General features: G+C 46.7%; 1 protein-coding gene across 10 annotated transcripts; it reads right to left on the reverse strand.

Moving 5' to 3' along the window:
* Window positions 1-46,713: 46,713 nt before the first annotated feature.
* LOC121279591 lies at window positions 46,714-121,592 on the reverse strand. Of its 10 annotated transcripts, XM_041190724.1 has the most exons (16): window positions 121,110-121,592; window positions 116,784-116,823; window positions 114,339-114,407; window positions 108,699-108,957; window positions 107,101-107,430; window positions 95,321-95,387; window positions 94,772-95,056; window positions 91,989-92,051; window positions 90,383-90,418; window positions 85,925-86,326; window positions 79,956-80,252; window positions 78,705-79,223; window positions 74,177-74,695; window positions 66,419-66,508; window positions 60,138-60,425; window positions 46,714-47,882 (listed from the first exon to the last, which is right to left on the reverse strand). In XM_041190724.1, exons 6-16 carry the CDS (start codon window positions 95,364-95,366, stop codon window positions 47,515-47,517), a joined length of 2,913 nt encoding a protein of 970 aa, XP_041046658.1. In that variant the 5' UTR covers window positions 95,367-95,387; window positions 107,101-107,430; window positions 108,699-108,957; window positions 114,339-114,407; window positions 116,784-116,823; window positions 121,110-121,592; the 3' UTR covers window positions 46,714-47,514. The 10 variants fall into 10 exon arrangements, with proteins under 10 accessions (XP_041046658.1, XP_041046657.1, XP_041046661.1 ...); XM_041190723.1 differs by lacking the exon at window positions 116,784-116,823; XM_041190727.1 differs by lacking the exon at window positions 114,339-114,407 and having other exon boundaries at window positions 108,699-108,750.
* Window positions 121,593-121,896: the final 304 nt, after the last annotated feature.

The raw sequence follows: 121,896 nt of genomic DNA on the forward strand, positions 1-121,896 counted from the left end.
GGGAATGGTCCCTATGGAATGCCGACAGGTGGGGTGAAGGGAAGATGTGTTTGGTGGTGGCATCATTCTGGAGTTGTCGGAAATGGCAGAGGATGACCCTTTGAATGTGGAAAAATTAGAGTATGAGAGAAAACTAGCTAGTGATATAAAGACAGTAAGAGTTTATATAGATATTTAAATAAGAAAATAGTTGATAAAATGAGCATTGATCCTATAGAGAGTGTGGGTAGGGAATTGATAATGGAAAGTAGGGCGATGGCAGATGAATTGAATAGGTATTTTGTTTCGGTCTTCACTATAGAGGACACAAGTAACATCATGGAAATAGCTGTAAATCAGGAACTGGAAGGGAGGGAGGAACTCGGGAAAATTACAATCACCAGGGAAGTGTTATTGAGCAAATTGTTGGGGCTGCAACTGACAAATCCCCAGGTCCGGATGGACTTCACCCTAAGGTCTTGAAAGGAGTGACTAGTGAGATAGTTGATGCACTGGTTTTAATTTTCCAAAATTCCCTAGATTCAGAGAAGGTTCCATTAGATTGGAAAATAGCAAATATAACTCCTTTATTCAAAAATGGAGGGAGACAGAAAGCAAGAAACTATTGGCTAGTGTCACAGAAAAAATGTTAGAAGTTATTATTAAAGATGTTATAACAGGGCACTTAGAAAAATTCAAGGCAACCAGGCAGAGCCAACATGGTTTTGTAAAAGGGAGATCATGTTTAACCAATTTATTGGAGTTCTTTGAAGGAGTCACATGTGCTGTGGATAACGGGTAACCGGTGGATGTACTGTACTTAGATTTCCTGAAGGCATTTGATAAGGTGCCACATCAAAGGTTATTGCAGAAAATAAAAGCTCATAGTGTAGGAGGTAACATATTGGCATGGATAGAAGGTTGGCGAGCTAACAGGAAGAAGGGAGTAGCCATAAATGGGTCTTTTTCTGGTTGGCAGGATGTGATGAATGGTGTGCCACAGAGATCAGTGATGGGGCCTCAACTTTTTACAATTTATATGAATGATTTGGATGAAGGGACCGAAGGAATGGTGGCTAAATTTGCTGACGACACAAAGACAGGTAGGAAAGTAAATTGTGAAGCGGATGTGAGGAGGCTACAAAGTGACATAGATAGGTTAGGCGAGTGGGCAAAGATCTGGCAAATTGGATATAATGTGGGCAAATGTGAAATCATCCATTTTGGCAGGAAGAATAAAAAAGCTTATTATCTAAATGGTGAGAGATTGAGGAGCTCTGAGATTCAGAGGAATCTGGGTGTCCTAGTGTATGAATCACAAAATGTTAGTATGCAGGTACAGCAGGTATTTAGGAAAGTTATAGAATGTTATCATTTATTGTGAGGGGAATTGATTATAAAAGTATGGAGGTTATGCTTCAGTTGTACAGGGCACTGGTGAGATCACATCTGGAGTATTTTTGCACAGTACTTGTCTCCTTATTTAAAGAAAGATGTAAATGCGTTAGAAACAGTTCAGAGACGGTTTACTAGACTAATACCAGGAATGGGTGGGTTGTCTTAAGAGGAAAGGCTGGACAGGTTAATCTTGTATCCACTGGAATTTAGAAGAGTGAGAGGTGACTTAATTGAAACCTATAAGATCCTGAGGAGTCTTGACAGAGTGAATGTGGAGAGGGTGTTTCCTCCTGTGGGAGAATCATGAACTAGGAGTCACTGTTTAAAAATAAGAGGTCACTCATTTAAGACAGAGATGAGGAGAAAGTGTTGTGAGTATTTTGAACTCTCTTCCTCAAAAGGCAGTGGAAGTAGGGTCTTTGAATATTTTTAAGGCAGAGCTAGATAGATTCTTGATTAACAAGGGGGTGAAAGGTTATCAGGGGTAGGCAGGAATGTGGGGTTGAGGTTACATTCAGATCAGCCATGATCGTATTCAATGGCGTAGCAGGCTTGAGGGGCTGAGTGTACTACTCCTGCTCCTGGCTCGTATGTTCATATGGTTTGGCCTACATGTGACTCCAGACCCTTAGGGATGGGCAATAAATGCTGGCCTAGCCAAAGACACCCACATCCCATGAACGAATATAAAAAAAAGTATAAGGTGTATTAAGGGGGGTCTCATTGTACAGCGGGTAGTGTCCCTGCCTCTGAGCTAGAAGCTCCAGGTTCAAGTCCCACCCCAGGACTTGATGGACAAACAGGTTGATTGTCAACCTCCATATCTTTCCAACACACGCCAATGGTAACAGCAGAAGAGGCTCCTGGTCAACCATGTGATCGGAATTACCTTGGAGCCTCTACCATCACTATCCATTGCTCCAAACAACAATATGGGGGTAAAAGTGCATGTTGCCACAGCAACTCGAACTCCCTGAGTGAACTGGTGTTTTGGCATCTTCAGCCAGTTGTAGAAGAGTTGGAGAAGCATGTCTCCTAAGGAGCAACAGATGATAGAAAATGAAAAGGAGGCTCTTGGTTTATCTCTCTCAGATGGACCTCCAGCCTCAATGTCACACACAATGGCAACGATAAACCTCCAATGTAGCAAATGACTATAAGTTTCCAAAGTAGCAGTGTTGTAAGGTTTAGCAGTCATTCAAAGGTGTAGAACGTACATAGGTCAAAAAAAAGTATTTTGTAATATATATTTCGATCTGTATAGAACTAGGATCTGTTTCACAAACAGAAGTTTGCCTTTGATAGTCTGAGCTTATTTTCGTAATTGTTCTGTCTCTTTCAAACATTCTCGGAACCAAGGATTTTTCACGTTGTTTGGAAGTCATTGATTTACACTGTCTGTTATCTGTACAATTTTTAATTTGCTATGATTGAGGCAATTTCAATTGCTTCTGGCAATCGTGCTTGTCCATGACTATCTGCACCCAATCTCCCTGAACCTCTTCTGTCCTTGGGCTGTATCACAGATCAAAGCCAATTTTTTCTTTTGATTTTGCATCATTTTACCAAAATATCCTTGACTGTTCGCCTCTGAATCAATCTGATAATTGCAATGTGCTGCTCTTTTTCCAACTTGCTTAGCCTGTTATTTGTCTCTCTAGTGGTCACTGACATCAACTGTTTTATGTGCTGAGTGTTTAGTTTGTCCACGTTTCCCCTGTGTTTGAATCTGCATTACCAATTGCATTCTAAAGGTTTTACTATGTGCTCTCTCTCTAGTTGTAAACACTCTCTGCCCTGACTTTACTCCTTTGAAATGTTGTCTCAGAGCAGGTGCAAGTTTAAGAACATCACAAGGAATATAATTTAAGGAGATATTAGAAATTACATACAATCACATAGAAATACAGTGTACAGTTTTGGTCTCCTTGTTTGAAAAAATAGCCATAATTACATCAGAAGTGGTTCAGAGAAGGTTCACTCGATTCATTCTTGGGATGAGGGGCTTATCTTATGAAGAAAGGTTGAACAGGCTGGGCCTGTATCCATTGGAGTTTAGAAGAATGAGAGGTGATCTTATTGAAACATATAAGATCCTGAGAGGATTTGATAGGGTAGATACCAGGAGTGCAGCTCCCACAACACTCAAGAGGTTCAGCATCATCCAGAACAAAGCAGCCCGCTTGATGGGCACTTCATCCACTAACATTCACTCTCTCCACCACCGACGCACTGTAGCAGCAGTGTGTACCATCTACAAGATGCACTGCAGGAACTCACCAAGGCTCCTCTGACAGCACCTTCCAAACCCATGACCACTACCATCTAGAAGGACAAGAGCAGCAGATAGATGGGAAAACCACCACCTAGAAGTTCCCCTCCAAGTCACTCACCATCCTGACTTGGAAATATATCACCGTTCCTTCACTGTCGCTGGGTCAAAGTCATGGAACTCCCTCCCTAACAGCACTGTGGGTGTACCTACACCACATGGGCTGTAGCGGTTCAAGAAGGCAGCTCAGCGCCACCTTCTCAAGGGCAATTAGGGATGGGCAATAAATGCTGGTCCAGCCAGCGAAGCCCACATCTCATGAATGAATAAAAGAAATGGATGGTTGTGGGAGAGACCAGGGACACAGTTTAAGATTAAAAAGTCTACCGTTTAAGACAGAGCTGAGGAGAATTTTTTTCTCTCAAAGCGTCATTAGTATGTAGAATTCTCTTCCCCAGAAAGCAGTGGAGGCTGGGTCATTGAATTTATTCAACGCAGAGTTAAATAGATTTTTGGTAGACAATGGAGTCAAGGGTTATGGGGGACAGACCATAAGATCAATCATGATCTTATTGAATGGCAGAGCAGGCTTGAAGGGCTGAATGGCCTACTTCTTCTCCTAAGGCCTATGTTACTATGTTCCTATGTACTATACAGCACAGTGATAGGTTCTTTGGCCCAACTAGCCTCTGATGGTGTTTTATGTTCCACATGCGTCTCATCCCATTCTATCTTCGTCATCTCCTCCTTTCAGCGTATCTTTCTATTCTCTTCTTCCTCACACACTCGTTTCCTTTTGAAAGCTTCAAAGTTAGTTACCTGTAGTAGCAAGTTCCACATTTTCACCACTCTCTGAATTAGCCTCATCTCCTTATTGGATTTATTAGTAACTGTCTTGTTAGCGTTTGGAATTCTCTCCCCCAGCGAGCAGTGGAGGCTGGCTCATTCGTTATATTCAAGGCTGAGTGGGACAGATGTTTGATCGACAAGGGAGTCAAGGGTTATGGGGGATGGGCTGGAAAAAGGAGTGAAGGCCACAGACAGCTCAGCCATGACCTTATTGAATAGTGGTGCATGCTCGAGGGGCTGAATGGCCTACTCCTGCTTCTATTCCTTACGTTTTTACGTTCTTAGTACTGGGACCCTAGTTTTAGATTCTCCATGTGGGGGTGCTGGGCTCGATTTTCCCTCCAGGGGAGGGGGAAACTGGGGGTGGGTGGGCGTGGAAACAGAAGGTGGGGCTGTTTCTGGGTTCTGAACTTGCAGCTAGGGGGGGGGAATACAGTCACTCATTGGCATTTGCATGGGACACTCCGTTAATTGGCATGGAGACAGGTTCAATCCGTGTTACTACAAGCTTGAGAGGCTGCAACGGAAGGTAAGTAACAGAGAGGGCGCTTCAAAATGGAGGTAAGATGTAATGCCCTTCCCCCAGGTGATTTGGGAGGCAGGGGAACATTTAATTGGGTGGGAGTGTTGCGGGTGGAGACTACGCTGCCTTCCTGCTTCTGCCTTGATTAAGTCTGGGGTGGATAAGTTTTGTGAATAGCCTTTCTGCCCCAACACCAACTGATGCCCTAATTAACCCAGCAGAGGGTGGGCAGTCACCAGACAGGAAGCCCAAAAAGCAAACCAGCCACTGGCCAGCGGGGCTAATATTTGGTCTAATCTGCCTTCGTTCCCGTCAATGGCAAGAGCTGAAGATCCAGCCCATTGTCTCCACACGTACCCTCTCCAATCCATTCATTCCTTAAAAGATTCCCATCAGATCTCTCCTAAGTTTTCTCTCTTCTAAGGAGAAGAATCCCAATCTGTTCAATCTTTCCTGATAGCTGTAATCTCTCAGTCCCTCTGGGTACATTCCTTGAAAACCTTTTATGCACTTTCTCCAGTACTTCTACACTCTTTCTCATCACGTGGAGACTAGAACAGGGCACTATACTCCAGGGGTCCTATACAAGTTTAACATGACTTGAATAATTTTGAAGTTTACATCCCTAAAAATAAACCCCTGTTCCCTCAGCCATTTTTTTATGCAGAGAAATGCGATTCCCAACAGCAAGCTGGTGTTGAATTATAGATTCTTCTACAAGGAAATCAAATAGTTTCCACGCTAGGTCCTGAGTTTTAATCTCCAGAGAAATGTGTCTTTAGGTGAGGGTAGGAGGTTAAAACTGGCACATCAGGAAACTGGCTCTAACCCACCAACTTCCGCAATTCAATGCAGTGTAATAGACTACCAGTGGGCAAAGCCCTCAGGAGGTGCAGGTTGGCATTTATTAACATGATAGTGACAAGGGGTGTGGGTCCGCAAGTTTCCCAGGCTCCCTGGGACTCGCCAGTGAAAGCAAGGTGAGTGGCAACTGGGATGGTGAGGGAGGGGGTGTGCGTGTGCTGAAGCCGTGCCAAGGAAATGTGCAATAGGTTTTCAGTCCTCACAGCTGCCTTCTTACCTGCTTGTGGGAAAGGGTTTGTTCACAGTCCTTATGCTGAGAGGTTTCTTCAATGCTTTGAAGGTTTGGAGGTCTGGTCTATCAGTTGAGCCTCAGAGCAGCTTTCACTGTGTGACATTGGACTTCAGAAGAGAACAGAGCTGAGCTGCAGCAGCACCAGCAACAAGACTTCTAGTTCCAAAGGAGCAGCAGAAAGGCAATGTAGCCCACAGGAGGCTATAGGGGACATACAGAGCCTACAATGAGGGTAGGCAATGCTGTGGTGGTATTGTTGCTGGACTACTAATGCTTTGGGGACCCTGGGTTGAATCCACCATGACAGATACTGGAATTTGAATTCAATAAAAATCTAGAACTAAAAGTCTAATGATGACCATGAAATATTGTAGATTGTTGTAAAAACCCATCTGGCTCACTAATGCCCTTTAGGGAAGGAAATCTGCCACCCTTACCTGGTCTGGCCTACATGTGACTTCAGACCCACAGTAACGTGGTTGATTCTTAAATGCCCTCGGAACTCAGGATGGGTAATAAACTCTGGCCTGGCCAGTGATACCCACATCCCATGAACGAATAAAAAAGAAACAAGCAGAGGATATGTTTCCCCCACATGTCTGAACAACAGTGTCCCAGGAGACTCAGGGCATTGAGTCAGGTGGTAGCAGGCATTTTCTGGCTACTGGAACAAGACAAGCTGCAAACCTTGCTTTACCAGTGACTACCAAAATCACCACCACCATCAGTTTGATTACTGTACCCCTGGGTCCTTCCAGGACCCCAGTGGAGACATTTGCAGAACCTCCCAGTTGGCAACACACAAATGCACGATGACTTCTTTGCCAGGCCTGCCAATTATGTCAACCCTGTCCACGATGATGCGAGTCAGAATGAGTGGGCGCTTGAGTTCCCAGCTCTGACTGGCTCCCTACAACTGAAGGGCATCGTTGACTGCACACTTGCAGCAATTAAGGCATCCATCGAGCACCCACGGGTGCTGAGCCAAGGACCTGCAGCGAGTGTGCAAGAAAGATCTTTAGGGAGGATTTATGAAAGGTTCCCAGGCAGCTGCCACAATGTTTCCTTCCTGCGACGGTTTAGCTTCCAAGATGCCTTTCAACCTTGAGTCACCGCGGGCTTCCCAAAGACAAGGGATATCCCTTAAAATGTGGATGATGACACTTTACAGAAACCTGAGGAAAGAGGCTCAGGTGAACTATAATGAGTATTATACCACCATCAGGTGTCTTGTTTCATGGCCACTATTACTGAGACTAGCTTTTAATTCCAGATTTTATTATAACTGCATTTAAATTCCACCAGTTTCATGGTGCGATTTGAACCTGTATCCCCAGACTATTAGTCTGGGCCTCTGGATTGCTGGTCCAGTGATATTATCCTTACTCCACTGTCTGTATTGGTGTGTGGAAGATGCCTGTACATCTCTGGAGACTCCCGACTGCACGCACTGGACAGGGTGTCCAGACTGGTCGTGGTGTGTTGCACTCGGCACAGCATTAAGCCGCAGGTCGTTTGGAACTGTCGGAGGAACAAGTCGCAGAACACAGAGAATGTTCAAAGGAATCCGAGGAGGGGGAAAACGATAAGGGGGAGCTGGACAAGGAGGCAGAAGGTGGTGTGAGCGTGGCACCATTGGTTGCTGCCCCAGAAGTCCTGATTATTGCAAGGTTGACGAGTGCATCCAACTGACAGCCACGTGCCAAAGCCACTGTTGCCACTCCCCACCACCACCCACTCACCCCAGCCCTCACCAGTGCCACTAACATGAAAGAAGAGTCCTGCAAAAAGACCAAACATTCCTTTCGTAGTCCAACATTGGTCACTGTCAATTTGAGGCTTCCCATTCTCCCTGACTGGCCCTCCAGTTTCCAGAGCCCACACTACAACCCTAAATCAGACAGGGAACCCGCCTCCAACACAATTAAAGGGGCCCCCTGGTCAAAAACATTTAGTTGTGCCGATTGAAGTCCAGACAAATATGCCTTGGTAGGTCCCCCTGTCTCCTTATGGAATTTACCCCTTTATTTTATTCACCTTTTCAATGTAGTGGGGAAGCTGCACTGTCTCCCTGACTTCGGGCTTCTGCAGGGCATTTTCCGGGGGGGGGCACTCTCTGCACGGGCCTCAGCGTGGGGTGGGTGTTTGGCCTCGGGGGGGATATGTCGGACCTCAGGGTGAGGGGTTGTTGCTCCTTGGTTCAAAGGGGGCGGGGCCGAGCCTCAGAGGGAGGGTCGGGCCTCGCGTGGGGAGGTGGGACTCGGGCCTTGGGCCTTGGGTCCTGTCCGATCAGGCCTGAGGTTAAGGGGTGGGGATGAGAGTCGGGCTTGCTGGGTTGGGGGGGGAGGAATCCTATGTGGGTGGGGATTGTAGTGGGTAACCAGGGCGGGGGGGGTGGGGGGGGGTGGGGGGGGGGGGGGGGGGGGGGGTGGGGTGGTGTCGGGGACTCCCGTTGGGGGCTGTAGTCAGGGATTGGGGTGAGTCCCTTGGGGGGCATTGGGGATGTGGTCTCCCATGGGTGGGGTAGTCAGGGGGTGGGGGAGACTCCTGGGGGGTCAGGGTGTGGGGGTGGGGATGCCCCCTGGGGGGGGGAGCAGGAGGTGGGGGTGCCTCCTGGGAGATAGGGGGTGTGGGAGGGAGTCCCAAGGTGGGGGGTTGGTGTGGGTCTGTACAATAGTTACCCAGAAGTTAGAAGTAGTTTCAATTCTTCTAACTTTTTCCGGGTAACCCAGTCAGAACGATCCAAAGTTTGCGATTTAAATCACATTTCCAGGTGGTTCCCAGTGCAGGGCAGTTGCCTAAGGGAAGTTTACATTTCTGGGCAACTGCCAGGCAAACCCTACCGGTGAGCCTCCGAGGAGGTTTCCCCAGCTCATCTTTGGGGTAAACCCCAGTCCGACGCCTGGGAGCTCGGAAGTTAAGGCCCTTTATGTTTAGTACCAGTGCAATAGCCAATGAATTGGAAGCTTCATGCGTTCATTCTGCTTTTTTCTGTGTTAAATCCAGGGCATTTCACATTTCCATTCATTATAGGAGCTGCTCCCATGCTGGTATCTTCCCTGACACAAAGACCAACTGATGGATTCAGGTTAATAAAATTAGTGTACACTATTTTCCAAAAAAGACCCTTGACCCTGAACCCTTGATTTATTCCTCTCCTTTTATAGTCTTCTTGCCATCTCTATCGTTAGCACAATCAGATATGGCTTGGTGGGTAGCATTCCTGCCTGTGTGTCCAAGACAAGGGTTCAAACCTCCCTCCAGAGACTCGAGCACCAAGCCGACACTGTTAATCCAGAGTTTTGAGGGAGTGCTGCATGTCGAAGGTGCTGTCTTTCGGATGAGATGTTAATGCAGGGCCAGTGCAACCCCTTGGCAAACTGAGCAGTGTGATCCTAGCTGATGTTACTACTGGACAAGTCCAATCCATGGGTGAAACCTGGCTTGACAGATCCTAACTTTTACTTTTGTTTAGAAACATGGAGAATGGCAACTGAACAGAGTCACAGAATCTGCTTATATACATTAACAAAAGAATAAAACATTTATTAAAGAAGAAAAATATTAACTATATTACACTACTCCTTCGCGCACAACCATACCTTTACAGATATACACAGGTTTGGAAGAATAACACAAGCTACAAAAAATCTGTCTTATATGCTAATGTTCACAGTAAGTAGACAGTCTGTGTAAACCAATAGGTGATCTGTGGTCAGACGCACCACACTCTGAAACCAAGTGACATGTGCCACCCAAAAGGAGATGCTATGGATTTCTCATCAGCTCTCCCCAGATGCTCATCACACTGTGAGACAATTGGTCTCATGGATACTCAATCTTTCACACAGGGGCTTCCAATCTCCACTGACAAAGAACTTGCCTTGGAATCTTCTCCTGAGCGATGCTTTCTCTCAGATGTCTCCAACAAGAATCCAACGCCAGGTTTCAATCTCTCCCTCCGATGCTCCTCTCCCTAGAGTCGCCAAGTCCATTAAAGCTTTGCCTTTCACGCACCCTCTCAGACACTCAGCCGTGCCAGCAGTGCCACCACAGCTTCACAGGCCCATAGAAAGGAGTCACTAACCCTTGGCCGTCTCCTCAGATCTTCTAGCTTCTCGCAAGCCCTGTCCGCCTTAATTCTGCTCCGGGCAGCTTTCTCTCTTTAATTTGGAGCCTTTTCCTCTGCTCCTTACTTTAACTTCACTGAACAGGATCTGTTTCTGATTCCTGTTCTTGTTCCTTGACTTAACTGCCTTCCTCGGGCCTTCTTCTACCCCACTCCCTGGTTTCTGGGACTTTCCACTTTTCTCCTGGGAAATCCGCTCTCTCCAGCTCCCACTCATGTGTCCAGTTTCTTCTGTGCCTCTCTGTCTAACGGCATTTTTCTTCTGAGTCCTCTGATCTTTTTTCCTTGTTTCACTTCTGTTTGTGTTTCTTTTTCTGCACATCTTGAGTTATGTGGGAAATCCTCAACGCTCCTGGCGGTCCGGATGACCGTGTGTACAGGAGGTGCCTCCCAGTGGAGCAACTGGAGCTCCGGATCTTTGGGTTTGAGCAGCAGCTGGGGGCACTACAGTGCAGTCACGAGGCTGAAAGGTTGGTGGAGAGCACGTTCCAGCAGCCTAAGGAAGTGCTGGCAGAGAGGGGATGGACGACCGCCAGACAGAAGAAGGGGACCAGGCAGGTGGTGAGAGAACCCCCCGAGTGCATCTCGCTCATAAACTGGTTCTTGGCCTTGGAAGATGGTGAGAGTGACGGTTCCTCTGTGGAGACCAACAGGAGCCAAGGCCATGGGACTGTGGGTGGTCCAGCTGCTCAGGGCAGGAGGGAGAAGTGTGGAAGAGCAATGGTGGTAGGGGATTCATTAGTGGGGGGAGTAGATAGGCGCTTCTGCGGCCATAGACGTGACTCCAGGATGGTATGTTGCCTCCCAGGTGCCAGGGTCAAGGATGTTACAGAACATCTGCAGGACATTCTGAAGGGGGAGGGTGAACAGCCAGAGGTCGTGGTCCATGTTGAGACCAATGACATAGGATGAAAGAGAAATGAGGTCCTGCAAGCTGACTTTAGGGAGTTAGGTAGGAAATTGTAAAGCAGGACTTCAAAGGTAGTAATCTCCATGTAACTCCCAGTAGTGTGTATAGGAACAGAAGGGTAGAGCAGATGAATGCGTGGCTGGAGAGATGGTGCAGGAGAGAGGGCTTTAGATTCCTGGGGCATTGGGACGGTTTCTGGGGAGGTGGGACCTGCTCAAGTTGCAGCTTTACATGTTACCTCTGAACAGGAATGGGAACAACATTATCACGGGGAGGTTTGCTAATGCTGTTGGGGCTGATTTAAACTAAATTGCAAGGAGGATGGGATCCTGAAAAGTAGTTCAGAGGGGAGAGAAGCTGAGATGGAATTAGAAGTTAAAATGCTAGTTAGTGAGTCTGGAAGGTAGAGGAAACATGGGCCAGATAAGAAAGAAGTGAGTTTAGCAAGGCTAAATGGAATATATTTTAATGCGAGGAGCTTGAGGAATAAGACAGACGAGCTGAGGGCACAGATAGGCACATGAGAGTATGATATGATAGCTATGACCGAGACTTGGCTAAAAGAAGGGCAGGATTGGCAGCTCAACATTCCTCATTATAAGGTATTCAGACAAAATAAAGAGGGGGGTAGAAGAGGAGGGGCGGATTACAATATTGATCAAGGAATCAATTATAGCAGTGTGGAGGGATGATATCTTGGAATGATCATCAAATGAAGCCATATGGGTAGAAGTAAAACACACAAAAGGGAAAACATGCTGTTGAGTGTGTACTATAGGCCCCCAAACAGTCAGGAAGAGCTAGAGGATCAAATATGCAATCAAATTTCAGAGCAGTGTAAGAATAATAGTGCAGTAATAGTAGGGGACTTTAACTACCCAAGTATTAGCTGGAATAGTTTCAGTGTGCAAGATAGGGAGGGAGCAAGATTCTTAAGTTGCATCCAGGAGAACATTTTTAGCCAGTGCATAGAAAGCCCAACAAGGGAGGGGGCTGTTCTGGGCCTAATATTCGGAAATTACTCTGGGCAGGTGGAAGGCATATCAGTCGATGAGCATTTTGGAGATAGTGACCAAAACTCAGTTAGATTTAGGATAGTTATGGGAAAGGATAAGGTTGGGCCGGGAATAAAAGTTCTAAACTGGGGAAAGGCTAATTTTACTAAGATGAGATACGATTTGGCCCAAGTGGACTGGGAGCTGTTACGTGCAGATAAAACTGTGTCAGAGCAGTGGAAGGCATTCAAGGAGGAAATAGTGAGAGCATGGGGCAAATATGGTCCCGTAAAGACAAAGGTGGGGGACCAAGTCTGGAGAACCCTGGACATCAATGGACATAAAGGTTAGGATTAAACAAAAAAGAGAAGCTTATGGCAGATACTGAGGGCTTAATACAGCAGAGACCTTAGAGGAGTATAAAAAGTGCAGGGGGGAACTTAAAAAGGAAATTAGTAAAGCTAAGAGAATGCATGAGAAAGCATTGGTGGGTAGAATAAAGGAAAACCCAAAGGATTCTTTTAAATATATAACGAGCAAGGGAATAACTAGGGGAAGAGTAGGGCCAATTAGGGACCATAGAGGTAATCTATGTGTGGACCCAGAAGATGTGGGTACAGTCCTCAATGAATACCACAATAGAAAAGGGTGATGCAGGTATAGACATCAGGGTGGAGGACTGTGAAATATTAGAGGAAATTAACATAGAGAGAGAGAGGAGTTAGTGGCCTTAAAAGTGGCTAAATGATGAGATGTATTCCAGGCTGTTGAGGAAGGCAAGGGAAGAGATATCAGGGGACCTGGCAGTAATTTTCAAATCCTCCCTGGCCACTGGCAAAGTGCCGGAGAACTGGAGGACTGCTAACGTTGTCCCATTATTAAGGAAGGGAGGAAGGGATAAACCAGGAAATTAGAGGCCAGTCGGTCTAACCTCAGTGGTGGGGAAGTTACTAGAAAGAATTCTGAGGGACAGAATATTTCTGCACTTGGAGAGACACAGATTAGTCAGGGATAGTCAGCATGGATTTGTTGAGGGAAGGTTGTGTTTGACAAATTTGATCGAGTTTTTTGCGGAGGTAACCAGGAGTGTTGATGAGGGTAATGCATTTGATGTGGTCTACATGGACTTTAGCAAGGCTTTTGATAAGGTCCCTCATGACAGACTGGTCAAGGAAGTAAGAGCCCATGGGAACCAAGGCAAAGTGGCAGGTTGAATCCAAAATTGGCTGAGAGGGTGATGTTAGAGGGATGTTTCTGTGACTGGAAGTTTGTTTCCAGTGGGGTTCCGTAGGGCTTGGGGCTGTTTGTGGTGTACATGAACGACTTGGACTTAAATGTAGGGGGTATGATCAAGAAGTTCATGGATGACATGAAAATTGGTAGGGTGGTAAATAGTGAGGAGGATAGCCGTACACTGCAGGAGGATATCAATGGACTGGTCAGGTGGGCAGAGCAACGGCAAATGGAATTCAACCTGGAAAAGTGTGAGGTAATGCACTTGGGGAGGGCTAACAAGGCAAGGGATTACACTATGAATGGTAGGATCCTAGAAAGTACTGAAGGTCAGAAGGACCTTTGTGTGCATATCCATTGATCCCTGAAGGTAGCAGGGCAGGTAGGTAAGGTGGTTAAGAAAGCATATGGGATTCTTGTCTGTATTAGTCAAGGTTTAGAATACAAGAGCAGGGAGGTTATGCTGGAACTATTTAAAACACTGGTTAATCCACAACTGGAGTGCAGTTCTGGTCATCACATTATAGGAAGTATGTGATTGCACTGGAGAGGGGGCATTACCTGGATGTTACCTGGGCTGGAGGGCCTGAGCTATGAGGAAAGATTGGATAGGCTGAGGTTGTTTTCCTTGGAGCAGCGAAGGTTGAGAGGAGACCTGATAGAGGTGTATAAGATTATAAGAGACATAGATAGGGTGAATAGGAAGGTAATTTTTCCATTAGTAGAGAGGTCAATAACCAAGGGGCATAGATTTAAGGTCAGAGGTAAAAGGCTAAGAGGGGAGTTGAAGAGAAACTTTTTCACCCAGAGGGTGGTGGGAGTCTGGAACTCACTGCCTGAAAGGATGATTGAGCCAGAAACTCTCATAACATTTAAGAAGTATTTAAATATTCACTTGCGTTGCCATAGCCTCAAGGGCTATTGGCCAAGCACTGGAAAATGGGATTAGTGTTGTCAGATCTTTGTTGACCTGTATGGACATGATGGGCCGAGTGGCCTGTGCTGTAGATATCTATGAGTCTAGATCTACTGATATACATCCACATATACTGACATATGTATACATTTCCATGTATTTACATTGCAGTCCTTCCCAAAATTTCATATTATACTCCTCACTCTGTTTATGTGACTGCTTTACAAATCTGTACATTTCCATGATTATTCCAAAACAGTGAACCAGTAAATAATATCAAAGAATGTAGTTTAATCCAGTCCACTCTATAATGATTATTGATAGAGTAAATTGCGTATAAAATCATCTAGTAATGGTTGCAGGAACACACAGCATTACATCATGTGAGCCATATCACACATTATAACATCCATTTTTTCTAGTATGTGTCCTGTGAAAAGCGTAGAGCAATGAGAATGTACAATCAGTATCATAATATTCTCCTTTATCATGTAAAATAAATCTGTAATTATAAATGCAGAGTTATACCAATGCACACTATTCATTTTCGAAAGTTAATTGTGGATGTCGGGGTTGGTGCAAGGCTGAAGATTCGCCTTGGGTGCCTATCACTCCTGCACTGACCCCGGTTAATGGGGTATGGATAATGTAAACGATCACATGGCACTAGTCAAAGAAGGGCAGGGCAGTTCTCTGGTGCCTTAGTCAATGTTCATCTCTCAATCCAACATCACTAAAAACAGTTTAATTAGTCACTTATCTCATTACTCTGTGTGCAAATTGACTGCCGCTTCACCCTACACTGCAATAGTGGCTGCATTTCAAAAACTACTTCATTGGCTGTGAAACAGTCTGGGACGACCTGTGCTTGTGAAAGTTTCTATATAGAGTCAGGGAGTTATTACCGCACAGAAGAAGGCCACTCAGCCCATCAAGCTGGCTCTCTTCAGAGCGATGCAGCCAGTCCCATCCCCTGCTCTATCACCGTCATCGTTATCTAAGTGCCATGCTGAGTATAGCAGGCGACCATGGTCTTCCAGGCTTTCTGATCATTGCAACAGTGGATGACCTGGTTGTTGGAGTTCTGGTTAACCCAGTCTTTAATGTTGCCTAGCTGCTTCCTTCACTGTTGGTCTCTACCTCTTCTTCCGTTAACTCTTCCAGTGGTAATTAGGCACTCCAACCCTTCTGCACGGATAACATGCCCGAAGAGCTCCATTTGCCTTCTTGTTATATTATTTAAGAGTTCGCTTGCTCTTCTGGCTTTATTCAATATTTCTTCATTAGTTCTGTTCTCCACCCAGCTTACCCTTAGGATCCTTCTTAAGCATCACATTTCAAAGCTGTTAATTTTCTTTCCTTCCTCTTTCCCAATGGGCTTCACATCCATAATTCATTACTGACCAGATATAACATTTCAGCACATGGATTCCAGCCCTGGAGCCAGTCAAGTTTACTTCCCTCAATTTACTTTTGAAATCATTGATTTCCAGGTTTCCACCGCCATCCTCTGCAGCAAGTTCACAGTCATTACCACGAGCTGCATAAAAGAGTTGCTCCTCACATTTCCCCTGCGTTTCACGCCCAAATGTTTCCCCCCAAGTAACTTGTACCATCAATTCATGGGAACAGTTTTCTATCGTATACCTTGTCTAAATCTGCCATTATCTTGTATATAAATGCAAGTTCTTTCTATCGTAAGAACTATCTCATTCACACCATTATTACATCTCTTTTTGTGATCTTCTGCTCTTCACTAAGCCTGTGAAGAAACATACTGTCTGAAGATATCGTTGTTACTTTTGCTTTCATTACCATTTTGATTTCTCCATTCTGCCCATTTCGGGCAAGAGTGATTCTCCCTACAGGAGTGTCAATTCTGACTGAAAGTAGGGTGATTCCGTTGGTCAAGCTCAGAGCTACACTGAATCACCCTTTATTCTTTTCATGTGCTATATCCATTTTGCACTGCCTTGTTTATCACTGCATCCACCATGGCATCTTATATTTAAACTAAAGTGTTGGCTTTTCAGTGTCTTCATTCAGCCTGCCTGCTTGTGACTTTGATGGTGCACAAAAGTCTACTTTCTATATGAGCCTCAAGTCCCTTTGGTAAAGAAAACCTGAGCTCAAATTGTGTTCTTATGTATCCAGCATGCAGTACAATCCCACTTGGACTCCAAACTCACTTTCTCTTTTCAAGGCGATGACATATTAATTTAAAAGTCTCACCCCAGCCTTGGTATCTTGCAATGAAGTGCAACCCTTCACAGATTCACCTCATTACTGGTGTTAGCAATTTCCTTCATTCTAATTGGATCTGCTTCATATTCTGAAATTTGCTCACTTACCTCCAAATGTCATTTCTCAGATTACGTGGAGAATTACGAAGGTTTGGATTATGACTTCTCTGCTGTTCTTATGCTGTGTGGAGCTCAGACCCATGTTTGGAATCACTCCAGTCCTCTGACAGGGTTACCTTCTGGACATGATAGAGTTGGTAGTTTCAGCTGATTCATTCCTGTGGCATTTGCACCAATTCCTTCTAACACCTTGTAATCTTCACAGGGAGTGGAGGGATTCCATCTGTTTTCAGTTTCAATCCAATTTCATTGCATTGGTTACAGTACTCGATAATTTTTAAACAGTTACATTCATTACTCTTGATAAGGCTACATGACCTTACAGTTTTTTGTTATTATGTCATGCCAGGCATGGTGGTGCAGTGGTTTCAATGCTGGACTAGAAACCCAGTGGTCATAAATTCATGGCAAATTGTTTAATTGAAGTCAATATATCTGGTTACTTGTGAGCTCATAGTGAGAGCAAATAGACCAACACAGCTGTTGGATTGTACAAAGTCCACAACTGGTTTACCAATGTTGCTCAGGGAAGGGAATGTACCCCTCGGACTCAATCTAACTCCAGTCGCACACCACGTGGTTGATGCCTAATGCCCTCTGAAGTGGCCTGGAAAGCCATTTAGTTGCCCTGCCAGTATCACCCATATCCTGAGAACATATTCTGAAAGGAACCTTAACTATGAGCCAAATTTGCCATTTGAATAAACTATATAGTAAAATCCGTTGGAACAACGTCTTTTTCAACGTCTTGAATCTCAATATAAACAGGCAGGATGTAAACCTTTTCTATCCCATTGATGTCAGACTGGCAATGGTAAATTGGTTTGGCCATTCTTAATTGGATTTCTAATGAGCATTAGTGACCAAGAAAAGAACTGTACTTAATTTGATAAAAGCAAAAAACTGCAGATGCTGGAAATCCAAAACAAAAGCAAAAATAAAAATACCTGGAAAAACTCAGCAGGTCTGACAGCATCTGCAGAGAGGAACACAGTTAACGTTTCAAGTCCCTATGACTCTTCAACAGAACTAAGGAAAAATAGAAGAGAGGTGAAATATAAGCTGGTTTAATGTGGGGGGTGAGGGGTGGGACAGGTAGAGCTGGTTAGAGGGCCAGTGATAGGTGGAGATTGCAAAAAGATGTCATAGACAAAAGGACAAAGAGGTGTTGACAGTGGTGATATTATCTAAGAAATGTGCTAATAGGTGATATTAAGCGTGGAAAGCAGGACGAGCAAGGTACAGATAGCCCTAGTGGAGGTGGGGTGGGGTGAAGGGAAGGGAAGGGATCAAAATAGGCTAAAAGGTAGAGATAAAACAATGGTTGGAAATAACATTTAAAAATAATGGAAATAGGTGGGAAAAGAAAAATCTATATAAATTATTGGAAAAGGGGGGATCGGAAATGGGGTGGGGATGGAGGAGAGAGTTCATGATCTAAAATTGTTGAACTCAATATTCAGTCCTGAAAGCTGTAAAGTACCTAGTCAGAAGATGAGGTGCTGTTCCTCCAGTTTGCGTTGAGCTTCACTGGAACATTGCAGCAAGCCAAGGACAGACATGTGGGCATGACTTCATTTTAAGAAAAGCCACCAGCAGAGCTGGTCTCGGAAGTGGACAGTTCAAACTGAGGCAGTGAGAACAGAATTGAAGCACATTGACCAGGTAATACGCAGGTAATACTGAACTACATTTAGACTGTGCTATACCTGACATGGGAGTGATAAGCATTTGCATCATACCAAAAGCATTCCATTCTCTTAACACTGGCATTCACATAAGCAGAAAATTCATTTTAGACTGCAGAGAAATAAGGACATTGGGGGGAAAATATTTCCAGTTAAGGAGTTTAAAAGTGCACAGATCCTGAATATACTGCCTGAATGATTGGTCAAAGCAGATTCAATGGTGATATTCAAAATAGAATTGTATAAATACTTGAAAGAAAATAATTTACAGGACTTTGGGAAAAGGGGAGGAGAATGCAGTTAAGGTCTCATTAGAAGCTGTAAAGCCATATAAAAGTAAAAAGTATTTATATTGTACACCCATCAATCTTCCACATAAATACAGTCAGTAAGTATTGTAAGAAAACGAAAGATAGTATTGAGGAGAAAACTGTTGAAGAGGGAAGAAGCTGGTCATTATGATTTGCAAATTATTCTAAATGCTTACAGCATTATCTTTTTGCTTAACTTATGTTTCTTCCACAAAGAAAAAACAATGATAGTTCATGCAAATATTTAAACAGGTTTTGGATAGACTGTGGTGATGTTCCAAACAAAAGGTCTGATTTAAATACACATATAAGCAGAGAATACTTTGGTAACAACAAGTGCTGTTACAGGAAAAGAAGGGAAGATGAAAACTTGTTTGCTTCTTAAGTTTTATATATTTCAAAACATCTACTATAAAATCCTAACCCTGAAGCAATGGACATAAAACAAATCAATGGCTGCTTTTCCATTTAACATGATATGAGATAATCGTAAACTTACACAGGGCAGAACTAGGTCATTTGGCCAATTCCTCCTATGCCAATTCTTTGGTAGAGGGAGGGACCATTTAACCTGCAGTATTTTTTATTGAAATAAGAGCTGACACAGCCTTGCACGGTCTCTGAATTCCCAAACATTGTAAATGTAGATTTGCTAATTTGCATGTTCAGTTGCAATTGGATCAAACTTCATAGTTGTTATTAATTTGGGACGATAAGTGTCAAGTAACTTACAAACTATATGGGTCCGAGGAAGTGACCATCTCCAACAAGACAGTGTCTAACCGCCTCCCCGTGACATTCCATGGCATTATTATTGCCAAATCCTCCACCATCAACACCCTGGAGGTCACCATTGATTAGAAACTTAACTAAACCAGCCATGTAAGTAATAAAAACAGAAATAGTTAGCAGGTCAGGCAGCAAATGTGGAGAGAGAAACAGAGTTAACATCTCAAAACAGCCATTTAAGTGCCATGGATAATAGTACTGGTCAGAAGTTGGATATTCTGATGTACGGGGATTATCACCTGACTCCCTAAAGCCTCTCCAAGGCACAAGGTACTCTCCAATTCCTTGGTTGGGTGCAGCATCATCTGAGAAAAAGCAGTACATGGACTCCATGGGTTGAATGGTCTCCTTCTCTGCTGTAGCAACTCTATGACTTGGTTGGAATCCGCTCCACTGGCTTAAATGTCTACTCCCTCTGCCATCTTTGTACAGTGGCTGGAGTGTGTACCATCTACCGGGGGCGCTGCAATAATTCCCAAGGCATGTTCAACAATATCTCCCAAACCCATGACTTCCGCCACCCAGTAGGGAAAGGGCAGCAGGCGCATAGGAACACCATCAGCTCAGAGTTCCTCTCCAGGTGACACACATCCTGCTGAATCGCACATATACTGTTCCATCATCATCACTGGGTCAAACTCCTAGAAATCCTTTTCTAATAGCACTTTGGGGGCACCGGCAAGAACAAGGCCCACTACCACCTTCTCAAGTTCAACTCAGGATGGGCAATAAACGTTGACCTTATTAATGATGCCCATGTCACTAAAATGAATAAAACTTCTGAGAGGCAACAGTGACAAATCAGATGCAAATGTGATAGAAATTTTCATATAAACAGAGGTTACAACTAAAAACTTAATATCCTTAAAGATGAGGGTTATCAGTAATGAAGTGAACAAAAAGGGAGAGAGACAAAAAACAGGTTACTATTGGCCAGTTAGCTTAACATCCATCATTGGGAAAATGTTAGAGTCTATAATGAAGGATGTAATAGCAGGGCATTTAGAAATGCATAATATAATCAAGCAGAGTCAGCATGGCTTCATGAAGGGGAAATCATGCCTGACAAATTTATTAGAATTCTTTGAGGAGTTAACAAGCAGGATAGATAAAGGGGAACCAGTGGATGTAATATATTTGGATTTCCAAAAGGCATTCAATAAGGTACCATACATTAGGCTACTTAATAAGATAAGAGCCCATGGTGTTGGGGGTAGTATAGCGGATTGGCTAACTAATAGAAGATAGAGAGTTGAGATAAGGGGGGCATTTTCAGGGTGGCAACTTGTAACTAGTGGAGTGCCACAGGGATCAGTGCTGGGGCCACAATTGTTTACAATATATATTAATGACTTGAATGAGAGAAATGAATGTACTATCGACAAGTTTGCGAATGACAGAAAAATAGGTGGGAAGGCTGGTGGTGATGATGACACAATGGGCGGGATTTCCCACACCCGCTGCCAGGATCTTCCGGTCCCGCCGCAAGTCAATGGACTTCTGGTTGGGGCCACCACCTCGCCCGCGGCGGGTCCCACCCACGATGGGGCAAGAAAATCCAGGCCAAAGAGTCTGCAGAGGGATATAGACAGGTTAAGTGAGTGGGCAAAAACTTGGCAAATGGAATATAATGTGGGAATATGCGAGGTTATGCACTTTGGCAGGAAGAATAGAGGAGCTGAATATTATTTAAATGGAGAAAGACTGCAGAAAGCTGCAGCACAGAGGGATTTGGGGGACCTCGTGCATGAATCCCAAAAAGGCAAATGGAATGTTGGCCTTTATTTCAAAAGGAGTGGAGCATAAAAATAGGGAAGTCTTGCTAGAACCAAACAAAGCACTAGTCAAAGCACTGGTTAGGCCACACCTAGAATACTGTGAACAATTTTGGTCCCCTTATCTATGGAAAGATATACTGGCCTCGGAGGCAGTCCAGAGAAGGTTCACTAGGTTGGTCCCAGGGATGGAGGGATTTTTTAATGAGGAGAGGTTGAGTAAGTTGGGCCTGTAATCATTGGAGTTCAGAAGAATGAGAAGCGACCTTATTGAAACATATAAGATTCTTAGGTGGCTTGACAGAGTAGATTTTGATAGGTTGTTTCCCCTAGTGGGAGAGTCTAAGATCACAGGGCATAATCTCAGAGTAAGGGGGCGCCCATTTAAAACAGAGATGAGGAGGAGTTTCTTCTGTCAGAGGGTAGTGAATCTGTGGAATTCTTTACCGCAGGGAGCTGTAGAGGCTGGGTCGTTAAGTATATTCAAGGCTGAGATAGACAGATTTTTAATCAGTGAGGGAATCAAGGGTTATGGGGAATAGTCAGGAAAGTGGAGCTGAGGGTTATCAGGTCAGCCATGATCTCACTGAATGGTGGAGGAGACTCAATGGGCCGAATGGCCTAATTCTGCTCCTACATCTTATGGGTCTTATGATTCCACTTTTGACATCCATTGTCAGCATCAAGGGATTAATTGAGTAAATTAAAGTTCTTTTTCTTGCTGCAGCAACAGAGGGACCGATTCTGATACCCACATTCTCTTTGATGTCACAATGTATACCACACACTCAATGAATGCTATATTAATACATCAAGCTAACATAATTCTTCCAATGTTAACTGAAAATACAACATTATGAAACACACAATAGGGAATTATAATACCAAAAAATGTTGACACAATTTGTTTGGAATCAAATAGCGAACACATATTTGTGTATAAGGCTTCCCTAAAAATTTCCAAGCAACAGCATAAATTCCGATTTTATCACGATCAGCCTGCCCCTATTCCCGGTCGGAGGTTCACGCCCTGCTGTCTTTTTGAGATGGATTAAAGCCGAAGGCCATTTTGAGTTTTAAGCATACCAGAATCCACTTTGAGCCTTGGTTAACGCTTCGAGTCCATATGACTCTTCTTCAGAGCTCTGAAGAAGGGTCAGGTCGATTCGAAATGTTGGGCAGAATTTCGCCCATGTCGGGTGGGCTGAGTGGATGGGCAGGGGTAGTCGGGAAGCCGACCGCCAACTGCTGCCCGCGATCGGGGCCAGACCGCCTGTGGGGGCGGGACGGAGTGCGAGCGGGGCGAGGGTGAACTTCGCACAGAGCTGCCTCAGGGAGATGAAGAGTTATAAAAAAAAAATAAAGAAAATAAAAATGTCACGAAGCATGTCCCCTCATGTGACTCTGTCACACGAGCAGGGACATGTTACTACTTAGGCTTTAAAATCTTTACTTTAGTTTTATTTGCTTTCGGAAACCTCATCCCGCCTGTGGATGAGTTTTGCTAAAAAGTGCAAAGGCCTCTTGGCCTTTACACCTCCCTGCCCACTGTAAGGTTGGACAGGTACTGAAAAATTAAATTGATTGAATTTAATTGATAATTTAATGGCCTTTTAATTGTCGGCGGGTGTGCTGCCAACTCCGGCATGCGCCCGCCGAATGAAACACGTGACTGCGCGTTGACGTCGGGACACTTGCCCAATGTCAACACGTGTCATTTTACGCTTGAATGGGTCAGGAGCACACCTGCCTGCTGAGTTAAAATTTTGCCCATTAACTCTGTTTCTCTTTCCACACCTGTTGAGTTTTTCCAGCATTTTCTGTTTTTATTTCAAAATTCCAGCATCTGTAGTATTTTGCTTTTACCGCTTTGAGTCTTGTTTTATCATGACAAAATTCCAAATTTTTTTTAAAATCGGGCTGGGCTGCAAGGGCATCTTCTTACGTGCAGCCCCCCAAGTCAAAGAATACCCCTTCTAACCTGTGACGAATACCACCAAATCTGATTTCAGAGAATAGCACCAAATCTGATTTCAGAGAATAACACCAGATCTGATTTCAGAGAATGCCACCGAATCTGATTTCAGAGAATATCACCAAATCTGATTTCAGAGATTACCACCAAATCTGATTTCAGAGAATACCACCAAATCTGACTTCAGAGAATACCACCGAATCTGATTTCAGAGAATATCACCAAATCTGATTTCAGAGAATACCACCAAATCTGATTTCAGAGAATACCACCGAATCTGATTTCAAAGAATGCCACCGAATCTGATTTCAGAGAATACCACCGAATCTGATTTCAGAGAATACCACCGAATCTGATTTCAGAGAATACCACTGAATCTGATTTCAGAGAATACCACCGAATCTGATTTCAGCGAATATCACTGAATCTGATTTCAGAGAATACCACCAAATCTGATTTCTGAGAATATCACTGAATCTGATTTCAGAGAATGCCAGTGAATCTTATTTCAGAGAATATCACCAAATCTTATTTCTGAGAATACAAGTTCAGAAAATGATCAAATGAGCTAAAAAATTAATCTTTTTTATTTCTGGCAGAGAAAAATACGTGGAATACAATACCCACTCAATCATACTAGAGGAATTATCATCAATGATTTATCAGTATGTAGATTAAGAGATTAAAAATAGAGATTTGCAGAAATGCACTAAAAGTAGCCAGAGGACCAAGTATTATTAATAACTCACAGATATGAAGAAAAAAAACCAACCACTGATACATTTGTCTCAAACTTAAATGTAGGCAGTTAAGGATGTCTTTCTGCATTAATGAGTTTCAATATATATTTTTAACATTCCCTATCACTGTCCTCTGTGTGATATTTTGAAATAGCTTTTTTGTGCCTTCACCACCTTGATGTGGTGGAGAGGCTTGTGTGCTCTGACCATCCTTGGAGCAATGTCATTGGGAGCTTCGTCGTGAGCTCCTTGCTCCTGGTAGGGCCACCCATGGGAGGTGCCAGACAAAGTACAGTCCACAAAAGTCCTCAACGGCAAAACAGGCAAGGGAATACTGTGCGTCTCACCGGCTGCAAAAGTGGTAGAAGGCTGCAGAGGCAAGGCGGTCCCGGCCATTGTGGTCCGACATGTCACCAAAATCTGACCATCAACCCGTCAAGATCGAGTGGACAATGACAGTGGCCCAATATCCCCACGTTAAACAAAGTCACGCGCAGTCTTCCACGAGGGTCCATTTACCAAGTCCTGTGGAATGGGTGACAGAGACAAGGCTGTAAAGCTTGGAGTCCCTAGTCAAGAATCTGCACACAGGCAACAGATGCAAGAAGGTGGTTGGACACCTGAGCTGGGACAGAGGTGTCCTTGTGCAGCAGCACTTGCGAATGAGCAGGCTTCCTCAGGATACCCTCTGTTGATCCCAAATGAGGAGAGGCTAGAGAAGGTGCCCTAAAAATAGGCTGTCCTACTTTCTCCTGACTAGGGAACCATGCCCTGTGGGATCACCATCCTTCTGACCAGAGAAAGGAAACTTCAAATTTTGGCAACCTGGAATGTTGGAACACACATGGATAACCTCAAGAGCGACCGTCCGGGAAGAAGAGCTGCAATCGTATCACGTGAGCTATTGAGACCCAAATTGACATCACCACCCTCAGTGAGACCCACCTTCCTGGGGAAGGGGCAGCTGAAGGAACAAGCAGGAGGATACATCTTCTACTGGAAAGGAAAGACTGACAGTGACCCTGGTGTCCACAGAGTCGGTTTTGGCATCTGAAATAGGATCTTGGACACACTGCCAAAACTCCCCAGTTGTGTAAGTGAAAGACTCGTGGCACCTCGCCAACAGCTCAGCTGTAAGCAATATGCCACCATCATCAGCGCTTATGCCCCGAGCCTTGGCTCCGCTAAAGATGGAAAGAAAAGCTCTATTCTGACCTTGATAAAGTCCTCAGTGCCATCCCAAAAAAGGCAAAATTATCCTTTCAGGGGACGTTAATGACAGGGTTGGCTGTGACACCAATGTCTGGAGCAGAACCATTGGGAAAACTGGATGGGACAAGGCAATGCAAACGGCATCCTCCAGCTGCCAAAATAAACTGAGCTGAGCATGGCCTCATTATAACGGAGGCGTCCTAGGCACTGGCATCTCCTGGATCGGTCAGTATCTAAGTGATGTCTGCATCACTCAATCCATGCAGTGGACTGATGCCTGCTGGACAGGTCATTAACTTGTCTGATTGGTGACATCACAAGGCCCAAAAGTCCAAGGGGAAGAAGATTGATGTGTTGACCCTGAAGCAACCTGACCAAACGAAAATACGAATTAGGAGCTGGAGTAGGCCACTCAGCCCCTTGAACCTGTCTGTCATTCAATGAGATCATAGCTGATCTGATTGTAACCTCCCTCAACTCCACATTCCCACCTATCCCTGATAACCTTTCAGCCCCTTATCAAGAATCTAACCCGCTCTGCCTTAAAAAGATTCAGAGACTGCTAGATTAATACTTGGAATGGTCGGGTTGTCTTATGAGGAAAGATTGGACAGGCGAGGCTGCAGCTTAGAAGAGTAAAAGGAGACTTGATTGAAATATATAAGATCCTGAGGGGTCTTGACAGAGTGGAACCATTTCCCCTGCCAGGTCCTGTTTTCTCAACTCTCAAATGGCCAATGTTCCTGGGGAAGGCAAAGAAAACCCTTCAAAGACACTCTGACGCTCTCCTTGAAGCGTGGTAGCATTGGCATTTAAAATCGGGTGGAGCTTGCTACCAATCGTTCAGAATGGCGAGACTTTGTCCGTCAGGCTGCATCACATTTCGAGTCACAAGGCCTTAATGATGAGGTAGAGCAGCAGCAGAGAAGGAAAGAAAAGGAAGCAAATCCTGCACTCTGGATCCCACAATAGAGAAGGGTGACCTAAGTTTAGGAAACCAGGGTGTGGAAACGGTTTGGGTAGAGGTGAGAAATGGTAAAGGCAAGAAGTCACTTGTGGGAGTTAAGTACAGGCCCCCTAACAGTAACCACAGGGTAGGGCTGAGCCTAAAGAAAGAATAATTGGATCTTGTCAGAAAGGCATGGCAATAACCATGGGAGATTTTAATTTACATATAGACTGGAAAAATCAGATGACAATGATAGCCTAGATGAGGAGTACTTTGAATGTTTTCAGGATACATTCTTGGAACAGCATGTTCTGGAGCTAACCAGAGAGCAGGCTACACTAGACCTGGTAATGTGCAATGAGATGAGAGTAATTAATGATCTCATAGTGAAGGTGCTCTAGGTAGCAGCAAGCATAATCAGTTTGAGGGAGAGAGGAGTGGATCTGAGACTAAGTTTTTAAACTTAAATAAGAGCGAATATGGGGGCATGAAAAATGAGCTGGTGAAAGTGAATTGGAAAATTAGGTTAAGGGGTAGGTCAATAGAGATCCAATGGCGAATATTTAAGGATATATTTCAGAATGCACAGCATAGATACATTCCAATGAGTAAGAATAAGTCCAGGGGACTGACATACCATCCATGATTAACTAGAAAGGTTAAAGATAGTATCAAAGTTAAAGAAAAAGCATATAATTGTGAAAATATAGGTAGAAGGCCAAAAGATTGGGCAGAATATAAGAAACAGAAAAGACTAATAAGGAGGGAAAAATTAGAGTATGAGAGAAAGCTAGCCAGAAATATAAAAACAGATAGTAAGGGGAGAATTTTCTCCCCATTGGGGGAGAAGCTTGCACAGGCAGGCGTGCAGCCAATCACCGCCCGTGATCAGCCGCGTGCCACCATTTTAGGTGGGCGGGCCAATTAAGGCCCTCCCAGCGTGACGCACACCCGAAAGCGCTTGAGCACTCCCTGTTGTAGGCGGTGGGGGGGGGGGAAGTAGGCTGAGTTGGGGCCAGCATTCCTTCGCGTTTATGCTTGGAAGAGCGCAGAAATCTCCCTGAGGCAGCTCAGTGCCTCAGGGAGACCAGATTGATTTTTTTTAAATTTGAATAAAGAAAGGAAAAAAATTTTAAGGTATGTCCCCTCAAGGAACAGTGTCACAGGAGCTGGGACACTTCTATGAATCTTATTTAAAATTTTTATTGAAGTGTAAAAACCCTCATGAAACCTCATCCCGCCCATGGATGAGGTTCCATGATAAAAGTGAAGGCCGCCTGGGGTCTTTGCCTGCCCCCCCCACCAACCTGCCAACCTTAAGGTTGGAAGGGCAGCTATATTAATTATTTACATTGATATTTAAATGGGCTTAATAGGCCTTTGACAGTTCGGCGGGCGCACAGCCGACTTTGGTACGCGTCCACCAAACTAGAGATTTGAATGATGCGCGGTGACCTCAGGATGCACTCCCAACATCACCGCGCGTCATTTTACGCTTTGACAAGCAGGGCCCCTCCCCGCTCACCGACCCGAAGATTCTGGCCGAAGAGCTTTCATAAATATTTACAAACGAAAAGAGTTAACAAAGTGAGCGTTGGTCCTATTGAAAGTGAGCCTGGAGAATTGATAATGGAAAACAAGGAGGTGGCAGATGAATTGAGCAGGTATTTTGCCTCAGTTTTCACCATAGGGGGTACAAGTAACATCCCAGAAGCAGCTATAAACCAGGAAATGGAAGCGGGGAAGGGAAGTCAGGAAAATTACAGTCACCAGAGAAGTGGCACTGAGTAAATTGTTCAGGCTGCGGGCTGACAAGTGCTCAGGTCCTGATGGACTTCATCCTTTATCGTTAAAAGAAGTGGCTAGAGTGATAGTTGATGCATTGGTTTTAATTTTCCAAAATTTCCTAGGTTCGGGGAAGGTTCTATTAGATTGGAAAATTGCAAATATAACTCCTTTATCCAAAAAGGAAGGGAGACAGAGAGCAGGAACCTATAGGCCAGTTAGCTTATCATGGGGAACATGTTAGAAGCTACTATTAAAGTTATAGCAGGGCACTTGGATAAGCTCAAGGTCATCAGGCAGAGTCAACATGGTTTTGTGAAAGGGAAATGGTGTTTAACCAACTTACTGGAGTTCTTTGAGAAAGTAACATGTGCTGTGGATGAAGGGGAACAGGTGGATGTACTGTACTTAGATTTCCAGAAGACATTTGATGAAGTGCCACATCAAAAGTTATTGCGGAAAACAAAAACTCATGATATAGGGGGTAACACAGTGGCACGGATTAAAGATTGGCTGGCTAACAGAAAGCTGGGAGTTGGCATAAATGGGTTTTTTTTCAGGTTGGCAAGATGTAACGAGTGGTGTGCCACAGGGATCAGTGCTGGGACCCCAACTGTTTACAATTTATATCAATGACTTGGATAAAGGGATTGGAGGGACAGTCGCCAAATTGTTGATGACACAAAGAAAGGCAGGAAAGTAAGTCATGAAGAGGACTCAAGGAGGCTACAAACAGATATGGATAGGTTAAGTGAGTGGACAAAGATCTGGCAGATGGAGTTTATTTGTGGGAAAATGTGAAATTGTCCATCTTGGCAAGAAGAATGAAAGAGAAACACATTGGGCGGAATTTTCCATGCCCGCTGGTGGCGGGCATGATAGGTGGCATGAGCGGACAATATGGCATGATCGGTTTCACAACGGCAGGAAGGCAGGTCGCGATTGTCCGCTCAGCCCGCTGATGGCGCGTTGCCTTTCCTGCCATCGGTCATTGGGAGCCTCATTGTAATACATCAGCATATCGTTATCAGGCCAGCCCACCAGGTTCTTGCACCCCCGTTGGATCGTCCATCCACTTTGGTGGGAAAGCAACGCCGATGTGTTTCACAACAGCACAGAGGCAGCGTGCGCTTGGTGGCCTGCACTTTGGGTGAACTGGAGGTGGGTGCACAGCAACGATCTGCAGAGCTCGCCAGGGCCACCTGTTGCTTTGCAGGCTTCAGGGGCACGCCGGGGGGTCGGGTTTAAGTGCCACCCTGCCCGACTGGTGATGGGGGGTGATCAAGGGGCAAGTGCAGCCCTGCCTCTGAGATGAATTTTGAGGGTGAGGGAGAGCAGGGTGGCAAATGCATCCTTGCCATGGAGGCAACTGGTGGCAGGGGGGGTGGTGTTGGGCAAAGGCAGCCCTACCAATGAATAGAGCGCACAAGCATTCGGGATGGGAGGGTAGGGTGGACGAGGGAAGTGTCCATGCATTCGGAAAACCTGTAGATAGTGACCATTCCTCTGCAACTGAGACAGTTCAGATGCAGCCACATTGATATGATTGGGGTCAGGTTCCTAGCATATCTGACCACTCAAGAAATGCAGAGATATCAAATTGCCACCAAGTTCTCCAGAGGCCCCCCCCCCACCCCGGCATAGACTGCAAAGTCATGAGCACTTTAGTGGACTGCAGAGCAGTTGGTCTACACACGTTGCACAATCTCCCAGCTAAAGCTGGACATGGAGCAGTCAATGCTGGAAGTGTTCACAGCATCCAGGTTTGGACCAGTCTCCCCCATGGTTCATTAGTGTGCAGCCATGTAGTGCACTAACCTCTGGCTACCCAAGTGGTGGCCAGCACTCTCCGGGAAGTGTTAAGGAGCCACCACACTTAACCAGGACAGGTTCTTAGTACACCCATGCTAACCACGTGTCTCTCTTTCATCCTACAGGAGGAGTACTTCAGGATCATGGAGCCTGATGAAGTAGCTGTATGCCTGATGGCTTACAAAGTGCAAAGAAGATGGAGGAGAGAGCGCACGAGGCTCCTGGCTGCGCGGAGGCAAGAGCAGCAACCTCTGGATGAAGGGGCGGCTGGGAATCGCACACACGCTGCCCAAGAGTCACAGTGAGCCATCGATGTTTGGCACCTAGAGACACCCAGGGTCTAAAGACGCCGCCTTTCATTCCTGCAGATGACCGAGAACTATTGTCGCCGAAGACTGCGCATGTCTAGGGAACTGGTCGCTAACATCTGCCAGCTGCTGCAGGATTTGGTGCCATGAGGACATGGAGGGCATCCACTGCCAGTGGCTGTGAAAGTGACCACGATACTCAATTTCTGTGCCAGTGGCTCCTTTCAGAGATCCACAGGTGACCTCTGTGGGATCTCTCAAGTCTCCACCCACAAATGCATCCATGAGGTCACGGATGCAATCTTCACGAGGGCACACAACTTTCCATATTTTGCCCGGGGCCAGGACAGACAGGATGCAAGGGCGATTGGATTCACCCAAATCTCGGGATTCCCATAGGTGCAGGGGTGCGATTGACTGCACTCATGTGGCGCTCAGGTTTCCGTCGCTACATATGGTGGACTATATCAACCACAAGGGATTCCACTCACTGAATGTGCAGCTGCTGTGCAACCACCACAAATGCATCCTGCAGGTGTGCACATGGTTTCCAGGGAGTGTGCACGGCTCCTACATCCTCAGTCGGTCACAGATCCCTGGAGTCTTCCAGGATCCACAGAGGCTGCAGGGATGGCTCCTCGGGGACAAGGGCTACCCACAGATGTCATGGCTGATGACACCCGTGCAGCAGCCTCAGACTGCAGCAGAGCGAGGCTATAATGAGGCTCATGCTGCAACGCGCAACTTGGTTGAGCAGACCATCGGGATGCTGAAGATGAGGTTCCGGTGCCTGGACCGGTCTAGTGGAGCCCTGCAATACAGTCCGCAGAGGGTGTCACACATCGTCGTCGCCTGCTGTGCCCTTTACAACCTGGCGCTCCAATGGGGAGAGGAGCTGGCTGAGGAGGAGATAGAGGAGCTGGAGGTCTCCTTGGATGAGGAGGATACTGATGGAGATGAGGGTGAGGAGGTCATCGAAGGCGACAATGATGGGGATGAGGCCCTCGCACTGGCTAGACGAGGCAGGCACATTCGGGAGGCCCTCATAGCTACCGGATTTGTGGAGGATGATGATGACATGCAGTGAGGTGACCCCATAGACTCTCAAATTGCAGTTGTGAATGTTTAATTCCAGTCTGGATTAGGCAATGCGAATACCCTCTGTGTGAATGCTCCTGTCATGGAGATGCAGGGGAGGCCCTAATAACATGCATTGAGGACACGCCATAAATCTTCACACAGCCTCTGAGAACGTCTGACTCCTGTCTGGCTGAGTGCAGCTCGCTTGGTCTCCGTGATCAGGGTCATATCATAGGGACTCAGCCATGAAACTTTAGATGCTTTATCCGCTTTTAGCACCTCAGCCCTTCAGGAGCACAGTGTCACTGGTCACAGATGCTGAAGAGATGGGGGCCAGCCCCACCTTAAAGGTGCTGAGAGCACACAGAGAGAATGAGAGAACTCTGTGGTGCCTGCCCACTACATTCTGGCAGCAATGACCAGCACCATCGAGGTGCAGGCATCAGTAATGTGTCCAGGAAGTGTAAGGCTGGACCATCACTGTGGTCTGAAGGCTGCACAAACACAGGGAAGAGGCCCTGGACTGAGACACCTGTCTTTATCTTGTGCAGAAAGGTTTCACATCTGAGTGACACAAACACTGCTCATCAGAACAAGGAGCCATAGGCAGGGAGACATTCTTCGGAGTTTATTGATAATAGTGAACTTTATGTACAAGTGATTAACACCCATGCCCGGCTGTGCAACTAATTCTTCTTAACCTTCCTAACCCTGCCGCTACGTCTTGTTGCTCCCCGGACATCCACAGTGGAGGTGGAGGCAGCCTGCTGACTGCGACGCCCTGTCTGTAATGATCTTGGCGAGCGTCCTCTGGAGGGATGAGACCTGCAGGGCCCCGGCCTGCTTTCAGGCTCCTGCTGTGTGGCAGTGGCACCCTCCCCGACCTGTGGAGCTGGAGCTGCTGAGGTCACAGGAAGAGGGGATTCAGATTGGCCAGATGCTCTCGGAGTCACCTGGATGGATGGGCCCGGTGTGTGCACCTGCTGATCCTCCTCCCTTTGGGTGCCTAGGGGCCCCAGACTGACCTCTTGAGGAGCAAGGAGTGGGATAGAACTGCCTGTCACTCATCTCCCATACAACTGTTGGAAGCCAACTATGGTGGTCAGTGATGGAGTTCAGCCCATGCAGCAGTGCAGGAGCAACACCCTGGACCAAGGTCTCCATGGCAGCTGCCATCCTACCAGTGTTGACCTCAGTGCATTGGCATGCTGACGCTTTCACCTCAGTCTGAAGGCAGAATTACTCCTCCATCATCCCTTGCAACCTGAGGAGTGCCGTGGACATCCCTTCCTGATGTTCCCGAGCTTGCCTTTGCAGCATCACCAACTGTGACTTGACTGAGTCAAAAGGCTCATCATCTGACTTGGACTTAGTAACATTCTGGCCTCCAGCAGTCCTCTGAGTGTCGGACACCTAGGAAGCCCCTGCCGCCGCCTGCTGTGGATCAGACGGTGCGATGTGCTCACCAGCTTGTGATCCCGGGGCTATTCTAAAGCTAGGTCCCACCGAGGTGTGTGTCTCTGCGCCGGTGGAGGGTGTGGGTGAGAGCTGTGACGAGACTTCAGAGAGGGTGCCTCCAGATTCCTCTTCAGAGGTTTCTTCGGAGCTTGAATGGAGACCCTGGGTCATGGACTCTGGCAGCTGTTTGGCAGATGTGCCTGCGGAAGCAAGGGGAGATAATTAGTGCCTGGCAGTGGCCTGTGAAAGAGGACACATCACTCACAGCATGGCTGTCTGATGGATGTTGCGCTGCTGGATCCTCACTTGATAGAGCAGCGCCGAACTCACCATCAGCACAGGACCGGTCCTGGTCATCGCCGGCCAGCTGGATGGCTCTGTTTTCAAAGTCCGTGAGGACATTGATTTTGGGCATCCCTCCACCGGTCTGTGACCTCTCTCACTCTTGTGCACCAGCTTTCTGCATGGATATAGATGCAGAAAGTGTAAGCAGGATGCATGCCAGGCCAGATGATAAGTATCCTTACCTGCGTGGTCCCATGGACGGGATGAGAACAATGAAGGTGAGTGTGAGAGAGTGAATGGTGATGCCCCTTGAGCCGGCAGTGAGTGTGGGCCCTGTGGATCACACATGGGTTTGTGAGTGCGTGAGTTGAGTGATGAGATGAGTGACTTACCCTGGCGGAACGGAGGAGATCATTCATCCTTTTGCAGCACTGGGTGGCTGTCCTCTTTTTCAGGGCGTTGGCGCCGACCACCGCTGCCAATGTCTCCCAAGCCGAGTTAGTGCTGTTGCTGCCCATCCTGCAGCCAGAGCTAGGTTAGAGGGCAGGCTGGTGGGCCTCCACGGCATCCAAATGTTGCTCGAGAGACACGTCGCTGAACCCGGGGGCTGCAATCTTCTTCAGTTTCAGGGCCATGTTGTCCGTGCAGCAGTGGTGAGCTAGAAGCACTGAGATGCGTTCTTGCGGCTGGACTTTAAACGCGGTGCCCGGGGTCTTACAGCAGCGGAGTGATGGCAGGCGGGTGAATGAGAGCCCACCTGCCATGGAAATGGTACCTTTCCCACAAGTGCATAAATAATGAGGCGGGTTCAGGACCTGTAAACCCAGCATCACGGCCCGCGAGTAAAACATTGTTTTACCCGCCCACTATCCCACTTTGTGCAAACGTGGGAAAATTCCACCCATTCTCTAAATGGTGAGAGATTGCAGAGCTCTGAGATGCAGAGGGATCTGGGTGTTCTAGTGCATGAATCACAAAAGGCTAGTGTGCAAGTGCAGCAAGGAATTAAGAAAGCTAATAGAATGTCATCATTTATCACAAGGGGAACTGAATACAAAAGTAGGAAGGTTAAGCTTCAGCTGTACAGGGCATTGGTGAGACCATATTTGGAGTACTGGGTACAGTATTTGTCACCTTATTTAAGGAAGGATGTAAATGCATTGGAAGCATTTCAGAGAAGGTTTACCAGTCTAATGGGTGGGTTGTCTTATGAGGAAAGGTTGGACAGGATAGGCTTGTGTCTGCTGGAGTTTAGAAGAGTAGGAGGAGACTTGATTGAAACATATAAGATCCTGAGGTGACTTGACAAGGTGGATGTGGAGAGTGTTTCCTCTTGGGGGAGAATCTAGAACTAGGGGTCACTGTTTGAAAATAAGGGGTCGTGCATTTAAAACAGAGAAGAGGCAATATTTTTTTCACTCAGAGGGGTGTGAGTCTTTGGAACTCTCTTCCTCAAAAGGTGGTGGAAGCAGAGTCTTTAAATATTTTTAAGGCAGAAGTGGATAGATTCTTGGAAAACAAGGGGGTGATAGGTTATTGGGGGTAGGTGGGATGCAGATTTCAGGTTGCTATCAGATCAGCCATGATCTTATTAGATGGCAGAGCAGGCTTCAGGGGCAGAATGGACTGCTCCTGCTCCTTGTGTGTATGTTCGTACATACCTTTTGGGACATCCTGCCCCATGTGTCCAAAGATGTGAGTCGGATGTCAGCCTGTTCAGGCAAATGGCAGGAACTCGTGACCTTGAGTGGACATCATCCTCGAATCGAAGGACAGCTGATGACTACAACAATTTTCAAGCAGACAAACGAATAAATCCAAAAATTTTCCAACATAACTATAACCTCCCTTGCTTGATATCATTCCAGTGAATCTTCATTACCTTTTCCATGGCTTCTTACAGTTACAAAATTAACCAACCTCAAACATGATTGGAGATTAGAAGAGTTTTCCCTGAGCACCTAGTGGATATGTGAAATAGATTTCAACAAAAGTGCACTAATTAGTACATTCTTTCAAAAACTATGAGCTGGATAAATGTCTGAGGAAGGTTGAAGGTTATTTGGATAAGAACAAGTAATGATAAACAAATACTCAATGTAGCACTGTGGTTCTCATATTGCTGAGACAATGAAGGTGTCATTTTTTGAAGGGAGCAACCAGTTGAGTTATAAATATTGTTGGTTATGAAGTGTAAGGAATGGATAAATATATCCAATAATATGGTAGCAGACAATACTGGCAACCAATATCAAAAAGTTAGTATACCTGTGCAAAATCTAAATGCAAGACTCATTATTGGGCCCTGGAAAAATCATACATTAATATGTAGGAATACTTGAGCAATTATCCAGCTACAGCTTCAATAACTTCTATTAATGTTGTGCTTTTAACACAGTAAAACATCCTAGGGTGTTGTGGCCTTTATTGCAAAGGGATTGGAGTGTAAGAATAAAGAAGCCTTGAGACAGTCATACAGGGTTTTGGTGAGACCCCATCTGGAGTACAGTGTGCAGTTTTGGCCTACACATTTAAGAAAGGATATATTTGCATTGGAAGCGGTACAGCAAGGGTTCACTAGATTGGTCTCTGGGATGAGTGCATTGTCCTCTGCTGAGAGGCTGAGTGAACTGGGCCTATATTCTATGGAGTTCAGAAGAATGAGAGACAATCTCATTGAAACCTACATCATTCTGAAGGGGCTTGATAGGGTGGAGAGATTGTTTCCACTGGTTGGGGAATCTAGAGCATTGGGGCACTGTCTCAGGCTAAGGGGGCCAGTCATTTAGGACTGAGATGTGGAGGAATGACTTCGCTCTAAGGGTTGTGAATCTTTGGAATTCTCTACCCTAGAGGGTTGTGGATACTCCATCATTGAATACATTCCAGGCTGGGAAAGACAGATTTTTGGTCGCTCAGGGGATTAAGGGAAATGGGGAGCAGGCGGGAAAGTGGAGTTGAAGCCCAAGGTCAGCCATGATCGTATTGAAAGGCGGAGCAGGCTCGATGCGGGGTACAGTCCACTCCTGCTCCTATTTCTTGTGTTCTTGTGATGTACCTTTAAGGTGTTATCCTGAACTGTTGTCCAACACTACCCACCTCAAGACAGTATGTGATGTATTAGTCACCTGACACAGAACAGAGCAGTAATCATAGAGGTCAGACATGTCTACATGGTCTTTCAGTTCACTTTATCTGTAGATAGCCCTATCTTTAAATAAAGTACCTGCATTATTATTTTACCAATTCTTCTCCTATGAGTGGTATGTTTGTGACAAATAGAAGAATGCACCTGTTGATAGTGGTGGTAATCATTGATCTTTGAAGATAGGAATTGAGAAATATACAAGACTCAACCCTTTCGCATGTGGCCGAGGAACTGGGTAGAAGTAAAACAACTGTCAAATACCACGGTGTGTAAGTGATTCAGCAGACACCCTACACACTACACTCTCATTCTGGGACGTGGCACTTCACTCCAGCCAGCAGGCATCGGGTCCTGGTAGGATTGTTCAAATTCGGGAGAACTTGAGTAGTATAAGTCTACCTGCTGCAAAGTTTGTGCAGGAACAGGCATTAAATGGCCGACTCTTCAGGAGGTCAGGGGGTCGAGTAAACACTGGAGACTGGACCATGAAAGAAGAATCCATCCGGTAAGAGCTTCCAACAGCTCCTAACATCTAGAGGAAGTCTACAAAAAATATGCTTTTTCACTGTTTATCTTTTCAAGCCTGCAGTTCCTTTTTATACTAAAATCATTGCATTGTCGGTGAATCTTCTGTAAAGCCCAGGACAGCAACAACAGCTCAACAGTGCCACCCGCTGTAAATCAATTAGCAAGTTGTGGCCATTAGTGGTACTGCAAGTCAGGGAGCCACGAGAAACAAAGTCCTGAAGGGCTGTGAAAACTCTTGAATATTTGTTCCTTAGGTTAAAATAATAGTGATTAAAATTGCTATAGGCAGTGATAGCCTCCACAAACTGAACACTTCAGGTCTAATGGATAATGACCTTAAAAATCCAAATAAAATATGCTCAACACTTGAAGATCAATTACGAATGAAGCTCAACTTCTGAATACACTTCTGGAATTTAGAGATAAAAGCAAAGAACTGCGGATGCTGGAAATCTAAAACAAAAACAGAAACAGAAATACCTGGAAAAAACTCAGCAGGTCTGGTAGCATTGGCGGAGAAGAGCACAGTTGACGTTTCGAGTCAATTCTGTTGAAGGGTCATGAGGACTCGAAACGTCAACTGTGCTCTCTTCTGCCGATGCTGCCAGACCTGCTGAGTTTTTTCCAGGTACTTCTGTTTCTGTTTTTGTTCTGGAATTCATGTCTTTTAGGCAACAACCAATGGAGAGCATTGATCAATTCATAAGTGGATGCAGAAGCAAGAGGCATGATTGTAGCGTCAGAGCTAGCCAACAAAATAATTGAGTTTGTGAGAGCATCTACACAATGCAAGTGTTCCAAGAAGAGCTCTTGGGCCAATCCAAAGGTAATAGCGTGGAAGCACTATTCCAAAGCAGATGCAAGAACTAAGCCATACTACTGGGTAGACAGAGTCTATACTGCAATGCAGGTGGTACAGCCTCACACATGGCACCCAGAAGTTGCCCAGCTTCCCACGATATATGCAAGACATGAGGCACCAGAGGATGCTGGAAGCCCCAGTGCAGGAAGCAAAGGCTGGTACAAGTGTTTCAACATCATGAGAAGCCACAACTACAGGCCAGACAGGCAAAGCATTCTAATCATCCATGAACAGGTAACAAACACCATCCAAATAAGATCCACGAGATATCTAGCCAAGGACAATGGTAGGAACAGAAACCTTTGCCACCAATCAGATTATCTGCCCACAAATGCAGGGCCAGCATAAATTATATGCAAAACTGGATGCCAGTGCCGGTGCAAACATCCTTCCACTGTGTACACTGAAACGTTTGTACCCATAAAAATGGCAAACAATGGTTCAGCCAACCACTCCCAAACTCACCACATAAAATGGCTCAGAGATCCCATCCTTGGGATCCAGTACACTCAAGTGTCGCTGGTCACCCCAGATATTTTATACAGTGGATACTGTGGGTCCAGTGATACCAGCTGCAGGGACCCATCCTTGGTCACTATCATCAAGGCAATGATGAAGACCACACAGAGTGCCGATGGAAACTTTGTGCTTATACAAGGAAAAGACAACCTAACTCTGCAATGCAGATCAGCAGCCAACAGGTTACATGAGATGCTCTAAAATATGTATGCCCATTACAAGCTATATCTTGCTGTAGAACCATTGTGGAATTATTATTCAGCAGACAAGTGTGGAGAGCCCTTCCGAGTCATCACTTCTCAATAGCCCCACGAGTATAAGAAGTATTAGTCGAAAATCAAAGGAAGATGAAAGATGCCCATGATCGTATGCAGCTAACGAAGTATCCCAACCTAAATGGTGGACAAAAAAGTTCGAGTGTGACACCAAGCCCATGGCACATTTGATCCAGCAGAAATCGTCAGCATATGCCCAGAACCAAGATCATATCAAGTACGAACACCAAGAGGAATGACAGTGCGACAAAACAGATGCCAAACCAGAACAATACCACAACCAGAAACATTGAGTAAACATTTAACATTTCCACCCCTCCATCATTTTCACATGGTCCATCACTGACACTTCCCTTCCCTTCCTTGACCTCTCTGTCTCAATTTCTGGTGATAGACTGTCCACCAATATTCATTACAAGCCTACCGACTCCCACAGCTACCTCGACTACAGCCCCTCACACCCCGCTCCCTGTAAGGATTCCATCCCATTCTCTCAGTCCCTTCGCCTCCGTTGCATCTGTTCTGATGATGCCACTTTCAAAGACAGTTCCTCTGACATGTCCTCCTTCTTCCTTAACCGAGGTTTTCCACCCACGGTCATTGACAGGGCCCTCAACCGTGTCCGGCCCATCTCCCGCGCATCCGCCCTCACGCCTTCTAATCCCTCCCAGAAACATGATAGGGTCCCCCTTGTCCTCACTTATCACCTCACCAGCCTCCGCATTCAAAGGATCATCCTCCACCATTTCTGCCCAAATCCAGCATGATGCCACCACCAAACACAACATCACTTCACCCCCCCGGCGGCATTCCGCAGGGACTGATCCCTCCCGGACACCCTAGTCCATTCCTCCTTCACCCCCTACACCTCAACCCCCTCCCACGGCACCTTCCCATGCAACCGCAGAAGGTGCAACATCTGCCCCTTTACTTCCCTCCTCCTCACTGTCCAAGGGCCCAAACACTCCTTTCAGGTGAAGCAGCATTTCACTTGCACTTCCCTCATTTTAGTCTACTGCATTCGTTGCTCCCAATGCGGTTTCCTCTACATTGGAGAGACCAAACACAGAGTGGGTGACCACTTTGCAGAACACCTTCGGTCTGTCCGCAAGCATGACCCAGACCTCCCTGTCGCTTGCCATTTCAACACTACACCCTGCTCTCATGCCCGCATGTCCGTCCTTGGCCTGCTGCATTGTTCCAGTGAAGCTCAACACACACTGGAGGAACAGCACCTCATCTTCCGACTAGGCACTGTACAACCATCTGGACTGAATATTGAGTTCAACAACTTTAGATCGTGAACTCTCTCCTCCATCCCCACCCACTTTCCGATCCCCCTTTTTTCTAATAATTTATATAGATTTTTCTTTTCTATATCTACCTTTTAGCCTATTACGATCCCTTCCCCCCATCCCCCCCCCCAACTAGGGCTATCTGTACCTTGCTCATCCTGCTTTCTACCCTCAATGTCACCTATTAGCACATGTCTTAGCTAATATCACCACCGTCAACACCTCTTTGTCCTTTTGTCTATAACATCTTTTGGTTATCTCCACCTATCACTGGCCCTCTATCCAGCTCTATCTGTCCCACTGCACCCCCCCCCCCCACCTTTAAACCAGCTTATATTTCATCTTCTCTTCTATTTTTCCTTAGTTCTGTTGAAGAGTCATACAGACTCGAAACGTTAACTGTGTTCCTCTCCGCAGATGCTGTCAGACCTGCTGAGGTTTTCCAGGTATTTTTATTTCTGTTTTGGATTTCCAGTATCCCCGCAGTTTTTTGCTTTTATATGACATTGAGTAATCTTATTGCTAGTAGAACACGGTATAAGATGCAAGTCAAACACATTATCCCTACCGACAACCAACATTCTGAAAGCATCTGGCAGACTCCAACCAAGATCACCATAATTAAGTCTGGACATATTGGTGGCTTACTTACATGTTTCAGAGACATGTAAAGTTATTGCTTTGTATAAATGGTATATTCAAAAACAATGTAATTTTCTTTCACTGTCATGTAAAAGTTTTTGATTTGTTAGTTTAGAAAAAAGGGAGATGTTGTGCTGTGATGTACATGTACCTTTAAGGGACCATACCTTAAACTGCTATCAATCACTACCCACCTCGAGATTAATGTTGCACACAGAGCAAAGCAACAGCTGTAGGAGTCAGACATGTCTGCATGTTAATGTTGTATGTAGCTAGTCTTATCTACAAATAAAGAACCTACATTATTGTTTTACAAATCCATGTAGTATAATGGTACGTTTGCCAGAAATAGAACATAACACAGAGAACTTCACAGGAGTTTTACAAAGCAAAATTGACACTGAGCCTCATAAGGAGCTTTTAGAGATAACTAAGAATTAGGTTTTAAGGATCATCTTAAAGGAGGAGAGAGAGGTAGAGAGGTGGAGAGGTTTAAGAAAGAACCAGAGCTTAGAATCTTGGAAGCTAAAAGCACAGCCACTGATGTTAAGCAATTATGATGTTCATAAGACCAACATTAGAAGGAGCACAGATATCTCTGAGGACTGTGTGGCTGGTGATGATTACTGACATAGGAAGCTTCAAAGCCATGGGAGGATTTGAAAAGAAGGCTGAGAATTTTGAACTGAGGTTTTGCTTACCCGGGAGTTAGTGTCGATCAGAAGCATAGGGGGTGATGATTAGCAGGACCTGATGTGAGTAAGGACAGAGGCAGCAGAGGTTTGGCTGACCTCAAGATGGCTGGGGTAGAATGTGGGAGACTCACCAGGGCCACTTTGGAACAGTCAAGTCTAGGGGCAAGAGAGGCAGGGCTAAGGGTTTCACCAGCAAACGGGCCTGGCAATGCTATGGAAATGGAAATAGACAGTCAGAGTTGTTAAGATCTCTGTAGAGGCCATTAACGTTTAAAGAGAAATTCAAACATGCAGTGATTAGCTGAAAGAAATTATGGCACCAGAATTCATGTTTTTAAACAAAACAACCTTTACTGTGTGTTAAAATATAAACACGACATGCACTATTAACTTAACACTATAGTTTGTCAAGGCATAGGCACCAAACTTCCATTTCCCAGGGGAGGGGCAGAGGGGTGGGGGTGATGCCCCAGAAGAGACGGTGGGGGGAGGCGGGGGGTACCTCCTGGAAGTCTCCATGTAAGGACCGCACGGGAATTGCCCAGTTCAAACTTCTGATGGGCAATTACCCTGCCCTGGGACTTAAATTAGAGACCGGGTGGTTCGGAGTGTCTGAGCAGAATAGTTACCCAGAAAAAATTAGGACTAAAACCACTTCTAACTCCTGTTACTATAGTACTGACCGGTCTCCACCCCCCCCCCCACAAACACCCAACTACCCCCTCCATACCCTCATCTATCCCCCCACAACTACTCCCCACCTACCAACTACCCACCCAATTGCATCGACTGCCCCCTCCCCTCAACTACAAACCCACCCACAGCTAATTCCCCCATCCCCAATTACCATCCTAACAGCAGCCCCCCCATGACTACCCCCCTCAACATACCCATCCCCCCAGCTAACCCACCCCTCTACTAAACCCCACACCCTGACTACCCTCCCAACCCCACCCATTATCCTTTGACTACATCCCCACCCCTGACAACCTTCCCTACCCCTAACTACCCCTGCATCCCCCCAATTACCCACCCACAACCCAACTGCCCACCCACCTCCCAACTGTCCCTCCATCCCCAACTACCTTCCTGGCACCCCTGAATACCCCCAGCCCCTACTAACCCCCACCCCCTAACTACCCTACTCCCCCAAACCCAACTGCCCCAACCCCCTGACCCATCCTACCCCTCCCATCCTACCCAAACCCCACCTTAAACCCTGACCATCCTACCCACTTAGCTTACACACTTATCTACTCCCCGGCTTCTTAAAGCGGCCGGAACCTTTAAATCTACCTGCTTCAAGGCAGCTGGTGCCATAAAAATGGGGGAACAGCTTCACTTCTCCCAGCGATTTTTAAAAAAAAAACATAAAACCTTTTTAAGCTCATTTTTAACGTGCCCCTGCTCGTGTGGACAGATTTACACGAGGGGACGTGTTTTCCTTTTTTTTCCCATTCTTTACTTGTAGCATTAAAAATCTCCAGCTCCCTGAGGCAGCTCTGGGCCTTCAGGGAGCTTTCACTGAGCGTTCGCCCTCCTGCCGCTTACCCCCCACCAGCCAGGCAGCGCTGAAGTCAGCGCAGCCATAAACGGGTGTAAAACCCACTCCGTGTGTTCACTGTGAACATGATCTTACGCTGGGTGGCCAATTAAGGCCAGCTCAGCATGAAACACGACTGCCGGGTGTGTTTACCATATGCGGACTAGGAACACCTTGGGTGCTAGGTCCAATAGGGTCCAGCAGGGTGTTCAAGAACAGAAGAGGCAGCTCCTTGAAGGCTGCCAGGAATTGTGGGAATGGCTGAGGGGGCTGTTTGGAAACAATCCAACAAATGCCCTGCTGTGCAGTAATGGCCTCAGCGCCTGGTGGTCAGGGAAGGCGGGAGGGCAAGTCGGGTGGGCACTCTGCCCCCGGCCCCCCATTTCTCAGATGAGTGCCTGGGAGTGCTGGTGGAGGATGTCAGTGCCAGGCGGCATATCCTAATGCCTAAGCATGGCAAGGGAAGGCCACCCCACCTGACCAAGGAGATCTGGACAGAGGTCACCGCCCAGGTCTGTGGGCACGATGTGGTGCGCCGCACATGGCTTCAGTGCCACAATAAATTCAATGACCTTCTGTGGTCAGTAAGGGTAAAGATGGCATGGACCTGTGTGGAGAACTTTAGATGGGTGACCATTGCTCTCAATGTTCAGGGGTCTAAGGGTGTGTACGCCAACTGGCACTGAAGCCTGCCCTGCCAAGGCTGGGATGTCAGCATGACTGGCCTCAGTGCTTTGCAGGGTGAGATGTGCCACAGTGAGATGGCCCACCTAATGCCCAGGTGGGCGGGCAGGGGGGTAAACCCAGGAAAGGACCTTCAGGGAGACAGAGCAATAATGAGGCTATTTTCCCCTGTCAGGAGAAGAGCAGTCATAACGCTGCAGAGTGCCGCAGTAGAGGAGTAGATGACAGATGCGTGTGCGGTGGGTACTGGAAACATAACGGGCTCCTCGCATCAGGAACTGGATTGTCGTAGCCAGAGAGCCCATTGAAGCTCCAGTGCAGTTGGCACCATGCAGCAGGTCTACACTGTCTCCTCAGCCCGCCCACCATGCACAGTGACTATGGGGATTGAATGTACTGATCTTTTGCCTTCCTCCCACAGATACACCATCCACAGAAGCTGCCAGAGACCCCGAAAACCCCCCATTGAGCTCCGAGGAAGACATTGCACCTGCACCAGTGTCACACTGTCTCTCTGGACCAGGCACCAGTGCAGATACTCACACGTCGGTGGGCATTAGTTATTTGGCCCCACGGGTAATGCACAGCGGTGAGGGCACATCACACTCACATGAGGAGCAGGCAGAGGCAGAGAGGTCCCAGGGAGCTGACAGTGGGAGCACAGCTGGAGACCAGGACCATGCTGTGCCTGAGGCAGGTGACGAGCCTCTGGAGATGTCCTCAGGCAGCAGATGCTGGACGTCCAGTGGGATGCTTGGGGAGAACTGGTGGAGATCCATGAGGGTCTGCGTGTCATGGTCACCATCATGGAGGAGTCCATGCAGAGTATGGGTTCTACGTTGACCCTTAACACCAAGCACACAGCCTCCTCCATGGAGAGAGTGGCGATTCCCATGGAGAAGCAGCTTCAGGAGCAGACTCAGGGGTTCCTGGGGTTTGTGCTTGGTGCTGCAAGTCCTCACACAGGCAACCTCAGGAGGTCACTGACAGTGTGAGAGACAGATTGAGGCACCCAGTCTCTCTGCTAGGTCCCTGTCCATCAATGGTGAGCAGGGAGGTGCAAACACACCTCATGCTGGCAGACCAGCTGCCTGTCACCTCTATGGGCTTCTCTCAGGGCACTCTGAGTGAGGGCACCAGCTCCTCCACCCCTCTGCCAGTGGCCGCTGTACCTGATAATGCCACAATGACTGAGGAGTGCCCAGCCAAGGGACTGGATGCACCCTCCCAGGCAGAGCCTGCGTGGGCTCCAGCGGCCAGAGGACAATTGCCAAGGTCATCAGGGTCACCAGGAGAGCAGGGTTAGCAGGACAGCAGGGTCACCAGGACAGCAGGGTCAGCAGGTCAGCAGGGTCACCAGGACAGCAGGGTCAGCAGCTGCCTCCAACACCACTGCTAGCAAGGGTGGGGGGTGGGCACCATGATGCAGCACCTACAGGTGTAAGTTGAAGGCACCTTGAGCACAACAGGGGTGTGTCACGGGTGACATTATTTGCGTTAATTATTTTGACGCTTGTGTTAGGGATGGACTTTTTGTTTGTTCCTTGTTTGTTCGTGTGAAGTAACAAACATTTATTTGATTTAAATGGGCTGAGTTGTCTGGATGGTATCAATAGGTGCAGACACAGCACAAGCTTGTAAAAGTCTGGCGTTGTGTGATGCTGGCATACTGGGTTGGGTTCTCATTTATTGATTGTTAGTGAAGAAGACGGTGCCATTGGCTTGGTGGGGCGTTGATGCCTTCGATGCCTAGCTGAAGGTTCACTGGATCAAAGCATCTCTGGTGTCCCTCTCTCCATGAAGGTTCCTGTCCTCTGACTCGAGATCCTCACTCTGCACCTCTTCAGGCTCTTCCCCTGACCCATCACTTGAGTCATCCTCCATGGCCTGTGGAGCTGCCCCAATTTCCTTAGCCTCCAGTGGGTCCTCCCCTTTGCCAGAGCCAGGTTGTGCAGGGCGCGGCAGACAACGACTATGAGGGAGACACTTTCTGGAGGATACAGCAATGTTCCCCATGACCGGTCCAGGCATCTGAAGCTCATCTTCAGCAGCCCGATGGTCCTCTCCACCATCGCCCTTGTGGAGCTTTGACTCCTGTTGTATCTCTCCTCGGCCTCAGTTCTTGGGTGATGGAATGAGGTCATCAGTCACCTCTTCAAGGGATATCCCTTGTCACCCAGGAGCCATCCATCCACTCACGCGGGAGCCAGGAACAGCCTTGGTACCTGTGAGTGCCACAAGATGTCAGCATCGTGTGAGGTCCCAGGGTAACAGGAGCAAACTTGGAGAATCTGTGTCCTGTGGTCACAGACAATCTGTTTCATTGAGGGGAACCCCTTTCAGTTTACGAATGCTTCAGGCTCACCTGCTGGTGCCTCGATGGCCATGTGAGTGTAATCTATTACACCCTGGATACAGGGGAACCCAGGCATCACAGTGAAGCCTCGTGCTCTCTCTGTCTGGCTCAACTCATCTGTCCAGAAGTGGATGAACGTGCGGGTGTGTCTAAAGATAGCATCAGTCACGAGCTTTTGGCCCGACTGTGTGCAGCTGATTGAGAAACGCTGCACAGATCCCCCACTGAGCCCTGACAGGAACTGGAGGTATAGAAGTTGGGGGCCCCTGTGACCTTCAAAGCCACCGGCATAGGGTGTCCACCCACGCAGTTGGAGGCGATTTCCTGACCTATCATGTGGCATATCACTGTCACTGTGTCCCTGGAGAGGGGGAGTCGCCTGCTGCACTGGACCTCGGACATCTGGAGGTATTTGGAGCACTGCCTGAACACTCTAGACGCTGGGCAGTGGCATCTTCAGCGTGACCTCCTGCCTTGACCTCCCTGCTGGCCCTGCACCAACTGAGCCCCTGCCTCTCCTCTTAACGGCCTGTCCCTGGGACACTACCTGTGCCCACCTGGCCTCCTCTCCCTCCTGCCCCTCTCTTCCTCTTCAGAGGAGGTACCCCAGTGAAACACACTGTCTCTATTAGATGGGAAGCAGAGGAGCAGTGCCTTGAAAATGAAGGATCGCTGTGCTGCCATAATCAGGGGAACCTTCCAGGGAAGATGAGGATCTGAGATTCTGAAAGACAGGATTGACAATCGGACCAGATGCCAAGGAGCTCTGGGACAACTCTGGACTCACACAGCAACGAACAGGCGATGACAGAGAAAGCGCCGCTGCTCCGGGATCCTTTTATTCCACCCGTGGATGAGGAAATGATTAAAACCGTCTTGCCCTTGCGATGGGCTAAATTTCACATGGACAATGTAAAATCGCAATCAACAGTCTTTTCACAGAATCACAGAATCACACAGTGCAGAAGAGGCCCTTCAGCCCACCGAGTCTGCACCGACGCGTGAGAAACACCGGACCTACCTACCTAATCCCATTTACCAGCACTTGGCCTTGAATGTTATGACGTGCCAAGTGCTCATCCAGGTACTTTTTAAAGGATGTGAGGCAACCCGCCTCCACCACCCTCCCAGGCAGTGCATTCCAGACCGTCACCACCCTCTGGGTTAAAAAGTTTTTCCTCACATCCCCCCTAAACCTCCTGCCCCTCACCTTGAACTTATGCCCCCTTGTGACTGACCCTTCAACTAAGGGGAACAGCTGCTCCCTATCCACCCTGTCCATGCCCCTCATAATCTTGTACGCCTCGATCAGGTCGCCCCTCGGTCTTTTCTGCTCCAACAAAACAACCCAAGTCTATCCAACCTCTTTTCTTTTAATTCATTCACAGGATGTGGGCCCAGCATTTATTGCCCATCCCTAGTTGCCCTTGAGAAGGCGGTGGTGAGCTGCCTCCTTGAACCTCTGCATTTACTTCCTGATGTTCATCTCACTACCACCCATTTGATGCTAAAAGCAAAAATTCCTGGACGTGAAATTCCTCGGGCAGGATTTTCGGTTCGGAGAGAGGGGGGGCGGGGCCTGCTCGCCGACGCATAAAATGACGCGTGGTGTCACCAAGTGAGTGTCCCAACATCACCGCGCGTCATTTAGGTTTTCAGTTCGACGGGCGCGCAGCCGAGTCTGCTACGCGCCCACCGAAGTGTCAAAGGCCTATTAAGGCCATTTAAAAACTAACTAAACCAATAAAGTGAGCTGTCCGAGTGAACCATCCGTCCAACCTTAAGGTTGCGGGGGGGGCAGGAGAAGAGCCCAGGCGGCCTTCATATTTTTCACGGAACCTCATCCACAGGTGGGATGAGGCTTCATGAAGAATCTATTAATTGAATAAAATTTTTTTTTAAAAGATTCATTGACATGTCCCAGCTCATGGGACACTGCCCAACCCCCGCACAACCCCTGCTCTACCCCCGACGGGGGGAAAATTCTCCCCCTAGCTTTGTTTCTGTCACTACCCTGAAGCCACTGAAGACTATTCAGGAGGGAATTCAAAGGAATATTTTTTGCTAACATGGGGCAGGGGAGGGGGAATTAAGGATTGGGGGAAGCTTTTCTTTAGCTTTATCCTATTGGGCCGGCTTAGTCAATTTTCTCCGTTTTGGGTTTTGGGCCTCCTGCATCTTGGATGATATTCATGCCTTGCAGCGTTGTAAGCTGTTTGCTAGTTAAACATGCCATCACAGAATTTGGGACAATGAACTTATGTAGGTTAAATAACCCATATTTCTTCTGCACACATTTCTCAAGCAAGTGGAAGTACACATTGGAAGCCTGAAAAGCAAGATGCCTCTGTTGACAAGGGCCGTAGTATGTTCGGACATCCTGGGTCTTCAATATCAGGTCGGAATTTTCTTCTTCAAGGAGCTGCTTGCTACATCCGTAGCATTTCTTGGGCTTCTTTTTCAACTTGCCGCGGATGACAACTTCAAACGTTTTTGTCTGCTTTTCTGAAATTCAAAATAGGATAGGATTTCGATAATGTGCTCCTATAGCAGAAGGGTTCACAGAAATACAGAGGGGTTACGATCGGCCAAGCAGCCTAATGTGCCCGTGACACCATTTAACCTCCGCACCACGTTTCCTCAGATTGTTCCCAGGTTGCTTCAACAGCTATTCCTTTAATTCACAGAATCAGTCAGAATTGTTGTGGTGTAGAAGGGAGACATTCGGCTCATCGTGTCGGCACTGGCTCTCTAAATGAGCCTTATGACTCAGTGCCACTCTCCTGCCTTTTTCCCTGTACCCCCTGCACATTGTTTCTATTCAGATAATCATCTAATGCCTTCTTGAATGCCTCGATTGAACCTGCCCCCACCACACTTCCAGGCAGTGCATTCCAGACCCGAACCACTCACCGTGTGAAAAAGTATTTTCTCACGTCCTATTTGCTTCTTTTGCAAATCACTTTAAATCTGTTAAGTCGTCCACCTGTTCAAGCTAACCTTGAACGTTGACAGAGTTAAGCCTCAACTGTGATGAATTACACAGCTTCACAAGTCTGTTTAAAGAAGTTTTCTTGCCCTCTGCTTTTTATCTCTTATTTTTAATCTTGTTTGTACCCCTCAACTATTGGAAACAGTCTGTTTCTTTCTACCCTGTCCCCTCCTTTCCATTTTGTCGGGGCAGGAACTCCCAGCTCAGAGATCTACCAGCCCAGCAGCAGCAGGTGGGAACAGGGCGGAGTGAGGGGGGGAAGACTTCACCAGGGTCAAGCTAACAGGCCCGAGCAAGGGAGGCTGGGGTGCTTGGTTTAAGAGGCCAAGGGGTGGGTGGTAGATTTGGTGAAGTATCATCTTGGTTGGGGGAGGCAAGATGGGTTCAGGGAACCCCACAAAGGAGATCCTCCTCCCTTGCCCGACACCAGCCCACGCAGCTAAAGCTACTGAGCTAGCTGTTGGCATATTGGGCCTACCATTGCTGTGGGTGAAATAACAGTGGGGGCAGGGGATTGGCCCATGAAATGAATAAATCCAGAGATAAAAAGAAAAAAACTGCGGATGCTGGAAATCCAAAACAAAAACAGAATTACCTGGAAAAACTCAGCAGGTCTCCAGCATCGGCGGAGAAGAAAAGAGTTGACGTTTCGAGTCCTCATGACCCTTCGACAGAACTTGCGTTCGAGTCCAAGAAGGAATTGAAATATAAGCTGGTTTAAGGTGTGTGTGTGGGGGGCGGAGAGAAAGAGAGACAAAGAGGTGGAGGCGGGGGGGGTGTGGTTGTAGGGACAAACAAGCAGTGATAGAAGCAGATCATCAAAAGATGTCAACGACAATAGTACAATAGAACACATAGGTGTTAAAATTAAAGTTGGTGATATTATCTAAACGAATGTGCTAATTAAGAATGGGTGGTAGGGCACTCAAGGTATAGATCTAGTGGGGTTTTTTTTTATATAATGGAAATAGGTGGGAAAAGGAAAATCTTTATAATTTATTGGAAAAAAAAAGGGAAGGGGGAAACAGAAAGGGGGTGGGGATGGGGGAGGGAGCTTACGACCTAAAGTTGTTGAATTCAATATTCAGTCCGGAAGGCTGTAAAGTCCCTAGTCGGAAGATGAGGTGTTGTTCCTCCAGTTTGCATTGGGCTTCACTGGAACAATGCAGCAAGCCAAGGACAGACATGTGGGCAAGAGAGCAGGGTGGAGTGTTGAAATGGCAAGCGACAGGGAGGTTTGGGTCATTCTTGCGGACAGACCGCAGGTGTTCTGCAAAGCGGTCGCCCAGTTTACGTTTGGTCTCTCCAATGTAGAGGAGACCACATTGGGAGCAACGAATGCAGTAGACTAAGTTGGGGGAAATGCAAGTGAAATGCTGCTTCACTTGAAAGGAGTGTTTGGGTCCTTGGACGGTGAGGAGAGAGGAAGTGAAGGGGCAGGTGTTGCATTTTTTGCATGGGCATGGGGTGGTGCCATAGGAGGGGGTTGAGGAGTAGGGGGTGATGGAGGAGTGGACCAGGGTGTCCCGGACAGGGCCCTCAACCGTGTCTGGCCCATTTCCCGCGCATCCGCCCTCACGCCTTCTCCTCCCTCCCAGAAACATGATAGGGTCCCCCTTGTCCTCACTTATCACCCCACCAGCCTCCGCATTCAAAGGATCATCCTCCGCCATTTCCGCCAACTCCATCATGATGCCACAACCAAACACATCTTTCCTTCACCCCCCTTATCGGCATTCCGTAGGGATCGCTCCCTCCGGGACACCCTGGTCCACTCCTCCATCACCCCCTACTCCTCAACCCCCTCCTATGGCACCACCCCATGCCCACGCAAAAGATGCAACACCTGCCCCTTCACTTCCTCTCTCCTCACCGTCCAAGGACCCAAACACTCCTTTCAAGTGAAGCAGCATTTCACTTGCATTTCCCCCAACTTAGTCTACTGCATTCGTTGCTCCCAATGTGGTCTCCTCTACATTGGAGAGACCAAACGTAAACTGGGCGACCGCTTTGCAGAACACCTGCGGTCTGTCCGCAAGAATGACCCAAACCTCCCTGTCGCTTGCCATTTCAACGCTCCACCCTGCTCTCTTGCCCACATGTCTGTCCTTGGCTTGTGCATTGTTCCAGTGAAGCCCAACGCAAACTGGAGGAACAACACCTCATCTTCCGACTAGGGACTTTACAGCCTTCTGGACTGAATATTGAATTCAACAACTTTAGGTTGTAAGCTCCCTACCCCATCCCCACCCCCTTTCTGTTTCCCCCTTCCCTTTTTTTTTCCAATAAATTATAAAGATTTTCCTTTTCCCACCTATTTCCATTATATAAAAAAAAAACCCCACTAGAGCTATACCTTGAGTGCCCTACCATCCATTCTTAATTAGCACATTCGTTTAGATAATATCACCAACTTTAATTTTAACACCTATGTGTTCTATTGTACTATTGTCGTTGACATCTTTTGATGATCTGCTTCTAGCACTGCTTGTTTGTCCCTACAACCACACCCCCCCCCACCCCTCCACCTCTTTGTCTCTCTGTCTCTCCGCCCCCCACACACACACCTTAAACCAGCTTATATTTCAACTCTTTCTTGGACTCGAACGCAAGTTCTGTCGAAGGGTCATGAGGACTCGAAACGTCAACTCTTTTCTTCTCCGATGCTGCCAGACCTGCTGAGTTTTTCCAGGTAATTCTGTTTTTGAAATGAATAAATCGTTGTTTAAAAACCTATCTAGTTAACTCTGGGGAGGAAATCTGCCATCCTTTCCTGGTCTGACCTACATGTGACTCCAGGTCCTCCAGGTTGCTCTTAAGGACCCTCTGAAATGGCTTACCATTTCAGGCTGCCCAATGCCCTCATCGCCTCCCGTAAATCGACATACAGGTTGGGCAGGGTGGGGTGGGGGGAGGGGGGAGTTTGGGAAGGGGGTGTGGTGGGGGGAGCGGGGGGTGTGGTTAGGCATCTGGGTTTACCAGCCCCCACCATTTTCAAACCCATCAGCAAGGGAGCATAAAATCCAGCCCATAGACTTGTACTCTTTCTGCTCTTTGCTCATCATTTCGAAATTAAGCCCGAATAATGACTCATTTAACTATATGAAATTTGGATTGCCTTGCTTTCAGATCCGCAAATGATGTTCAGTTACGTGAGGCAGGTATGTCAGATCTGGTGTTTGTTCCAATACAGGGGGCGAGGGGATTTTGGTAAAGGGCAGCCATCATTTCAATATTGCCTGACAGAAAATAGGACTTTGCTCCAATAATGATTCATGCTCAGATTTTGAATAAAGTCATCCTATTTCTTAGCAGCAACAGAATGCCTGGTGATAGCGATGGGAGTTTCTTTCATTCATTCATTCATGATAACATCATAAGAAATGGGAGCAGCAGTAGGAGAATGTGCGAGTCGCAGGCAAGACCAGCATTTATTGCCCATCCTTAATTACCCTTGAGAAGGCGGTAGGTACACCTTCAATGCCTCCATCGTGCTTGGTTACAACTGAGTGCCTTGGTCGGCCATTCCAGAGGGCCCTTAAGAGCAACCTGAAGGATCTGGAATCACATGTGGGTCAGACCTGGAAAGGGTGGCAGATTTCGTCCCCAGAGTTAACCAGGTAGGTTTTTACAACAATTCGGCCATTTCATTATCATTTTTAATGAGGCTAGCATTTTATTCCAGATTTATTAATGAAATTCAAATCCCCTCAGCTGCCATGGGTCCGATTTGAACTCCTGTTACGGAGCATTGGTGTAGGCTTCTCACTTAATAGTCCAGTTTGATACGGTCCACCGGTCTTTGGGACATACCGCTACATACTTGGCATCACACCGGCACTGAAATTCATAAACCAAATTATTCACTTGTGTGGTAGCCAGCACCCTGTTAGCGGTGAATACCACTCATGTTGCTATTTCATTGGTAGCAGCATGAAAAAAAAACCAGCAACTTCACCCTGTTGCTCAAATTTTTGAGGCCCTTTACCCTTCCAGGGAAATTTGAGGTAGTACTGGGGTACTTTTCAGGAAGAAAGTGGTGGCCTTAGGCCCATTCATGAGTTTGCATGATGAACAGTGAGCAATTTACTAGATTGATACCTGGAATGAGTGGGTTGTCTTATGAGGAAAGGTTGGACAGACTGGGCTTGTTTCCACTGGAGTTTAGAAGAGTGAGGGGTGATTTGATTGAAGTACATAAGATCCTGAATAGCCTTGACAAGGTGGACATCGAAAGGATGTTTCCTCTTGTGGGTGAGTCCAGAACTAGGGGGCACTGATTTAAAATTAGGGGCCGCCCTTTTAGGACAGAGATGAGGAGAATTTTTTTTCTCTCAGAGGGTTGTGCGACTTTGGAACTCTCTGCCTCAGAAGGTGGTGGAGGCGGGGGGGGTCATTGAATATTTTTAAGGCAGAGGTAGATAGATTCTTGTTAGACAAGGGAATCAAAGGTTATCGGGGTTAGATGGAAATGTGGAAATCGAAACACAAGAAGATCAGCCATGATCTTATTGAATGACGGACCAGACTCGAGGGGCTGAGTGGTCTACTCCTGTTCCTATTCCTTATGTTCTTATGTTCTTACAACAGTGACTACACTTTCAGTAATTGCAGATTGGATTTGGGGTAGGGCAGGGTCGTCACCTCCGTGGTGTGAAAGTTAGGGGGGCAACCCCCAGTCCCCTTTGTCGACTCTCCCCACAGCCACCTAATGACTTGAAGTGGGCCTTCTGCCATCATCTGGGGAGGAAGTCCCACCTCTGAAAGCTGCTGGCCAATCAAACGCCTGGCAGCACCCTAGTCCAAGCGGCCCCACTGGGAGTGGTGGCCACTGCTGGGACTACAGCCAGTCTACAACAGTGATCATCAATGGAGTACCAGCGTAGTTAAGTTGGGGATGGGGGAGGAGTCTCACCAGGGCAAGGCTGGCAGGGCCCAATGGAGAGGGTGAAGGGGTGGCGACTGGGCTGGACAGGACAGAGGAGAAGAAACACTAGGGTGGAAACAATGGGGGTGTTCTCCAATGAGTACAAGGGGCCCGTAAAGGAGGTGGAGGTCAGGGGTTTGGAATGTTCTGTCAAAGGAGCAAGTTATGACATCTTCTATTCTGCTTCCTTTGTCCCCAAGCTCTAAAAAGCATAGAATTGCTCACCTCCCTTGGACTTTCTTACCCCCCGGTAGACTTCAAGCTTGTTGTCATCTAAACACTACTCCTTAATTTACTTTGCCTTCTGCCCTACTTTCTTCAGTCTAGGTGGTGTCCTGTACATTAGGCATAAAACTCCCACCGAGTTTTCTCAGGTGCAGGATCTGCTCACTTTGGTGATACATATTTGATCAAATCATCTCCTTACAGAATTAAGAATGATTACAGCAAAAATCTAGATTTAGATGAAGAAAGCTCTTCAGTCCGTTTGATCACATCCTTTCAGATTAGCCAAGGCTAATATCTTCCCATTGCAGCATCCAGCTATTTTGTTAATATAAGCCCAAAGTTCTCCCTTCACCTATGATTGTTGGTGCTGCCTTCAGCCACTCAGGCCCTTTCTCTGGAATTTCTTCCCTAACCACTGCCCCCTCTCTACCCATCCTAAAACCCACCCAGTATCTCACCTAATATTTGCAGCTGGTGGAACTTAAATGCAATTAATTAAATAAGCCTGGGTTAAAAAGCTATTCTCATAACGGTGATCTTGAAACTACCAGGTTGTTATAAGAAAACTCGTGCAGCTCCCCAATGTCCTTTAGGGAAGGAAATCTGCTGTCCTTACCTGGTCTGGTCTACATGTGACTCCAGACCCACAGCAATGTGGTTAACTCTTAACTGCCTTCTGACATGGTCTGGCAAGCCTCTCAGTCGCATTAGGGATTGGTAACAAATGCTGGCCGTGCAGGTGATGTTCACATGACTGAATAAGGAAAAGTCCCCATCTTTGTCTCTGCGAAATGTCTTGGGACATTTGCCACCTCGCCCATCCACTACAATCCAGGCCAATTTATACCAGGAATGTACCTCAGCCCCTTGTGGTGACAATCAATCAACCAACACTCTCATCAATACAACAGAGGAATGTCATAGGAAAGAATGGAGTCAGAATAGAGCCTTGTTACCGAGCCAATTAACCCCAACAATACACAGCTCACGTCATAATATGGTTAGCATGGGCAGACGGGAAGGAGTGGGCAGATCATTTTTTGCAAGATGTTTTTAAAAGAGTGGGAGGAAAGTGGGAGTACTATCTTCAGAGTGTGCTCTTTGAGCATCAGGAGCAGTCCCTCCCCCGCTCCAAGATAGTACCCCCATCTTCCCTCCTACCCAATTTGTCTCCAAAACCCACACTCCCTGCCCCCCCCCTCTAATCTGGCCAAAACCGCCCCGCCCAATACGCCGAATTTACCTCACTCCGGAATCCCTTGGGACTGCTTGCTGTCCCGGCCGCACCCGCTAATGAGCTCTTGCCGCTGCCAGGAACAGTGGAGCTGCTGGGCAATCCAATTGGCTGGCAGCTTCCGAGGACGGGACTTCCTCCCCAGTGAGGGGCAGAAGTCGCACGGTGAGCCAATTTAGTGCCCGTGGCGTATCTATGGCTGCGGGGCTGGCTTGCACGGAGCGAGTCAGCTTCCAGCCAAATTTCTTTCCTGAGTTGGGGGGGGGGGGGTTTGGAATGAGCCATCCGCACCCCCCCACCCACCCCCCCCCCCTGTAAAACGCATGCAACAGAATGGTTACAGCGCTGAATGTGGCCCTTCAGCCCATCCTGCCTCTGCCAGCTCTCTGCAAGGCCAGTTCACCTAGTGCCACTCTCCTGCTTATTCCCTATTATCCTCTTCAGATAATGATCCAATTCCATTTTGAATGCCATGGTTGAATCTGCTTCCACCGCACTCTCAGTGCATTCCAGTTGCAAACCATTCACTGCCTAAAAAGGTTTTCCTCCTGTCACCATTTCTTCTTTTGCTAATTATCTTAAATCTGTGCTCTCTGATTCTCAATCCTTACAACAATGGGAACTGTTTCTCTGTGTTTTGTTCATATGAACTCATCATAACATTTATTTGGGGGAGGGGGGAAAGCTTTTTGGTAATGTCAGTGGATTAGTAATCCAGAGGCCCCCCCCAAGGCCATGGGCCCAAATACCACCACAGCAGCAGCAAGAATTTGAACTAAATTTATAAATCTGGAATTGAAAGCTGGTCTCAGTGACGTTGACCATGAAATTACCAACAATAGTTATAAAAACCCATCTGGTTCCCTAGTGTCCTTTAGGGAAGGAAATCTGCCACCCTAACCTGGTCTGGCCTACATGTGGCTCCAGACCCACAGCACTGCAGTTGACTCTTAATTGCCCTCTGAAATTGCCTAGCAAGGCAGACACTCAGTTCAAGGGCAATTAGGGATGAGCAACAAATGCTGGCCTTGCCAGAGACACCCACATCCCATGAAAGAATAAAAATATTATCCATTAAGATCTCTAATAATAATGGAAAAACTCAGCAGGTCCGGCAGCATCGGCGGAGAAGAAAAGAGTTGACGTTCCGAGTCCTCATGACCCTTCGACAGAACTTGAGTTCGAGTCCAAGAAAGAGTTGAAATATAAGCTGGTTTAAGGTGTGTGTGTGGGGGGCGGAGAGAGAGAGAGAGAGGTGGAGTGGGGGTGTGGTTGTAGGGACAAACAAGCAGTGATGGAAGCAGATCATCAAAAGATGTCAACAACGATAATACAAAAGAACACATAGGTGTTAAAGTTAAAGTTGGTGATATTATCTAAACGAATGTGCTAATTAAGAATGGATGGTATGGCACTCAAGGTATAGCTCTAGTGAGGGTGGGGAGAGCATAAAAGATGTAAAAAAAATAAATAAATAAATAAATAAATAATTTTTTTTTTCCTTTTTCTCTTTTTAGAATGGAAATAGGTGGGAAAAGGGAAAATCTATATAATTTATTGGAAAAAAAAGAGAAAAGGAAGGGGGAAACAGAAGGGGGGTGAGGATGGGGGAGGGAGCTCACGACCTAAAGTTGTTGAATTCAATATTCAGTCCGGATGGCTGTAAAGTGCCTAGTCGGAAGATGAGGTGTTGTTCCTCCAGTTTGCATTGGGCTTCACTGGAACAATGCACAAGCCAAGGACAGACATGTGGGCAAGAGAGCAGGGTGGAGTGTTAAAATGGCAAGCGACAGGGTGGTTTGGGTCATTCTTGCGGACAGACCGCAGGTGTTCTGCAAAGCAGTCGCCCAGTTTACGTTTGGTCTCTCCAATGTAGAGGAGACCACATTGGGAGCAACGAATGCAGTAGACTAAGTTGGGGGAAATGCAAGTGAAATGATGCTTCACTTGAAAGGAGTGTTTGGGTCCTTGGACGGCGAGGAGAGAGGAAGTGAAGGGGCAGGTACTGCATCTTTTGCGTGGGCATGGGGTGGTGCCATAGGAGGGGGTTAAGGAGTAGGGGGTGATGGAGGAGTGGACCAGGGTGTCCCGGAGGGAGCGATCCCTACGGAATGCCGATAGGGGGGGTGAAGGGAAGATGTGTTTGGTGGTGGCATCATTCTGGAGTTGGTGGAAATGGCGGAGGATGATCCTTTGAATGCGGAGGCTGGTGGGGTGATAAGTGAGGACAAGGGGGACCCTACCATGTTTCTGGGAGGGAGGAGAAGGCGTGAGGGCGGATGCGCGGGAGATGGGCCGGACACAGTTGAGGACCCTGTCAATGACCGTGGGTGGAAAACCTCGGTTAAGGAAGAAGGAGGACATGTCAGAGGAACTGTTTTTGAAGGTAGCATCATCGGAACAGATGCGATGGAGGTGAAGGAACTGAGAGAATGGGATGGAGTCCTTACAGGAAGCGGGGTGTGAGGAGCTGTAGTCGAGATAGCTGTGGGAGTCGGTGGGTTTGTAATGGATATTGGTGGACAGTCTATCACCAGAGATTGAGACAGAGAGGTCAAGGAAGGGAAGGGAAGTGTCAGAGATGGACCACGTGAAAATGATGGAGGGGTAGAGATTGGAAGCAAAATTAATAAATTTTTCCAAGTCCCGTTGAGAGCATGAAGCGGCACCGAAGTAATCATTGATGTACAGGAGAAAGAGTTGTGGAAGGGGGCCGGAGTAGGACTGGAACAAGGAATGTTCCACATACCCCATAAAGAGACAGGCATAGCTGGGGCCCATGCGGGTACCCATAGCCACACCTTTTATTTGGAGGAAGTGAGAGGAGTTGAAGGAGAAATTGTTCAGCATGAGAACAAGTTCAGCCAGACGGAGGAGAGTAGTGGTGGATGAGGATTGTTCGGGCCTCTGTTCGAGGAAGAAGCTAAGGGCCCTCAGACCATCCTGGTGGGGGATGGAGGTGTAGAGGGATTGGATGTCCATGGTGAAGAGGAAGCGGTTGGGGCCAGGGAACTGGAAATTGTTGACGTGATGTAAGGTGTCAGAGGAATCATGGATGTAGGTGGGAAGGGACTGGACAAGGGGAGAGAGAAGGGAGTCAAGATAACGAGAAATGAGTTCTGTGGGGCAGGAGCAAGCTGAGACGATCGGTCTACCGGGTCAGTTCTGTTTGTGGATTTTGGGTAGGAGATAGAAGCGGGCCGTCCGAGGTTGGGCGACTATCAGGTTGGAAGCTGTGGGAGGGAGATCCCCAGAGGAGATGAGGTCAGTGACAGTCCTGGAAACAATGGCTTGATGTTCAGTGGTGGGGTCATGGTCCAGGGAGAGGTAGGAGGAAGTGTCTGCGAGTTGACGCTCAGCCTCCGCGAGGTAGAGGTCAGTGCGCCAGACAACAACAGCACCACCCTTGTCAGCGGGTTTGATGACAATGTCAGGGTTGGACCTGAGAGAATGGAGTGCAGTACGTTCAGAGAGAGACAGGTTAGAATGGGTGAGAGGAGCAGAGAAATTGAGACGACTAATGTCGCGCCGACAGTTCTCAATGAAAAGATCAAGAGAAGGTAAGAATCCAGAGGGAGGGGTCCAGGTGGAGGGAGAATATTGGAGATGGGTAAAAGGATCCGTTGAACTGGGAGAGGACTCCTGCCCAAAGAAGTGAGCCCGGAGATGAAGACGGCGGAAGAAGAGTTCAGCATCATGCCGAGCCCGAAATTCATTGAGATGAGGGTGTAAGGGTATGAAACTAAGTCCGTTGCTGAGCACTGAACGTTCAGCGTCGGAGAGGGGAAGGTCAGGGGGTATAGTGAATACACAGCTGGGGCTGGGATTGGAAGATGGGGTGGGGACGGAGGGACAGGCAGGGGTGGAGGGTCCTAGATGGGTGTTGGTGTCGATGAGTTGTTGGAGCTTGCGTTCCTTAGCATTTGAGAGAAAGAGAAAAAGTTTCTTGTTGAGGCGTCAGATGAGCCGAAGAATAAAATGAAACTGGGGGCACTCGCAGCTTTGAAAAAGGGTACGGCGGTGCTGCTGGAGGCAGAGGTCGAGTGTGTTCATATGGCGGCGCATGGCACTGAGTGTGGATTTCAGAATGTGACGGGAACAGCAGTCCGAGAAACATTTTATGTCCCGGAGATACCTGTAATCCTGGGTGGGTTCGAAACATGAGGGGTGGAATTTCAGTTGAAATCCACATGGGGTAAGTCGGAGATGGAGACAGTCACTGAGAAAGGAGATATGGCTGTGAAAGCGGGTTTTAGTAAACACCTTGTCAAACACCAGGAGGGAAATGGAAAGCAATGAAGCAGCATTTCACTTGCATTTCCCCCAACTTAGTCTACTGCATTCGTTGCTCCCAATGTGGTCTCCTCTACATTGGAGAGACCAAACGTAAACTGGGCGACCGCTTTGCAGAACACCTGCGGTCTGTCCGCAAGAATGACCCAAACCTCCCTGTTGCTTGCCATTTTAACACTCCACCCTGCTCTCTTGCCCACATGTCTATCCTTGGCTTGCTGCATTGTTCCAGTGAAGCCCAACACAAACTGGAGGAACAACACCTCATCTTCCGACTAGGCACTTTACAGCCTTCCGGACTGAATATTGAATTCAACAACTTTAGGTCATGAGCTCCATCCCCCATCCCCACCCCCTTTCTGTTTCCCCCTTCCTTTTCTCTTTTTTTTCCAATAAATTATGTAGATTTTCCCTTTTCCCACCTATTTCCATTATAAAAAGAGAAAAAGAAAAAAAAAAATTTTTTTAATTATTTATTTATTTATTTTTTTATATCTATTATGCTCTCCCCACCCTCACTAGAGCTATACCTTGAGTGCCCTACCATCCATTCTTAATTAGCACATTCGTTTAGATAATATCACCAACTTTAACTTTAACACTATGTGTTCTTTTGTATTATTGTTGTTGACATCTTTTGATGATCTGCTTCTATCACTGCTTGTTTGTCCCTACACCCCCACTCCATCTCTCTCTCTCTCTCTCTCTCTCCGCCCCCCCCCACACACACACCTTAAACCAGCTTATATTTCAATTCTTTCTTGGACTCGAACTCAAGTTCTGTCGAAGGGTCACGAGGACTCGAAACGTCAACTCTTTTCTTCTCCGCCGATGCTGCCGGACCTGCTGAGTTTTTCCAGGTAATTCTGTTTTTGTTTTTGTTTTGGATTTCCAGCATCCGCAGTTTTTTTGTTTTTATCTCTAATAATAATCCCTGGTTTATGGTAAACAAAGAAACCCTTCCTCAACTATTGGAAAAAGATACCAATTTACCAAGATAATGAAGCAATTTGATAGAAGGCCATGTTAATAGAATCAAAACTAAAACATGTTGGGTTATTTATTATGCTTGTATATGAGACCTACCTTTAAGCGTATCAATTTTGTGTATCAGAAATCTCCATGAATCAGAGGAAATATTTCCCTTATTTAGGGCATCAATGAGATTCCTTATTGTTGGATTACATTTTCCTTGTTTTCTCCAAGCCATTAACATTCCCAATGCTCTATCTTTGGGACCAGTCTTATCTCGTTCCATTCGCTGCAAAACAGTTTTACTAATTCCCAAGCCTTCTGTTGCTAGATTCTTCCATTCGTTGCCCAGGTTTCCTGCTAACCTTTTGAGCTGTTGGATTGTCACTATGCTATCCAAATCTGAAACAGAACAAACATCATATAATCAAATGCCTGAGTGAGTAACACAAACAAGATAATATCACCTAAAATAGTATTGCTGAAAAAAGAGATGTGTCAAAGCTTTTTGTCTTGCACTCATCAGGACACTTCGCAAGATTACGAATATAAGGGGGAAACAACAATTTATATTGTATGTGAAGAGAATGCTAAATGGTTGGCAAGAGGCATTGCCATGATGAATGCACCAGTGATGATGACTGACGCAGTTAACTGCCAAGCATTGTTTGAAATTTAAACCAGGCATCTTGAACCTGATTTGTCAAGGCATCACTCTAAAGAATGAGTCAGTGACAGCCACTCGCTGACTCCTGTTGCATTCTTCATGGCAACGCCACTTGCCAAACCAATTAGCACTCTCTTCACATACTGTATAAATTGTTGTTTTCCCCTTATATTGGTATTCTTGCAAAGTGTCCTGATAAGTGCAAGTTAAAAAAACTTTGACCTGTCTCTTTTCTCAGCAACACTCAAGTTCTGTACGACCACATGACTAAAATAGACTTTGGAAGTACTTCCAGATATCAACGCAAGGATCATTAGAAACTCAGTGGTTAAAAATTTGTTGAGGAAGATCTTGCTCACAATATCTGAGGTGTAGGTAACTTGTTGTCAAACAGCACATTATTACATCAAGTCGGTTTATATATATAATTGTCCATAAGGAGTGACTCTTTGATAGACTGAGTTCTACTTCAACCACAAAGCATTGAATTCCTAATATTGATATTGATGCAATGACTACAGTGGATACAGACAGGAAACAATCAATACAATATTATAGTCAAGTGGAGCAGCTGATTAATTGCCAGAAAACAGCAGAGATCACCTCATTCAAGAGATGGATGCCTTACAACATTAATCAAGGCCCCGACTGGTCTCCTAGGCTAGTTTTGATCATCTACGGGGAGTTGGAGAGGAATTTTCCAGAATTTTTATTTTCCTACGATCAGGGTTTGTGTCTGACTTCACTGTGGAAGACTTAGAAAACTTCCCAAGTGAACAGGAGGGAGGAACTTCAACGATAACCATCACCAGGGAGAACTTGCTGGGAAAATGATTAGACCTAAAAAGGCTGACTAGTCCCAGGACCAGATTGCCTGCATCCTGGGTTCTCAGAAGAAGAGGCAGCAGAGATAGAAGATGCATTGGTTATAATCTTTCAAAATTTCTTAGGGCAGGGTTTTTCAGTCAGAGTGTGGGGGTGGGTCCAACACACCGAGGTGTAAAATGACGCACGACATCATTACGCGGTCCCGTGATATTTCGTTCAGCGGGCGCGCACCAGAGTCAGCTGCGTGCCCGCCGATATGTAAACGGCCGATTAGGGCCATTTAGAATGTAATTGATGTAAGTGTTAACACTGCCGTCCAACCTTAAGGCTGGCGGGGCAGGTGAAAAGGCCAAGCGGCCCTCGCGTTTTTTAGGAAACTTCATCCACAAGCGGGATGAGGTCTCCTAAAGCTTTTAGAACCATAGAACCATAGAAAAGTTACGGCACAGAAGGAGGCCATTCGGCCCATCTTGTCCATGCCAGCCCGAGGACACCCAGGTGCCCTTTCTAATCCCACCTTCCTGCACCAGGCCCATAGCCCTGCAGCTTACAAGCACTTAAGGTGCAGATCCAGGTACTTTTTAAAAGAGTTTAGAGTTTCTGCCTCTACCACCAACTTAGACAGTGAATTCCAGACACCTACTACCCTCTGCATAAAACGGTTCTTCCTCATATCCCCTCTACACCTTCTGCCACTTATCTTGAATCTTTATTCAATAAATAAAACTTTTTTCCTAAATATCAAAACATGTCTCACCTTATATGACACGGTCACATGAGGGGACATGTTTACTTGAATTTTTCATCCATTTATTGGACAATTACAATAGCCCTTCAATCTCCCTGAGGCAGCTCCGTGCTGGCCCCGAGTCTCCCTCCTCCACCCCCGCACGCAGAGGTAGCGCTGAGCGCCACGGCTCACGTATTACGCTGGGCGGGCCTTAATTGTCCCGCCTGCGTAAATGGTGGCGCAGAGCCAATCGCGGGTAGTGACTGCCCCCACTGAGCCCACCCGCCACCTGAAAAATTCAGGCCTTAGATTCTGGAAGGTTTCCAATAGATTGCAAAATAGCTAATGCAACACCTTTACTAAAGAAAGGCGGGGTGGGGGGCAGAATGGAGGTTACTCCAGACCGGTTAGCCTGACATCTAAATATCATAGGGAAATTGCTAGAATTCATTATTAAGGAGGGTACTTAGAAAATCATAATGCCATCAGGCAGAGTCAACATGGTTTTGTGAAAGGGAAATCATGTTTAATTAATTAATTAAAATGTTTTGAGGAAGTAGCAAGTAAAGTGGAGAAAGAGGAACTTGTAGTGTGGCCTTCTTTGATTTCCAGAAGGCATTTGATAAGGTGCCACATCAAAGATTACTACACAAGATAGGATTCCGTGGTGTAGGGGGTAACATGTCAGCATGGATAAAGGATAGGTTAGCTAACAGGAAGCAGATAGTAGTGATAAATGTGTCATTTCCAGGTTGGCAAGCTGTAACGACTGGAATGCCACAGGGATCCGTGTTGCGGCCTCAACTGTTTACAATCTATGACTTTGATGAAAGGGCTAAATGTATGGTAGCTAAATTTGCTGATGACACCAAGGTAGATAGGAAAGTAAATTGTCAAGAGGAGGTAAAGGGTCTGCAAAGGGGTATCAACAGGTCAAGTGATTGGGCAAAAAATTTTGGCAGATGGATTATATGTAAACTTCTCCACTTTGGCAGGAAGAATAGAAAAGCAGTGTACTATTTAAATGGAGAGAAATTGCAAAACTCGGTGGTCCAGAAGATACACAAGAGCACAAGAAGTAGGAGCAGGATAGACCATATGGCCTGCAGCAGGTGCTCCACCAGTCAATACGATCATGGCTGATCTTGGGCTTCAACTCCACTTTCCTGCCAGTTTCCCATATCCTGAGAGACCAAAAATCTGTCTAACCCAGCCTTAAATGTGTTCAATAATGGAGCATCCGCAGCCCTCTGGGATCGAGGATTCCAAAGATTCATAACCTTTTGGGTGAAATAATTCCTCCTCATCTCAGTTCCAAATGATCAGCCCTTTATCCTGAGATTGTGCTGCTATGTTTTAGATTCCCCGACCTGCGGAAACAATCTCTCTGCGTTTAGCCTTTCAAGCCCTTTCAGAATCTTGTACGTTTCAGTGGGATCACCTCTCATTCTTCTAAACTCCGGGAAAATAGACCAAATTTGCTCAGCATCTCATCATAGGACAACTCCCTCATCCCAGGGACCAACCTAGTGAAGCTTTGCTGTACCACCTCTTATTTTTTTTTCTTAAATGTCGAGACCAAAACTGCACACTGTATTCCAGGGGTAGCATCACCAAAACCCTGCACAACTCTCGCAAAGCTTCTTTATACCTCGACTCCAATCCTCTTGCAATAAAGACCAACATACCATCTGTCTTCCTCGTTGCTTGCTGTACCTGTATGCTGACTTTCTGCATTCCTTTACCCGCACACCCAAGTCTCTTTGAACATCAACACTTCCAGGTTTCTCAACTATTAAAAGAAATTCTGCGTTTTTATTCTTTCAACCGAAGTGAATAACTTCGCACTTCCCTACATGATAATCCATCTGCCATCTTGTTGCCCATTCACCTAATCTGTCTGTCTCTTTGCAGCCACTCTGTGTCCTCCCCACAGCTTACCTTTCCACCTAGCTTTGTATCATCAGCAAACTTAGGTACATTACTTTCTGTCTCTTCATCTAATATAGAGGTATTGAACAAATATTTTGTGTCTGCCTTCACAGTAGAATACACAAGTTACATTCCAGAAATAGATAATAAACCAGACGGTAAAAAGAGTGTGGAAATTAGGGAAATTAATACCAACAGAGAAAAAGTATTGGAGAAACTAGATTGTAGCCGGCTGAGGCTCCAGCACTGACCCTTGTGGTATTTCATTCACTACCTGGCAACTTGATAAAGTCCCATTTATGCCCACTCTCTGCTCCCTGTCTGTTAACCAATCCTCTATACATGCTAATATATTACTTCGAATTCCATGCGCACTTATCTTGCATTTTAAGTTTTTGTGTGTCACCTTATCGAATGCCATTTGGAAATCAAGTTATACTACATCTATTGGTTCCCCTTCATCTACCCTATGAGTTACATCCTCAGAAAATTGCAATAAACTTGTCAAACAGGATTTCCCTTTGATAAAACCATGTTGACTTGTTCTAATTATGCTATGCTTTTCTAAGTGCATCCTTAACGATAGATCCCACTATTTTCCCAACAACTGCCTTGTAGTTCCATGTTTTCTCTCTCCCTCCTTTCTTGAAAAGCAGAGCAACATTTGCCAACTTCCAATCTAATGGGACTGTTCCCAAATCCAATGAATTCTGAAAAATCACAGCCAGTGTCCGCTATCTCTGTAGCTATCTCCTTTAGAACCACAGGGTGTAGGCCATCATATCCCAGAGGCTTGTTGCATTTTAGTCCTTTATGTTTCTCCAATACTTTTTCTCTGTTGGTATTAATTTCCCTAATTTCCACACTCTTTTTACCGTCTGATTTATTATCTATTTCTGGAATGTAACTTGTGTATTCTACTGTGAAGACAGACACAAAATAGTTGTTCAATACCTCTACCACTTCCTCATTCCCCAGGACAATTTCCCTTGTCTCTGATTGTAACAGACCAAAGTTTACTTTAGGTACTCTCTTCCTTTTCATATACTTATAAAAGCTCTTCCAATCTGTCTTTACATTACTGGCTAGTTTACTCTCATATTCTATTTTTTCCCCTTTTTATCAACTATTTGGTGGCCCTTTACTGGTTTCTAAGATTCTCCCAATCCTCAGGCTTGCTCCTTTTCTTTGCAACACTGTTAGCCTCTTCTTTAATCTAATACTATCCTTAACTTCCTGAGTGAGTTACAGATGGGTCTTTTTTGCCGAGTTTTTGTTTTCAAAGGAATGTATTTTTGTTGGACATTTTGAATAGTTTCTTTAAATGTTCAGCCATACCTTTTAGTCTATTTACCCAATTTTCCTTAGCCAGTTCTCCCCTCACACCTGTGGTATATGAATCACCAATAGTTTGTACACAGGGAGAGCAAATGATTAGGAAGGCAATTGGAGTGTTGGCATTTATTGCAAGGGGAATGGAATATAAAAGTAGGGAAGTTTCACGGCAGTAGTACAGGGCCTTGGTGAGACCACATCCGGAGTACTGTGCACAGTTTTGGTCTCTTTATTTGAGAAAAGATATAATTGCTTTAGAAGTAGTTCAAAAAGGTTCACTCGACTCATTTCTGGGATGAAGGGCTTATCTTATGAAAAAAGGTTGAACAGGTTGAGCTTGTATCCTTTGGAGTTTAGAAGAATGAGAGACGATCTTATTGAAACATATAAGATCCTGAGGGGATTTGATAGGGTGGATACCGGGAGCATGTTTCCACTTGTGGGGGAGACTAGAACTTGGGGACCTAGTTTAAGAATAAGAGGAATCCTTTTTAAGATGGAAATGAGGAGAAGTTCTTTCTCTCAGAGGGTCATTATTCTGTGGAATTCTCTTCCTTTTAAGATGAGGAGAATTTTTTTCTCTGAGAGGGTCATTGGCGTGTGGAATTCTCGTCCCCTGAAAGCAGCAGAGACTGGGTCATTGAGTCTATTCAAGGCCGAGCTAGACAGAGTTTTGATAGACAAGGGAGTCAAGGGTTATTGGGGGTAGGCAGGAAAGTGGATTTGAGACCACAACCAGATCAGCCATGATCTTATTGAATGGCGAGCAGGCTCAAAGGGCCGAATGGCCTACTCCTGCACCAACATCCTATGTTCCTATTAAGGTTGATGTCTGTTCTTTTTCTTCTTTTCAGGATACTCCATCGCTTCTAGAGAATGTTGTGATGCACAAGCTGGATTTACCAGTAGGTTGTTTCCTGTCTGTTTTCTTTTTTACGTATATATGTTCTTTCATTTTTGATGTTGAGGCTTCTTGACCAAAATCTATTTGCCCTGTAAAAAGAAAAAAAACATTTATATATTGGACGGTCTCTTGTAACATTGATAATAGGCATTATCTGCTGCCCTTGTCTGTCTAGGTGATAAAGGTCGTGGGTTTGGAAGGCGTTGTCGAAGGAGCCTTGGTGAGTTCCTGCGGTGCATCTTGTAAATGGTACACGCTGCTGCCACTGTACATCAGTGGAGGGAGTGAGTGTTTAAGGTGGTGGATGGGGTGCTGATCAAGCGGCGTGCTTTGGCTTGGATGGTGTTGAACTTCTTGAGTGTTGTTGGAGCTGCACTCATTCAGGAAGGTGAATATTCCATCGCATTTCTGACTTGTGCCTTATAGATGGTGGACAAGTTTTGGGGAGTCAGGAGGTGAGTTACTCACTAAAGAATTCCCACCTCTGACCTGATCTTGTAGCCACAGTATTTATATGAGTGGTTCAGTTCAGTTTCTGGTCAACACCCCCCGGGTAAGGAGATGGAGGATATAGAGTAGAGGAGTATTTAGTGATGGTAAAGGCCATTGAATATGGTTTACTTTGTGTCCAATTCTAGCTCAAGGCTGTGATGTGGTCCGACAAACAATTGGAATATTGGGGGTCAAGGTGAAGAGACAAATTCCTATGATGTTGCATTCCTGATTTTTTTTTTCTGATTTTGAGCAAGATACTTACGCTGCTGAGATTTTTCTTGATTATCAGCTGCCAACCCAAAATTTCATGGCCAAAATTTTCCTTTTGGCGGCTGGGCAGGCAGAGCAGGAGTGGACACGGGCGGGCGTGAACCCAATCGGCGCCCGCAATCGGGGCCGCGCCGCCATTTTGCGCGGGCAGGCCAATTAAGGCGTGCCCAGAGCATTCCCGACTCCCGTGGATAGCGGGAGTGTGCGGGCTGCGGTGGGCATGCACAGGCCGCTGGGTCCAATGGCGACACGGCGGCCTGTTTAAAAGAAGGCCTGGCAACCTCCTGTAGGCTGCTCACAATGGCCACCTGGAGATCCAACCGGAGGGGGTCTGCTCGGCCAGACACTCTGGGGGGAAGCACAGAGGAGCGGGGCAGGCTGCAGGGTAGGCCAGCAATGTGCCCCTCGCTTTTCTGATGATTGCCTTGCTGCCCTCCTTGAGGAGGTGGCAGCACGATGGGAGGTGTTGGTTCCCCAGGATGGGAGGAGGAAGCTCCCCCCACATGACCAAATGTGCCTGGGAGGAGGTGGTGAGCTCCTGCAACATGGTGTGGTGCACTTGGATCCAATGCCATAAGCGCTTCAACGATTTGTTGCGCTCTGGAAGGCTGAGTCCCATGTTGGCATTGGGCATTTAACGCAGCAGGTAGGCTTAGCCTTTGAGGCTCCCCCCCACCAAGTCTTACTGTCGTGACTGCATTGAATCATGTTGGGCATTTCTCATACACTGGGTGGGCAAGCAGATAGTGCCCATGCTTACATCAGCCTGACAGGTTCATGAGGGGATGGGTTCTCCCCACACCATGTGTTGGTCTTGGTCGCACATCACTAGTCTGGGGGCAACCTGCAGGAGATGCATCTAGGTGCATACTCAGAACTCCAATGTATGTCCTATTCAAGGTGATGAGATGGTGGAAGGGGAGTCTCAGGGTCTCGTGGCCAAAAGCCATCTGCTGGCCTTGGGGCGGCATTCTAGTTGCACCTCCTTACCATGGGAGCTAAGACCATGTGTTTCCTAAAGTGATAGGACCATAAGACCATAAGACATAAGAGCAGAAATTAGGCCATTCGGCCTATCGAGTCTGCTCCGCCATTCAATCATGGCTGATAAGTTTCTCAGCCCCATTCTCCTGCCTTCCCCCGTAACCTTTGATCCCCTTACCAATCAAGAACCTATCTATCTCGGTCTTAAATACACTCAATGACCTGGCCTCCACAGCCTTCTGTGGCAATGAATTCCATAGATTCACCACTCTCTGGCTAAAGAAGTTTCTCCTCACCGCTGTTCTAAAAGATCTTCCCTTTACTCTGAGGCTGTGCCCTCGGGTCCTAGTGTCTCCTACTAATGGAAACATCTTCCACACATCCACTCTATCCAGGCCTTTCAGTATTCTGTAAGTTTCAATCAGATCCCCCCCTCATCCTTCTAAACTCTATCGAGTATAGACTCAGAGTCCTCAAACGTTTCTCATATGTTAAGCCTTTCATTCCTGGGATCGTTCTCGTGAACATCCTCTGGAACCTCTCCAGGACCAGAACATCCTTCCTGAGATACGGGGCCCAAAATTGCTCACAGTATTCTAAATGTGGTCTGACCAGAGCCTTATAAAAGCAGCACATCCCTGCTTTTATATTCTAGTCTTCTCGAAATAAATGCCAACATTGCATTTGCCTTCCTAACTACCCACTCAACCTGCAAGTTAACCTTAAGAGAATCCTGGACTAGGACTCCCAAGTCCCTTTGCACTCCAGATTTCTGAATTCTCTCCCCATTTAGAAAACAGTCTATGCCTCTATTCTTCCTACCAAAGTGCATGACCTCACACTTCCATCTGCTACTTATTTGCCCATTCTCCTAACCTGTCCAAATCCTCCCCGCCTCCTCAATACTACCTGTCCCTCCACCTATCTTTGTATCATCTGCAAACTTAGCCAGGATGCCCTCAGTTCCTTCATCTAGATCATTAATGTATAAAGTGAAAAGTTGTGGTCCCAACACTGATCCCTGTGGAACTCCCCTAGTCACCGGCCGCCATCCTGAGAAGGACCCCCTTATCCCCACTCTCTGCCTCCTGCCAGACAGCCAATCTTCTATCCATGCTAGTACCTTGCCTCTAACACCATGGGCTCTTATCTTACTGAGCAGCCTCCTGTGCGGCACCTTGTCAAAGGCCTTCTGGCATTCCAAGTAGATAACATCCATTGGCTCTCCTTTGTCTAACCTGCTCGTTACCTCCTCAAAGAACTCTAACAGGCATGACCTCCCCTTGATGAAACCATGCTGACTGCCCTATTTTACCATGCACTTCCAAGTATTCTGAAATCTCATCCTTAATAATGGACTCTAAAATCTTACCAACTAATCGGCCTGTAACTTCCCGTCTTTTGCCTCACTCCCTTCTTAAACAGGGGGGTTACATTTGTGATTTTCCAGTCCTCTGGGACCCTCCCTGACACCAGTGATTCCTGAAAGATCACCACTAATGCCTCCACTATCTCTTCAGCTATCTCCTTCAGAACTCTGGGGTGTAATTCAGGTGATTTATCCACCTTCAGACCTTTCAGTTTTCCTAGCACCTTCTCCTTGGTAATGGCCACCATACTCACCTCTGCCCCCCGACTCTCTTGAACTTTGGGGATGTTACTCTTGTCTTCCAACGTGAAGACTGACGCAAAGTACCTATTCAGTTCCTCCGCCATTTCTTTGTTCCCCACTACTACTTCTCCAGCGTCATTTTCCAGCGGCCCAATGTCCACTTTTGCCTCTCTCTTACCCTTTATATATCTGAAAAAACTCTTGCAATCTTCTTTTATATTGCTGGCTAGTTTACCCTCATATTTAATCTTCTCCCTCCTTATTTCTTTTTTAGTTGTCCTCTGTTGGTCTTTGTAGGCTTCCCAATCCCCTGGTTTCCCACTGCTCTTCGCCACATTGTATGCTTTCTCTTTAGCTTTTATGCTGTCCCTGACTTCCCTTGTCAGCCATGGTTGCCTCGTCCTCCCTTTAGTATGCTTCTTCTTCCTAGGGATGAATTTTTGCTGTCTCTCCCAACTTACTCCCAGAAACTCCTGCCGTTGCTGTTCCATTGTCTTTCCTGCTAGGCTCATCTCCCAGTCAATTCTGGCCAGCTCCTCTCTCATGCCTCTGTAGTTGCCTTTATTCAACTGTAATACCGTTACATCTGATTCCAGCTTTTTCCTCTCAAATTGCAGGGTAAATTCTATCATATTATGGTTACTTCCTACTAAGGGTTCCTTCACCTTAAGCTCCCTTATCAAATCTGCCTCATTACACATCACTAAATCTAGAATTACCTGTTCCCTAGTGGGCTCCACCACAAGCTGTTCCAAAAAGCCATCTCGTAGACATTCCACAAATTCCTTTTCTTGGGATCCACTACCAACCTGATTTTCCCAGTCTATCTGCATATTGAAATCCCCCATGATCACTGTAATCTTGCCTTTCTTACACCCCTTTTCTATCTCCTGGTGTATCTTGTGCCCCACATCCTGACTACTGTTCGGAGGCCTGTACATAACTCCCATTATGGTTTTTTTACATTTGCGATTCTTCAACTCTACCCACACAGATTCTATATCATCTGACCCTACATCGTTTCTTGCTATCGATTTAATTTCATTTCTCACTAACAAAGCAACCCCACCCCCTCTGCCAACCTGCCTATCTTTTCGATAGGATGTATATCCTTGGATATTTAGCTCCCAGCCCTGATCCCCTTGCAGCCATGTCTCCGTGATGCCCACCACATCATACCTGCCAATTTCAATCTGCCCCACAAGCTCATTTACCTTATTTCGTATACTGCGTGCATTCAGATACAACACCTTCAGTCCTGTATTTCCCATCCCCCTTCTCATTGTCGTCCCTTTATCTGATGTGCTTGAAGTTAGATTCCTAGCCCTTTCCAAACACTCTGTCCTATTTTGTGTTCTGGGGACTTTAATAGCCTCTCCTGGGCTCTCTTTTCTTTTCAGTTTTTTCATAATTTTCCATGAAGTTGAATTCACCCCCCCCCCCCTCCACATGCTAACCTGCTGCTTTGTTTCCCATTAGTCATACTTCTTGGAGTTTTACCCTTCCCTCCCAACCCACTTTCTAGTTTAAAGTCCTGTTGACCACCCTATTTACCCTTTTCACTAGAACATTGGTCCCAGATCGGGGTTCAGGTGGAGACCATCCCAACGGTACAGATCCCTCCTGTTCCAATACTGATGCCAGTGCCCCACGAAATGGAACCCCTCTTTCCCACACCACTCCTTTAGCCACATGTTTACTTCCCTTATTCTCGCGTCCCTATGCCAATTTGCACGTGGCTCGGGTAGTAATCCGGAGATTATAACCCTTGAGGACCTGTTCTTTAATTTAGAACCTAGTTGCTGATAATCCCTAAACAGGTCCTCTTTCCTAGTCTTATCTATGTTATTTGTCCCGACGTGGACCACAACAACTGGACCCTCCCCGTCCCTCTCCAATATCGTTTCAAGCCGATCAGGGATGTCCCTCACCCTGGCACCGGGCAGTCAACATACCATGCGGGACTCTCGATCCTGCTTACAAAGGATGCTATCAATTCCCCTAATTGTAGAATCTCCTACAACTACCGCTTGTCTTTTTGCTCCCCCCTCTTGAATGGCCTCCTGTGCCATGGTGCTGTGGTCAGCTGGCTCATCCTCCCTACAGCCCTGTTCCTCATCCACACAGGGAGCAAGTACCTCATACCTGTTGGACAAGGTCAAGATCTGAGGCTCCTCTGTTTCTGAACACAGGATCCCTCTACCTGCCTCACTTGCAGCCACACCCTGCTGACCCTGACCACTGACCGGATTTGAGGTACTTAATCTACCAGGTGTGACCTCCTCCTGATACAAAGCGTCCAGGTAACTCTCCCCCTGTTGGATGTGCCGCAGCATCAGCAGCTCAGACTTCAGCTCATTAATTCTGAGCCGGAGTTCCTCCAGCAAACAACACTTACTGCAGATGTGGTCACTGCGGCTCGCAATGGGATCTGCCAGCTCCCACATCATACAACTACAGCACATCACCTGCCCAGCCATCTCGACTTAGATAATTAATTTATTAATTAACTTTAATTAAAAGTGATGGACGCAGAACGTGTCCAAGGTGGCCGTTGGGAGGGGGTTGGGTGCAGGCATACTATCTTTGTGTGACTGATCAGCAGTAGCGTGGACAGGAGGCACTGGAGGCCTGAGATGGGCCACTGTGGTTGGGATGCAGTGTGCACGTGCAGAGTCCATGTGCAATTAGTCGCAATGAATGGTCTCTGTTTTTCAGGGGAAAAATGCTCACAACGTCTGTGAACATTTGCAGACTGGAGGCGGCCAGGTATTTGAGGTCCACAGAGACATCCACTCTGTCTTCCCACCATCCATAGATGATTGTTTGAATCGTTATTGTTGCAACATTGCTCATTCACAGACTGATAGAGTTAGAGAGTGGGTCATTGACAAAGGTCCCTCGGCTCTTCAAAGATGCCCATGTCAACCACCTTCCAAAGTTGCCTTATCCCATTTCCAACCACTATCCCCATGGCCTTGTATGCCATGGCATCTCAACTACACATCCAAATGCTTATTACATGTTAGGAAGGTTTTTGCATCCACCACCCTTTCAGCCAGTGCGTCCCACATTACTGTCTGCAAGAGTTCCTCATCACCTCACCTGTCAGCCTCATGCCCCTTCCCTTAAATCAATGCCACCAAGTTAGTCAACCCTCCACCAAGAGGAAACGTTCCTTTCTGTCGACCCTATCTATGCCTCTCATAATGTTATACAGCTCAATAATGTCCCCCCTCAACCTCCTCTGCTCCAGGGGAAATAACCCCAGTCTATGCTACGTCTCCTCATAAGTCCAACTCTCCAGGCCAGCCAGCATCCTGGTCAATGACCTCTGCACTCTCTCCACTCCAATCACATCCCTCCTATGAAGCGCAATTCACAACTGCACACTGATGCAATGAGCCTCATGTAAGAGCCTCATGCTTCCTCCATTGAGAGTGTGGCGACTCTCCTGGAAAGGGGCTTCCAGGAGAACAAGCAGCTTCTCCTGGGGTTACGCTCAGACCTGCAAGCCCTCACAGTGCCAGTGGCCACAGCTGGTCATTGCCAATGGGGGAGATGGTGTGGGCTTCAAGTTTCCCAGCTCGTTGCCCATCCGTCGCGGGTGAGCAGGGAGGTCCGGGGTGACCTCACGTCAGCGGAGCAGCTGCCTGTCATATCTGCGGGCACCTCTCAGGGCATTCCGGATGAGGGAAATAGCTGCTCTGCCCCTCTCCCAGTGACCGCTTCATCGGGTGAGGCTGCGACGACTAGGGAGATGCCAGCTGTGGAACTGGCAGCTCCCTCCCAGGCAGGGCCAGCACAGGCTCCACGGGCCAGAGGACGACCACCAAGGTCATCAAGGCCAACAGGACAGCAGAGTCAGCAGGCTGTCTCAGAAGCCACTCCAAGCGATGGGGCAGCACCAAGAGGTAGCACCCAAAAACGTAAGCATAAGGCACCTTAGGCACACCACGGGTTTCTCACTGGTGCCTTTCTGTTGGCCCTAGATTAGGGAGTTATTATTTGTTTATGGTTGATAAAAGTTTTGCTTTCATTGTTTGTGACCTTATGATAGCGAAAATTAAAACCAGATGTGTTACCATGGCTGAGGGTGGCGCCTTTATTCTGCATTTGTATGTTTTACATACATGTCATGAGTGCTTGAGTGGACATTAAAGTTTATGTCCAAAGCCCTTAGTTGAAGCAGATGAAGTGGCAGATTTAGCACTTCAGTGCCGACTATGGAAGCGCCAGGCAAGTCTGGTCCTCCAGATCCATGTGTGTGGAGCTAGCTGAAGGCTCACTGGATTAAAGTAATTTTACATGCCGATATGTGGGTCCCACCCCCAGCAAGTCAAACAGAAAATTCTGCCCCATGAAAATAGTCTTTCAAATGCAAAATAAGACTTACCTTTTTGGTTCCTGTCTTTTGTTTGCTTGCTTTCTTTCTTGGGTTTTAGCTGTCTTGCCTCTTTCTTCCTCATCGTTGGTGAAGATATTTTCTGGGATGCCTTCTCCATGAATTGTTTAGTATCTTCGCTGATGTTCTTTGGTTTCAAAGGAGGCTCATAATTAAAACTTGTCTCCAACTTCTGTGCATGAGGATCTGACGTGTGCATCTTCTCAACAGAAGGCTCTAGCTTGTGTGTTACAATCCCTGGAAACCCTAATTCCTGAACCTTCTTCATTTCCATTGTGACCGGCTTGAAATCCAGGATTTTCATCATTTTCTTCCCTGGGGTCTCAAGTTCCTGGATTCTCTCCACCTTTATCCCAGGGCTCTCTAGTCCTTCCATTACTTTTACTCTCTTTCCTGAAGCCGTTAAGTCTTTGGATACTTTCTCTCTCTTCTGAGTCTTTGATTTCTCACTTTTCCCACGCTGCTTCTCCTGACACTTTTCTTTTTCAATTACTTTCTTGACTTTGTTTCCTGGTTTGTTGAAAGCAAAGGGAAACATTTTGTTAACATTAATTGATATGAAACTGTTAAGTTTGTTGAGGTATGGTAATTTCAAATCCAGCACCATGAGCAGAATTTCCTGGGCTATGTCCCTACTGGAAGGGCAGGACAATTCACAGGTCAGGGACTCATTTTACTGATTAACGAGTTAGCCGAGGCTCTGTCCCTGAGCCACAGTATTATCACCACATTTCCCACCCAACCACTGATGCACCCGTTCTGCAAGCGCTCACCACCATTTGGATTGTTGAGGCTGCAACAAGCATAGGAATGGAGATGAGACCGGGGAAGGCTGCTCCCCAGGGTCTCACCCCTACCTGGAGGTCCAGCTTCAGGGTCTGACGGGCTGCGGTGAGTCCTCCAAAGGATGGGAGAAATATGGATAGAAATGGCCAAAGAGATCAGCAGCTGATGTGTCGCCCCTCCAGTCTGGAGATGGGTGCACCAAGAGGATCATAAAAGGTGACTGGCATGACCCATTCATGTGCCAAGCCCCAGACTTTGACGCCCGGCATTCTCCTGTCCTGCACTCCTCAGATCAACCCAACCTTGCAGCTTCACTCATTCCTCTCTCTCCAGGCACCTCACATCCCCATCTGAGCAACCAACTCTCACCCTCAGCCTGTTCTCCTCTCACACCCATGCCCTACAGTCCCAAATCTTGCCATTCTCTCCCCTCCACACAAGCCATTCCAAACATTCACAACTCTCTGCTGGGCCCTGTCCTCATGTCCAGACATCGCACCTTTTTCTTTTAAACAAAAGCATGGGGGACAACACTTCTCTGGTGGATTCTCCATGACAACGTCTTGACCAGAGTCAATTTGCCTTTTCTGAATTTAAACAAAAGCTCGGGGATATCTGTCCCTGTTGCATTCTTCATGGCAACACATTGACCAATCCGACTCCACTTGCCAACCAAGCAGCACCTTTTACTCCTGCAGTTTAAATTGTTGTTCCCTTTGAAATTTGCCATTCTTGCATCTGTCCCGTTGAACGCAAGATGAAAAGAATCGACAGCATGTCCTTTTTTTAAACAAGTCTCAAGTTCTGTACTACCAAGTGGCTAGATTTGATAAAAATCAAAATCATTAGATAAACTAAATAGAGAGAAACTGTTCCAATGACTGAAGGTTCAATGGCACAGAGTTAAGGTGAGTGGCAAAAGGACCAGGGGTGACATGAGGAAAACTCTTTTCAACAAGTGGTTTGGATTTGGAATGTGCTGTTTGTTAAGGTGATGAAAACAGATTCAATATTAACCTTCAAAAGAGAATTGAATTATTACTTGAAGGAGAGAAATTGCAGAGGTGTGGGGAAAGACCCAGAAGGAAAAAACATTTCAGACCAGTGCTCTTATTTCCCAGTTTTTACTGTTTTTTCCTTCTGCGGTGGAAGGAGTGGACTAATTGGATCACTCTTCCAGTGAGCCAGCAGAAAATCAAAGGGTCGAATGGCCTCCTTTTGTGCTATACTATTCTATGACTCAATGCCAGAATTAATGTGATGGAACAGAGGTGGGAATGTGAGTGGTGAGGAGGATGTAAATAGGCTTCAAGGTGATGTAGACAGGTTGAGTGAGTGGACAAATACATGGCAGATGCAGTATAACGTGGATAAGTGTGAAACTATCCACTTCAATAGGAAAAGCAGAATGGCAGAGCATTATAGAAATGGTGATAGATTGGGAAATGTTGATGTACAAAGGGACCTGGGTGTCCTTGTACAACAGCCACTGAAAACAAGTATGCAGGTGCAGCAAGCAGTTAGGAAGGCAAATGGTATGTTGGCCTTCATTGTGAGAGGACTTGAGTACAGGGGCAAGGAAGTCTTACTGCAGCTGCACAGGGCCTTAGTGAGACCACACCTGGAGTATTGTGTGCAGTTTTGGTCTCCTTACCTAGGAGAGGATGTACTGAGAAGGTAAGATTGTCATAGGTGGAAAGATTGAGTCGACTAGGCCTGTATTCACTGGAGTTTAGAAGAATGAGAGGGGATCTCATTGAAGCATTTAAAATTCTGACAGGGATGAACAGACTGGATGCAGGGATGATATTTCCTCTGGCTGGGGGGGTCTAGAACAAGGGGTCACTGTCTTAGGATACAGGTTAGGCCATTTAGGACTTAGATGAGGAGAAATTTCTTCGCTCAGAGGGTGGTAAACCTGTGGAATTCTCTACCACAGAGGCTGTGGAGGCCAAGTCACTGAATATATTTAAGAAGGAAATAGATAGATTTGTAGACACTAAAGGTACCAAGGGATATCAGGAGAATGTGGGAGGATGGCGGTGATGCAGAGGATCAGCCATGATCATGGTGGAGCTGGCTCGAGGGGCCGAATGGCCTACTCCTGTTCCTATTTTCTATGTTCCTGTGTAATGTTAACCGCGGCTGAGTTGGTAGTACTTTCTCCTCCTAATCATGAGGCACTGGCTTCAAGTCCCACTTAAGGACTTAAGCGTAACAATCAAGGCTGACCCTCCAGTGCAGTACTGCAGGAGTGCTACACAGTTGGATGTTCCATCTTTTGGATCCAGTTCCACATTTACCCTCGCTATATAAATACAAATCTTTATTTTATCCTTGTTAGCAGAGCTGACACAAGTATCACCACCATCTTAGCCATCACTTTGCTTTGAGATATTTGCAGAAAGTTCCTATCCCCAGGAGGATTGCAGCACCTGCAACAGCACTGTGACCTGGACATTATTTAAATGGGTCATAGACACCAATCCTTTCCTTGATAATAGGTTTATTTATACAATGAGCACCACATTCTATCCACCACACCAGTGTCCCAGCAGTCTCTCTTTATACACTTTTAGTAAAACAAAAATCAATAAATGAGAGGGGATGACGGCCCTTAGTTGCAGTAGATGAAGTGGCAGATGTAGCACTTAAGTGCCGACTATGGAAGCGCCAGGCAAGGCTGTTCCTCCAGATCCATTTGTGTGGAGCTAGCTGAAGGCTCATTGGATTAAAGTCTCCTGGGTGTCCCTGCCTCCTTGGTGTAGCGGGTCAACATTTAGCCCCTCATCATTTCCCTGTGCCCCCTCAACTTCATCGTGAGCAGCCGCATCCACTGCATCAACATCTTCATCGTCCACTGCATCCCCCTTTTCCAGTTCAAGGTTGTGCAGAGCACAGCATGCTACCACTATCACCGAGACACGGTCTATGGGGTACTGGAGTGCGCCCCCTGACTGGTCCAGGCATCAGAATGGCATCTTGAGAAGACCGATGGCTCTCTCCACCACAGCCCTTGTGGAGGCGTGGCTCCTATTGTACCACTGCTCAGCTTCTGTTCTTAGATGGTGGAGAGGTGTCATGAGCCATCTTCACAGGGGATAGCCCTTGTCACCCAACAGCCATCCATCCAGCCAGGCTGGAGCACTGAAGAGCCCCGGCACCTGCGAGTGTCTGAGGATGTAGGCGTCTCCCTTCCTCCTCAGAGGAGATGCCTCCAGTGGACATGTCAGAACCCATACCCAGGCTAAAGGGAGGCCTCCGGAAAGCTGCAGGCCCGATAAAGATTCCTGACTGCAGAGTGTTGACCTGAAGGTTCAAAGTACACAGAAAGCTGCTGGAATTCATTCTGAACTGCTACAGATCACGCAGGCAGGTTTAAAAAACTTTCTGCAATAAATACTCACAGGCCAGATTGACAACCCCACTCAGCCCTCTTATCCCGCCCGCGGATGAGCTTTATCAAAAAGTCTCTTACCCGCCTGCCCATTGCGCCTGTGCGCCAAGCCGAAGATCGCACGGGCGCCTGAAAATTGGCATCGATTCCTGATTTAAGGACCTTAACGAGCCCGTTAATTAATGGCGGGCACACGTCGAACTTTATCGCATGCCCGCCCAGCGAAATATCGCCGTGCATCATTTTACACACCGATATGCGGTTCCCGCCCCCAGCAAGTCAAACAGAAAATTCTGCCCCATGAAAATAGTCTTTCAAATGCAAAATAAGACTTACCTTTTCGGTTCCTGTCTTTTGTTTGCTTGCTTTCTTTCTTGGGTTTTAGCTGTCTTGCCTCTTTCTTCCTCATCGTTGGTGAAGATATTTTCTGGGATGCCTTCTCCATGAATTGTTTAGTATCTTCGCTGATGTTCTTTGGTTTCAAAGAAGGCTCATAATTTAAACTTGTCTCCAACTTCTGTGCATGAGGATCTGATGTGTGCATCTTCTCAACAGAAGGCTCTAGCTTGTGTGTTTCAATCCCTGGAAACCCTAATTCCTGAACCTTCTTCATTTCCATTGTGGCCAGCTTGAAATCCAGGACTTGCATCATTTTCTTCCCTGGGGTCTCAAGTTCCTGGATTCTCTCCACCTTTATCCCAGGGCTCTCTAATCCTTCCATTACTTTTACTCTCTTTCCTGAAGCCGTTAAGTCTTTGGATACTTTCTCTCTTTTCCGAGTCTTTGATTTCTCATTTTTCCCACGCTGCTTCTCCTGACACTTTTCTTTTTCAATTACTTTCTTGACTTTGTTTCCTGGTTTGTTGAAAGCAAAGGGAAACATTTTGTTAACATTAATTGATATGAAACTGTTAAGTTTGTTGAGGTATGGTAATTTCAAATCCAGCACCATGAGCAGAATTTCCTGGGCTATGTCCTACTGGAAGGGCAGGACAATTCACAGGTCAGGGACTCATTTTGCTGATTAGCGAGTCAGCCGAGGGTCGGTCCCTGAGCCACGGTATTATCACCACATTTCCCAACCAACCACTGATGCACCCGTTCTGCAAGCGCTCACCACCATTTGGATTGTTGAGGCTGCAACAAGCATAGGAATGGAGATGAGACCGGGGAAGGCTGCTCCCCAGGGTCTCACCCCTACCTGGAGGTCCAGCTTCAGGGTCTGAAGGGCTGCAGTGAGTCCTCCAAAGGACGGGAGAACTATGGATAGAAATGGCCAAAGAAATCAGCAGCCGATGTGTCGCCCCTCCAGTCTGCATGATGTGGGAGCTGGTGGACCCCATTGTCCAGGGGCAGGCTTACGCGGAGGTCCCCCTCCCTCTCCAACCCCTCCCCACCAGATGAGTCTCTCATTATAAGTGCTCAAGGTACTTAATTAAACAATACCCTTCTTCTGTTCATCCCAACAATATAATTACCATACCATTAACACACTAAATCATCTTATCAGAGCAACTCACAAGATAAACACAGTCTAGCTCACGTTTGGCTGCTTTATCTCAATTATCATTTTTGTGTTTCCCTTACCTGGTAGAGCTTTAACTTCATCCTTCCTGAGTTCCTGTCCATGCCCTTTGTCAGATTTATTCAAAATGTTATGAATTAACTTACTAATAAGCTTGTAATCACTTTTGCTTAGTGTCTTTTCTTTTAACACTTTCCTTTCGAGTTCATGTAATTTTCTGTGACGGTGCTTCACAAATTCTCCCCTCAGATCACTTAGCGTTGTCTGTGGTGCAGTTCTCATATCAATGCACAGATAATCAATATTCTGGAATTGTAACCGCTTTTTTATGATTGGGAGCATATCATCAATAGCAAATCCTGATAAATAAAAAAATGAGACAGAGAAAATCCAGAACAGACTTTCAGTACAGACTCTTCTAAATATATTGATATAAATGTTCTGGCTTATCAATCCCAGTGTAGAGCTAAAGCTGGTGGGTGGGCTACTATAAACAAGAACCACAGGAGTTTGCAATAAGAATATAAGAACTAGGAGCAGAGGTGTCACGTTCAGTCCCTCAAGCCTGCTTCACCACTCAATAATATCATGGTTTTTCTTCCAACACAGCTAATACCTTCCAACATGATCCCTTCATTCCCTTTGTATCCAAAACTCTGTTGATGCCTGTCTTGAATATACTCAATGACTGAACATCCCCGGCCCACTTGGGTAGACAATTCTAAAGATTCACAACCCTTTGACTGAAACAATTGCTCTTCACCTGAGCCCCAAATGGCCAACCCCCTATTCAGGGACGGCCACCCCCTTGTTCTTGATTCCTGAGACAAAGGAAATATCATAAATAGTACATGTAGCTAGGGAACATAAGAACATAAGAACTGAGAGCAGGAGTAGGCAAGTCAGCCCCTCGAGCCTATCTCTATTTGCACTGTTAACTCATTAGTTTTATTCTGAATGCTACGCGCATTCAGATACAAAGCCTTTAAGTTTGTCATATTGTCAATTTTCCTTACTCTTATATGATTCTTTGGTCCAATATGACACTCACACATGCTGTCCCTTCCTTTCACTTTTTGGTAACAATCAGCCTCATCACTAACCTGCACTCTTACCCTCTCCTTAAACTTTGATTTTTTAATATTTCCATGCAACTGAACCCTCTCCCCCACTATTAGTTTAAAGCCATATCTACAACCCTTGTCATGCAATTCGCCAGGACACTGATCTCAGCATGATTCAAGTGGGGCTTGTCCAAACGGAATAGCTCTACCTTTCCCCAGTACTGGTGCCAATGTCCCATGAATTCAAACCCATTTCTCCCACACCAATCTTTGAACCACGTATTTACTTCTTTAATCTTATTGACCCTGTGTCAATTAACTCATGGCTCAGGTAGTAATCCAGAGATTATTACCTTTTTGGTTCTGCTTTTTAATTTCGCCCCTAGCTGCTCGTATTCCCTCAGCAGAACCTCTTTCCTCGTTCTACCTATATTGTTGGTACCTACGTGGACCACGATAACTGGATCTTTCCCCTCCCACTCCAAGTTCCTCTGCAGCCCAGATGAGATATCCTTAACCCTGGCACCAGGTAGGCAACACAGCCTTCGGGACTCTCGATCCTGGCTACAGAGAACATTATCTATTCCCCGAACTATACTATCCCCGATTGCAACCACATTTCTCTTTACTCCACCCACTTGAATGGCTCCCTGTGCCACAGTGCTAAGGTCAGTTTGCTCTTCCTCCCTACAGTCCCTGCTCTGGTCCACACAGGGAGCGAGAATCTCCAACCTGTTGGATAAGGGCAAGGGTTGAGGCTCCTGCAGTGCTACTTCCTGCACTCATTGTCACACCCTCCTGTCCCTGACCACTGGTCAAATTTAAGGTAGTTAATCTAAGGGGTGTGACTGTCTCCTGAAACACAGCGTCCAGGTAACTCTCCCTCTCCCTGATGTGTCACAGTATCCGAAGTTCAGACTCCAGCTCATCAACTCTGAGCCGGAGTTCCTCGAGCAACCAACATTTGCTACAGATGTGGTCACTAAGGACCACAATGGAGTCCACCAGCTCCCACATCATGCAGCTACATTGCCTGACCCTGCAACTCTATTTTATTTAATTAGTTTTTCAATTTGTTTTTAAATTTCCAACTGGTCTTTAGTTTATCAATCTGTAAAATATTTCTGCTATTTACCTTTACTCTGAAAGCAAGTTAGAATAGTGATTCAAAATACACTTTTTAAAATCAACTGGAACTCACACTCTCTGCTGAGTTGAAGCTGAAGTGTTAGGCCTCCGATCCTAGGCCCAGTAGTCACCTTTACTCTGAAATCAACTTAGAATAGGTAGTTCAAACTAACAGTTACTTACCAGCCAATGAACCTAAGGTTTTCCTATGATGTCACTCTTTGTTTTTCTGCACTCAGCAACAGTGACTGCAGAGGACACTCTTCCCAAGCTGCTTCACGGCGATGGTGACTGTAGAGGACACTCCTCCCAGACTCATAAACTCATAAATAGTATGTAAATCACTGAGGATTTAATGAAAATCACTGAGGATTTAAGTAACTTTATTTTTATTCATTCATGGGATGTGGGTATCACTGGCTAGGCCAGCATTTATTGCCCATCCCTAATTGCCCTTGAGAAGGTGGTGATGAGCTGCCTTCTTGGACCACTGCTGTCCATGTGATTTAGGTACACCCACAGTGTTGTTAGGGAGGGAGTACCTGAATTTTGACCCAGCGACAGTGAAGGAACAGCGATATATTTCCAAGTCAGGATGGTGAGTGGCTTGGAGGGGAACTTGCAGCTGGCGGTGTTCCCATGTGTCTGCTGCCCTTGTACACCTTTATTTTAACTCTGTAAATTAAGGAGACCAGTATTTTGCAATGTATTGTAATTATTTGTGAGCTAATTGTTCATAATTGTGCATATTATTTCATACTTCATTTGTATTTTAATGAATGAATTTTAATGAATGCTGATAATTAAGTTATGTATTATGATTACTTGTTTTATTTCTATTGTCACTACAATTCAGCACATGATTTTTCAATAAACCAGTTACCTACTTTTCCATCAATCTATCTCTCTTAATCTATCGATCCATCATCAGTCCCAATTCTAATTTCTCCTGTCTCTGCCTCTAAGGAACCCACATTTATTCTTGCTAATTTTTTTTTTAATCTATTTATTGGTGCTTTATTAATCTGTTTTTTATGTCTCTAGCTAGTTTACTCTCACTCTATTTTCTCTTTTTTTATCAATTTCTATGTCATCCTTTGTTGAATTTTCAAATATCTTCCTAATCCTCAGGTTCACTACCTCAATGATAAAAATATACAACTAAGGACAGAGTGTGTGACTTTCAGATGGGAACTGAATTACTTCAGTGAGCTCTGCTGTACTTATTCCTGCCCTCTAACCTCAAGGCTACATTTGCTGGGGCAGAAACCTAATTGGAGGGATTCGAACTTGGAGTTCCTGGAAAGATGGGCGCAGAGTTGGGTGGGTGGCAACACATTCAAGCACCTTGGAAAGAGAAGGGAGGTTGGAGATGGGGCACAGTTTGCAAGGATGGAGGGCTTAAGGGTTGTCTATTGAGTAGAGGCGTTATAATGGCAGATTTAGAGGAGAGAGGGACAACACTTGAGAGAGACCATTTACAATAGAGGCTAACATGGGGACCAGAAGAGAAAATTGGGTGATCGGCAGCTTAGTAGGAATCAGATCACAGAAACAGGGGCCAGAATTTTCCCGTCGGCGATTTGGGGGTGGGGCCTGGTCGCCGACGGGAAAATGACGCGGGACGATGTTGGGAGGAACCCCCGATGTCACCCTGGTCCATTTAAATATTCGGGAAGGTGGGCGGACAGCGAAATCAGCTGTCCGCCAACTGAGGCCATCGACAGGATCATTAAGATCATTAAAGACCTGTCCATCCAACCTTAAGGCTGGCGGGCAGGCCAGGAGCCCCAGGGGGCTTCTGATAATACATGAAACCTCATCCACTGGCGGGATGAGATTTCATGTTCGTGTTTAAAAACTTTAATAAAGTTTCAGTGCTTCTTATTAACATGTCCCATCTCGTGTGACGTTGTCACATGAGGGGGGCATGTTAATGATGTCTTTATTTTTCTGTTTTTAGAGTTTTTTTAACCTGTCACTGATCTCCCTGAGACAGCACTTAGTCTCAGGGAGCAGAGCGTGAAAGAGCGCACTTCGACAGATGGGGAATCCCTCCCCCCACCCGCACAGGAAGTGCATAGCGCTTCCCATCGGGCAGGCCTTAATTGGCCCGCCCTCTCAAAATGGCGGCGGGCCCTGTTTTGGAGGCGGGGATCGGCTGCCCACCCACCGCCGAGCTGGTGGGGCCCACCCACCCGGGGCCCACCCACCCAGGGGCCCACCCACCCACCCACCAAGGGCAAAATTCCGCCCAGGATCTCATAGACAAGATGAGCTCTGAAAGGGCGTGAGGGGAGATAGGAGCGAAGCTAGAGAAAGATGCTAGGGCGAGAGGGAGCAATAAAGAACATTTGGCCAGGTGGTCTACTAGAAGGGAGGGACGCAGCAGAGAAAACTGAATGGATTGTCTTGATCTTAGTGACAAAGAAGTCTGTGAGCTTCCCTCACTTGCTGTTGGAGGTGAGGGTGGAGAGGACAGGAAGAAGAGTTTAATAAGCTAGTGTAAAAACTGATTCCTTTAGTGTGACGTTCAGGAAATTGTAAGATAACCTGCTGATACAATTGTCTCATTGTTTGAAAAACATCAGTTAACCACTACCCTCTATCTTGTCCTGTAACCAGGGTCCTTTCAGTGCTGTCCCATTCCCTTTTATACCACTGCATAGATCTTGGCTTTGCATGACATTTCCAGGGTTAGAGATGGAAAACAGGCTGCAGATTCAACATGACCCATTTTCCACCATCACAGAGTCAAGATCCAGCCACTTTATTAACTAGCCCCCAATGCAGCACTTGGCTAAACACCTTTTGAAAATTTATAGAAGTAACATCCACTTTCTCAGTGTTTCCTCAAAGACCTCTATTCAACGAGACTTAGAGTGCCAGCATGTCCATGATTAACCCATATGTTTCTGGTATCTTTTAGTGTCTTTATTCTGTGTCCCTGTGAAGCCTTCAGCAATCACAACCAGATTCCCCCTTCATCAAGTGCTCCTACACTTGGTCTAAATAGTTTTTAGTATGCATATAAAAGACCTTACTATTTTCTTTAATGTTATCTGACAGACTTTTTTATACTTTTTACTGGCCCTTCTAATCTCCTCATTACACTGTCAAAATGTCTCATCTTTTCTTCAGCATTGTCAGCCCTAGTTGAATCATTTACCTCCCTTTTAAAGTTTAGTTTGGTTCTGTTGTTTTTGTAAAAGATATTCTTTCATGGAAAGTGGGCGTTGCCCGTCCCTTATTGCCCTTGAACTGAGTGGCTTGCAAAACCGTCACGGGGGCAATTAAAAATCAACCACGTTGCTGTGGGTCTGGAGTCACATGTAGACCAGACCAAGTAAGGACGATAGATTTCCTTCCCTTAAGGGCATGAGTGAACCAGATGGGGTTTTATAATAATCAATACATGGCAACCATTACTGAGACTAGCTTTCAATTCCAGATTTATTAATTGAAATTAAATGCTACTAGTTGCCTTATTGGAACCCATGTTTCTAGAGCATTAGCCGCTGAGCTACTAACCTAGTGACATTACCACTATACCACCATCTTCCTTCTGCTGCCCGCTACCAACCCCCACCCCCCTCTAACTCTCATGTGGGAAGAGCCGCCTGTAATGTTAAGGGGGCTACACAAATGCACATTATTGATGAGGTGGAAACAGCTGAGTGGGAGATGTCAATTGGATTTTCTAGAATCCAGATGGATGAGGTCAAATGGGCTGATGGACTGTCCTCACTCAGAGTTACCTTTCCAAACTGTAAAGCTTGAACCTTTCTTAGTTCTTAGTTCCTTTGCTTCTGTGATTCAAACCTTCCTAAGGACCCTACCTCCACAAAAGAATTCCAGTGCACTTCTGTAAGATCCACCTTCGAAATAGTTGGTGAAAGAAAGGTTCGCTGTCGTTATGTTTCCAGATGAAAGTTCTTCCCCCATCGTATCCCGTAGCTTCTGGTGTAAAGGAGGGAGCTGCTTTATCCCTTCAGATCCCCCTTTTACAAACTGCAGGCTAAGATTCAGGAGAGCAGCATACGATAGTGCCTGCAGCCGGAACTCTATACATCCTCTTGCAATTTTCAGAAGATTAGACTCCATGGAATTAACAATTTCGAGAAATCTCAAGCGTAGTCCGACTTTAGTTTCGAATATTTCTTTAAATAGATTGTCCATGTCTTTTCCCGCTACTTTTTGGGCATCAAGAGCCTTAGCTATGGTAACTTTAATATGAACACCTGTGGATGAAAGAAGATAAAGCAGACGCTTTAATAGCACAAATTACTGCTCCCCCTTATTCATTCCCTTCTTATCCTTAGAAATCAGGGTATATTTTCTTTTCTAGACCTCCACTGGGCTCCTGAGTGATGCATCGCTCCCTCTTAGGGTGAAAGAGCAGCATTCTGCTTTCTAAACACTTTTCGCAGCATAGACCTAACTCCTGGCAAAGCCTACCATGAGGAGAGTGAGGTGGAGATGGGAACACTTAGTCACCAGCTATAGGGCCTTCTGACCAAGTGGCACAAAAGTGCAGCTTTGCCTGAGTGCAGCGAGGCGGAGTGTTTAATTCTGGGAATTTGTTGAGTGAGGGAATTTGATGCTGTGAGAGGGAAGCAGTGCCGTGTGCTCTTTTACAAAGATGAGCTCCAAGGGAGGGAGCCAAAGATGGTGAGACCTGAGACATGAGCCTCAGGGGCATTAATTAGGTGATCAGGTAGGTGATTGGTGAGTTTTCAGTTTATTTTCTCTGTCTAAACTGCAACAGTAGTTTAAACTGCTACAGGGGAAATATAAGTAGTGCATTAAATTTATGGCATAACTAGTTAAACTCCGTTACACAACTATAGAAAATCATTGAATAATATTTCTAAACCTGGAACCTAATTAGTTAAACAAAATAAAATAAAGATGGCAAGGCAGGGTGATGTGTTGCAGCTGTAGCACGTGGGAGCTGGTGGGCACTTTTGTAATCCATGGAAACCACATCTGCAGTAATTATCTGCAGCTCGAAGGACTTTGACTCGGAGTTGATGAGATGGAGTCTGAGAGGAGGCAGAAGTTACCTGGACACCTTGCTCCAGAAGGCAGTCATACCCCTTAGGTTAGGAACTGCAGATTTGGTCCATGGTCAGGGAGAGGAGGGTGTGACTGTCAGTGAGGCGGGTATGAGGATCCAGAATGTCGCAATAGAGGAGCATCAGCCCTAGCAACTGTCCAACACGTTTGATGTTCCTGCAGCTTGTATGGACGAGTGCAGCTGTAGGGAGATTGAGTAAACTGGCCATGGCACCAAGGTGCAGGGGGTCATTCAAGGTAGAGAGGGTGAAAAGGAATGAGTTGTAGTAGCAGACAGTATAGTTCGGGGGATAGGTACTATTCTCTGCAGCCAAGAGAGTGTGCCTCGAAGGCTGTGTCAGGGGTCAGGGCATTTCTAGGGACTGGAGAGGAACTTGGAGTGGGAGAGGAAGGGTCCATTTGTTGTGGTCTAACTGGGTACCAACAACACAGGTAGGACTAAGAAAGAGGTTCTCTTTGTGAGCAGCTATGGGCTAAATTACGAAGCAGAACCCCAATTGTAATAATCTCTGGATTACTACTTGAGCCACAAGCAAATTGGCATAGGGTAAGTAAGATCAGAGAGTTGAGTATGTGGCTCAAAGAGTGGTGTGGGAGAAATGGGTTTCAATTCATGGGGCACTGGTGCCAGTACAGAAAAAAAGGGGAGCTATATTGATGGGACAGTCTTCACCTGAACTGTACCAGAAACAGAGGTTTGGAAAGTTGAAGAGAAAGGACGAGGAAATAGTAAAGGGCTATGATGTGATTAATGATAACCAGATTATAATAGCAAGGAGCAGAGTGTACAATCATAAGAGAGAACCAGCAAATAAGGTCAGAGTAGGGAAAAATGGTCAAAAGACAGAGTTAAAGGCTGTTTTTCTGAAGCACGCAGCATTTGAAACTAGATGGTTTAATTGTTAGCACAAATAGAAATAAATAGTATGATATAGTAGTCATTACAGAGACATGGTTGCAAAGTGACCATGGCTGGGACCTGAATATTCAAGGGTATTTGGCAGTTCAAAAGGACAGGAAGAAAGGAAAAGGAGGTGGATTAGCTCTGTTAATAAGGGATGAGATCAGCACAGTAGTGAGAGAGGATCTTGGTTTGGAGGATCAAGATGTCAAATCAGTTTGAATGGAGATAATAAATAGTAAAGGGAAGAAGGCATTGGTGGGTGTAGTTTATAGGCTCCTGGCAGAAGCTACACTGTAGGACAGAATATAAATCAAGAAATAATGGGGGCTTGTAAGAAAGGCACTGCAATAATCATGGATGTTTTTAATCTTCATATAGGTTTGGAGGAACCAAATTGACAAAGGGAGCCTGGAGAATGAGTTCATAGAGTGTATTCAAGACAGAAAAATACATTTTGGAATTAAGCAGGGAACAGGCTATTCTAAGCTGGTAATGCATAATGAGACAGGATAAATACATTACCTTATAATAAAGGATCCTGTTGGTAAGAGTGATCATAATAGAATTTTATATTTAGTTTGTGGGTGAGAAATGTAGGTCTGAAATTAGAGCCTTAAACTTAAATAAAGGCAATTACAGGGTTATGAAGACAAAGTTGGCTAAAGTGGATTGGGTAGCTAGGTTAAAAAGGTAAGACAGCGGAGAAGCAGTGGCAGGTATTTAAGTAGATATTTTATTATTCTCAATAAAGATATATTGCTTTAAGAAAGAAAGACTCTATGAGAAGGATGCACCATCCGTGCTAACTAAGGAAGTTAAGGATGGTATTAAATTGAAAAATAAGATGTATAATTCTGCAAAGATTAATGGTATGCTGGAAGATTAAGAATATTTTAGAAACCAGCAAAAGACAGCTAAGAAAAAGTAGAGGGAGAAATTAGAGTAAGGGAAAAAAACTAGCAAGAAATATGAAAACAGACTGTAAAAGCCTCTATAAGTATATAAAAAGGAAAAGTTACGAAAGTGAGTGTGGAGGATGAGACTGGGGAATTATTAATGGGAAACAAGGGAATGGCAGAGACTTTGAACAAGTGTTTTGTATCTGTCCTCACACTAGGAGACATGGAAAGCATCCCAAGAATAGTAGAAGAGCAGGGGGCAAAAGGGAGGAGGAAGGAACTTAAAACGATCACAATTGCTAGAGGAGGTACTAGGAAAATTAATGGACTAAAGGCTGACAAGGTGCCTGGACCCAAGGCCAGCATCCTAGGGTCTTAAAGGAAGTGGCTGCGGAGATAGTAGATGCATTGGCTGTAATCTTCCAAAATTCCCTCGATTCTGGATTGGAAAACTGCCAATGTAACACATGGTATTCAAGAAAGGAGAGAGACTGAAAAGCTGGGAACTATAGGCCCGTTAGCTTAACATCTGTCCTTGGGAAAATTCTAGAAACCATTACTAAGGAGGTAGTAGCAGGTCATTTAGAAAATCATAACACAATCATTCAATCAAGTTCAATACAATCAAAGGCTTTTGATAAGGTGGCACATAAAAAGTTACAAGATAAGAGGTTGTGGTGTTGGGAATGATATATTAGCACAGATAGAGGATTGGCTTAGTAGCAGAAAACAGAGAGTTGATCTAAATGGATCATTTTCAGGTTGGCAAATATAATGAGTGGAGCACCACAGGGTTCATGTTGGGGCCTCAACTATTTATGATCTATGTCAATGACTTGGATGAAGGGACTGACAATAGTGTAGCCAAATCTTCTGATGATACAAAGATAGTTAGGAAAACAAGCTGTGAGGAGGATACAAAGAGTCTGCAAAGGGATATAGATAGGTTAAGTGAATGGGCAAAAGTATGGCAGATGGAGTATAATGTGGGAAAATGTGAGGCGTCCACTCTAACAGGAAGATAGAAAAATAGAATTATATTTAAATGGCAAGAGACTACAGAATGCTGCAGTGCAGAGGGATCTGGGTGTCCCCTTGGACATAAATCACAAAAGGTTAGCATGCAGGTAGAACAAGGAATTAGGAAGGCAAATGGAATATTGGCTCTATTGCAAGGGGGTGGAAATTAAAAGTAGGGTAGTTTTGAGACCACACCTACAGTACTGTGTAAAGTTTGATCTCCTTATTTAAGGAGGGATATACTTGCATTGGAAGCAGTTCTGAGAAGGGTCATTATGCTGATTCCTGGAATGAGAAAGTTGTTTTATATGGTTGCTGCTTTTTGTAAGGTCAAAAAACACAGCGCCATCTAAGCAAGCAAATAACAGATGTTCTCAGCCAGTTTTGCTACTTACTATATCCATCATCATTCGGGTTGGAGAACGTCATTTCTGAGGGACAAAAAGAATTTAAATATTATCAGTGATGTTTCTTCATCAAAATACTGCAAGTCATTGATATAGATCATAAATGGTTGAGGCCCCAACATGAACCCTGTGGTGCTCCACTCATTATATTTGCCATCCTGAAAATGATCCATTTAGATCAACTCTCTGTTTCCTGCTAGCAAGTCAATCCTCTATCTACGCTAATATATCATCAAAATAATGGCTGTTATAACTTTACTTATCCTACTTAGGAGCACATCTCAGTAATTTGGGTGTGGGGCACAACAGCATTCTGCAACATTTTCCCAACCATTAATTGTAATGAAAGAGAAATCCTGTGAGGCCCATTGATCCCTACATTCAAATTTCTAATCTGGGCTTCCAGACCACAAAGTGTCACTCCAGAAATGTAAATGCACAACACAAAATCAAACCAGATTTGTGAATATGCACGCCCAGGTGCCATTTAGATGATACTGTCTCTCTATGTTGTTCCTCGCTAAACAAATCACTTCACACTTGCTCATATTAAATTAATCTACTGGATTTTACAGTCCCGCCGAAGTCAATGGACTTTTGAGCCTCTCGCCACATTTTATGGCCACACCCCCGCCAAGCTGGGGCCATAAAATTCTGCCTCATGTGTCTGCCCATGCTATTATCATCGTTGTTTACGATATCTGCCAAGTTTTACATATTCCACACCATCAAAATTTTACTTCCTATGCCCTTTCAAGAGCAGGCCAGTTATACATAGCAAGAAAAACAATGGTCCCAACACCAGCCTCTGTGGTCCCTACTGGATAATACTCCCCAATCAGAAAAACATCCATTCACCACTGCTCTCTGCCTCCTAACACTTACCAAATATGTACCCAAGTTGCCAGTGTCCCTTTAATCCTGTGTGCTTCCAGTTCTCCGATTAATTTGGCTATTTGGTGTATTATCAAATCCTTTTGAAAAATCGAGAATATAACCGACATCGACTGCACTACCTTCATCAACCCATTTTATTATTTCATCAAAGAACTCAATCAAGTTAGTCACAAGTGATTTGGCTTTAATCGTTCTGTTGACCCTTATTAACCCATGCTTCTCCAAGTGAGAATTAATTTTGTCCTCGACAATGATATGGAATGAAAATTTCATTCTTCACTCTAAAGCCTCTCCCAGAATTTTTGTAGGGCAAAGCTTTGCAGCTGATTGCCCAGTCCACTAACACCAATCTTCTCTTGTATGACATGATTGAAGCCCACTGTCTGATAAAGCTTAAAATAAATAACATTGATTGATGATATTTGTAATATTGTGCATTCATTTTCTTGCCTATGGTATCTCTGTACCATAATTGTTAGAATAACATTTTGTTGGATGGTTGGTTGGGGGGAGGGGGAGGCGGGGCCTCAATTATCTACCAATCCTTATTAAGCAAGAGGGATGGGGTGTGTGCCCTCCATTATGTTTTTGGGGGCGGGGGGTTGGGATGAAGGTTTAACTGTATATCCTTAAGAAAAATTTGAATAAATTGTGGATAAAGCTAAGAGAACATAAACATAGGCTAATAGGTTCTTACCTTCAGCAAGATTACATTTGCAGTGGCAATTCATTATTTCTTGACAACATTTGCATCTCAAATCTGAGGACAAAGGAGTTTTGATTAACAGTCAAATTCTATGAAAGTTCAAATTTCAAGCGTATAGACCCTTAGTTACCTGGTTAGGCTTAAGGAACTGGGCCTATTTCATTTACTTTGTCATGGGATGTTGGTCCCGTTGGCAAAGCCAACATCTGCTGCCCATCCCTAATCACCCTTGAATTGAGTGCCTTGCAGAGGACCGTTAAGAGTCAACCACGTTGCTGTGGACCTGGAGTCACATGTAGGCCAGACCAGGTAAGGGTGGCAGATTTCCTTCCCTAAAGGACATTAGTGAACCAGATGGGTCCTTACAGCAATCGATAACAGTTTCACGAGTCACATTACTGAGGGTAGCCTTTAATTCCAGAATGAACCAGAAACTTCGGGCGGAATCGTCCCAGATTTGCATAAGTGCGGTAGCCGCAACGACGGCTTTTCACGCCGTATCGTCTCAAACCCGGCACGTTAATTATGCATTCCCCATGGTGGGGTGGGCTCTCATTCGTCTGCCACACCATCACCTCGCCGCTTCTGTGTGCCTGGTGCCATATTTAAAGTGCAGCCGCGCGGAAACCTCTCAGTGCTTCCAGCCCACGGCCGCTGCAAAGACAACATGGCCCCGAAGGGCGAAAGGATTGCAGTGTCCCCCAGGTTCGATGGTGCAGGCTGGACTTATAATGATGTGCAGATGTATTACAATGAGGACCCTGACATCCAATGGCTGGAAACACAGCCTGCCATTGGCAGGTAAAGCAGACTATCACAAACTTGTTTCACAATGTCATGAAACCAATTTTTGGCTTTCTTACCATATTGCCTGTTCATGCCAAGAAACACACCTGATGCCAGCAGGTGTGGAAAACCCCTGCCTTTAAACTCCATTAGCTGGCCTGGTGGGATTTGAACCCATATCCCCAAAGCATTCATCTAGGTGTCTGGATTACTAGGCCAATGATGTTGCCATTACACCACCATTCACCCCCCATTTATTGTCAAAGAGTGTAGAATAGGGGAGACCTGATAGAGGTTTATAAAGTGATGAAAGGACTGGATAGCATGCCTATAGATAGATGTTTCCAGTTTGACAGATTGGGGAGGACCAGGGACATGAGTTTAAACAATAATCTGGCCACGATGGTCCTATCATTATGAATGTGGACAGGCTCGAAGGACTAGCTGCTGTTTGCTGCCCATCATTTCTGTATGTTTGTATGAAGTGTTGTTTGAAGTTTCTTGGTTATATTAAAGAAAGTGCTGGCATTAATAAAGAAACAGGTAATGTTTTTCAGAGGTTTCCCATTGCACTTCACAGAGCCAGACTATCCTGTGCCACTCAAAAATTACCAGTTCCGTGGCAATTGGTACTAATTTTGTGCCATGAGAGTTGCATTAGGGGAATCCTTTTTCATTTTACAAAGGTCACTGCAACCAGCATCAGCTTACTCCATGCTGCTCATGTACTTGCAATGGAAACTGTTCAGAGAAGGTCTATTTGGCTGATTCCTAGGATGAAGAGGTTTGTCTTATGAGGGAAGGTTGAGCAGGTTGGGCCAATACTCATTGGAGTTGAGAAGAATAATAATGATCTTCTTGAAACATATAAGATTCTGAGGGGGCTTGACAGGCTGGATGCTGAGAGTTTATTTCCCCTCATCAGGGAAATCACAGTTTCAAAATAAGGAGTCTCCCATTTTAGACGGAAATAGGGAAGAAATTCTTCCTTCGGATGGTCGTTAGTGTTTGGAATTCTATTCCCCGGACAGCAGCGGAGACTGGGGCCGTTGAATATATTCATTTTTAGACAGATTATTGATGAACAAGGGAGTCAAGGGTTATTGGCAGCAAGCAGGAAAGTGGAGTTAAGACCCCAGTCAGATCAGCCATGATCTTAGTCAATGGCAGTGGCCTTTTGAGGTAGGTTTGAGGTGGGTCGGGGTGAATGGGGAGGGCAAGACTTGGAAATTGACATGGGGTCAGGATTCTGCCATGATCTTGCCCTCTGCTACATTTCTCTGGGGCAGCATTGAAGGTGAGCAGGAATACCTACCCTCCCCCCCACCACAAACCACCCCCCCCCCAACCCCCCACCCTTGAAACTGTTGGGTAAGTAATTAAGAAGTTGTTGAGGTTGTTAAGAGATGCTTTGGCCTTAGATCCTGGATTTCCCAGCTGTGGAACCTTTCAGCCCAACCTTTCAGCCAAATCGTCAGGGTCACCAAGAGGAGTTCACATTAGGAAAAGCTACTTCAACGAAACATACAGGCTGGGGAGGCTTTGATCAGTGAAACTGAAGAGATCCAGCCATAGTCATTGGGAGATTGCTGCCCAATTCTTCTCTTAGAGAGTGCATTCACTGCTTGACAGGTGTTTGCAAACTTGTTGGAGGACACTTTGCCTGCTTTGCACCTCACTCACCTTCAGCTGCACATCCCTGCTGTCAGCTTTCAACCATGGCATGGTAGCTCCACCTTGCACCCCGGAGAGTCAAGAGCAGAGGCCACAACACCGTCAACTATTCCAGCACTAGCAGGAGCAACACCAGCAGCACCCAGCAGCAGCACCTGCTGCACCGTCCTCTGCTGCATGCCCCTCCACAGGGCAGGTAGGACTGAGGTCCAGCTGGAAGGAGGTGAGGGCGTACAGGTAGACGATCAGCTCTCTTGACATGTCTGAGCACCAATCATTCAGGAGGCTCAGTATTCTCGTGGAAGAAGACTTACCATTGAAATTATTGCCTTTATGATCGAGAAAGGCCCAAGCGTCGGGATCAATATTGGCTTTATCAAGAATATGGATCAGGTTTATGACTGTCAGGCATTTTTCTCGACATTTCCAAGCCATTAACATTTTAAATGCTCTATTTTGGTTATTGAACCCATCGGAATAAAAGTTCTCAACTTCATTTCCCTGAAAGCCTAGATGCTCAATCGCCAAGCTCTGCCAGTTGTTCCCCAGTTTTCCAGCTAGTTGCATCAACAGTTTGTCTGTTACAAGGTTGGACAAATCTGAAAAAGAAAGGAAGAAAATATCTCTGATGCAGAGCTGAACTTTTTATTGGTGCAGCCAAATGGGGAAATGCCCAAAGAAAATTCCCAGCTCATGAACAAGTCTTCAATCAGTCCTGTGGTTCCAGGAAAAAAAAGCATCGGTGCTTATCCATTTTAGCTCCTTTTTATATTTCCTTAAGGATTCAATTGTTCAAGCACCAATTCAAACCCAGAACTGTAAGAGACGCAATAAACTTTGTGCATTCAGTCATCTCACTGTACCTTTTCTTTCTGAATCGTCTGCGTCTTGCTGGTTATCTAGAGGCATATTGAGCCAATATGCTTAGACCTAAAGAGAAAAAACAGGGACAGTGTGGATAAACCGATTTAGAATGATTTTTTTCAATAATAATTGCCGTGTATTTTTTTCCCAGAGCGTTGGGGGGGGGGGCGGTGGTGTAGTGGTAATCACCCTGGACTAGTAATCCAGAGACCCAGGCTAATGCTTTGGGGACGTGGAGCAAAAATGTACCCCGCCCCCACCCCCGTCATGGGAAAGTGCAGGCGCGGGCAGGCACGCCTCCGATTGGCGCCCTGAATCGGGGACGCTCCGCCATTTTATGTGGGCGGGGCCAATTAAGGCCGTCCCAGCGTGACGTCCGCCAGGAAGCACTGTGCGTCCCTGCGTGGGCGGGGGGAGGGGGGTGAGGTAGATTCCCTCATCCGGGAGTGCGCTGTTTCACACATGCACGCGAAAGAGCGACTCATCTCCCTGAGGCTAAGTGCTGCCTCAGGGAGATCAGCTCGGAATTAAAACTTTTGAGGTAAATGTTTAAAAAATCTCCCTGACATGTCCCCTCATGTGACACCGAGTTGGGGCATGTCCATCACTTTAACTCAAACCTTTATTAATTATTTATAATTCCTCATGAAACCTCATCCCGCCCCTGGATGAGGTTTCAGGCTTTTTCCTAAACCCGCCAGGGCTTCTGGTCTGCCTGCCAACACTAAGGTTGGATGGGCAGCCCTGTCAGTTATCTAAATTGTTTTGTCAATGGCCTCAATAGGCCGTTGACAGATCGGCAGGAGCACAGCTGACTCGGCTGCGCCCCCGCCAACCTGAAAATGGAAATGACGCGGGGTGGCGTTGGGAATTCCACTCGGCATCTTCCTACATCATTTTACACATCGGCAAGTGGGACCTGCTGCTGCCTCCCCCCCACCCCCTCCAACCCGCCCCCATCCACCCCCCCTCCCCCTCCACACCACCCCCCCCCCCCCACCCCCACCACCCCCCACCACCCCCCCAGCCCCACCCCTGTTCACCGACCTAAAGATCCTGCCCATGGGTTCAAATTCCACCATAGTAGAGGTAGCTGATGGGGTTAAATTCTGGAATCAGTCTCAGTGATGGTGACCGTGACAACTATCATCAATTGTTGTAAAAACTCCATCTGATTCACTAAAGCCCCTTAGGGAAGGAAATCTGCCACCCTTACTGGGTCTGGCCTACATGTGACTCCAGACCCACAGCAATGTGGTTGACTCTTAACTGCCCTCTGAAATGGCCCAGCAAATCGCTCAGTTCAGGGGCAATTAGGGACAGGCAACAAATGCTGGCCTTGCCAGTGACATTCACATCCTATAAAAGAATAAAGAAATAAAAACAGGGCAGGGTTGTATGATTAATGTAAGTTAGAAAAGGCAGTTGACGATCTCCTCTACTATTTTAATGGAGGTTCAACCTCATCTATGTTAATTGGCTCGGAAAATTCAAGGAGAAATCAAGAACAAGGGGACATGATCATTTAGAAAGAGGTCATTCAGGAGTGAAATCAGGAGGTACTCTTGCCAAACAAAGGGTAGTAATCCGGAATTCTGTCTCCACCAAAAATGACAGATTGTGGGTCAATTGGAGCATCCAAATCTGAAATCAATACACATTTTTTAAGAAGGATATCAGAGGTATGAAGTAAAGGAAGATTGAGTTGAAGCGCAGGTCAATTATTGTTTCATCGAACAGCTGGACAGACTTGAGGTGCTGAGTGGCATCCTGTTGTTCCAATGTTGCAGTCCATGACTGTGCTAATCTGTCAAGTGGACTCTTCTATCCTTCTATGACCAGGATTGAAGTGGAGTTTTTTTTAAGGGCAGCCCGCACACTAAGCCTCAGAGCCAAATAGCGACCTTAGCCCTTGTCTATGTTCTCCACCTGCACTGCAAAATGTGAATCAAAGCTCGTCAAAAACCCTGTCTCCTGGAATTTCTTCAGCATTTCTCTGACAGGAGATTATGGGAGACCCCCAACGAACAGCTCTGTCCAAAAGCCAAAACATGAAAAACAAGATTCAGACCAGCACATGGGAAAACAAAATAGAATCAGAATAGACGACAGAGTTCACAGTCTGAAGTTGCTGAACTCAGTGTCAAGTCCGAAAGGCTGTAAAGTGCATAATCGGAAGATGAGGCGCTGTTCCTCCAGCTTGCTTTGGGCTTCCCTGGAACATTGCAGCAGGCCGAGGACAGAGATATGAGTGTGAGGGCTAAGTGGTGAATTGAAATAGCAAGCGACTGGGAGCTCAGGGTTATGCTTGCGGACTGAGCAGTAATTAACAATGATGTTTTAAGCTATGGGCAGAATTTTACGTTCGTTGGTCGGGCTGGTGGTCGATTGCCACTGGCACAATGGGCGGCGCCGCCATTTCCCGCAGACGGGTCAATTAAGGCCCGGCCAGCAGGTTAGCGACTCCCGTGGAGAACGGGAAAATAGTCGCGGGGGCCAGGCGGACTCAGACTGCCGGTTCCAATGGGGAGCCGGCCGCCTGTATAAAGAGTGGCCAGGCAGCCTACTTGAGGCAGTGCACCATGGTCACTCAGAGAGGTAGAAATGCTCCAAGGAGGGCAGAGGAGGAGGAGGAGGTGGAGGAGGACGGGGGGCAGGCTGCAGGAGAGGTCAGCGGCGGTGGGGGGGGCGGTCACTGTGCACCCAGATTCTCGGACGCATGCCTTGCTGTCCTCCTGGAAGAGGTGGGCCAGTGACGTGATGTTCTGTATTCTGAGGATGGGAGGAGGAGGGCCCCCCCATGTTACCAGCCAGGCCGTGGGAGGAGATGGGCGAGGCTGTAGATGCCCATGATGATGTCAGACGCACTGGCACACAGTGCCGAAAACGCTTCAATGATTTGCTGCGCTCCGGACGGGTGAGTACCATGTCTGCCTGGGCTATGTGAGGCAGAAGGCAGCCTTAGCCTTTGCGCCCACACCCCCCCCCGACACCCCACCTCCCCACCATGTATGGCTGTTGTTACTGCTTAGGGCATCTGTCACACACTGGGTGGGCAAATGGGTACTGACCATGCTTACACCAGCCTTAGTGGCTGAGGAGAAGAAGGGCTTTCCCCGCAGCATATGTTGGTTTCTGTGGCATTTGAGTAGTTTGGGGGCAAGCTGCAGGGGAGGCAGCTCGACACATACTCAGAACTTCAACACATGTCACATTGATGGTAATGAGATGGTTCAAGGGGAGCCTCAAGGTCTTTTGGGCAGGTCCCATCTGCTGGCATCGTGGCTGCACCTATTTGACCCTCCTTTCCATGGGTGCTAGGACCCGTGTGCCATTCAAAGCGATGGACACCGAATGTGTCCAAGGTGTCCGTTGGGGGAGGGGGTTGGGAGCAGCCGTACTATCTTCTGGGGACTGATCCCCAGTAGTGTGGACAAGAGCCACTGGAGGCCTCAGATGGGCCACCGTGGTTGGGGTGCGGTGTGCGTGTGCAGAGCACATGAGCGATCAGGCCCAATTAATCCTCTTCTCTGTTTTGCAGGCAAAAAATCACCACAATGCCCGGGAGCACCTGAGGACTGGTATTGGGCACGTCCTGCTCCAGCCCCTCACATCCTTCGAGGAGCAGGCCATGGAGCTGGGCAGGACGCAGGAGGACAGGCCAAGGCTGTGGTCCAGCGGGCAGGAATTTGAGGTCCACAGTCCCATCCACTCTGTCTGCTCACCGTTCAAAGCACTGATGGTTGCTGCAATTGTTAATACTGCAACACTGCTCATTCACTGACTGAAACATTCTGACGTTTGAGTCATAGAGGAGGGACCCTCATCCCCTTGAGGCTTAGTGTCTCCACCATCTTCCAAAGTCACCTTATCCCATTTGTGACCACTATCACCATGGCCTCACATGCCATTGGAGCGCCGCTGCACAGCCAAAGACTTATTCCATTCTAGGGGGTTTGGGACCTCTTGCACCCCTTCAGCCAGCGCGCCCCACGTTACTCTGTCCAAAAGCTCCTCAGTACCTCAGCTGTGACCCTCATGGCACTCAACTTAGATGAATAGTTACTCATTCCTGCGCTAAGGAGAAATATTACCTTCTGGCTACCTGGTCTACCCCCCTCCTTACGGAATGAAGGGCAATAATATGACCGCTCAATCTACTGTGTTTAGCAGAAAATGTCACAACTGTTTGAGATGTTTCCTCAGCCCCGCAACTATCCAGGCAACAATGCATCCACATCGGGTACCCCTGCGCTCTCCCCACTCCTCTGGTTCACAACAAGCCATGTGGCATTCATAAGGCCATCTGACCAGCCTGTCTGCACGTGCGGTTAATGGTTGGGGCTCATCTTGATTCATTTCCACCTCACCAATGTGCTTCACCTAGAGTCTTGAAGGGTGAGCGACTTATGAGGCTGGGTGGGGGGGGGCGGAATGGATGAAAGGTTGAAGTGAATGAATGCTAACTGATGCACTGTCCTTGTTGTTAGTTTCAGCATCACCACCAGAGTGACCCACATGTCCGCACTGCAGCCCCCTCTCCACACCTGAGGGCCAACATGTGCAACTTGCGGCACATCATTTCAGCCAGCCAGGCACCAGCGCAGACACACACACCCCGGTGGGGACTTTACCGTCGGCTAGTGTCCCTGGTCACAGTGGAGAGGGCACATCATGATCGCTGGAGGAGATGGTAGGGGCAGAGAGTGCCGATGGCTCCAGCAGCCGGAGGGCTGCAGGGGACCAGGCACATGCTGAGTCCGGCACTGATGAGGTGCCTCTGGAGTTGTGCCCATTGCAGCAGCTGCAGGAAAGGCGGCAGGAAGAGCGTTTGCATCCGGCAGGGTTGCATGAGGGAATGGTTCGGTTGCTCTCTGAGACGGAGACGCACACAAAGAATCCACCCTCAGGGCAGAGCATCGGGATTCCTTCAATGAGAGATTGGTGACTCTCATAGAGAGGGGCTTCCAACAAATGGATCAGAATATGATTGGGTTAGGCTCTGACCGGCAAGCCTCACAGCGCTTCTGGCCACAGGTGGTGTTTTCCATTGTGGGAGATGTTGTGGACACCAAGCGCCGGCACTCGGTGCCCATGCATCTGCGGTGAGCAGGGAGGTAGATTTGGACCTCACGTCAGTGCAGCAGCTGCCTTTCATCGCTGTGAGCTCCTCTCAGGGCGCTCTGGATGAGGGCAGCAGCTCCTCCGCCCCTCTGCCAGTCAACGTTGCATCCGTTGAGGCTGTGACAACTGGGGAGGTGCCAGTTCTGGAACTGGCCACTTCCTCCCAGGCGGAGCCAGCAAAGGCTCCATGGGCCAGAGGACGCCCACCAAGGTCATCGAGGCCAACAGGACAGCAGAGTCAGCAGGCTGTCTCACAAGCCACTCCGAGTGATGGGGCAGCACCTAGACGTAGCACCTGAAAATGTAAGCATAAGGCACTTTAGGCACTCTACGGGTATGTCACTGGTGATTTTGTGTTGGCCTTAGAATAGGGACCCCTTTTTGTAACATTGTCGAATAATCATGTGGGCTTCAATTGTAGACAGAATGAAGTCCACCTTTGTTACCATGGCTGAGCATCTTTTCATTGTGGTGCTTTTTACATTTTCACATAATTCTCATGAGTGTTTGAGTGGACACTGATGTTTTTGTATTAAGCCCTTAGTTGCAGCTGATGAGGTGGAAGATGTAGCACCTAAGTGCCACGTGTGGAAGCGCCAGGCAATGCTGGTCCTGCTGATCAAGCTGAAGTTTCGTTGGATTAAAGTGTCCCAGGTGTCCCTGCCTCCTTGGTGTAGTAGCGGGTCAGCGTGCTGCCCCTCATCATTGCCCTGTGCCTCCTCATCCTCTGAGCCACTGCTGGATTCATCTTGTGCAGCCTCATCCACTGCGTCAAGGTCTTCATCGTCAACTGCATCCCCCCTGTCCAGCGCAAGGTTGTGCAGAGCGCAGCATGCTACCACTATCAGAGAGACGTGATCTGGGGGGTACTGGAGTGCGCTCCCTGAGCGGTCCAAGCAACGGAAGCGCATCTTGAGAAGACCGATGGCTCTCTCCACCACAGCCCTTGTGGTGCCGTGGCTCCTATTGTAGCGCTCCTCAGCTTCTGTTCTTAGATGGCGAAGAGGCGTCATGAGCCACCTTCTGAGGGGATAGACCTTGTCACCCCCCAGCCAACCATCCAGCCGGGCTGGAGCACTGAAGAGCCTCAGCACCTGGGAGTGTCTGAGGATGTAGGTGTCCTGAGAGCTGTCTGGATACATTGCACAGACTTGTAGAATCAGCATCCTGTGATCACACACTATCTGCACGTTCATGGAGTGGAAGCCCTTCCTGTTGACGAAGGCACCGGGCTCACCTGCTGGCGCCTTGATGGTCACATGTGTACAGTCTATTGCACCCTGGACGCAGGGGAAGCCAGCAATGGCCACGAAGCCTCTGGCTCGCTGTATCAGACTTGCCTGGTCGCGGCGGAAGTGGATGAATGTTGCTGCCCGACTGAACAGAGTGTCTGTAACCTGCTTAATACAAGTGTGGACAACTGATTGGGAGACACCGCAAAGATCATCCACTGAGCCCTGGAAGGAGCCAGAGGCATAGAAGTTGAGGGCAGCTGTGACCTTCAGAGCCGCTGACATGGGGTGTCCACCCACACAGTTAGGAGAGATCTCAGGGCCAATCATCTGACAGATATAGTTGACTGTCTCCCTTGACAGACAGAGCCTCCTTCGGCACTGCACCTCAGTCATATTGAGTTAGCTGCTTTGCCGCCTGTATACCCTGGCAGCAGGATAGTGGTGTCTTCTGTGGCCCCTTCCACCTTGGACTTCCTCTTGGCCCTGCGCCCCTTGTGCCTGCGCCTGGCATCCCAAAGGTGGCTCCCCTGGAGGCTGATCGTCCAGTCCTGGCCTCCTCCTGATTCTATCCCTCCCTTCCTCCTCAGAGGAGCTGCATCCCCTGGAGAGCACAGAACCCATAGCCCCAGGCTAAATGGAGGCTCCTGGAAAGCTGCAGGCCTGGTAAAGATTACAATATAATAAAATAAAAGCAAAGAACTGTGGATGCTGGAAATCCAAAACAAAAACAAAAATACCTGGAAAAACTCAGCAGGTCTGACAGCATCTGCGGAGAGGAACACAGTTAACGTTTCGAGTCCGAATTACTCTTCAACAGAACTAAGGAAAAATAGAAAAGAGGTGAAATATAAGCTGGTTTAAAGGGGGTTGGGGCAAGAAGAGCTAGGTAGAGGGCCAGTGATAGGTGGAGATAACTAAACCAAAAGATGTCACAGACTAAAGGACAAAGAGGTGTTGAAGGTGGCGATATTATCTAAAGTAATGTGCTAATTAAGGGTAGAAAGCAGGACAAGCAAGGTACAGATAGCCCTAGTGGGGGTGGGGTGGGGGGAAGGAATTGAAAAAGGCTAAAAGGTAGAGATAAAACAATGGATGGAAATACATTTAAAAATAATGGAAATAGGTGGGAAAAGAAAAATCTATATAAATTATTGGAAAAAACAAAAAGGACGGGGAAAATCGGAAAGGGGGTGGGGATGGAGTTGAGAGTTCATGATCTAAAATTGTTGAACTCAATATTCAGTCCGGAAGGCTGTAAAGTGCTTAGTCAGAAGATGAGGTGTTGTTCCTCCAGTTTGCGTGGAGCTTCACTGGAACAATGCAGCAGGTCAAGGACGGACATGTGGCCTGAGAGCAGGGTGGAGTGTTGAAATGGCAAGCGACAGGGAGGTCTGGGTCATGCTTGCGGACAGACCGAAAGTGTTCCGCAAAGCGGTCACCCAGTCTGCGTTTGGTCTCTCCAATGTAGAGGAAACTGCATTGGGAGCAATGAATGCAGTAGACTAAATTGAGGAGAGTGCAAGTGAAATGCTGCTTTACCTGAAAGGAGTGTTTGGGCCCTTGGACGGTGAGGAGAGGGGAAGTAAAGGGGCAGGTGTTGCATCTTCTGCGGTTGCATGGGAAGGTGCCGTGGGCGGAGGTTGAGGAGTAGAGGCTGATAGAGGAGTGGATCAGGGTGTCCCGGAGGGAGTGATCCCTATGGAATGCCACCGGGGGGGGTGAAGGGAAGATGTGTTTGGTGGTGGCATCATGCTGAGTTGGCAGAAATGGTGGAGGATGATCCTTTGAATGCGGAGGCTGGTGAGGTGATAAGTGAGGACAAGGGGGAGCCTATCATGTTTCTGGGAGGGAGAAGAAGGTGTGAGGGCAGATGCACGGGAGATGGGCCAGACATTGTTGAGGGCCCTGTCAACCACCTTGGGTGGAAAACCCCGGTTAAGGAAGAAGGAAGACATGTCAGAGGAACTGTTTTTGAAAGTGGCATCATTGGAACAGGTGCGATGGAGGCGAAGGAACTGAGAGAATGGGATGGAGTCCTTACAGGAAGCGGGGTGTGAGGAGCTGTAGTCGAGGTAGCTGTGGGAATCGGTAGGCTTGTAATGGATATTGGTGGACAGTCTATCACCAGAGATTGGGACAGAGAGGTCAAGGAAGGGAAGGGAAGTGTCAGAGATGGACCACATGAAAATGATGGAGGGGTGGAAATTGGAAGCAAAATTAATAAATTTTTCCAGATCCCGACGAGAGCATGAAGCAGCTCCGAAGTAGTCATCGATGTACCGGAGAAAGAGTTGTGGGAGGGGGCTGGAATAGGACTGGAACAAGGAAGATTCCACATACCCCATAAAGAGACAGGCATAGCTGGGGCCCATGTGGGTACCCATAGCCACACCTTTTATTTGGAGGAAGTGAGAGGAGTTGAAGGAGAAATTGTTCAGTGTGAGAACAAGTTCAGCCAGACGGAGGAGAGTAGTAGTGGATGGAGATTGTTCGGGCCTCTGTTCGAGGAAGAAGCGGAGAGCCCTCAGACCATCCTGGTGGGGGATGGAGGTGTAGAGGGATTGGACGTCCATGGTGAAGAGGAGGCGGTTGGGGCCAGGGAACTGGAAATTGTTGATGTGATATAGGGTATCACAGGAATCACGGATGTAGGTGGGAAGGGACTGGAAAAGGGGAGAGAGAAGGGAGTCAAGATAGCGAGAAATGAGTTCCGTGGGGCAGGAACAGGCTGACACGATCGGTCTGCTGGGACAGTCCTGTTTGTGGATTTTGAGTAGGAGGTAGAATCGGGCCGTCCGAGGTTGGGCGACTATCAGGTTGGAAGCTGTGGAAGGAAGATCTCCAGAGGAGATGAGGTCAGTGACAGTCCTGGAAACAATGGCTTGATGTTCAGTGGTGGGGTCGTGGTCCAGGGAGAGGTAGGAGGAAGTGTCTGCGAGTTGACGCTCAGCCTCTGCGAGGTAGAGGTCAGTGCGCCAGACGACAACAGCACCACCCTTGTCAGCGGGTTTGATGACAATGTCAGGGATGGACCTGAGAGAACGGAGTGTGGCAAGTTCAGAAAGAGGCAGGTTAGAATGGGTGAGAGGAGCAGAGAAATTGAGACGATTAATGTCGCGCCGACAGTTCTCAATGAAAAAGAATCCTGTCTGCAGACTGGTTTCAAATTACACAAAAACCTCTTGGACATTGTTGAGAACCACTAACAATCACACAGGCAAGTTTTAAACGTTTTCACCAATTATAACTTCATAAAAAAAAAACATGAACAACCCCTCTGAGTCCACATAGCGCGACATTGCAAAAGTTTTCTTAAATAATCTCCCACCCCCTTCCCATTGGACCCGTACGCCGACCGGAAGTCCGCGCGGGCCCCTCAAGATCGTACACAATTGGCAAGTTAAGGGGCTTAACGAGCCCTTCAATTAATGGTGGGCGAACAGATCGCACCCGCCCACCGAAATATCGTGATGATGCGCGCCGATGTGTGGGCTACGCCGTCCGCAAGCCGGTCAGAAAATCCTGGCCTACGTATCCAAAAACCGTCCAAACTGTGAGGTAAAAGCAGCATTCTGCCCTGGTGTTGTTCCTACCACACAAGACGGCTTGAAGGCAGTGGCTGCTTTCTGGCCTCAGGGGCTTCTGGTTCCAATATCCTTGGAGAATTCCCAGCGGAAAGTTGGATCCAGCATCTGGCCCCACGCCAAAATCCTGAATCATGAGTCAGGGATCAGTGCGGACTCCCCTGGAGAGGCGAAGCTCGAAGCCAGAAACAGTGATCCAAGTTGTATGTCGGCAGCAGCAAAGAAAGCTCCGGCGCCCAGGAAGGGGACAAAGTCGAAGGGATCAGAATGAGCCGCTCGGAGAGCAGGGCAAGAATTTTCCCGTCGGCGAGGCGGGGGGGTGGGGGGGGCCACTTGCCAACGTGGGCTGACGCCTGGCGGAACTCCCAACGTCACCCCGCGTCATTTGCATTTCCAGGTTGGCCGGGGCGCAGCCAAGTCAGCTGTGCGCCCGCCAACCTGTCCACGGCCTATTGAGGCCATTGACAAAACAATTGAAGCAATTGAGTGGACCTGCGGTGGGCCAGTCAGGAGGGCCGGCAGCCCACCTGAAAAAGCATGAAACCTCGTCCGGGGCAGGGGTGGGGGGGAGGGGTGGGGGTGGGTTCTGGGGGGGGGGCGGCGGGTATGAGGCTTCGTGACGGAATTTTAAAAAATTAACATTCACTTTTGCTTAAAGTTCATGTCCGTGTCCCAACTCATGCGACGTTGTCACACGAGAGGACATGGATGGTAAATGAAATTTTCGACAGGATAGCCTTTTCACTTTGGGAACCAATCTCCCTGAGGCAGCACTTAGCCTCAGGGAGATTGGAGTTCATGCGCGGGAAGGAGCGCACTTCCACATTACCCCCCCACCACCACCAACCCCACCCCCCCCCCCCCCACCCCCCGCCCACCCATATAGGGAGCGCATGGCACTTCAGTGCGGATGCCCCGATCAGGGTACCGCCCATGCCCACTCCCACACTTCCCCACCGCACCACCCCCCCACCCCCCCACCGCCCCAACACCCCCACCCCCCACCCCCCCCCCCTCACCTCAACAGTGGGGGGAAAATTTTGCCCCAGGAAAATTTCCCTTTCTCCTTTAAGAAACTATAAGTTAGGGACTTCACTGAAGCTTAGGTTAACCTGCTGCTATCTTCTGTGCCAAGCGAAATGAAACATGAAAATCACGGAGTAAATTTAAAGGCTTTTTTTTTTGGTGGGGGTGTGTGCGCGCGAATCTGTGGGCATTTCTTGGCGGCGAACGTTTAGCAGATCGTACCATTTCTTTCGGTTTGGAAGTTTAAAGTCTTTGCCACAGAGCGGAATCTTCTGCTCTCGCTGGTGGCGAACTTGGAGTTGGGGAAGTGCATGCGATCAGGTTGGCTGATGATGTACCAGAACCTTGCTGCCTTCCCAGCTCCGCAACCAAGTAAGTTCTGGGCAGGAACAGGATGGCAGAAGCTATCACGGCCCCTGGGTTAAGTCGGTGGGGGGGGGGTGGGCCCATCGGACTAGTTGACCTTGCCACCTCACCGACGATTGAGACCCTTCCGTGGCTAATTGATGACCACGTAAGGGCCTTGCCCTGCCACCTCTGCTATTAACCCAGTGACAGTGTCGCCATGTGGTGTGCACGGCAGGTGAACCTGCATGGGCTGCTTGTCACCCCTGGGGTGGGGGCAGGGGTGGTCCATCAATCAAAGGCGCCCGGTGCCAGCAGGGATTGGACATTGGGAACGCCGGAGGTGGGGGGTGGGGGGAGGCCGTTGAAAGTTGCACCCTTGCCCTTGCTGCCGATTCTCCAGGGGCCTCAGCCTGCGGCCCCCAACCCTGAAAGCCACCCACCCCCTGCCAACACATTGCTTACCTGTGGCCTGGGTCCCTCTCTGGTCCCGGGACTCCGGTCCCTGTGCTTCCGGCAGCAGTCACGACCTCCCCAGCGGCACAGCTCTGATTGGCCGGCAGCCCTCAGTCGATGAGACTTGGCGCCCCCCTGGAGTCTTGCTTCCGGGGATAGGCCTGCTGGTGGCCTGACAAGGCTCGTGGTTTGGCAAATTGGGGCAAAGCAGATTTTTTGCAAGCTCTCCAGCTGACAGGCGAGCCCTGTGGCTCCTCAACAAGATTCCACACCCTCTCTTAGCAGTCAGCTCCACTCACTCTTCTGTGCACAAAGCCATTTAACTCTCCGTAGTCTGGTCTGTAATTTTGGAAGTATACAAACACTGCTGTTTTAAAGTTGTTCATTTTTTTTTTAATGCATACAATCGCCTGTTATTTGTGAGAAACCTCAATCATATTTTTGGGTCAGGGACAGGTTAGAACTCTGAATTTTCGTTGGACTCAGAACGTGAGAATGTCGCAAAGATTTGACACTCTTGAGTTCATAACCCATTACAGGGATCAATATTCCTCACCGTGCAACTTTTTTACTCATTCATGGGATGTGGGCATCGCTGCCTAGGTCGACATTTATTGTCCACCCCTAACAGACCCTGAGTAGGGCAATTAGCGATGGGCAATATGTACTGGCCTAGCCAGCGACGCCCACATCCCGTGAATGAATTTTTTAAAAATGTTGCATGGAAGTACGAAAGCTTGAAGGTGACTGTTGAGCACATTCGTTTCAATTAATGATTATATACCGAGAATTGGGAAAAGCCTTAAATTATATTTTGGACAGGATCTTCCGGTCAGCGAGCGAAAGGCGGGGCCCACTCGCCAACGCGTAAAATGACGCGGGATGACATCGGGTGGAACTCCCAACGTCACCCCGCGTCATTTCCATTTTCAGGTCGGCGGGAGCGCAGCCGAGTCAGCTGTGCGCCCGCCCACCTATCAGCAGCCTATTGAGGCCATTGGAAAACTAATTTAAGGTCATTAATGGACCTGCCCGTCCAACCTTAAGGTTAGCGGACAGGCCAGGAGCCCTGGCGGGCTTCAGAAAAAGCATCAAACCCTATCCACACGGGCGGGAAGAGGTCTCACGAGGTTATTTAAATTTTTATTAAAGGCTTCGATAAAAGTTATGGACACGTCCCAACTCATGTGATGGTGTCACATGAGGGGACACATCAGGGAAATTTTTTTATCACTTGTATTAAAAGTTTTAATTCCGAGCCGATCTCCCTGAGGCGGCACTTAGCCTCACGCTGGGTGGGCCTTAATTGGCCTGCCCACTTAAAATGGCGGTGCGCCCCCATTCGGGGGCACCAATCGGAGGCGCGCCTGCTTGCACCCGCCCCCGCACTCCCCCCACACCCGCCACCTGACGGGGGGAGAATTTCTCCCCATGCCTCTGGGTCTGGACCGGAAACATAACCACTAGGCTACCACGCTGTTAACTATCTAACTTAACCCCACCCCCCCACCCAAAACCATAAACCATTCAATGAGGTAAATTTTTATGCTCACTTAGCACTAACTAGCAACAATCATTGCCCATTAAATTAAATATCTGTGACTCACCCCAGCTGTTTTTCCTGATCAACAATCGACCAAAACGTATTCAAGACAAAACCTGGCACGAACAATCACCATTTTTATCATTTTATCACATCTGTTCACATTGAAGAACAAGGAAGTCACGTACATATCACATAGGCTGATGTGTTCCGGAAGTTTGATCATGTGACCTTTGCCCACAGTTTACAAATGCTGTCGATGTTTATCTCATTTGTATGTATTATCACCAGGTTCCTGTGTAAAATGTCTGACTTTTGGTTTTCTAGTGAAATGAATAACGTAAGTCAAAAATTAAACAAAGGACACAAAAAGTTAACATTTAATATTAACCTGGAAGAGCGTCCTCTGCAATCACTGTCGCTGAGTGAGAAAAAAACAAAGGAAAACCGTGAGTTCATTCACTGGTAAGTAACTGCTAGTTTGAACTACCTGTTCTGAGTTGATTTCAGATTAAAGGTGACCGCTGGGCCCAGGATCGGAGGCCTAACACTTCAGCTTCAACTCAGCAGAGACCGCGGGTTCCAGCTGGTTTTAAGAAGTGTATTATCTATCCTAACTTGCTTTCAGGTTAAAGGTAAATAGGAGAAATATTTTACAGATCGATAAACTAAAGACCAGTAGGAAATTTAAAAACAAACTGAAAAACTAATTAAATAAAATAGAGATGCAGGGCCAGGCGATGTAGCAGCATGATGGGGGAGTAGGAGGATTGCATTGTGGTTCCTAGTGACTACATTGGCAGCAAATGTTGGTTGCTCAAGGAAATCCGGCTCAGACTTGATGAGCTGGAGTGTGAGCTTCAGATGCTGTGACTCAGGGAGGGGGAGACTGTGTCTCAGGAGACAGTCAGAATCACAGAATCACAGTGCAGAAGAGGCCCTTCGGCCCATCGAGTCTGCACCAACACGTGAGAAATACCTACCTAATCCCATTTACCAGCACTCGGCCCATAGCCTTGAATGTTATGACGTGCCAAGTGCTCATCCAGGTACTTTTTAAAGGATGTGAGGCCACCCGCCTCCACCACCCTCCCAGGCAGTGCATTCCAGACCATCACCACCCTCTGGGTTAAAAAAGTTTTTCCTCACATCCCCCCCTAAACCTCCTGCCCCTCACCTTGAACTTATGCCCCCTCGTGACTGACCCTTCAACTAAGGGGAACAGCTGCTCCCTATCCACCCTGTCCATGCCCCTCATAATCTTGTACACCTCGATCAGGTCACACTTCAGTCTTCTCTGCTCCAACGAAAACAACCCAAGTCTATCCAACCTCTCTTCATAATTTAAATGTTTCATCCCAGGCAACCTCCTGGTGAATCTCCTCTGCACCCCCTCCAGTGCAATCATATCTTTCCTATAATGTGACGACCAGAACTGCACACAGTACTCCAGCTGTGGCCTCACCAAGGTTCTATACAACTCCAACATGACCTCCCTACTTTTATAATCTATGCCTCGATTGATAAAGGCAAGTGTCCCATATGCCTTTTTCACCACCCCACTACTAGTCACCCCCCTTAGATTAACTTCCTTAAATTCGGCCCGTGGTCAGGGACAGGAGGGTGTGACTATGAGTGAGGCAGGTAGAGGGATCCAGGAAGTAGCACTGCAGGAGCCTCAGCCCTTGCCCTTATCCAACAGGTTGGAGATTCTTGCTCCCTGTGTGGACGAGAGTAAGGACTATAGGGAGGATGAGCAAACTGACCATAGCACTGTGGTACAGGGAAGCATTCAAGTGGGGGGAGTAAAGAGAAATGTGGTTGTAATCGGGGATAATATATAGTTAGGGGAATAGATACTGTTCTCTGTAGCCAGGATCGAGAGCCCTGAAGGCTGTGTTGCCTACCTGGTGCCAGGGTTAAGGATATCTCATCTGAGCTGCAGAGGAACTTGGAGTGGGAGGGGAAAGATCCAGTTGTTGTGGTTCACATAGGTAGCAATAACATAGGTAGAACGAGGAAAGAGGTTCTTCTGAGGGAATACGAGCAGCTAGGGGCGAAATTAAAAAGCAGAACCAAAAAGGTAATAATCTCTGGATTACTAGCTGAGCCACAAGCTAATTGGCACAGGGCCAATAAGATTAAAGAAGTAAATATGTGGCTCAAAGATTGGCGTGGGAAAAATGGGTTTGAATTCATGGGACATTGGCACCAGTACTGGGGAAAGAGGGAGCTATTCCGTTTGGACGAGCCCCACTTGAATCATTCTGGGACCAGTGTCCTGGTGAATCGCATAACTCGGATTGTAGATAGGGCTTTAAACTGAATAAAAACAGAATTACCTGGAAAAACTCAGCAGGTCTGGCAGCATTGGCGGAGAAGAAAAGAGTTGACGTTTCGAGTCCTCATGACCCTTCAACAGAACTTTAAACTAAATAGTTGGGAAGGTTCAGGTTCATGGAAATATAAAAAATCAAAGTTTAAGGAGAGGGTAAGAGTGCAGTTTAGTGACGAGGCTGATAGTTACCAAAAAGTGAAAGGAAGGGACAGAGTGTGTGAACGCCATATTACACCAATTAATCAAATAAGAGTAGGGAAAATTGACAATATGGCAAACTTAAAGGCCTTTTTATATGAATGTGCATGCATAAAACTATTGAGTTAACAGCACAAATAGAGATAAATAGGTATGATTTGGAGGTGATTACCAAGACATGGTTACAGGGAGAACAGGTTTGGGAGTTGAATATCCAAGGGTACTCAGTGTTTCAGAAGGAAAGGCAGGAAAGAAAAGGAGGTGGTGTAGCTTTGTTAGTAAAGGAAGAGATCAGTGCTATAATGAGGAATGATATAGGCACTGGAGAGCAAGATGTGGAGTCAGTCTGGGTAGAAATAAGAAATAGCAAGGGAAAGAAGTCTCAGGTGGGAGTAATCTATAGGTCCCCAAACAGTAGTTCAGCAGTAGGGCACAGTATAAACCAGGAAATACTGGGAGCGTGTAAGACAGGCATGGCAATAATCATGGGTGATTTTAATATGCATATAGACTGGGCTAATGCAAATTGGCAAGGTTACCTTGAAGGAGAGTTCATAGAGTGCATTAGTGATTGGAGCAATATGTTGTGGAACCAACCAGGAAGCAGGCTATTCTGGATTTGGTTTTGTGTAATGAGATGGGATTAATTAACGATCTCATAGTAAAGGATCCTCTAGGGAAGAGTGATCATAGCATGTTAGAATTTCAAGTTCAGTTTGAGAGCAAGAAACTTGAGTCCCACACTAGTGTTCTGGAGTTAAACAAAGGTAACAACATAGGCATGAGGGCAGATTTGGCCCTAGTGGACTGGGCAGGAAGACTACAAGGTAGGACAGCTGATGAACCGTGGCAGCATATTCATTTCCTCCCAGGTAAAATATATTCTAAAGAGGAAGAAAGATGGTAAGAGAGGGGAAAAGCATCCATGGCTAAGCAAGGAAGTTAAAGAAAACATAAGGGGAAAAAACCAAGGCCTACCAAATTGCAAAGGTCAGTGGCAGGCTGGAAGATTGGGAAACTTTAGGATGAACAAAGGGTTATTAAAAAAATAATAAAAAGAGCAAAGGTAAATTATGAAAGAAAACTAGCGCAAAATGTAAAAACTGATAGCAAAAGCTTCTACAAGTATATAAAAGGAAAGAGAGTAACTAAAGTGAATGTTGGTCCCTTGGAGGATGAGACTAGGGTGTTAAAAGTGGGGAACGCAGAAATAACAGAGATGCTTAATCAATATTTTGCCTCAGTTTTCACAGTGGAGGACACCAGTACCACCCCAATAGTAGCAGGTAGTGCAGAGGATATAGAGAAGGAGGAACTTAGAACAATCACAATCACTAGAGAAAAAGCACTGAACAAACTATTAGGATTAAAGGGTGACAAGTCCCCAGGACCTGATGGCTTAAAGAAAGTGGCAACAGAGATAGTGGATGCGTTGGCTACAATATCCAAATTCCCTAGATTCTGGAAAGGTTCCAGTGAATTGGAAAAATGCTAATGTAACACCCTTATTCAAAAAGGTGGGGAGGCAGAATGTGGGAAACTATAGACCAGTTGGTTTAACGTCTGTCGTTGGGAAATTGTTGGAATCCATTATTAAGGATGTAGTAATGGGGCATTTGGAAAGTCAAAATGCAATCCATCAGAGTCAGCATGGTTTTATGAAGAGTAAATCGTGCTTGACTAATTTGCTAGAGTTCTTTGAAGATGTGACAAGCAAAGTGGATAATGGGAATCCTGCAGATGTAGTATATCTGGACTTCCAGAAGGCCTTTGATAAAGTGTCACACAAAAGATTAATACACAAGATAAGATCACATGGAGTTAGGGGTAATATATTAGCTTGGATAGAGGATTGGCTAACCAACAGAAAGTAGAGAGTCGGGATAAATGAGTCTTTTTCTGGATGGCAAGCTGTAACTAGTGGGGTGCTACAGGGTTCTGTCCTTGGGCCCCAACTATTTACAATCTATATTAATGACTTGGATTCAGGGATAGCTAAATTTGCAGATGACACCAAAATAGGTGGGAAAATAAGTTGCAATGAAGAAATAAGAAATTTACAAATGGATATGGACAGGTTAGGTGAATGGGCCAAAATTTGGCAGATGGAGTTTAATGTGGATAAATGTGAGGTTATCCATTTTAGTTGGAAGAATAAAAAGGTGACTTATTACTTAAATGGAGAGAAACTTCAGAATGCTTCAGGGCAGAGGGATCTGGGTGTCCTTGTGCATGAATCGCTGAAAGCCAGTATGCAGGTACAGCAGGTAATAAGGAAGGCAAATAGAATTTTGGCATTTATTGCTAAAGGAATAGAGTATAAAAATAGGGAAGTGTTGTTGCAACTATACAAGGCATTGGTGAGACTATACCTGGAGTACTGTGCATAGTTTTAATCCCCTTACTTGAGGAAAGATGTAGTTGCTCTGGAGGTGGTTCAGAGGAGGTTCACTAGATTGATTCCAGAGATGCGGGGCTTGTCTTATGAGGAGAGATTGAGCAGTTTAGGCCGATACTTGCTAGAGTTTAGAAGGATGAGAGGCGATCTAATTGAGGTATATAAGATGCTAAAGGGGATGGACAAAGTAGACACAGAGCAGATGTTTCCCCTTGTGGGGTATTCTAGAATGAGAGGCCATAGTTTTAGGCTAAGGGGTGGTAGATTTAAATCAGAGATAAGGAAGAATTACTTTTCTCAAAAGGTCGTGAATCTGTGGAATTCACTACCTCAGAGTGCAGTGGATGCTGGGACGCTGAATAAATTTAAGGAGGAAACAGACAGATTTTTAATGAGTAATGGGTTGAAAGGTTATGGGGAGGGGGCGGGAAATTGGAGTTGAGGCCGAAATGAGATCAGCCATGATCGTAATGAATGATGGGGCAGGCTCGAGGGGCTGAATTGCCCACTCCTACTCTTAGTTCTTATGTTCTTATGTTATGTTCTTAATAAGATCAATGCTTAAATAAAAATTATTTCTGTGATATTTCTACGATATTGACTGCATTGAGAAATGCTAAATAAATTACACTGACTTAACAGAAGCAACATGGAGTTTAGTACCTTCACTTAAAGCTTCCATATATTTTTATGACTTCTTACAATACACATCAAACTATAAAAATAATAGACAAAACTGAAAGCAAATTTAATCCACTTCATTGACTCACACATGCCGCCGCTGAAGTCCAGACTCTGGGAGATGGCTTTAAGTCCTCAGGGAGATGCATCAAAACTCCCTGACAGCCCACAAAAAAGAAGACATCAGTTCCAAATAGTGGAGTGACTCAAACAGGGCTGACAGCGTGAGCTGGCAAACACGGATCATTTCTCTTATTCTTGGATTGCCAATAGCCCACTCTTAGATTCCCACTAAAAGTGCAAGAGCTAGGAACCTCCTAAATTCTCCTAGCAGCGAGCGGGGGCAGGGCCCGCTCGCCGACAAGTAAAGTGACATCGTCACCGCGCCTTATTTAGGTTTCCAGTCCGGAGGGCGCACAGCCAACTCGGCTGTGCACCCGCCAAACTCTCAAAGGCCTATTAAGGCCATTCAAAAACTAATTAAATCAATTAAATGAGCTGCCCGTCCAACCTTAAGGTTGTGGGGCAGTCAAAGAGTCCAAGCGACCTTCGCATTTTTCATGAAACCTCATCCACGGGTAGGAAGATGTTTCACGAAATGTTTTAAAACTCTGCTATTTAAGAAGGGTTGTAGAGATAAGCCAGGGAACTACAGGCCAGTGAGTCTCACGTCAGTGGTTGGGAAACTATTGGAGAAATTTCTGAAAGAGAGTATCTATCTCCACTTGGAGAGGCAAGGTTTGATCAGGGATAGTCAGCATGGCTTTGTCAGAAGGAGGTCATGCCTAACAAATTTGATTGAATTTCTTGAGGAGGTGACCAGGTGTGTAGATGAGGGTAGTGTGGTTGATGTAGTTTATATGGATTTTAGCAAAGCCTTTGACAAGGTCCCACATGGGAGACTTATAAAGAAGGCAAATGCACATGGGATACAGGGTAATTTGATAAGGTGGATTCAAAATTGGCTTAGTTGTAGGAGGCAGAGTGTGATGACAGAAAGATGCTTTAGTGACTAGAAGCCAGTGTCCAGTGGCGTATCACAGGGTCTGTGCTCAGTCGCCTATTATTAGTCATTTATACAAATGACATACAGATGACTATGTGGGGGGTAGGATTAGTAAGTTTGCGGATGACACAAAGATATGGTTAACAGTGAGGTTGAGTGTCTTGGGCTGTAGGAAGATATAGACGGGATGGTCAAATGGGCAGATAAGTGGCAGATGGAATTTAACCCTGAAAAGTGTGAGGTGATACGATTTTGAAGGAGTAATTTGACAAGGAAGCATTCAATGAACGGCATGGCACTAGGAAGTTCTGCGGAACAAAGGGACCTTGGCGTGTGTGTCCATAGATCTCTGAAGGCATAGGGGCATGTTAGTGGGGTGTGAAAAAGGCATATGGGACACTTGTCTTTATCAATCGAGGCATAGATTACAAAAGTAGGGAGGTCATGTTGGAGTTGTATAGAACCTTGGTGAGGCCACAGCTGGAGTACTGTGTACAGTTCTGGTCACCACATTATATGAAGGATGTGATTCCACTGGAGGGGGTGCAGAGGAGATTCACCAGGATGTTGCCTGGGATGAAACATTTAAGTTATGAAGAGAGGTTGGATAGACTTGGGTTGTTTTCGTTGGAGCAGAGGAGACTGAGGGGCGACCTGATCGAGGTGTACAAGATTATGAGGGGCATGGACAGGGTGGATAGGGAGCAGCTGTTCCCCTTAGTTGAAGGGTTATTCACAAGGGGACATAAGTTCAAGGTGAGGGGCAGGAGGTTTAGCGGGGATGTGAGGAAAAACTTTTTTACCCAGAGGGTGGTGACGGTCTGGAATGCACTGCCTGGGAGGGTGGTGGAGGCGGGTTGCCTCACATCCTTTAAAAAGTACCTGGATGAGCACTTGGCACATCATAACGTTCAAGGCTATGGGCCAAGTGCTGGTAAATGGGATTAGGTAGGTAGGTCAGGTGTTTCTCACGCATCAGTGCAGACTCGATGGGCCGAAGGGCCTCTTCTGCACTGTGAAATTCTGTGATTCTGTGATTCTGATTCAATAAAAAATTTTAAAATAACTCTTTGGCATGTCCCAGCTCATGTGACAGTTCAGGAGGAGACACGTTTTAAAAGTTTTTAATTACTTTATTTCAGTTTTTAAATATAAAACTGATCTCCCTGGAGGCACATCCCTGGAGGAACCGGCACCCCCTGCCCTCACATGGAGCGCTAGCGCTTCCGGGCGCACGTCACGCTAGGCGGGCCTTAATTGACCTGCCCACGTAAAATGGCGGCACAGTCCTGATCAGGGACATCGATCGGGCTTGCGCTTGCTCCCACCATCCACCAACCCCCTCCTCCCCCGCACAACCCCCCTCCCCCCTCAACAGAGATGTGGCGGCGGGGGGAGAATTTTTCTCTTAAGAGACAAATAGAATGGGCCCAATTGCATCCCATAATGTAAAACTGAATGGTTAACCCTTAAACAATCTAATGAATAACGCAGCAGCAAAATAGCAAATGGTATACATGAGCCATACCTGGAATTTAAATTGCTTGAGTAAATGTTCCTCTTTAGCACTATTATAGGCAGAGAACACTGGGAATTAGGACACCAACTGAGAACTTGGATGTACGACAAGAAAGGATAGAAAGACTTGCCCTTATTTAACACTTTTCACAGCCATCAGATGTCCCAAAGCGCTTTAGGCCAATGAAGTACTTTTTTTTTGAAGTATAGTCACTATAGTAATGCAGGAAACATGGCAGCCAATTTGCACGCAGCAAGATCCCACAAACAACAATGTGTGATTATGACCAGATAATCCGTTTTTGCGATGTTGATTGAGGGACAGATATTGGCCGGTACACCGGGGAGAACTCCCCCGCTCATCTTTGAAATAGTGCCATGGGATCTTCTACATCCGCCTGAGCTAGGCAGATGGGGTCTCTGTTTAACGTCCAATTTGTCACCCTTAAAATGTAATTGAGTAGATGATTCATTCAAACCCAAATTAGATTCCATTTATTTCAGGAAACGTTTTGGGATTATGGAAGTTTTGAGATTTAGGACAGACCATGTGATAAATGTAGCAAACATGTGGTGATGATGGGCGTAGCAGCAATGTAACTAGACTAGTAATCCAGAGGCCCAGATAATGGCCTGGGGATATGGGTTCAAATCCCAAAATGGCAGCTGGTGGAATTAATAAATTTGGAAATGCAAAGCTAGCCTCAGTAATAGTGATAATGAAACTATCTTTGATTGTTGTAAAAGCCATCCTGGATCACTAATTCCCTTTAGGGAAGGGAGTCTGCCATTGTTACCTGGTCTGGCCTAGATGTCATTCCAGACCCCACAGCAATGTGGCTGACTCTCAACTACCCTCTGAAACGCCCTAGCAAGCCATTCAGTTCAGGGGCATTTAGGGATGGGCAATGAATGCTGGCTTTGCCAGTGATGCCCACATCCCACAAAAGAATAAAAACAGGGAACTTTGGCCCTATGATTCCCAAAGATCTCCACCACTGGGATTTGCCTCACATCGCAGCTGGCTCTGTCGTGGACTAAGGATCCATCGTTCCATTGTGACTGTTGGGATGGTAGGTGCTGCACCAGATGGACATGAGTTGTTGGATTGACCAGGAAATTCTAATGTTCTTATGAAAATCGTGGATGAGGCAAGCACCCAAATTCCGGCTAATTGCCAAATTCGTTTGGGTCTCCGCTCCCAGAGCTCTAAAGACCATGTTGTGCCTCCCCAAATTCCCACCTGTATTTCCTTCCCCATGATCCAAAATACCCAGCTGGGAGGTACAAACAGGTCAATCAGCAGGCAGTGGGAAAGTTTAAATTCCATAACACAGCCAAAAAAAAAGAAACTCCCCACGTACTAATGAGATATCAATTCATTCCATCAATATTTCATTAGAACAACCAGCTTGCTGATGATTCTTTATTAAAATGCACAGCCTTTTGCTCAGTCCTAATTCATCATGTTCATGGATGGGAGCAGGGTGGCTGAAAAAGTGCTGCTGTGGACCATTTGAATAATATTGATTCCCTCTAAATAGTTTTGGGCGCCAGCCAGAGAATTATTTTAGCTCTGTTCATCAGTCGTTAAGTAGCTTTAAATGATTAAAGAAAGAAAGGACTTGCATTTACATGGCGCCTTTCATGACCTCAGGACACCCCAGAGTTGCTTTACAGCCATTGAATTACTGTTGAAACGTAGCCACTGTTGTTGCTAACTTGGACCCACAGACAGTGATGTAATAATGATCAGATTCAGTTTTAGGTGATAGTTGAGAGACGAATATTGTCCATGACACCAGGAGAATTCCTCAGCTCTGGCTTAAATGACATCAAGGAGTCTCTTACATCCACCTAACAGGACCAGTGAGGTCTCAGATTATTTGCTGAAGTCTCTGGAATGGGTCTTATTTTATATCCTTTGATGGGATGTGGGTGTCGCAGGCTATGGGAGTGTGTCCGACATACCTGCACATATCTAACCCTGGCCTCTTCAACATCACTGATGTTAATTACTCACATGGAGGCCATTTGCCCTAATATCATCTTATATGGGTTTATTGTCAAACTTCGATTTATAACACTCCTGTGAAGGGCCTTGAGATGTTTTGATACATTAAAGGCACTAGGCAAATACAAGTTGTTGTTGGGGAGATAATTACTGGTCTGTGGAGAAATGGCCGGGGAAAGGGTCTAACTGTACACCAAACAGCCACAATGGGTTGAATAGCCTCTTTTTTTTGTGTCGTATCATTCTATGGGTGAGATTTTACAGCCCCGCCCACCGCCGGGATCGTCCGGTCCCACTGAAGCTCAACGCGTTTTTGGCTGGGCTCCCGTATGTCCCACGATGGGTCTCACCACAAAGGGACTGGAAAGCCCCAGCTTAGGATTCGATGGTTCTAATAACTTTCTCTCTTCTCCTTTCCTCCTTCTCTGTGCCCTCCTCAGGTTTACTCTTACCCCCACCCCACCCCCCATCCCCACCCCAACTCCGCTGCTTTTAGTTATCCCTGCCTTATCATAGAATGGTGACAGCACAGAAGGAGGCCTTTCAGCCTGTCCCGCCTGTGCTGGCCCTCTGAAGGAGCAACTCACCTCGTACCACTTCCCCTCTCTCTTCCCCCCCCACCCCCCCAGCCCTGCAATTTTCTTCCTTTCCAGATAATGATCCAATTTCCTTTTGAACGGCTCAGCTGAGTCTGCCCCCACCCCAACCCCCCTCCCACCTCACTCTCAGGCGGTCTGTTCTGGATCCTAACCACTCGCTGTGAAGAAAACATGTCACTTCTTTCACCAATCACCTTAAATCTGTGCCCCTACCCCACCCCGGGTTCTCGATCCTTCCGCCAATGGGAACAGTTGCTCCCTGTTTACTCTGTGCAGACCCCTTGGGCTGGATTTGACCCTCCCCCACCGATGGGTTTGAGGGGCGGAGGGGGGTGATGGTGGTGGTGGTGGGGGGGGGGGGGGGGGGGGGGGGGTGTTGGTGGGGGGGGGGGGGTGGTGCTTGTAAAATGCAGCACATGGCCTGCCCACTGCCTAGCTGCCCACCACCCCACCCACCCCCCCCATTTTATGTGGGACGGCAGAGTCCTCGGGCAGCCTGCCCACCTTTGGGCCAATAGCCATGGGGGTGGGGTACTTCACCCCACCCCCGTGGCTATTTTACCCGGAGCTCGGGGAGGAGGAGGAGAAGGAGGAGGGCCATGCCAAGCGGGGAGCCAGCAGCTTTAGCTGTATGGTCTGATGTGCAGGGGCAGGGTGAAGGGGCTCCTTTGGGGATCCCCTCTGCCCATCAGCAGCACTCCACCCCAGTGTCACTCCCCACCCCCCCCCCCCACCCCTTCTCCTCCTCCTCCTCCTCCTCCTCCTCCTCCTTTAATCCTCTCCCAGGTTCTCAAACCTGGCTCCCCCCAAACCCCCTCATCAAGACCAGCCAGCCTGATACCAGGCGATATCTGGGCTTAGCTGAAGTCCGGTCTCCATAGGAGCTCCTCTTCTTCCGTTTTTTTTTAATAAATTTGGTCATGGGATGTGTGTGTGTGTCACTGGGCTAGGCCAGCATTTATTTTCCATCCCTAATTGCCCTTTCCCAGGGCATTTAAGAGTCAACCAAATCCATCCCTAACTGCCCTTTCCCAGGGCATTTAAGAGTCAACCAAATCCAATCCTAACTGCCCTTTCCCAGGGCATTTAAGAGTCAACCAAACCCATCCCTAATTGCCCTTTCCCAGGGTATTTAAGAGTCAACCAAATCCATCCCTAATTGCCCTTTCCCGGGGTATTTAAGAATCAACCACATTGCTGTACACCAGACCAGGTTAAGGACGGCAGAATTCCTTCCCTAAAGGACACTAGTGAACCAGATGGGTTTTTACATCAATTGGCAATGGTTTCACAATCATCACCAGACTCCTAATTCCAGATTTTTGTTTGAGTCCAAATTCCACCAACTGCTGTGCTGGGATTTGAACCTGGGTCCACCGGAGCATTACCCTGGGTCTCTGGATTACCAGTCCAGTGACAATACCACTGCCTCCGCCTTGCTTGCAGCCCCAGCAGCTACCACTCGAACCCGGCACTGCGGGGACTACAGGGCTGCCGGACAATCGGACCACGCGGCAGTTCTCTCAGGCGTGATTTTCTCCCGAGATAAGGGGTGGAAGTGTTGCCTTCAGCCAATTAACACTGGTCCCCGCGTTGGGGACGGGCTCCCCCTCCCCCACCTCCCCCTGGCCGACATTTTAACCTGGAAAAGGAGGGGATGAACATGGTCGTCCCACCCTCAAATCTCAACTTATCAAGCCTCCTTGACTGGCTTCTTTCTTACCTTCTGTTCCTATTCTTGCAGAGTTTATTCCCTTTCTGACTCACGTTGACATTCCTCAACAATGGAACTCGGAAACAGAGAGGTCCCTCAGGGGCCGGAGATGCATAACTGTCTTTTTGTCTCTTTAATTATTTTTTCTTCCACCTACCGGAACAGTCAGAAACTGCTGGGGTCCTTTGCTGAGTTTTTTCACCCACTCAGGAGTGAGTTCTAGGAACTCAAGGCAACGTGGTCACCGAGACGCTCATCATCCGGGAGGCCCGACCAGCACTTCTGGTACACAGCACATGCGCATTATCTCACCAAGTCGTTTTCTAATATATACCTATACTTTGTATTTCAGTACACGATGAGTGAGCAAAGATATCAGTAGGACTAAGATGCCCGTGGTGTTTTACTCTGCCAGTCATGTCGATAATTCATCATTCCGAAACAAGCAGACCATATGTTAAATATCCTGAGCAATGTACATTGAAACTCAGTGTAGAGATTTGGGCGGAGTTAAGATGAGCTACAGGAAGTTCAGTGTTCCTGCACTCTATGAGTCACCGGACATCCACCATCCGCAGCCAATCATGCAGCCAGCCACCAATCCTTGCAAGTAAACCCAGAGAACAGGGTTGAACATTTAAGTATCTGTAAAGCGTTTTGGAATATCCTGAGGTCACAATAGGCGCAATAAACACAAGGACTGTGAAATCCAGCTTAGGCTGGTGTTTTACAGCAGTACAGAGCACGATCCCAGCAATGAGGCAGGAGCTTTCAATCATCCTGGATTTTCTCAACG

The sequence above is a fragment of the Carcharodon carcharias genome, chromosome 7 (genome assembly GCF_017639515.1).
Source record: "Carcharodon carcharias isolate sCarCar2 chromosome 7, sCarCar2.pri, whole genome shotgun sequence".
NCBI lineage: Eukaryota > Metazoa > Chordata > Chondrichthyes > Lamniformes > Lamnidae > Carcharodon > Carcharodon carcharias.

Coding starts and splice junctions, on each gene's coding strand:
- LOC121279591 (XM_041190730.1), bottom strand. CDS start 95,366: ATGCCTCTAGATAACCAGCAAGACGCAGACGATTCAGAAAGAAAAG. Junction 79,224..79,955: donor TGAAGTTAAAGCTCTACCAG/GTAAGGGAAACA, acceptor TCAACAAACCAG/GAAACAAAGTCAAGAAAGTA. Junction 74,696..78,704: donor AAAAGACAGGAACCGAAAAG/GTAAGTCTTATT, acceptor TCAACAAACCAG/GAAACAAAGTCAAGAAAGTA.